Source organism: Oncorhynchus mykiss, chromosome 18 (assembly GCF_057628025.1).
Source record: "Oncorhynchus mykiss isolate SJ-2025 chromosome 18, ASM5762802v1, whole genome shotgun sequence".
In the NCBI taxonomy this organism is placed as follows: domain Eukaryota; kingdom Metazoa; phylum Chordata; class Actinopteri; order Salmoniformes; family Salmonidae; genus Oncorhynchus; species Oncorhynchus mykiss.
The window spans coordinates 66,262,771-66,401,038 of record NC_143039.1 but is presented as its reverse complement, the minus strand read 5'-3'; the positions used below and the strand labels follow the sequence as shown (position 1 = coordinate 66,401,038).

Here is a 138,268-nt window from a genome sequence, read left to right as displayed (position 1 = left end):
CCAAAAGGCAAGGTTCCACTTTTTCCAAAAGCTTCACGCCTAATGTCACAGACTCATCTTTATCCTGAACCTCGGTGCAAGCCTCAGGCTCCAAGAACTTCACCACACCAGCACATCTGATACGTCGACCTCATTCACTTCCATTTCTCCTCCTGTCTTCAGCTCACTCTGTTTTATACTTTCTACCATTCTTCTTTAACAAACCATATCCTTATCCGTACATCTTGTTCTTGCCATCTCAAGGGTTGCCGTTTAACCGGCTGTCACAATCTCCGTACAGTCAGCACGAACCCCTCGGGATGTAGCGCTCAACAGTGCATCCCACTTATCGATTCATAAAATAAAGCATACGGCTCCTTTAAAAGCTTTTGGAACGGTTGTCACTAGTTACCACAGCGACAAAGTCATAAATCCCGCCTACTTCTACAATTGATCTAATTAAAAAGTTATTTTAATCGTGAATTTAACCACACTGGTAACCTAATGCCTAACCTTAAATTAAGACCAAAAATATATATTTTTTTCTTCATTAATTGTTACGATATAGTACATTTTGACTTCGGAAACCGTACAGCAGCGTATAGTTGCGTCTCCAGGACGACAAACAATTACGAAACGAACCGATATGCTTGTTTGTATCCAGCAATCAACACCTGTCGCCGATATCCTTGAACCGGACTGTTTCAGAACTTTCAAAGAAGACATCGGTAATTTTCGGGAGGGAGATATTTGTTTAGGAATGTATCGGTGGGCAACGACAGTGATTGATCAATAACCATTCAACATTAGCGCAGAAGTTCAAAGAAGCTAGTTAGCGCGCTGCTGCAAGCAGAACCGGCTGCCAAACAACAACACATGAATCGTGATTTTGTATTTAACTAACTGTTTACATTCAACAACACCTTCAAACGAAAGGTGTTAAAAAAATTGTGTACTCATATGGAGATTGCAGCTGAAAAGGAAGTTGATACATTGTTGCCTTGATCAAGAACGTTCTGAAAACAGATGATTCAAGTGTTTCCTTGCAGAATTTCTACTTGTGGCTGACTGTTACTTTGTAATTACCAAAAAGGAATGAAAAACATTGCATAAGAGTTAACTAAACAAAGAATTAGGATGAACGTCACGGAAGTGGAGGATCATATTTCCATGAAATATGAAATAAAGAAAAGACTTGGAAAAGGGGTAAGTAATTTTGTCTGTCCCCAGTTTTTATAGTTCTGGGGAAAACATTTGTGAAAGTCAAACTCATGAGTGACAGACACATCCGGCGGTAATTAAGTCCCATAGGGCGGCGCACAATTGGCCCAGCGACGTCCAGGTTTGGGGTAGGCCGTGATTGTAAATAAGAATTTGTTCTTATTAACTGACTTGCCAAGATAAATAAAGGTAAATTAATAAAAAGTATATATATAAATTGCACACTCACTGCTGTCAAGCAAATAAATACAAAGAACAAGTGGTCGCTTTTGAAATCCATTTTATTTTATAGAAATAGTCATTGAATTACACACATTGCTACTTTTTACGTTTACCTCCCTAGTCATTCCTTTAAGAACAATTCTTAAAATTCCCCAAACTTTGTGTCTGTGAATACTGATGTCATAAACTGGAGGATTATACATTTTTTCAGGACAAGACATTTCTTTCAGTCCAAAGCTTTTGTTTTGTTTTTTCCCCAGACATAGGATAATGGAAGAAATGTTTTCTTTCTCTTGACAAAACAATGAGAGTCTCACCATGTGCTAGATCTAGCCTCCCTGATGCTTATTGTATCTCTGAACTGTATAGTGCCAGGTGGCAAACTGTTGAGTCATGTAGATGCGTCACACAATACTACCTAGAAACTTCCCTTGAGGGGAGGCCATGGGTCCTATTACACAGGTGTTCATTTTTTTATTTCACCTTTATTTAAGCAGGTAGGCTAGTTGAGAACAAGTTTTCATTTACAATTGTGACCTGGCCAAGATAAAGCAAAGCAGTTTGACACATATAACAACACAGAGTTGCACATGGAATAAACAAACATACAGTCAATAATACAGTAATGAAACTGACATCAGTGTGCTGCTCACAGTAAGTCTTCCTCCACTGTCCCTGCCCCCATACCATACTCGAACCAGTGATCGTATTCTCGCAAACACATGTGACCCTCCTCCTTGACAACGTACCAACTGTTTGAGCTATACAAAAGGCACCAATTGGATAGCTCCATCGGCAACATTTCAAGCTAGCTGTGGAGTGCGCTTTCGGCACGTTTACTACAATTCAATTTTACCCAAAGGGGGGGAAAAACCGATGTGCTGTTGTTGGGCACTATTCCTAGGTTACAATACCAAGAGTACCATTATAAGTTCCAAGACTGTAACTTTCCCGCAAAAGTCTTCCTTGAATAACCTTATTTCCCCAGTTTTCAGTCTGTCTGACGGTATTAAAGTTAGCCTTGCTATGCTCGCTAAGCAGGAAGTCACTGACGCCAGAGGGACCAGTGTCTAGTGTTCCCTGATTATGTCTTCTCTTCTTCTCACCCATTGATGTCATAACCAGTCACCTCTCCTCGGTGTGCTGCTGACTCTAAAAGTGCTTAGTAATCGCTCCCTAGAACGTTTTCTTTCCTTACTTTCCACTCTACTTCCCTGTGTTTCCAATATTGTGCTTTGAGTTTATCTTAGGGCTCAACTACAGTCCTGTGGCTGTTTTGTTTTACCTTTTAATCCTGATAATGATTCACTATCTGTTTTGTATCTCTTTATCCACTCTGTGTCCAGGCATATGGGATTGTATGGAAGGCTGTGGACAGACAGACAGGAGAAGTTGTGGCTGTAAAGAAAATATTTGATGCCTTTAGGAATAGGACTGATGCCCAGGTTTGTGATACATGATGATATTGGTCATTGACATTGGCTACTAGTTTTATCTGCCACTAAGTAGATGTCGCTACAGAGATATATCTTAATATATGTTGTGAAAGTTTGAGGAGCGTAACAAAAAAGTCCCTGTTCAACAACCTTGACTATATCTAATTATAATTTTATGGCGATACTGTAAGGGCCAGGGGTTCTCAAACAACTTGTTTCATTTAGTCCGTTAATGATTAAATAAATAGATTGTCAATTAAAATGACTTTGGCCTTTCCTACGTCTTCCCAATGTTCTTTTTTTCTCCACAGAGGACATTCAGAGAAATCATGTTTCTTCAGGTAAGAATGAATATCTATTTCAGTTAGCAACAATTGGAAAATTTAAGTGAGTGGTTCAATGGTTTGAAATGGAGCCCAACCGCAGCCAGCTGGTGTATATAGCCTGAGTGGACTGGTCATGTTGCTGTGTACACTGGGACCGTGTTTGCACACCGTAATGTAAACTCCAGATGGCTCCTGCTTTTCAGGAAGACTCCTTGATGCTGATTAGACCCTGCCAAGTGCTGAACTGTTGTATCTAAAATTGTGTTTAACATAATCTGGGCAACCTAGTACCGAAAATCTCACATAAATTTAGCCTGTCCAGCAGAGATTACATATAACAAAATGGACATGAACATTTTTATGGCATTGTTTTGAAATTAATGCATAAAATAATTCCATATGCTAAAGACTAGTAGTCCAGACAGAGACAGTTTTGTTTAGTTTATTCTATAGTTGAACAGAAGCCTTAGTCCAGGTTCACAGATACAACACCTGTACCATTTTAAAGAGACTACTAAAAGTATTGTGGACAGTTTGCAGTGTGATTTGGTGCTTAGTTAATCATCCATAGGGTGGCCATATATTCTGACCTATTGAAAGTGAACAGAAAACTGGTCACACAGGGAAAAGAAAACAGTGTGGTCAGTTTTTGTTCCCATCCTCTGCGGCCAGGAAAAACAGAGGCCAAGTCCATAAACTGTGTGTCAGTGTCCATAATCAGCTATTGCCATCTCCCACAGAAACACTGGCACCATAGTGGAGAGGGTTTACATAACAACGCATCTAAACATTAAGAACAGTCTAGGTGGTGTTGGTTATGTCACTATCCCTAAGAAGATTTGCAGTCTTAACACTGATTTCACTCAATTCTGTGTGTGTGTGTGTGTGTGTGTGCGCGTGCGTGCGTGCGCGCGTGCGCGTGCGTGCGTGCGTGTGTGTGTGTGTGTCCGCGCGCGTTATCTAAATTGTTATGTATTTCTCCCTGCAGGAGTTTGGAGATCATGCCAACATCGTCAAACTGCTCAATGTCATCAGAGCTCAAAATGACAAAGATATTTACCTGGTCTTTGAATACATGGGTGAGGACTCTTATGTGCATTATCTGTTTACATCCATTTTGAATATGAATTTGATTTCACTTGAGGAATGTGGTGATATGTGAGATGGTATCATATAAAATGCCTATTTGGTAATAACAGATATATAGTACCAGTCAAATGTTTGGACACTGTGGACCACTGTACTCATTCCAGGGTTTTTCTTTATTTGTACTATTTTCTACATTGTAGATAATAGGGAAGACATCAAAACTATGAAATAACACACATGGAATCATGTAGTAAACAAAAAAGTGTTAATCAAATCAAAAAATATTTGAGGTTATTCAAAGTAGCCACCCGCCTTGATGACAGCTTTGCATACTCTTGGCATTCTCTCAACCAGCTTCAGGAGGTAGTCACCTGGAATGCATTTAAATTAACAGGTGTGCCTTGTTAATTTGTGGAATTTCTTTCCTTCTTAATGCATTTGTGTTGTGACATGGTAGGGGTGGTAAAAGTCCATATATTATGGCAAAGAGAAACAACAGTCCATCATTACTTGTAAGTTATTTTAATTGTTTTTAAATGTAACCTTTATTTAACTAGGCAAGTCAGTTAAGAATAAATTCTTATTTACAATGACGGCCTACCGGGGAACAGTGGGTTAACTGCCTTGTTCAAGGGCAGAGGACAGATTTGTACCTTGTCAGCTCGGGGATTCGATCCAGCAACCTTTCGGTTACAGGCCCAACGCTCTAACCACAAGGCTACCTGCCGCCCCTTTAAGACATGAAGATCAGCCAATCTGGAAAATGTCAAGAATTTTGAAAGTTACTTCAAGTGCAGTCACAAAAACCATCAGCGCTATGAGGAAACTGGCTCTCATGAGGACCGCCACAGGAAAGGAAGACTCAGAGTTACCTCTGCTGCAGAGGACAAGTTATTAGAGTTAACTGCACCTCAGATTGCAGCCCAAATAAATGCTTCACAGAGTTCAAGTAACAGACACATCTCAACATCAACTGTTCAGAGGAGACTGCGTGAATCAGGCCTTCATGGTCGAATTGCTGCAAAGAAACCACTACTAAAGGACACCAATAATAAGAAGAGACTTGCTTGGGTCAAGAAACACGAGCAATGGACATTAGACTGGTGTAAATCTGTCCTTTGATATTTTTGGTTCCAACCTCCATGTGAGATGCAGAGTAGGTGAATAGATGATCTCCTCATGTGTGGTTCCCACTGTGAGGCATGGAGGTGGTGTGGGGGTGCTTTGCTAGTGACACTGTTTGTGATTTATTTAGAATTCAAGGCACACTTAACCAGCATGGATACCACAGCATTCTGCAGCGATATGCCATCCCATGTGGTTTGTACTTAGTGGGACTATCATTTGTTTTTCAACAGGACAATGACCCAAAACACACCTCCAGGCTGTGTAAGGGCTATTTGACCAAGAAGGAGAATTATGGAGTGCTGCATCAGATGACCTGGCCTCCACAATCACCCGACCTCAACCCAATTGAGATGGTTTGGGATGAGTTGGACCGCAGAGTGAAGGAAAATCACCCAACAAGTGCTCAGCATATGTGGGAACTCCTTCAAGACATTTGGAAAAGCATTCCTCATGAAGCTGGTTGAGAGAATGCCAAGAGTGTGCAAAGGGTGGCTACTTTGAATAATCTAAAATATATTTTGATTTGTTTAACACTTTTTGGGTTACTACATGATTCCATGTGTTATTTGATAGTGTTGATGTCTTCACTATTATTCTACAATGTAGAAAATAGTAAAAATAAAGAAAAACCCTTAAATGAGTAGGTGTGTCCAAACTTTTGACTGGTACTGTACATGCAGGATGCTTGCATTGACAACTTGATTGTGTAAATCACCCTGATGCCTACAAAAATACACTTTCAAGGCTTTGCCACAGTATTTATTATTGGCCACCTACCCTGTGCTAAATTTGATTGGGTCGGCCATTTTAAAATAACAGCACAAAGAATGCAGGCAGGCAAGCTGCAAGGTTATTCAGCAGTTTAAACCTGGCACCAGAGGAAAGGGTGATGGGGGAGGGCTCCTCTCCTCTTGGCTGCCTACTATGCATGCTGAGTCCACATATTGGACTTCTCTCTGTTCCCTGCAGTCTAATCTCTTAGTGTGTGGACCCGCATCACTGCACCTGGTGCCCCTGGCATTCGCCCACTGCCACACTTGCTAACATTTTGGGGTCACTGCAGGAGTGCGTAGATTGTTTATGGGAAACGTGACATGTCTGATTTGTCCTTCACTTGACTGCTAAATTAATCTTGTGTTTGTGGTTCATTGTGTGTTTGTGGAAAGGTGTTTTCAAAGTGTCATTATTCTAAGTGTGGTATGAATGAATGTTCAATTCTGGATGATATAATTTGGTTACGATTCCTGTTGGTTATTAGTGTTTTTACCACCTTTGTGTTGCAGACACCGACCTGCATGCGGTGATAAAGAAAGGCAACCTGCTGAAAGACATCCATAAACGCTATGTCATGCATCAACTCCTCAAGGCCACCAAATACCTGCACTCAGGCAATGTCATCCACAGAGACCAGAAGGTACAGTACAATGGTTAAAGTGTCAATGTACTAAGAACTGTGCATATTGAGATTATGACATTATTGCATTTGCAGATGTGCTGGTGCCACCAGTATGGGTGATGCTATCCAATTCTTCTTTTGTTTATCTGGAGAATAACTATTTTGATGACATGATTGAATTGAGTTTTCTCTTCCCACAGCCCTCCAATATTCTACTTGACACGGATTGCTTTGTGAAACTTTGTGACTTCGGTTTAGCGAGGTCTCTCTGCCAGATCCAGGAGGATGCTGGGAACCCGGCGCTGACAGAGTACGTGGCGACGCGGTGGTACAGAGCTCCTGAGATCCTGCTGGGTTCCTCAAGGTACGGCCTACTTTGCCCAAGTATCTGAGCCATTCCTTTAGGCTTGAATATATATACACTACACTACACTACACTACACTACACTACCGTTCAAAAGTTTGGGGTCACTTAGAAATGTCCTTGTCTTTGAAAGAAAAACACTTTTTTTGTCCATTAAAATAACATCAGATTGATCAGAAATACAGTGTAGACATTGTAAATGACTATTGTAGCTGGAAACGGCAGATTTGTTTTTAATGGAATATCTACATAGGCGAACAGAGGCCCATTATCAGCAACCATCACTCCTGTGTTCCAATGGCACGTTGTGTTAGCTAATCCAAGTTTATGGATGCAGCCATTTTGTTTTGTATGGATGTGTGCATTTCACCTTATAAAAAAAATATTATAAAAAAAAAAAATATATATATATATATATATATATATATATATATAAGGTGAAATGCACACATCCATAATTGGTTAAATTAGATGACGTCATTGGAAATATTACTACCAAACATAGAAAAGCGCCATTTTCACATGTTGATGTTGAGGGTGGAGCTGGAGATGATGAATATGAAGTATATATATATATATAAACATATACATTAAAAAGTGGAGGAAAAAAATATATATTTTTTTTTTCTCAACTTTTTAATGTATATGTTTATCTCTTTCTCTCTCTCTGCCATTGAAAATGATGTGGGCTGAGGGTGAGAAATGCGCTGTACAAATGAAATATTATTATTGTAAGTTTGTAGTGTTAAAATTAGTTGCCCTTTTGCGACATCAATGTACTTTGTGAGTAAGTAGTAGCCATGCAGAAACCTGCATATTGGAAGTCAGTCCATGAAAATTCTTTGATTTCTTCTACAGATACACAAAGGGGGTAGACATGTGGAGTATAGGTTGTATCCTAGGAGAGATGCTACTTGGGCAGCCCCTTTTCCCTGGAACTTCCACCATCAACCAGATAGAGAAAATCATGAGTGCAATTCCACACCCTAGCCCAGAGGGTGAGTATTAAGTCCTCGCTGCAGGGTTCACAGATCATTACTAGTGTGCTATTTGGTTGTTGAGCACTAGTTGTAGGAATCAAGTTGTTATTCCCCTAACTGACCAACTGATCATTACCTTAGTAGTGATTTGTGATTTTTTTTTTTCAGACGTACTTTCGATCAGATCTGAGTATGGTGCCTCTGTGATTCAGAGGATGCTACTGAAGTAAGTCATAGTGGAAATCTACTGGGTCCAACAGAAGTAAACTATTTAAAGGTGCTGAGTCAGCTGTCTAGACATTTGTAGACATGTATTCACTGCGCTGCACTGTGTTTGTCTGTGTCCAGGCCCCAGGTGCCTCTAGAGGATCTTCTGCAATCGTCGGTGCCCCCAGATGCCCTAGACCTGGTGCGTCGCCTGCTGGTGTTCAACCCAGACAAGAGGCTGACCGCTGAGCAGGCCCTGCAGCACCTCTATGTCTCCAGGTACATTATACAGCACATCTCATACATTAAAATGTAGTGCAATGTGCTTTATAGGAGCTTTATATAGGCTTTTGTGCTCCAGCATCCATTTCATACATGGTTATCAATCATGTCCAGTCAAATGTGTTTTATGAAGTCCTTTTTAAATCAGCAGTTGTCACTAGGAGCTTTAGAGTAACCCAGCCTTTAGCCCAAAGAGCAAGCAAAGCTATTTGATGACATAATGCGTGAATCCTCTAGTGATGCCAATGCTGATAATTTCTGTTATAAACAAAGGGTTTATGTTCAGGCATGTTAATATATACAGTATGTAGGCTGATTCCTAAATGGCACCCTGTTCCCTACATAGTGCACTACTTTTGACCAGGGTCCCTATATTGGGAATAGTGTGCCGTTCGGGATACAACCAAAGTGTTTTCCGTTTTGTTTGTTTATGTTACAATTTTACTGAGTAGTGCGATTTGTTAAGTCAGTATGCATGGCTAGTCTTGGATTTAACAATGGATACATCTATTTGTGTTGCGCTGTCATCTTCACGTTTTTCCTCTTCATGTCACTGGAGATTCCACAACCCAGCCAAGGAGCCAGGTCTGGACTCTGATGTGATCCTGCCTGTGGATGATGATGTCCAGTTGTCGGTGGTTCAGTACCGTAATAAACTGTATGAGGTAATACTGAGGGGAGAGAGGATGATGAACTGAACACCTGTCTCATTATGACTGTGTGTGTGTGTGTGTGTGTGTGTGTGTGTGTGTATACATGTATACATGCATGCAGTGGGGCAAAAAAGTATTTAGTCGGCCACCAATTGTGCAAGTTCTCCCACTTAAAAAGATGAGAGGCCTGTAATTTTCATCATAGGTACACTTCAACTATGACAGACAAAATGAGAAAAAGAAATCCACAAACAAGCAAGATTTCTGGCTCTCACAGACCTGTAACTTCTTCTTTAGAGGCTCCTCTGTCCTCCACTCGTTACCTGTATTAATGGCACCTGTTTGAACTTGTTATCAGTATAAAAGACACCTGTCCACAACTTCAAACAGTCACACTCCAAACTCCACTATGGCCAAGACCAAAGAGCTGTCAAACGACACCAGAAACAAAATTGTAGACCTGCACCAGGCTGGGAAGACTGAATCTGCAATAGGTAAGCAGCTTGGTTTGAAGAAATCAACTGTGGGAGCAATTATTAGGAAATGGAAGACATACAAGACCACTGATAATCTCCCTCGATCTGGGGCTTCACGCAAGATCTCACCCCGTGGGGTCAAAATGATCACAAGAACGGTGAGCAAAAATCCCAGAACCACACGGGGGGACCTAGTGAATGACCTGCAGAGAGCTGGGACCAAAGTAACAAAGCCTACCATCAGTAACACACTACGCCACCAGGGACTCAAATCCTGCAGTGCCAGACGTGTCCCCCTGCTTAAGCCAGTACATGTACAGGCCCGTCTGAAGTTTGCTATAGAGCATTTGGATGATCCAGAAGGAGATTGGGAGAATGTCAGATGACACCAAAATATAACTTTTTGGTAAAAACTCAACTCGTCGTGTTTGGAGGACAAAGAATGCTGAGTTGCATCCAAAGAACACCATACCTACTGTGAAGCATGGGGGTGGAAACATCATGCTTTGGGGCTGTTTTTCTGCGAAGGGACCAGGACGACTAATCCGTGTAAAGGAAAGAATGAATGGGGCCATGTATCGTGAGATTTTGAGTGAAAACCTCCTTCCATCAGCAAGGGCATTGAAGATGAAACGTGGCTGGGTCTTTCAGCATGACAATGATCCCAAACACACCGCCCGGGCAACGAAGGAGTGGCTTCGTAAGAAGCATTTCAAGGTCCTGGAGTGGCCTAGCCAGTCTCCAGATCTCAACCCCATAGAAAATCTTTGGAGGGAGTTGAAAGTCTGTGTTGCCCAGCAACAGCCCCAAAACATCACTGCTCTAGAGGAGATCTGCATGGAGGAAAGGGCCAAAATACCAGCAACAGTGTGTGAAAACCTTGTGAAGGCTTACAGAAAACGTTTGACCTCTGCCATTGCCAATAAAGTATTGAGATAAACTTTTGTTATTGACCAAATACTTATTTTCCACCATAATTTGCAAATAAATTAATTAAAAATCCTACAATGTGATTTTCTGGATTTTTTTTCTCATTTTGTCTGTCATAGTTGAAGTGTACCTATGATGAAATTTATAGGCCTCTCATATTTTTAAGTGGGAGAACTTGCACAATTGGTGGCTAACTAAATACTTTTTTGCCCCACTGTATATACACTGCTCAAAAAAATAAAGGGAACACTAAAATAACACATCCTAGATCTGAATGAATGAAATATTCTTATTAAATAGTTTTGTCTTTACATAGTTGAATGTGCTGACAACAAAATCACACAAAAATTATCAATGGAAATCAAATTTATCAACCCATGGAGGTCTGGATTTGGAGTCACACTCAAAATTAAAGTGGAAAACCACACTACAGGCTGATCCAACTTTGATGTAATGTCCTTAAAACAAGTCAAAATGAGGCTCAGTAGTGTGTGTGGCCTCCACGTGCCTGTATTTATTTTATTTATTTATTTTACCTTTATTTAACTCGGCAAGTCAGTTAAGAACACATTCTTATTTTCAATGACGGCCTAGGAACAGTGGGTTAACTGCCTGTTCAGGGGCAGAACGACAGATTTGTACCTTGTCAGCTATGACCTCCCTACAACGCCTGGGCATGCTCCTGATGAGGTGGCGGATGGTCTCCTGAGGAATCTCCTCCCAGACCTGAACTAAAGCATCCGCCAACTCCTGAACAGTCTGTGGTGCAACGTGGCGTTGGTGGATGGAGCGAGACATGATTTCCCAGATGTGCTCAATTGGATTCAGGTCTGGGGAACGGGCGGGCCAGTCCATAGCATCAATGCCTTCCTCTTGCAGGAACTGCTGACACACTCCAGCCACATGAGGTCTAGCATTGTCTTGCATTAGGAGGAACCCAGGGCCAACCGCACCAGCATATGGTCCCACAAGGGGTCTGAGGATCTCATCTCGGTACCTAATGGCAGTCAGGATACCTCTGGCGAGCACATGGGGGGCTGTGCTGTGCTGTGTGGCCCCCCCAAAGAGATGCCACCCCACACCATGACTGACCCACCGCCAAACCGGTCATGCTGGAGGATGTTGCAAGCAGCAGAACGTTCTCCACGGCATCTCCAGACTCTGTCACGTCTGTCACATGTGCTCAGTGTGAACCTGCTTTCATCTGTGAGAGCACAAGGCGCCAGTGGCGAATTTGCCAATCTTGGTGTTCTCTGGCAAATGCCAAACGTCCTGCACAGTGTTGGGCTATAAGCACAACCCCCACCTGTGGACGTCGGGCCCTCATACCACCCTCATGGAGTCTGTTTCTGACAGTTTGAGCAGACACATGCACATTTGTGGCCTGCTGGAGGTCATTTTGCAGGGCTCTGGCAGTGCTCCTCCTGGTCCTCCTTGCACAAAGGCGGAGGTAGCGGTCCTGCTGCTGGGTTGTTGCCCTCCTACGGCCTCCTCCACGTCTCCTGATGTACTGGCTTGTCTCCTGGTAGCGCCTCCATGCTCTGGACACTACGCTGACAGACACCGCAAACCTTCTTGCCACAGCTCGCATTGATGTGCCATCCTGGATGAGCTGCACTACCTGAGCCACTTGTGTGGGTTGTAGACTCCGTCTCATGCTACCACTAGAGTGATAGCACCGCCAGCATTAAAAAGTGACCAAAACATCAGCCAGGAAGCATAGGAACTGAGAAGTGGTCTGTGGTCACCACCTGCAGAACCACTCCTTTATTGGGGGTGTCTTGCTAATTGCCTATAATTTCCACCTGTTGTCTATTCCATTTGCACAAAAGCATGTGAAATGTATTGTCAATCAGTGTTGCTTCCTAAGTGGACAGTTTGATTTCACAGAAGTGTGATTGACTTGGAGTTACATTGTGTTGTTTAAGTTTTCCCTTTATTTTTTTGAGCAGTGTATATACACACAGTCATAATCCCCTGAAAGGAATTTTTTTAACACTGTATTAGTAACTGTTAAAAACTTGGCAGTTTTTTTATTTTTTATTTCATCTTTATTTAACCAGGTAGGCAAGTTGAGAACAAGTTCTCATTTACAATTGCGACCTGGCCAAGATAAAGCAAAGCAGTTCGACAGATACAACGACACAGAGTTACACATGGAGTAAAACAAACATACAATCAATAATACAGTATAAACAAGTCTATATACGATGTGCAGTAATGGTCCACCGTAAGCGAACCAAACATAGAACATGAGACAGGTGTTCAGGACTGAATGAATGAATGACAGATAAAAATGATTGTAGATATTGTGACTTTCATCTGTCCTGTGAAGATGATTCTAGAAAAGAGGACCACAAGGAGAATGCCACGTCATGTAATGCCGAGGAAGAAAGAGGAGCCTGTCTCAAGGTCAGGGTCTGGGTGTGACAGTGGAGACCGTGGGAGGGAAAGGCCCACTGGGAAGGACAAAGGAGGGCCGGAGCCAGTGTCTGGTAATGGTGGAGGGGACCTTAGTGTTAAATCCCCTCATGATAAGACAGAACACCAGGCTGCTCGTCCAGTTATCACCGTACCTACACCAGTACCTGTGTCCACCCAGCCGTCCCTGGAGAGGTCCAGCCCTGCAGCTAGCCCCGTCATGGGAAAGACTACATATAATCCCATCACACACGTTGCCAGTGAGTACACTAACACACAAAATTGCACAATTGTTTAGGAGGCGGTAAAACAGCAGCCATCCCCTCCGGGCTTGTATGTAAGCATTTCATGGTAAGTGACAAATACATTTTTATTTGATTTGGTCCCCCATATTCACACACCTTCATACTTCATACACACAGACACATACTATCTTATATTTCTCTCATGCAGATGGTTTTGTTCGAAATCTGGCTGGACCACCTCACTATTTTCGCTCCGGTACTGCCAGCAGGGAACTGGAGGGACAGATGAGTAATGAAAATGTAACTGTACCGCCAGCAGAGGGCGCTATTCGCAACACTGTTGTAAGTACCACAGCTATAGGAAAAACTCAGATCCCAGGAAAGAGTTCAGTTACAACAGATGCAATAAATCATGTTTAATACAATTCAAGTGGGAACAATAATCAGCAACAAATCAAAAAGATTGTTGCAGAATAAATTACCCAGTTTATATCCTCTTAAGATACATGATGTAATATGTGTACCGTATGCGTTTGTGCAAGTAATCAGTGTGTCCTTGATCCTTGTTCTAGGATCTTCAGTGATTAGTTGCAGCGTCACTTGTTAATACCAGAATACAATGGAATGGATTAAACTACACACAATTCAGACTGAGGTCTAGCAACATTCAGTGGACACCTTGAATATCTAAAATACAGATTACTGGATAGACGAGCATGTTTTAGTTAAATGTATTAGACAGAGACTCTTGATCTATCAAACATTGTGTTGATGATCACTACACAGCACAAGTTATTTGCAGTGTCCAGTGAAAAATATACAATGCATGGGGGGAAAAGATATGTAATAATGTCTCTCTCCCCATCTGTCAGTCTATGGAGCAGATTCTGCAGCGCGGTCGCTCAGCCCCTGTCAGCCGTACCCGTTCCTTCTCCCTGACCCTCTCCCACCCTCAGAACAACCCACTTGTCCGCAGAGACGATCCCTCTGTGTCCTCAGGGATGTGTGTCACCTCTGCACACCTGGTGAGTGGGCTATATTAACAAGGTCATACTCTATGATCTCATATACTGTTGCTGCTGTCACTATTAAGGTTTTATGTCAATGCCATACATAAATCATCTTCTATAATGTCCTTTCCCACTCTTTCATTATCACCCTGTTGGGAACAGGGAACTCAGCTGCTGTGGAGTGAATCCTACTACTTCTTGTTATTGGACAGGACTTGTATTGTCCCATATTTACCCTCATAACATTTTTAAATCTCCCCCTCTAACCCAGATTTTCTCTCCATCTGGTCCTTTTGGGGGGTAAATATAGAACCAGCGGTCCCAGTCTCAGTCACGAGAGGCACGGCCCGCTCCTCCCAGGTTCAGTAAGAAGGTTTTCCAGTGTAACGCCAACATGGCGGCTGCCGGGGATCCCCGTGCCAAACTAGGCAGCTACTCTCAGGCTTACGGCACCATCAACAAGACAGAACTGGACAACCTTATGAGGAGTCGACACCACCAGTAACCACCACACTATGCTGGATGTATGGGACACTGTCCGACATCAGACTGGGCAAGAGACAAGGTGACAGGGAACAGGGAGATATTGGCTACTGGAAAGTTGGGGGAGAAATATTATTCCAAGACATAAAAGTTCAGCAGCACAGATTGAAGTAACCATGGAGATGGAAATCCATGGAGTAAAGTGGCAATGATTTAACACAGTCAATTTAACCCCATTTTCTTCATGAAATAATGTCATGTTGGGAAATGGGGACTATGGAGCCTTAGTTTAATGTAACTAAATGTGCAAGTGTTTTACACCGAAATGCTTTATACTAGACTAGAGGGAACAAGACATAGCAGTGTAAATGTATGTCAATTGAGTCAGGCAATACTTTTGTAAAATGGAACATTTGTAATGTTGTGTATAAGTAAATAACTATTTTAGCCATAATTTCCTGGCAAGCAAATTCAATATACTTTAATGCAAAATGGTGCTTCCAACACAGTAAAATAAATGTTGACAGTTGATGTATGTAAAACAAACCTGTGGTTTCATATTAAAAAGCAATTGTGACTACTTTCTTTTAAAAATGTGTGTTTTATATTCATGGGTAGTACAGTACACACCACTCTGTTTATTGTAAAGGTAGGACGCTGACACCCAAATGTATGCGTCACAGTTTGTCTTAACATAGTCATATTGTATTGACATCAAAACATGTTACTACTGCTCACTCAACGGTGAATATCATTTGTTTTCAATTAAAATAGCATATACATTTGTGTTAGGTTTGGTGATTCCCGCACATGACAATATCGTGAGATGACGCCAGTCACTGTAGTTTTCGCAATTGCGTGAAAAGCTGCTCAGAATCTTACTAACTGGACGTTTCACATCGGAGGAGGCAGCAGGGTTTCGAAAGCGAAACATCAATTCAACGGGAATTGGCGTTGAATAATATATCAACGTTAACTACACTGTTTTGCTTGGTTAAAGGTACACGTACTAAAAAAGGTAAGGTTGCTTTTTATTTGGGAATTATTAGCTAAATTGCTTCTCATTTTTAGCAGTATAAACAAGCTAGCTAACAACTTGCAGTAGCTACCTAATGGCTAATAACGTAAACGTAGCTAGCTATTTGAACAGCCGTTATTTACTAAATTAACAAAGATGGTGTGTCTTATCGCCTAACGTTCTATCAATAACTAAATTACTGCAATATATTTTTGAATGGAGTATGATGACAACACTTTGGGGATTAAATGTCAGTTGGTTTAAAAAAAATCTGATTACGATGTTAGCCTAGATTTCCAGCTACAATGTTGACGCGAGGAGTGAAATGCTTGTTCTACAACTTTCTCGAAATGATGAATGGATAGCTAAATCGGCTATTGTCTAGGTTTTTATTTTTACCCGTGGGCTAGCAAAATGTAGGTAGTCGCCAGTGTTGGCTTGCTAGCCTCTTATAGTTTCGTTTCGAAACGCAATAACAATCTGTAATGAAACGTTAGATCATTTAACTAGTCAATCGTCTCGACAGTCGTGCAACCTGCTCCCCTTTTCGTCTTCGAATTAGCTGTGCTGTTGATTTGTAATTAGTGATATTGGGCCTATTCATCATTAACCGAATGACAACACTGTCTGTGAGGCATTTGCTGTAGATACATCTACGCAACAAAGTCATCTGGGAACAGCGCTGTAAACGAGAATACCATGTGATGTAGCCATTCTGGTAATTTCATCAAGCGGAGTAGGCAAGGTGCATCGAATTGATACGACGCCCATCGGCTGCGTTTTCACAGGCAGCCCAATTCTGAGTTTTTCTACAATAATTGGTATTTTGACCAAACAGATCTTTAAACATCAGATTATTTTCAGAGCGGATCTGATTGGCCAAAATACCAATGAATGAAACAAAATATTAAAATTGGGCTACCTGTGTAAACGCAGTCATCGTGGTTTAGTTTAGGCCTGTGGATGTACAGCACTAATATGACGGGCGAAGTGAAAAGCCAGGATTACCAAACCGGTTGTAATGCCCGGATGCATTGTTTATATAATGCTAGCCTATTAGCTAACTAGTTGTATTATGAGGCAGACAGGGATGCTGTCAATGTTTACAGTAAATGTGCTTTGGTTGCAGCCACAGTTAGCTGAAAAGAATGCACCAGGCAGTGTGGGCTTAAGTTCTCAGATAGGCCTACGGCCCAATTGTTTACTTTGTTGCAATGCATATAGTAGATTCCTATTAGTGCTGATATATCATCAAACGTGGCCCCTGGGTTCAAGCAGTTGCTGTCAGTTCATGCAGCTGACGTTTGTTTCTTTCTAGAAATGTGAACCAAATCACATTTTATTGGTCACGTACACTGTTTAGCAGGTGTTATGGCGGGTGCAGCGGAATGCTTATGTTACTGTCAATCGATGCAGTAAATGTCAACAAGTACACAATTCAAAATGAAAAAATAATTTTAAAAATGTATTTACAAAATTGACCAGTCTCAGACTTAGCCTCATTGTGATCTACTTCAAGGTCTTCAATTGTACTCAACAAGAAAATACTCAACTTGCTGTTGCAGTCACAGGTCGTTTAGGGCTATCTTTTCTGACTTTATTTTACTGTCTCTTCCTGTTTTTACAGTTGAAGTTGGGACTGGACTGTTTTCCTTTTATGGCCCTAGCTTTTGACTATTGGAATATTCCTGGAACACTGTCCTCCTGGGGATGCATGATGTTAGGAAAATGTGGAGCAAATTAATTTAACACTGGCATGCATTCAATTTCATTGCAACCAAGAACACTTCCCTCTCCTGGCTTGCCTTTTGAGAGCTCCTCTGTGCATTACGTTAATGAATTGTAATATGGTTCATTTGGATCGTACTTTTTATCTACCGTGCTTCCGGAAACATTAAGTATGAGAAGGAGGGTGCAATTGCTAATACCTTCTGGCTCTTTATGTGGTTGAAGCATGCAACATCGTTCTATGTGATGGGCTTGAATCAGGTCCAGCCATTTATTGGATCTCTATGGCAGCCATGGAAATAACTGCTCTAACCACTTCACTTTTATTAGTTATTTTACTATTGGAGAGAGGAGAAAGTACAAGGGGGGTGTATGCAGGTTTACATAGAGGAGAGCCTTAGAGCCTAACTGAATAAAAAAAATAAAACAATTGTACCTTCATTTATCTAGGCAAGTCAGTTAAGAACAAATCCTTATTTTCAATGATGGCCTAGGAACAGTAGGTTAACTGCCTTGTTCAGGGGAGGAACGACAGATTTTTACCTTGTCAGCTCGGAGATTCGATCTTGCAACTTTTCGGTTACTAGTCCAAAGCTCGAACCACTATGCTACCTGCCGCCCCAATGAACAACGGCGACTGAATGCAAATATTACAGTTGATTAAAATATACATTTTGGGGGATGGCCCTGTCTTCCGGGGGATGGATGCTGGGATGGAAGTTAGCCCTTTGATGGGCAGCTGGCATCAGAACCCGCACAGCTTGTTTGAAGGAGGTTCAAATGACGGGACCTTCAGCTGGTGGGTTTGGGTGGAGGGTTGACGGTGGAAACTTTTGCTGCAAGTAAGAGGGATGAGGGTTAACCATTAGCTTAAATGTATTTCTCATGATTTCCACCCATGAGTGAAGAAAGGAAGGTGATAATTAAACAGCTATTCCTGTTGGTCTATTAGAAAGCATGGTGGAATTGCATTATTTTCCTGACTGGCATTTCACACATGGTTAATTAATAGAGGAGGAGGAGTGACATGAAGTTGTGCTGTTGATGAGACCATTTGTAAACAAATAGAACGTTCCCGCTGTGCCCATAATTAAGGAAGTAATGTAAATTACATTGTACAACTGAACCAAAGTTTAATGCAAGAAGGTGCATTCAGACCAGGACTTCCTGATTGAACTTCCATTAACTCCATTTTAAAGTAGAATATGGTGGACATTTAGGCTTAACATTTGACATTTCATCACTCAAGCCTAAATATTTGCACATTAGATATCTATAATTTGAGCGACCCGAGACATTAGTCTCAAAGACATGAAATGTCCTGTCATTACTGTTTCTAGTGCTTTGTATAGCCTAGTTCACCATCCAGTGTACTAACCCATGATGGATCCCTGCCATATATATATACACACACAGTTGAAGTCAGAAGTTTACATACACTAAGGTTGGAGTCATTAAAACAACTTGTTTTTCAACCACTTCACAAATTTCTTGTTAACAAACTATAGTTTTGCCAAGTGGGTTAGGACATCTACTTTGTGCATGTCACATGTAATTTTTCCAACAATTGTTTACAGACGGATTATTTAATTTATAATTTACTGTATCACAATTCCAGTGGGTGAGAAGTTTACATACAATAAGTTGACTGTGCTTTTAAACATCAGGGGAAATTCAAGAAAATTGTGTCATGGCTTTAGAAGCTTCTGATAGGCTAATTGACATTGTTTGAGTCAATTGGAGGTGTACCTGTGGATGTATTTCAAGGCCTACCTTCAAACTCATTGCCTCTTTGCTTTCATGGGAAAATCAAAAGAAATCAGCCAAGACCTCAGAAAAGAAATTGTAGACCTCCACAAGTCTGGTTCATCCTTGGGAGCAATTTCCAAACACCTGAAGGTACAACGTTCATCTGTACAAACAATAGTACAAAACTATAAACACCATGGGACCACGCAGGCGTCATCCAGCTCAGGAAGGAGACGTGTTCTGTCTCCTAGTGACGAACGTACTTGAAACAAAAATAGAACTGTTTGGCCATAATGACCATCGTAATGCTTGGAGGAAAAAGGGGGAGGCTTGCAAGCCGACGAACACCATCCCAACCATGAAACACAGGGTGGCAGCATCATGGTGTGGGGGTGCTTTGCTGCAGGAGGGACTGGTGCACTTCACAAAATAGATGGCACCATGAGGTAGGAAAATTGTGGATATATTGAAGCAACATCTCAAGACATCAGTCAGGAAGTTAAAGCTTGGTTGCAAATGGGTCTTCCAAATGGACAATGACCCCAAGCATGCTTCCAAAGTTGTGGCAGAATGGCTTAAGGACAACAGTCAAGATATTGGAGTTGCCATCACAAAGCCCTGACCTCAATCCTATAGAACATTTGTGGACAGAACTGAAAAAGCATGTGCGAGCAAGGAGGCCTACAAATCTGACTCGGTTACACCAGCTCTGTCAGGAGGAATGGGCCAAATTTCACCCACCATATTGTGGGAATCTTGTGGAAGTTAAACAATTTGAAGGTGATGCTATCAAATACAAATTGAGTATATGTAAACTTCTAACCCACTTTGAATGTGATGAAAGAAATAAAAGCTGAAATAAATCATTCTTTCTACTACTATTCTGACATTTCACATTCTTAAAATAAAGTGGTGATCCTAACTGACCTAAGACAGGGAATTTTTACTAGGATTAAATGTCAGGAGTTGTCCAAATGAGTTTAAATGTATTTGGCTAAGGTGTACGTACACACACAGTTGAAGTTTGTGTTTTATTTATATATATATATATATATATATATATATATATTATTATTAGAGGTCGACCGATTAATCGGAATGGCCAATTTTAATTAGGGCCGTTTTCATAACAATCGGAAATCTCTGTTTTTGGCTGCTGATCTGCCGGTTTTTATTTTTTTCACACCTTTTTATTTAATCTTTATTTAACTAGACAAGTCAGTTAAGAACACATTCTTATTTTCAATGACGGCCTAGGAGCAGTGGGTTAACTGCCTTGTTCAGGGGCAGAACGAAAGATTTTCACCTTGTCAGCTCTGGGGATCCAATCTTGCAACCTTAACTAGTCCAACGCAATAACGACCTGCCTCTCTCTCGTTGCACTCCACAAGGAGTTACACGAATGCAGCAAACCAAGGTAAGTTGCTAGCTAGCAAACAATCATAATCACTAGTTAACTACACATGGTTGATGATATTACTAGATATTATCTAGCGTGTCCTGCGTTGCATATAATCTGGCTGAGCTTACAAGTATCTGACTGAGCGGTGGTAGGCAGAAGCAGGCGCGTAAACATTCATTCAAACAGCACTTTTGTGCGTTTTGCCAGCAGCTCTTCGTTGTGCGTCAAGCATTGCGCTGTTTATGACTTCAAGCCTATCAACTCCCGAGATGAGGCTTGTGTAACTGAAGTGAAATGGCTAGCTAGTTAGCGTGCGCTAATTGTCGTTGTGTTGCTGGTTCGAGCCCAGGGATGAGCGAGGAGAGGGACGGAAGCTATACTGTTACACTGGCAATACTAAAGTGCCTATAAGAACATCCAATAGTCAAAGGTTAATGAAATACAACTGGTATAGAGGGAAATAGTCCTATAATAAACTACAACCTAAAACTTCTTACATGGGAATATTGAAGACTCATGTTAAAAGGAACCACCAGCTTTCATATGTTTTCATGTTCTGAGCAAGGAACTTAAACTTTAGCTTTCTTACATAGCACATATTGCACTTTTACTTTCTTCTCCGACACTGTTTTTGCATCATTTAAACCAAATTGAACATGTTTCATTATTTATTTGAGGCTAAATAGATTTTATTGATGTATTATATTAAGTTAAAATAAGTGTTCATTCAGTATTGTTGTAATTGTCATTATTACAAATAAACAAAATTGGCTGATTAATCGGTATCGGCTTTTATGGTCCTCCAATAATCGGTATCGGCGTTGAAAAATCATAATCGTTCGACCTCATATATATATATATATATATATACACACACACACACCTTTGTACATAAAATACAAATCTAAATTAAAACATCAAAGAAAACACAAGTCCCCACCCCACCAGCATAAGGCATCTTGCTCGCCTTAGCAGCAGAGCAACAGTTCTGACCACCATATATAAGCCTGTGCTTTGTGTAGATGTCAGTCGTCGTGAGTCTCCCCTTAATTTTCCTAGTGAATGCGGCCAAGGGCTATGTCTGCATCCCAAATGGCTCCATATTGGTCCCGGGTCAAAAGTACTGCGCTACATAGAGAATAGGGTGCCATTTGGGGATCACCCTATATCTGTAGGAGCCAGGGATAGTGGTGCTCTCTTCATCCATGAGGCGACTCCCTCCTATTTCAGTTTATGGAACTCAACAGTGTTGCAAGCATTCTCTTCTTAATCATTCTACTCAATCGTGCTCCAAAAAAATGAAGTTTACAGTAGACCACTGGTCATTGTGACATTGAGGCCTAAACTGGTTGCATGTTGGAACCTGTGATGGAAATTACATTGTTTGTTGTGACAATAAGTAGGGCCGGGACGATACCAGTATCGCGATACTCGTTAGTATCGTGGCAAGGAAACAAAACACGAAGCGGATTTTACTTCTCCAGGAAAACAGCCCTAATGTTGGAAACATCATTATGTCATTAAGAGTCACATGTATTTATTTTGCAAGCTATAGCACACAATATTTTACATACAGGTTTTTGAAGGACCAAAACGTTTCATCTGCTTCATGTTTGAATTTTTGCCATGGAAAAAATATTGCGATACTGGTTTCGTCACAGCCTTGACAATAAGACCAAACGCACAATTTTGTGATGTGCCCCAACCATGGCTGTCCAACTAGCTGACAGCATGCTGGTGGAACATTTACCATTAAATGAACTAACGGTGAGTTGATCACATGATGTGATTGTGTGTCACTGTCACATGTTGATTAGTCAGGGGCTCTGGGTTACTGTGCTGTTCATCTGGATAGGACTGAGACAGGTGTCTACTACTGTCTGGCTGCTGTCTATAGCTGTAGATTACAGCATTATGCTAATATTGGCCTTGCCTTGGCTTGCACTACAGATATGGGCCAGTAGTGTGTGAATAACACAGCATCAACGGGTCTAAATAGGTAAATTAATCATTGTTGTCTAGACTATTTCCTGTTATGGATGGCTGAAATTAAATTTGCATGTTTAGAGCTGCAGAGAAGTGCCGGTTTTCTTTCACTGACAGTCCCCTGGAAGACGGGAAGTGACTAAGCATCTTCCTAGACTGTAACCAAATATTATAACTAGCACTGTAACCTGATCAGTTTTGTCACACAGGTTTGGCAAATAACATGGGCGCGCCTTGGGTGTTCTTGATCAATGTTTCTAGCTAATATCAGTGACAATGTTGTGTGCTCACTGGGCTATTTCCTAGAGCTGGTTTACCGGTAAATATATGTATGCGTGTGAAAGAGCGAGGATGACAGAAAGACGGGTGTCGTTGAAAGCTTGTGCTGTCAGCAAAGCTGAGCTGCTATTTAGTCCCAGACAGTCCCTAACTGAGCCTATCGATGAATTTGTCTACAGTAGTCTTTACATTTTTTTTTTTTTACCAATTTATCCCCCTTCAGAGGACAAAGGGTACTTCGTTTTTTTTTTACAGCTTTTGGCTGTAACTTTGGATTGACAACCCCGCCATTCTTATTTGTAATATAATTTAATTAATGGAAATAATAAATACAATTTTTAAAAATCCATAAAGAATTGTTTTTTTTCATCCATCAGTATATTTGAGATTCTGGAGGATAAAATTGAAATTGTAAACAGCATTGTTACGGTTGTTAGAACAGCCGCCAGGACTTATCAGATGATAAAAATTGCCTGTGTCTGAAATGAAACACTATTCACTATTTAGTGATTTACTTAAAAAAAAAATTTTTTTTACTCTTCCTTAAAGTATTGGCATTATATAGGGAAGAGTGTGCTATTGTAATCTGTTATGCTCTTTAATGTGAATGTTGTGGAGCAGGATGCCAATGAATGTTACCCATCTGGTCGGCCCTCTGTGGTCAGACTAGTGAGACAGGATCAGGACAGACATGCTTTGGCAGCCAGAGGAAATGGGACAGTCAGTGTTTCATAATAACACCATTATTCAATGTGGCCTAAAAGAGGGGGGAGGGGGAGGGAGACTGCACCTGATGCTAGTGATCTGCCGCTGCTGCTTTCTCTTGCTTGTCAGATTCAGTGTGAGAGACAGGATTAGTGCTGTGTGTTTTTCTTTTTTCTCCTTTTATTTAACCTTTATTTAACTAGGCAAGTCAGTTAAGAACAAATTCTTATTTACAATGACAGCCTAGGAACAGTGGGTTAACTGCTGTACACTGCCTGATTGATTGTACAAGCAAAGGGGACCCTATAATCTTTGGCTACATTCAACACTTTTCTCTTAGCTACTTCATGTAGCTAACATATTCATGCTTCACGTATTCCTCTTTGAAATAGAAGATACTGTTTCACAAACATTCTGATTTTTAGGTCCACACCATTTATCTGGCTGTATTGCTAATTAAGTTTGTACTTTTATTAGCCAGCTAACTAACGATTTAGGCCCAACTTGACAAGAAAAGGCAAAGTAGCTGTTTGCACATGTAAGAAACACAAACTAATAGTGAAATTATAGAACGCTAGTAGATTTATATAAAAAAGTGAAAACAGCATCGTTGTCATCAACATTGTTGCATTGACCATGCAGTCTGAACGCAAGTGAAGACAAATGCGCTCTTCGAGTGACAGGGCGGGGCTAGGCTTGTATGGAAAGTGGCATGGAGAGAAATTAGAAAGTAGCGAAGTAAACTATAAAAATGTGGTGATACTTACGGCGTATCACATTTAACAAACCAAACAACATCCTTTGGGGGCACAGTTTCCTGGAAGGTCTGGATGACTGTCTTTCCTTGTAGGTATTTTTGTGAAACACATCAAATCAAATTTTATTTAGTCACATACACATGGTTAGCAGATGTTAATGCGAGTGTAGCGAAATGCTTGTGCTTCTAGTTCCGACCATGCAGTAATAACCAACGAGTAATCTAACCTATCAATTTCACAACTACCTTATACACACAAGTGTAAAGGAATGAATAAGAATATGTACATAAAAATAATGAATGAGCGATGGCCAAACAGCATAGGCAAGATGCAGTAGATGGTATAGAGTACAGTATATACATATGCAATGAGTAATGTAGGGTATGTAAACATTCTATAAAGTGGCATTGTTTATTAAAGTGGCTAGTGATACATTTATTACATCAATTTTTTTCATTATTAAAGTGGCTAGAGATGAGTCGGTATGTTGGCAGCTGCCACTCAATGTTAGTGATGGCTGTTTAACAGTCTGATGGCCTTGAGATAGAAGCTGTTTTTCAGTCTCTCGGTCCTCGCTTTGATGATAATGATAATTACAACAATAGTGAATACATTTTTACTTAATATGATACACCAATAAAATCTATTTAGCCTCAAATAAATTATGAAGCATGTTCAATTTGGTTTAAATAATGCAAAAACAAAGTGTTGGAGAAGAAAGTAAAAGTGCAATATGTGCCATGTAAGAAAGCTAATGTTTTAAGTTCCTTGCTCCGAACATGAGAACATATGAAAGCTGGTAGTTCATTTTAACATGAGTCTTCAATATTCCCAGGTAAGAAGTTTTAGGTTGTAGTTTATTATAGGACTATTTCTCTCTATACCATTTGTATTTCATATACCTTTGACTATTGGATGTTCTTATAGGCACTTTAGTATTGCCAGTGTAACAGTATAGCTTCCGTCCCTCTCCTCGCTCCTACCTGGGCTCGAACCAGGAACACAACAACAGCCACCCTTGAAGCAGCGTAACCCATGCAGAGCAAGGGGAACAACTACTCCAAGTCTCAGAGCGAGTGACGTTTGAAACGCTATTAGCGCGCACCCCGCTAACTAGCTAGCCATTTCACATCGGTTACACCAGCCTAATCTCGGGAGTTGTTTGGCTTGAAGTCATAAACAGCTGCTGGCAAACGCACAAAAGTGCTGTTTGAATGAATCATCTCGAAAACAAGACGTTTATTCTTTCAGTGAAATACGGAACCATCCTGTATTTTATCTAATGGGTGGCATCCAGAAGTCTAAATATTCCTGTTACATTGCACAACCTTCAATGTTATGTCATAATTACATAATTCTGGCAAATTAGGCGGCCCAAACTGTTGCATATACCCTGACTCTGCTTGCAATGAACGGAAGAGAAATGACACAATTTCACCTGGTTAGTATTGCCTGCTAACCTGGATTTCTTTTAGCTAAATATGCAGGTTTAAAAATATATACTTCTGTGAATTGATTTTAAGAAATGCATTGATGTTTATGGTTAGGTACACATTGAAGCAACAATACGCACAGCATCGATTATATGCAACGCAGGACACGCTAGACAAACTAGTAATATCATCAACCATGTGTAGTTAACTAGTGATTATGATTGATTGATTGTTTTTTATAAGATAAGTTTAATGCTAGCTAGCAACTTACCTTGGCTTACTGCATTCGCGTAACAGGTAGTCTCCTTGTGGAGTGCAATGAGAGGCAGGTGGTTAGAGCGTTGGACTAGTTAACTGTAAGGTTGCAAGATTGAATCCCCTGAGCTGACAAGGTGAAAATCTGTCGTTCTGCCCCTGAACGAGGCAGTTAACCCACCGTTCCTAGGCCGACATTGAAAATTAGAATGTGTTCTTAACTGACTTGCCTAGTTAAATAAAGGTGTAAAAAAAAATGTTTTTGGCAAAATCGGTGTCCAATAATACCGATTTTTCAGATTGTTATGAAAACTTGAAATCGGCCCTGACTAATCGGTCGACCTCTAACCTGTACTGACCTCACCTTCTGTATGATAGCAGGGTGAACAGGCAGTGGCCCGGGTGATTGTTGTCCCTGATGATCTTTTTGGTCTATTCTTTAAAAGTGCCTTCCTCACCATCTTAAATAAACATGCCCCACTCAAAAAATGTAGAACTAGGAACAGATATAGTCCTTGGTTCACTCCAGACCTGTCTGCCCTTGACCAGCACAAAAACATCCTGTGGCGTTCTGCATTATCATCGAATATCCCCCGTGATATGCAACTTTTCAGGGAAGTTAGGAACAAATATACACAGGCAGTTAGAAAAGCTAAGGCTAGCTTTTTCAAACAGAAATTTGCATCCTGTAGTACTAACTCAAAAAAGTTCCGGGACACTGTAAAGTCCATGGAGAATAAGAGCACCTCCTCCCAGCTGCCTACTGCTCTGAGGCTAGGAAACACTGTCACCACCGATAAATCCACTATAATTGAGAATTTCAATAAGCATTTCTCTACGGCTGGCCATGCTTTCCACCTGGCTACCCCTACCCCGGTCAACTGCCCGGCACCTTCCATAGCAACCCGCCAAAGCCCCCACCATTTCTCCTTCACCCAAATCCAGATCGCTGATGTTCTGAAAGAGCTGCATAATCTGGACCCCTACAAATCAGCCGGGCTAGACAATCTGGACCCTCTCTTTCTAAAATTATCTGCCGAAATTGTTGCAACCCCTATTACTAGCCTGTTCAACCTCTCTTTCGTATCGTCTGAGATTCCAAAAGATTGGAAAGCTGCTGCGATCATCCCCCTCTTCAAAGGGGGTGACACTCTAGACCCAAACTGCTACAGACTTATATCTATCCTACCCTGTCTTTCTAAGGTCTTCGAAAGCCATGTTAGCAAACAGATTACCGACCATTTCGAATCCCGCCGTACCTTCTCCGCTATGCAATCTGGTTTCAGAGCTGGTCATGGGTGCACCTCAGCCACGCTCAATGTCCTAAATGATATCTTAACCGCCATCGATAAGAAACATTACTGTGCAGCCGTATTCATCGACCTGGCCAAGGCTTTCGACTCTGTAAATCACAACATTCTTATTGGCAGACTACAGCCTTGGTTTCTCAAATGATTGCCTCGCCTGGTTTACCAACTACTTCTCTGATAGAGTTCAGTGTGTCAAATCAGAGGGCCTGTTGTCCGGACCTCTGGCAGTCTCTATGGGTGTGCCACAGGGTTCAATTCTCGGACCGACTCTCTTTTCTGTATACATTTTCTGTATGCTCTTGCTGCTGGTGGTTCTCTGAATCACCTCTACACAGTCGAAGCCATTCTGTATGCTTCTTGACCCTCTTTGGACTGTGTTAACTAACCTCCAGACGAGCTTCAATGCCACACAACTCTCCTTCCGTGGCCTCCAACTGCTCTTAAACGCAAGTAAAACTAAATGCATGCTATTCAATCGATCACTGCCCGCACCTGCTCGCCCGTCCAGCATCACTACTCTGGACGGCTCTGACTTAGAATACTGGGTGTCTGGTTAGACTAAACTCTCCTTCCAGACTCACATTAAGCATCTCCAATCCAAAATTAAATCTAGAATCAGCTTCCTATATCGCAACAAAGCATGCTTCACTCATGCTGCCAAACATACCCTCGTAAAACTGACCATCCCACCGATCCTCGACTTCGGTGATGTCATCTATAAAATAGCTTCCAACACTCTACTCAACAAATTGGATGCAGTCTATCACATTGCCATCCAAAGCCCCATACACTACCCACCATTGCGACCTGTACGCTCTCGTTGGTTGGCCCTCGCTTCATACTTGTCGCCAAACCCACTGGCTACAGGTTATCTACAAGGCTCTGCTAGGTAAAGCCCCACCTTATCTCAGCTCACTGGTCACCATAGCAGCACCCACTCGTAGCACGCGCTCCAGCAGGTATATCTCACTGGTCACCCCCAAAGCCAATTCCTCCTTTGGTCGTCTTTCCATCCTATTCTCTGCTGCCAATGACTGGAACGAACTGCAAAGATCTCTGAAGCTGGAGACTCACATCTCCCTCACTAGCTTTAAGCACCAGCTGTCAGAGCAGCTTACATATCACTGCACCTGTACATAGATAGCCCATCTGTAAACAGCCCATCTAACTACCTCAACCCCATACTGTATTTATTTATCTTGCTCCTTTGCACCCCAGTATCTCTACTTGCACATTCATCTTCTGCCGATCTACCATTCCAGTGTTTAATTGCTATATTGTAATTACTTCGTCACCATGGCCTATTTATTTCCTTAACTTACCTCATTTGCGCTCACTGTATATAGACTTTTTGTTCTACTGTATTATTAACTGTTTGTTTTGTTTATTCCATGTGTAACTGTTGTACAGTGGGGCAAAAAAGTATTTAGTCAGCCACCAATTGTGCTAGTTCTCCCACTTAAGATGAGAGGCCTGTAATTTTCATCATAGGTACACTTCAACTATGACAGACACAATGAGAAAAAAAAAATCCAGAAAATCACATTGTAGGATTTTTAATGAATTAATTTGCAAATTATGGTGGAAAATAAGTATTTGGTCACCTACAAACAAGCAAGATTTCTGACTCTCACAGACCTGTAACTTCTTCTTTAAGAGGCTCCTCTGTCCTCCACTCATTACCTGTATTAATGGCACCTGTTTGAACTTGTTATCTGTATAAAAGACACCTGTCCACAACTTCAAACAGTCACACTCCAAACTCCACTATGGCCAAGACCAAAGAGCTGTCAAACGACACCAGAAACAAAATTGTAGACCTGCACCAGGCTGGGAAGACTGAATCTGCAATGGGTAAGCAGCTTGGTTTGAAGAAATCAACTGTGGGAGCAATTATTAGGAAATGGAAGACATACAAGACCACTGATAATCTCCCTCGATCTGGGGCTCCACGCAAGATCTCACCCCATGGGGTCAAAATGATCACAAGAACGGTGAGCAAAAATCCCAGAACCACACGGGGGGACTTAGTGAATGACCTGCAGACAGCTGGGACCAAAGAACAAAGCCTACCATCAGTAACACACTACGCCTCCAGGGACTCAAATCCTGCAGTGCCAGATGTGTCCCCCTGCTTAAGCCAGTACATGTCCAGGCCCGTCTGAAGTTTGCTAGAGCATTTGGATGATCCAGAAGAAGATTGGGAGAATGGCATATGGTCAGATGAAACCAAAATATAACTTTTTGGTAAAAACTCAACTCGTCGTGTTTGGAGGACAAAGAATGCTGCGTTGCATCCAAAGAACACCATGCCTACTGTGAAGCATGGGGGTGGAAACATCATGCTTTGGGGCTGTTTTTCTGCAAAGAGACCCAGGACGACTGATCCGTGTAAAGGAAAGAATGAATGAGGCCATGTATCGTGAGATTTTGAGTGAAAACCTCCTTCCATCAGCAAGGGCATTGAAGATGAAACATGGCTGGGTCTTTCAGCATGACAATGATCCCAAACACACCGCCCGGGCAAATAAGGAGTGGCTTCGTAAGAAGCATTTCAAGGTCCTGGAGTGGCCTAGCCAGTCTCCAGATCTCAACCCCATAGAAAATCTTTGGAGGGAGTTGAAAGTCTGTGTTGCCCAGCAACAGCCCCAAAACATCACTGCTCTAGAGGAGATCTGCATGGAGGAATGGGCCAAAATACCAGCAACAGTGTGAAAACCTTGTGAAGACTGACAGAAAACGTTTGACCTCTGCCATTGCCAATAAAGTATTGAGATAAACTTTTGTTATTGACCAAATACTTATTTTCCACCATAATTTGCAAATAAATTCATAAAAAAAAAATTCAATAATTTTCTGGATTTTTTTTTTTTTTTCTTATTTTGTCTGTCATAGTTGAAGTGTACCTATGATGAAAATTACAGGCCTCTCATCTTAAGTGGGAGAACTTGCACAATTGGTGGCTGACTAAATACATTTTTGCCCCACTGTATGTATCGATTGCTATGCTTTATCTTGGCCAGGTCGCAATTGCAAATGTCAACTTGTTCTCAACTTGCCTACCTGGTTAAATAAAGGTGAAATACGTTTTAAAATCTTGAAGCTTGGAATCCGATTGGTCGGACCAGCGTTGAACAGACCTGAGCACGGGCACTACCTGTTTTTGTTCTGTCTATAGGTTTTGGAGCAACAAAATGGAGTCGTAGTCAGGTTTTCCGAAAGGAGGGCTGGGTAGGGCTTCATATGCATCGCGGAAGTTAAAATGACAATGATCCAGGGTTTTGCCAGCCCGGGTCGCGCATTTGATATGCTGATAAAATTTAGGGAGCCTTGTTTTCAGATTAGCTTTGTTAAAATCCCCAGCTACAATACATGCAGCCTCAGGATATGTTGTTTACATGGAGTCAAATGAAGTTATTTTAGGGCCGCCCATGTGTCAGCTTGAGGGGGATATACACGACTGTGATTATGATCGAAGAGAATTCTCTTGGTAGATAATGCGGTCGGCATTTGATTGTAAGGAATTCTAGGTTAGGTGAACAAAAGGACTTGAGTTCCTGTATGTTGTTATGATCACACCACGTCTCGTTAATCATAAGGCATACACCCCTGCACTTCTTCTTACCAGAGAGATGTTTGTTTCTGTTGGCGCGATGCGTTAAGAAGCCAGTTGTCTGTACTGACGTATCCCGAGTGAGCCATGTTTCTGTGAAACAAAGAACGTTACAATCTCTGATGTCTCTCTGGAAGGCAACCCTTGCTCGGATTTTGTCTATCTTGTCAAGAGACTGGACATTGGCGAGTAGAATGCTCGGGAGCATTGCGCAATGTGCCCGTCTACGGAGCCTGACCAGAAGACCGCTCCGTCTGCCCCTTCTGCGGTGCCGTTGTTTTGGGTCGCCGGCTGGGATCCGATCTATTGTCCTGGGTGGTGGACCAAACAGGATCCGCTTCGGGAAAGTCGTATTCCTGGTCGTAATGTTGGTGAATTGACATTGCTCTTTATATCCAATAGTTCCTCCTGACTGTATGTAATAAAACCTAAGATTTCCTGGGGTAACAATGTAAGAAATAACACAATTTGTTTTATAAAAAATAAATAAAATACTGCATAGTTTCCTAGGAACGTGAAGCGAGGCGGCCATCTCTGTCAGCGTTGGAAGTTGGGTTCTAGTCAGTCAACTGGTAACTTGTCTTCAAGATTCTTGCAAAACAAAAGTTAGGTTTACTTATATGTAGTTGAACTTTTATTTTTGTTTCACTGCATAGCCTAAACACTGCTTGGTTAAAAAAAAAAAAAAACATTAATCAGAAGTATCCTTTCAGGTTCTGATAAACATGTCTTTTTTTTGCTTATGCTGTACAACCAGTTATTAAATGTTACGCCAGTCAGTATGATACATTTTAGTATGACCTGATGGTGGTGTAAAAAATGTATTGGGGGGGGGGGGGGCAACAAAGCAAGATGACATCAATTCGTGGCAGGGCACAAAGCATTCTCTCCAGTGAGTGTGTTATTTGGATTATGCCTAGATGTGAACAAAGTGGTCTGTCATTCTACATCCTTCCATTTCAGTCTACCTAGAATCATGTTGTCAGTTGGAATTGGGGTTTGAAATAATGTCACTATTCGAATAATATCATGAATTTTTGACCGATATCCGGATATTCAAAATAATTTTTTTAAATGTATGTTTTTTTTAACTTGTGCACTGCTGAGCAAGCGATAGAGAGAGGCTGGTACTCTTGTTGCAGCTTCCATCTGGAGAGGGAGAGAGCGCCAAGACTAGCTAACTTGTAGCAGCCAGGTGAGTGCGGTTACATGCACACAATAATACGATTATTGTGGAGAGTCAGATTAATATAATAGTTTGATTAAAACGTTTACATGCTTTGCCTTTTTACATGAAATCAGGCTACCCGATTGCACCCTTGATTATTGCAGAAAATCGCCAATCAAAATAAACGTTCTACAACAGTGACCATGTTCTTTTTGGGAAGCATACTATATACATAGTTCAGACATACACTGCTCAAAAAAAATTAAGGGAACACTAAAGTAACACATCCTAGATCTGAATGAATGAAAATATTATTTTTTCTTTACATAGTTGAATGTGCTGACAACAAAATCACACAAATTATCAATGGGAATCAAATTTATCAACCCATGAAGGTCTGTATTTGGAGTCACACTCAAAATTAAAGTGGAAAACCACACTACAGGCTGATCCAACGTTGATGTAATGTCCTTAAAACAAGTCAAAATGAGGCTGAGTAGTGTGTTTGGCCTCCACGTGCCTGTATGACCTCCCTACAACGCCTGGGCATGCTTCTGATGAGGTGGCGGATGGTCTCCTGAGGGATCTCTTCCCAGCACTGGGCTAAAGCAACTCCTGGACAGTCTGTGGTGCAACGTGGCGTTGGTGGATGGAGCGAGACATGATGTCCCAGATGTGCTCAATTGGATTCAGGTCTGGGGAACGGGCGGGCCAGTCCATAGCATCAATGCCTTCCTCTTGCAGGAACTGCTGACACACTCCAGCCACATGAGGTCTAGCATTGTCTTGCATTAGGAGGAACCCAGGGCCAACCGCACCAGCATATGGTCTCACAAGGGGTCTGAGGATCTCATCTCGGTACCTAATGGGAGTCAGACTACCTCTGGTGAGCACATGGAGGGCTGTGCGCCCCCCCCCCCCCCCCCCCCCCCAAGGAAATGCCACCCCACACCATGACTGACCCACCGCCAAACCGGTCATGCTGGAGGATGTTGCAGGCAGCAGAACGTTCTCCACGGCGTCTCCAGACTCTGTCACATGTGCTCAGTGTGAACCTGCTTTCATCTGTGAAGAGCACAGGGCGCCAGTGGCGAATTTGCCAATCTTGGTGTTCTCTGGCAAATGCCAAACGTCCTGCAGTGTTGGGCTGTAAGCACAACCCCCACCTGTGGACGTCGGGCCCTCATACCACCCTCATCTCATGGAGTCTGTTTCTGACCGTTTGAGCAGACACATGCACATTTGTGGCCTGCTGGAGGTCATTTTGCAGGGCTCTGGCAGTGCTCCTCCTGGTCCTCCTTGCACAAAGGTGGAGGTAGCGGTCCTGCTGCTGGGTTGTTGCCCTCCTACAGCCTCCTTCACGTCTCCTGATGTACTGGCCTGTCTCCTGGTAGCGCGTCCATGCTCTGGACACTACGCTGACAGACACCGCAAACCTTCTTGCCACAGCTCGCATTGATGTGCCATCCTGGATGAGCTGCACTACCTGAGCCACTTGTGTGGGTTGTAGACTCCGTCTCATGCTACCACTAGAGTGAAAGCACCGCCAGCATTAAAAAGTGACCAAAACATCAGCCAGGAAGCATAGGAACTGAGAAGTGGTCTGTGGTCACCACCTGCAGAACCACTCCTTTATTGGGGGTGTCTTGCTAATTGCCTATAATTTCCACCTGTTGTCTATTCCATTTGCACAAAAGCATGTGAAATGTATTGTCAATCAGTGTTGCTTCCTAAGTGGACAGTTTGATTTCACAGAAGTGTGATTGACTTGGAGTTACATTGTGTTGTTTAAAACTTGTGACTCTTTGTTGCTGAAATAACTTTGTTAGTTCTTCACGTTTGGCTGAGAATTTGACCGGAAATTGCGTTGTTTATAATCAATCCTCAAGGTGTTTTTCAAATATCTATTTGATAACATATCAACCGGAACAGCTGTATTTTCAGTAAGACCGGGAGGAAAAATAGCTACCTCTGTCTATTACACAAGAATTACTCTGAGAGCCCTCAGCCGGACACTTGCGCAATGTTGTCGCTTACGCTCATTCTTCAACATAAAGGCGTGAAACTACGTCAAAATGCTGTAGACACATTGGGCAATACGTAGAAAAAGGAATCTGGTTGATAGCCCATTCAAAACATGAGTCACTTCTTGATTGGATTTTTCTCAGGCTTTTGCCTGCAATACTCACAGACAATATTTTTACAGTTTTGGAAACTTTAAAGTTTTCTATCCTAAGCTGTCAATTATATGCATATTCTAGCATCTTGTCCTGACAAAATAGCCCGTTTACTTTGGGAATGTTATTTTTCCAAAAATGAAAATAGTGCCCCCTAGTTTCAACAGGTTAATGGATTATTACCTCATCAGTTCTCATTACTGAACATTGCAAACCCTTGGATATCTGCAGAAACCCTAGTTTCCATAATGAATCAGCAATATATAAATTGGCTTCATTATTTATTTACTAACTAACTAAATAATCACACAGAATTGCATAACAAACAGATATTGGTTACTAACAATGATAGAACAGTCCCTAGTGGGCTATGCTGATATAATGGCTTGGTAGACAAAGGAAAGGGGTGGGGACTGAGAGCGGGAAAGACGAAATGGATTCGCTACACGCAGCAGAAATAATTATAATCATTGAAACGCTAATCCTTTGCACATGAACGGCCGCTCATTCGAGAATAATTGCAACGTATATATTTACACCGTATGTTGTTGTTGTCTTCTCTGTTGGAATGTCTCAATCGTCTTGTAGAGTTCATCAGAGTCTCTGGTTAACTTTCCCAGAAGTCACCATGTCTTTCGTGGTTGTCGGTGGTTAGAATGGAAACTTTGTACATTTTCTCATAGAATAGCTGCTTTGGTGGTTGTCGGTATTCTCGTTCTAGGTTTACGCAATTTCTAGCTGCACACTAGTAATTTGTGTCATCTAGAATTTGCTACTTCTTCTGTAGTGATCGATAGTCTCAGTTTAACCATTTCCAGCCGTGTAGCCAAAACTACAGCTGTATGGTCTAGTGGTCTATAGAATTGTAGCCATTCCAACGTGGGGACTCTGTCCCGGCATTCTCTGACTTGTCCTTTGGTAGCGTTGTAGTTTAAACCATTTCACATGAACTGTGAGCTGCATGTTTTCTAGTCTAATGTGCATTTCGCCAGGAGTGGGTTTTATACACTTCAGGGAAAAGGGTGGTCCATGGCTCACGGGGGTGTGGCCACTGACTAGTTAATCTTTATTTGAAAATTCATACTCTCATTTAGAAGGTCAACATCACGTTACATCTTTTCACAAATAGTTTCATGTTTACAATCACATATGTTTCACAATATTTAGATGTTAACCTGACAGCTGGGAAGTGTACACTTTAAGAGTTGTGTGTTTCCTGTCCAGAGAGAGAGAGAGAGAGAGAGAGAGAGAGAGGCCATGTTGTCACTAACTTTACATCAATCTGAAGACTGTTATTTATCTAAATATGTTTAATTGTTACCTAATTTTTGAATGAATCATGTAACAATTAACGCATTAGGATCTGGGGCACCACGAGAGTGGTTCTTTAAAGAGTTACCATCTCCCAAATTAAACTCTAAAGGTCTTCACCTATCACATCCGGAAAACGTTAACTTTTAATCATAAACTCGTATCATATCATCATTCTGAACAGTCGTAACCCCCTTGCATCTGCAAAATCCCGAGCCTTACGTATGATTCAGTACTACAGAAATTGGTTTATTTATTTATTAGCTAACTAAATGGTAACAAGGGTAAACATACCCACTTAATACATTAAAAACGGGTCCCTAGCGGACTAACAACAATATGGCTGCTTGTTACAAAAGATATGGAGAGGGCAAAAAAGGGACAGAGACACTTAACATTGGTACATTTTAGAAACTACTCTCACTTATAGCACTCCTATACTTTACACACGAACCCGCTGCCCTCTTGGAGTAAGAAATCATGAATATATTTACTTGAAATTCCTCAGTTCGCCGTGTCTCTTCTCAGAACCGTACCATCTTGGAAAGGGTATTTGGGACCTTTGCGCGGCACGCTTTTAAAGCTTTGATTGTCCAAAAGGGTTTTCTCTGTTGTTCTCCTCTGCAGTCGTCTGGTATCCGGTGACTTGTCGTGTAGTCCTGAACAGAGCTCCAGATTCGCTCTGGAAGATGCTTCTTTGAAGATAGGCTAGCCAGCCATGTCGATGGTTCCCAGTGGGGTGATGAGAGTAGCGTACTATGGTGGTTTGAGCAGAGGTAGTAGAATAGTCCCTCTTCAATTTGCTTTTCTAGATACTTTACTTAGGACAGCTAATCAGCCGTACCCGTGATTTTCCAGGAGGTGACTTTATCATCTCTACCTCGTGTAGAGCTGCAGAGTTCAAACCACTTTAAATGTGAGCTGCGGCTCTACGTCTCTGGTCTGATATGTTAATTATTAACCAATAATTTTATACAGTTTGTTAGAAAGGGCGGTTCCGTCAGGCTGACACACTCCCTGACCTCGCTCAAGGGCGTGACTTGTCACTGTGCAAAGTTTATGTAAACAATTATCTCTTGTGGCACCTAAAATCATTTCCCTTTCTTAACAAAAACACTTTCATCATTGTTCATATTTCATGCACAACGCGGATGTAAACGTGGGTATACTTCCAATTTACAGTATTTCCTTTCTAACATTTTTAATAACATCAAAATAACAACCAAAATGACATTAGTGTTCTTTAGATCACGTCAGAACATGGGGAATGGTCTATGTTCGAAATATTGTTCCAGTATTCGCTTTAGAACGTGTTAGAGTTTCATCGGGAAAAGTCTGAAACGAAGGCACATTCCTCTGATGAACATTGGAGAGGGAAACCTGAATGTTCTGTCCTTGATTTACAACAGGGTGTGAGGTGTTAACTCCCATCAGTTCCCTCCTTCCCCCTCTGTGGGTGAGAGGGGTCTGGTTAAAGTTATTTATTGCAAAGCTGATCTGACCTATTTGGATCCTACAGAGGTTCATCCAGGTCAGACATTTGATTCCTATACACGATCGGAAAGATATCACTTTTTTTGTTGAAAAACAGTTTGTTCCTGCGACACTCAAGTTGTTTGGGAAAAATATTTTATTATATTCTAACTAGAAAATATGTGTGTTGCCTGTGATCAGGGCAGGGGAATGTAATTGTGTCTTGTCTGTTTTAATGAACTATATTGATTTCATTTGAATGGCGCAGCCATGGCCTAGGCTGCACAAACCAGTGACCTATTTAAACTTAAAATATGCTATTCTATTCTTTTGAATAGAATACCCACATCGGCACACGCCCACCCACATCGGCACACCCCTGTTCCCACCCGTCACCGGTGCCGGCTGCGCAACGGGGATGTATAAAAGGTGTAAACCGGCAAGAAAGTGGTAATAATGGGACTGTTTGGAAGGGGGTCATATAAACATTGCCCGATTTTTAATTAAAACATTTTACATGTAACATACCGTCAATTCTGTGTGAAAACTCTGGGGGTTTCAGGAAGACCCCCTGGGCTGCTGCCTGGGCCTCTTGCCAGCCGGCTTCCTCATTCTCATCACTCTTTTTGTAAACGGACAGATGCAGTGCTTGTATCTTTAGCAGTGTGGCCAAAACTGTGCTAAGACTTTCATTACTTTCCCCGGTGCCTCCTGTTAGAGTGAGGGAGTAAAACAAGCAAGGAGAAAAACATCACTTCCTCATGTTATTGGCCTAAGATGTCTGTTAAACCTTAATGCTGACAACTAGGCTAACAGGTATGACAAATTAGAGAAGATGTCGAACATCATCATAGTCTAAGTTCACTATGTTTCACAATTTCACTTCCACACTTTCCAGAACTCCAGCTAGTCATGTTATATCAAATGCAAACTCTCACCCAACACAGTGGTATGTGCATGTAAATGCCATACAGGTTTAACTCATGTTTTTGCTTTGTTTCCTTGTTCCTCAGGCCAACAGTGAGCAAAACAAACCATGTCTCAGGACAAGAACATCTACCCCGGGTTGATGGGGGAGAACAACCCCCTCCACAACAATGTCTACGGACCGCCCCAGCCCGGGTTTGGGATACCCCCTCCCAACTACACCCAGGCCTCAGTGCAAGCTCCATACCCCGGCCAGCCTGCACCCTACGGCCAGCCTGCACCCTACGGCCAGCCTGCACCCTACGGCCAGCCTGCACCCTACGGCCAGCCTGCACCCTACGATCAACCTGCACCCTATGGTCAGCCCGGGTTCCCTCAGGGAGGCCCTGGATTTGGACAGGGACCGTACCCTCAGATGCCTTCTCCCCAGGCCCCGTACCCCGCGGGGCCTTACCAGCAACCTGCACAGCCAGGGTTCCCTGGTGACCCTAACGGTGAGTGGAAGGAAGTTGACATCTACTAATACAGAATGTTTTCAGAGACTGCTTTTTGTTGGTCATCGTTTAGGAGAGTGGAGTCTTCTTTCCTACACTGTAACACTGTAGGTAACTCTCAGGCTATACTGCAGTTTGGGAACCTTAACTACCCATGTGTTCCACATCATTATTCCATCATTATTCGGCTACAGTTAAATTAATTCTGTTACGAAAGTCTTCACTCGCGCTTATGTGCCATAAAGCTATGTCAGTTTTCCGTTTTTAAAAGGCACGTTTTGAAATTCTTTCTATTTAGGTCGTGGTTTGGTTTTCCACTTAGATGGATGTATAATTACCTCTGGAAACTGCTGCCTGTGCGTCTTTATTTCACTGTCCTTCATTAACCAAGTTTGCCTTTTTTAGCACACTATCTGACTAACTGATTGACAGATCAATAACTATCAATCTAGAACTCACTCAATGACCTGTGTTAGTAATGACCCATGCGGTGGTCTAACAATTGACAAGCATTTGATTGCCAATATTTTGTTGTTGTTGTCGGGGGTTTTCAGCTTCCATGGGTGACGGTTACCATGGTGATGTGCCACCATCTTACTACGACAATGAGGAGTTCACCAACTCTGGCTTTGAGGACAAGAGCATTCGACAGGCCTTCATTAGAAAGGTGAGGAAGGAGAGGGGACTGCATGAATGAGAACAGAATAGAAGCTTACCCTATTGCATGATAGTGAAAAGGAGAGCTGTCGTGTGGGGAAACTGCTTTTTTCTCCCGATCTGTCCAACTTATCACCTCAAATGTAAATAAAACACTATAAAGAGTTTCTATAATGTGTCATTGCATACCTAGATTTGTGTCGAATTTGAAACCGTTTTGAAGTGCGGTGCTAAAGTTAACAGCGGCTTTGGAGAGTCATGATGGCTTACAGCGTCGGAGGGGTCCATTTTTAAAAACTTTTCTCCAATACTATTGAGCTATTACCATGTCAACCAACACTTGAATAGAAACATAGTTCACACCCCAGATTTTGATGCCGACACAGTCGCTACAGTCCCATTAGTTTTCATTGCAGCCTCGTTTGAGTGTCGCGGTTGCACAAATTTTGGGTTAGTCATCGTAAGCTAGAAAAGTTTCAGGATTTTATTTCCAAAGCCAATGTTATGTGTTGACTGACCTTTTTATCATAGTTATTCAAAAACTTTGTTGAAATAGTCCTATAACATCTGTCTATCCAACCTTCTCCCCCTCCCAGGTGTTCCTGGTGCTGACCGTTCAGCTGATGGTCACCTTCTCCTTCGTGGCCGTCTTCACCTTTGTGGACGATGCCAAGTTGTTTGTGCGTCGTAACCCCTGGACATACTACGTGTCCTACGCCATTTTCTTCGTGTCTCTCATCACCCTCAGCTGCTGTGGAGAGTTCCGCCGCAAACACCCCTGGAACCTGGTGGCATTGGTACGGCCCTACCATATTCATTATACTAAACACCCCTGGAACATGATGGCATTGGTATGGCCCTACCCTATTCATTATACTAAACACCCCTGGAACCTGGTGGCATTGGTATGGCCTTACTCTGACTGCATCCCAACTATCACCCCAGTCTGTAGATGGTGCACTACTTTTGAAGTATTGCACTATGTAGGGAATAGGGTGCAGTTTGAGATTCATATCAACTATGAGATGGAACACAGATTTGAGTGATGACCTGACTGTCTACATATTAGTTGTATTAGACTCTGTGAGAGGAATGTGTTGTGGTTGTAATCCTGACGTTGTCTCTGTCTGTCCTCAGTCCATCCTGACCCTGAGTCTTTCCTACATGGTGGGGATGATCGCCAGCTTCTATGACACAGAGACGGTCATCATGGCCGTAGGCATTACCGCTGTGGTCTGCTTCACCGTGGTCCTCTTCTCACTACAGGTCAGTAGTACACCCCCCCCCCCACACACACAGGCATGAACACACACTCTCTGTCCTTACTCCCACCTTGCTGTCAGTACCAGTCCCTCACATTTCCTTTGTTGTGAACCATGATACTATGTGGTCTTTTTCTGCCTCCGTGGCCTTTTTGTTTCAGTTTTACTATTGCGTACTATTACTATTGCGTACTATAAATATAATGTACTATCACATACATGCATACTATCACCTACCATTACTATTACCTACTATAAATATCACCTACTTTAACTATCACCTTCTATTACTGTCACCTACTATTACTGTCACCTACTATAACTATCACCTACTATAAATATCATGTAATATCACCTACTGTAACTTTCACCTACTATTACTATCACCTACTATTACTATCACTTACTATGACTTACTATCTATCACCTACTATCACTATCACCTACTATAAATATCACCTACTATTACTATCACCTACTATAAATATTGCGTATTATTGCTATCACTAACTATCACGTACTATTACTATCACCTACTATTACTCACTTACTATCACTATTGCAACAACACATCATCAGTAGGGTAAAACTAACCTGTCTCACGACGGTCTAATCCCAGCTCACGTTCCCTATTATCACCTACTATTACTATCACCTACTATTACTCACTATCACCTATTATCACCTATCACTATCACCTACTATTACTATCACTTACTATCAAGTAGTAGTAAATATCACTTACTATCGCGTACTGTAAAGTCACTTACTGTCGCATACTGATAATATAAATTACTGTCGCATACTGTAAATATCGCATACTGTAAATATTGCGTACTGTCACTTACTGTAAATATCACTTACTACTGTCAATATCACGTAATGTCACTTACTGTAAATATCCCGTACTGTAAATATTGCTTACTGTATTACTATTACCTATCACTATCACTTCCTATTACTATCACCTATTATCAATTACTATCATGATCACTTACTATCACTATTACTTACTATTACTGTCACCTAGTATAAATATTGTGTACTATTACTATCGCGTACTTTAAATATCGCTTACTATTACGTACTGTAAATATTCACGTAATATCACACACTATCGCTTACTGTCGCGTACTGTAAATATAATTTACTGCTGTCACGTACTGTAAATATCACTTACTATCACGCACTGTAAATATCACGTACTGTCAATATCACGTACTGTCAATATCACGTACTGTCACGTACTGTAAATATCGCGTACTGTAAATATCACTTACTACTGTAAATATCACTTACTACTGTAAATATCACGTACTGTAAATATCGCGTACTGTAAATATTGCGTACTGTAAAGATCACTTACTGTCGCGTACTGATATCACTTACTATCGCGTACTGGAAATATCGCATACTGTCACGTACTGTAAATATCACTTACTACTGTATCACGTACTGTAAATATTACTTACTATCGTGTACTGTAAATATCACTTACTGTCTATCACTTACTATCGCGCACTGTAAATATAATTTACTATCACGTACTATAAATATCACGAACTGTCAACTACTGTAAATATCACGTACTGTCACGTACTGTAAATATTGCTTACTGTGAAGTTCTCCTACTGTCGCGTACTGAAAGTCAGTTGCGTACTGTAAATATCTTGTACTGTAAATGTTACTTACTATTGCGTACTGTAAATGTTACTTACTATTGCGTACTGTAAATATTGCGTACTGTAAATGTTACTTACTATTGCGTACTCACGTACTGTAAATATCCCGTACTGTAAGTATCACTATCGCGTACTGTAAATATCACTTACTGTCACGTACTGTAAATATTGCTTACTGTAAAGATCTCCTGTCGCGTACTGAAAATATCACTTACTGTCGCGTACTGTAAATATTGCGTACTGTAAATATCACATACTATCGCGTGCTATTACTATCACGTACTATTACTATCATGTATTATCGCATGCTATAACTAACACATGCTATAACTAACACATGCTATAACTAACACATGCTATAACTAACACATGCTATAACTAACACATGCTATAACTAACACATGCTATAACTAACACATGCTAGCCCATAGCCTTGACAATTGAGGAACTATGTTTTGAACCTGTGAGAATTGAGGAACTTGCGGAGGCATTAACCTCAACTCAATAACAATCCTTGACAATCCCTAATTTCCTTGTTTTCTACCCCTATCCAGAGCAAGTATGACTTCACTTCTTGCCGGGGTGTTCTGTTCGTGTGTCTGATCGTCCTGCTGCTCTTCTCTATCCTCTGCATCTTCATCCGCCACAGGATCCTCCACATCGTCTACGCCTCCCTGGGAGCCCTGCTCTTTACCTGTGTAAGTAGTCACTTGACTGCATCAATAATGGGCTGCATATGAATAGCAGTTTTTATTCAAATTGCTCAAACAGCTTTGTAACGGGTGGGCAGTCAACTCATCCACCACCACTGTGTCACCTGCATAAGTATATTAATGAGACGTGGCATAGTTTAATCCCAGGAAGAGACAGCTTTATTATAGAGGGTCTCTATTGTTTTATCTAGTACATTTGCAATTGTTCTTGTATGGTCAATGGGATGGTTGCAAAATGAGAAGGTTGAGGCAGGGCTATACACATTGAGCTCTAACAGCATACAATTTCATCTGCAGACTGGAAAAGTGGGAACGAAGCAAGAATAAAAAAAACGGTGCTACATTTTGGAAACTTGAAAAGGGAAGAAAATGACCTTAGTGGTGCCATCAGTCAGTGATGGGAGCCAGTCAGACTCACCAAAACTCTCATTCACCTTAAACCAAGGCAGTATAAAGGGATTCTGAGGGAAGAAGGGATGGGAATAGGGCTGTGTGTTGGTGAGGATGGGGAGAGGACAGTGTTGGTGAGGATGGAGAGGTGATGGGGAGAGGACAGTGTTGGTGAGGATGGAGAGGGGATGGGGAGAGGGCAGTGTTGGTGAGGATGGGGAGAGGACTGTGTGTTGGTGAGGATGGAGAGGGGATGGGGAGAGGACAGTGTTGGTGAGGATGGGGAAAGGACAGTGTTGGTGAGGATGGGGAAAGGACTGTGTTGGTGAGGATGGGGAAAGGACTGTGTTGGTGAGGATGGGGAGAGGACAGTGTTGGTGAGGATGGAGAGAGGGGATGGGGAGAGGACTGTGTGTTGGTGAGGATGGAGAGGGGATGGGGAGAGGACTGTGTTGGTGAGGATGGGGAGGACAGTGTTGGTGAGGATGGAGAGGGGATGGGGAGAGTACAGCATGTTGGTGAGGAGAGAGAGGGTTGGGGGAGAGGACAGCGTGTTGGTGAGGATGGAGAGAGGGGATTGGGAGAGGACAGGGTGTTGGTGAGGATGGAGGAATAAGGCTCCCGAGTGGTGCAGCGGTCTAAGGCACTGCATCTAAGTGCAAGAGGCGTCACGACAGTCCCTGGTTCGAATCCAGGCTGAATCACATCCGTCTGTGATTGGGAGTCCCATAGGGCGGAGCACATTTGGCCCAGTGTCGTCCGGGTTTGGCCGGGGTAGGCCATCATTGTAAATAATAATTTGTTGTTAAATTGCTTGCCTAGTTAAATAAAGGTTAAATTTAAAAAATAAGGAAGGACATCTGGAAAGGAGGGGTGGAAAAGCGGGCCCAGTGACCTGTAATGATGCCTGGAGGAAAGCAAGGAAACGGTGACATAAGGTTGTGGGACGCGAAGGAGAGCGGAGATGAAGAAAGACAATTTAAAGACGAGAACATGATTAAATGATTGATATTTTATTCAGTATAGTGTATATGATGATTTCAGGCTAATGCAGTATGGCAGAACATCACTGGTAACATTTGAAGAACTTGAGGCTTCAGAAAATCAGCATAACGGGCTGAATCCTAACCTGCAAATCCTGAGGATGTACCTACTCTCCCCTATTTGACTGAGAGTTTGTGTGTATCTATTGATATGTAGGCTACGTGTGCTATTTCTGTCCTTGAGCTGTTCTTGTATATTAATACAGAAAATGTCATGTTTTGTGTGGACCCCAGGAAGAGTAGCTGCTGCTTTTGTACCAGCTAATGGGGATCTTAATAAAATACCAAAATACTCAGATCTGTATGCACGAGTTACGATTCATTCCTACGTGACTGATTGCCTCGAAGTAATTATTCCTGACTCCATGTTCTGTGTTGTAGTTCTTGGCTGTGGACACCCAGCTCCTCCTGGGCAACAAGAAGCTGGCTCTGAGTCCAGAGGAGTACATCTTTGCCGCTCTCAACCTCTACACCGACATCATCAACATTTTCCTCTACATCCTGGCTATCGTAGGCCGTTCCCGCGAGTGATGGAGTGGCCCCCTTAGGGGAAAGGGAGAGGAAGGCATCCAGGAACCTCTCCTCAGTGTGGAAGAATGAATGATGCTCTTTCCCCTCGCTGTCTTTGTATGATTTGTTCCCGCTCTCATTCCTCTGTTACACCTCCCCCACCTTCACCCCACACCCTTCAGGAGACGAATTGGGTGACAGAAAATATGTTCTGTCACCTTTTAGCAGTAGCGGATTAAACTCGTTTGAGTGTAAATCTGAATTTAGTTTAGTCTGCTACTTTAGCAGCAGGTCTGTCATAGAGTGCCGCAAAGGGCATATTTTTTCATTTATTTATGTGAAATTCCTTTGAAGTATGTTACTACAGTGACAGAAGTTACACCTTAACATTCCTTGTTTTGTTTTTAATGCCTTCTGCTTGCTCTGTCATCCTTGGCAATCTGCTTCTACTTACACAGATGGTAGCTAGCTAGTACAGCACTTCTTAACATTAGCTGAACAAACACTATGGAACTCTCCTTGGCGCTCTGCCTTGCCTTGTAGGTTAAGTGCTGTAGAGAGATTGAGAGGGAAGAGAGTTATGCTATCTAATTGAGAGCAGTGCTGTGATGGAGGCAAGCGCTTTATAAGGAAAAAACCGTTCTAGAAACACCTTTCCTGCTATATATCCTCTCCCTCTGGTGTTCCCTCCTTTTCCTGCCAATGTAAATGAACTCTGCATGGCACCTGAAACACAGCTGAGATGAGCTGAATAGATGAATAAAAACCCTCCAGAGGGATGATACCTCTCCTGGCCTTCTTGTTACGTAGCTGTACATAGATCTATGGGAACTGTATATGACACTTAGTTCCCTAACTAGCTCTTTCTAGGCATGCCCGGGGAGTGTGTGGCTGTGATGCTTGAAGGGAGAACAATATGCTCACTCAATGTACAGTATATGACTAATGACATCACTACGCATAGCTAACCAGTACAAAGACCAAAACTTGAATAAAATGTGACTGACGTTATTTTTGTTAACATGGGATGTGTGACTTATACACTAATACACATGAATATATTTATGGAATCCCTGATTTCCCCCCCCCCCACACTAAGCTAAGTGTGGAATGTACCATCTGCTTTTTAAAAAATGTATTTTCCCTTTTTCTTACTAATTCCTAATTTGTCTCCTTGTCTTTATGTATAGTAAATACTATAGTGTTGATTTTTTTTTCTCTCCATTATTACTAATGTGAAATGTTGAAGTATTGGAATTTCTGAACACTTTTATACAGATGTTACAAAAATATCACTAGTTGCTTGTGATTTTAAAAACCTGACATGCTGTAGTAGATTGATGGACACGGAGATTGAAGGACATAAGTTATTAATGATCTATTTATTGAAGTTGCTGTAGAAGGCAAGGCTGCTGTGAAGTTGAAAGTGAATGAGAAGGATACTCAACACTACATTTTCTGCCGTTCTGGATGCATGGTGAAATGTCCTCCTAGGAGAGGGAAGTTTATTATTCACCATTTACGTCCCAAATGGAACCCTGTTTCCTACTTAGTGTGCTACTTTCCTACTTAGTTCTCTGGTCAAAAGGAGTGCTTTAAAATGGAAATCAGGTGGGCTTTGAGATGCAGAGTGATGTATATTCTGAGGTTTCCTGCTCAAACGTGAAGGATTAAATTAAATACTTGAAGACTCAAATGTAGAATAAGGAAAGGCTGAAAACAGACAGAATCACTAACACTAGTCACTAGAGAGAACATTCTTAGTTTTAACACCCCACTACTACCAATGCTGACCAAGCCATTGAGATGTTCTCCATTGAAACAAAACACAAGACACTTAAGTTACATCTACTAACATGAATACCATTTTGAAAACCACATCAAAGCTTTGAAACTCTGAGTTCAGTTATGTTTTGACTCCTGTTGCACGACCCTTTCCCGTTGTTGCATGTGTTGGGATTGCACACTGGGCAGTGCACTAGCTGTTTCTTTGAGACATGTGGAATGAAGAGTAATCATAATGATATAATGATAGTGTTATTGTGCTGCCTAGAGCCCTGTTTTAACCATGTTGATTTAACTTGTTTTTACCTAACTAATATATATATATATATATATATATTACACACATATATACACACAACTCCTTAGTGGTTTGATGTGTTGAGTAATTTTGGGCTTTGTAGTTCTGTTTGCACTGTAAATTCGCATTAAAATTTAACTGGAATTGCATTCCTTTACACTGCTGTTTTGCTTTTCATCAGAGATACAACAGAAAAATTGTCTTGGGTTGTGTGTGGTTTGAACCACTGATTGATGTTAACACTATAATAGTGCTTACACGGTAAAAAACTGCTTTTAATATAAGGGGCTAATTCATAGACAAGGGGCATGAGACAAGTATAATTATTCAACTTGGGCATGATTGATAGGCTACACATTACCAATAATGGCAACCTGAACATGTGGAAGAAGAATCTTAATTGTTGACACAAGCCACTGTTCTCCCCCACCACCTGACTATCCCTGAGAGGCCTACAATTACATCCCAAATGGCACTCTATTTACTTCAGTGAACTTCTTAAGACCAGGGCACATAGGGCTGTGGGCAAATGTACTGCACTACATGGGGAATAGGGTGCCATTTGGGATGAATCCAAAGTAGTTGCTTATTTCCCAGACCAGCTTCTCCCATATCCATAGCAGCAGTCTAATGGCAGGCTGCACTGCTGGCTGATGACAACGATGCCTCTCCATGTCCTCTTTCCTCCTTGTTGTGGATAATTACATGAAGTGTGGTTCATGCGCACTTGAATGCTGCTGAGTCATTGCTTGCCACAGTTTAACCGAGACACCAGGGCCGTGCACAGACCTTTCAGGGACTTTGCTCCACCTATCCTACAAACTAAAAGTATTGGTCAATGCACATTGTGGTAATTGTCTTGGATTGTTTGTGGTTTGAACATGGTATCACGCTTGACAGGAGAGAAATTGAACTGAACCGAAGACTTTCTAACCCCAGATATGAAACATTGTGCGAGTTCTGAGAACGCAGGTTTTTTTTTTAGAAGTCAATGAGAGAAGTGACAAATAATTCCTTTAGTTAATTTTCCAAAAAAAGTAAAAATCTTTAACTAGGTAAGTCAGTTAAAGAACGCCCTATGCGTTTCCCAAAAATGGCCGGTTGTGCTACAGCCTGGAATCGAATCCGGGTCTGTAGTGACGCCTCTACCACTGAGATGCAGTGCCTTGGACTGCTGCGCCACTCGGAAGCGCTAAAGGCACAACCTAAATTCGAGCCAATGTCTTAAGTATCTGAACATGTTAGTTCAACCTTGTGAAAGTGACAAACTGACACGATTTTATTTTAGTAAAAAACGTATTTAAATATTGCAGTGCCTTTGCGTTGTCGGCTGGCACTTGCGCAGTTCGGCACGTGACGAGCCTTATACCCGATGACGTGTTTCTACGCATGGGCTTGCCTAGCCAACGTCGCCATGTTATCATAACTGTCATCGGGGATTTCTGTTGGAGAAGCAGTTGTAGCCTATTTTCATACTCTCCTGTCTTTTTCTGAACCGCTTCTAAGATTTGTGAATTGTGTGATGATTACGTGATATGTTTATACGCTGTAACTTAATTCAAATAGTGGGGCAAATTGTATTGACCTTATTCACACTTTGTTTCGGTTCGGTAGCGACACTCATCATACACGGAAGCACACGTATGGTACCTTTTTCTCGCGCTCTCACGGCACACTATATATCTTGTATTGAAAAGTACTGCTTTTATTTTTCTAATTAGTCCATTAACCTTTCAGCTTTGCTCCAAATCGTTTTGAAATCGAAGCATCTGCGCCTACATTTTGACCTAACGAGAGAAACCTCTATAATTTTCCTGACCTTTCACATCACTATAAATCGCGTTGAAGCATATGATTGGTCTAGATACGTAAGGGACCAAAGGGATTGGATGCATGTCTTAAAGAAACGCCCCTCAATATCAGAGTGGCGTTGAATCGAGAGAACGTTCTCCGCTGAGTTTATAAAGCTAAAAATATTAGCACTGTATTGCTGTTTTATGTCTAGTGTGTTCAACACAATTTGGTTGATTTAATCCACACTTGCATTACTCCCCTCGTTTGGTGATTGGCATTTAGGCTGTGTCAACGAAAACGCAGCAGATAGAGACCTACAGTATGTTTAGCAGGATAGTTTGGTAGGGTGACCTGATTTGTAACTATGACAATTATTTTGTCTATTTTGTGAACCCAAAAGTGTAACCTAGGTAAAGTTGGTTTTATATTCACATATTCGGACATTCATCAGACATTCGCCAGAAGCCAATTAAAATGTAAAAATCAATAACTAATTCACCGTTTGTCACAGAATCATCAAGCTAGATATGATTTAGTCTATACATGTCAGGCATACTTTATACAACCTTTGTTTTGAGTAGAAATTCCAGTTTTGACTTGATAGAAATACATAAAATCTATGAAATGCCATTTAAAGCAGTACAAATCAATAACTAATTCACTGTCACAGAAACCTCAAACTATGTATGATTTATTCTGTAAATGTCTAGCATACTTTTACAACCTTTGTTTTGAGGAAAAATTCGTTTTGATTTAATAGAAATACATCAAATCTATAAAATGCCATTTTAAAGCGGTAAAAATCAATAACTAATTCACCGTTTGTCACAGAATCATCAAGCTAGATATGATTTAGTCTATACATGTCAGGCATACTTTATACAACCTTTGTTTTGAGTAGAAATTCCAGTTTTGACTTGATAGAAATACATAAAATCTATGAAATGCCATTTAAAGCAGTACAAATCAATAACTAATTCACTGTTTGTCACAGAAACATCAAACTATGTATGATTTATTATATAAATGTCTAGCATACTTTTATAACCTTTTTTGAGGAAAAATTCCAGTTCTGATTTTCTAGATAGATTTATATATACATTCAACAGACATTTGTTTTTAATAACCGTTTATATTTTTAGTTTTTCCTTCGCTTAACTTTTTTCATTCAACTTTTTTATCCCGAACGCTATATCTGTAGATGGTTCTACAGGACATTCACCAGCCGAAGCTAAGTAGTTACATTAACATGAGCAGTGATACATTTATAAACTTATTTGATGAAAAGATAATGACCATTATTAAGCAAATCTGCGTATTTATCCAAAGCTCAGTTGTCCTGAGTCTACAAAACATTGCCAGGACCTAGGATCAAGGGAGGCACTCAAGTTTTTTAATACTATATCTCTTGACACATTAATTAAAATAGTCATGGCCTCTAAACCATCAAGCTGCATACTGGACCCTATTCCATCTAATCTACTGAAAGAGCTGCTTGCTGTGCTTGGCCCTCCTATGTTGAACATAATAAATGGCTCCCTATCCACCAGATGTGTACCAAACTCACTAAAAGTGGCAGTAATAAAGCCTTTTTTGATAAAGCCAAACATGACCCAGAAAATATAAAAAACTATCTGCCTATATCAAATCTCGCATTCCACTCAAAAATGTTAGAAAAAGCTGTTGCGCAGCAACTCACTGCCTTCCTGAAGACTAACTATCCATACAAAAAGCTTCAGTCTGGTTTTAGACCCCATCATAGCACTGAGACAGTACTTGTGAAGGTGGTAAATTACCTTTTGATGGCGTCAGACCAAGGCTCTGCATCTGTTCTCGTGCTTCTAGACCTTAGTGCTACTTTCTGACAAATCAACTGTACATTTCGCTGTTTCTCAAGGTTCCGTTTTAGGACCTCTATTGTTTTCACTATATATTTTACATCTTGGTGATGTCATTCGGAAATATAATGTTAACTTTCACTGCTATGCGGACAATATACAGCTGTACATTTCGATGAAACATTGTGAAGCCCCAAATTTTCCCTCCCTGGAAGCCTGTGTTTCAGACATAAGGAAGTGGATGGCGGCATTTTTCAAACTTTTAAACTGGGACAAAACAGAGATGCTAGTTCTAGGTCACAAGAAACCAAGAGATCTTCTGTTGGATCTGACAATTAATCTTGATGGTTGTACAGTTGTCTCAAATTGAACTGTAAAGGACCTCGGCATTACTCTTGACCCTGATCTATCTTTTGAGGAACATGTCAAGACTGTTTCAAGGACCGCTTTTTTCCATCTACGTAACATTGCAAAAATCTGAAACTTTCTGTCCAAAAATTATACAGAAAAATGTATCCATGCTTTTGTCACTTCTAGATTAGACTACTGCAATGCTCTACTTTCCGGCTACCCAGATGAAGCACTAAATAAACTTCAGTTAGTGCTAAACACGGCTTCTAGAATCTTGACTAGAACCAAACAATGTGATCATATGACTCCAGTGCTAGCCTCTCTACACTGGCTTCCTGTTAAGGCTAGGGCTGATATCAATGTTTTACTGCTAACCTACAAAGGAGCAAGCCCATATAATGCTATCTTTCCGATTTGGTCCTGCCGTACATACCTACACATACACTACGGTCACAAGACGCAGGCCTCCTTATTGTCGCTAGAATTTCTAAGCAAACAGCTGGAGGCAGGGCTTTCTCCCTAATAGAGCTCCATTTTTATGGAATGGTCTGCTAATCCATGTGAGAGACGCAGACATGGTCTCAACATTTAAGTCTTTATTGAAGACTCATCTCTTCAGTAGATCCTATGATTAAGTGTAATCTGGCCCAGGGGTGTGAAGGTAAACGGAAAGGCACTGGAGCGACGAACCACCCTTGCTGTCTCTGCCTGGCCGGTTCCCCTCTCTCCACTAGGATTCTCTGCCTCTAACCCTATTACGGGGGCTGAGTCACTGGCTTACGGGTGCTCTTCCATGCCGTCCCTAGGAGGGGTGCGTCACTTGAGTGGGTTGAGTCTCTGACATGATCTTCCTGTCCGGGTTGGCGCCCCCCTCGGGTTCGTGCCATGGGGGAGATCTTCGTGGGCTACACTCGGCCTTGTCTCAGGGAAGGCCGAGTATAACCGCCATCGATAAAAGATAGTACTGTGCAGCCGTCTTCATTGACCTGGCCAAGGCTTTCGACTCTGTCAATCACCATATTCTCGGTTTTTCTACTGACTGCCTTGCCTGGTTTACCAACTACTTTGCAGACAGAGTTCAGTGTGTCAAATCGGAGGGCATGTTGTCCGGTCCTCTGGCAGTCTCTATAGGGGTGCCACAGGGTTCAATTCTCGGGCCGACTCTTTTTCTGTATATATCAATGATGTTGCTCTTGCTGCGGGCGATTCCCTGATCCACCTCTACGCAGACGACACCATTCTGTATACTTCTGGCCCTTCCTTGGACACTGTGCTATCTAACCTCCAAACGAGCTTCAATGCCATACAACACTCCTTCCGTGGCCTCCAACTGCTCTTAAACGCTAGTAAAACCAAATGCATGCTTTTCAACCGTTCGCTGCCTAGAATATGTGGACATCTATAAGTACCTAGGTGTCTGGCTAGACTGTAAACTCTCCTTCCAGACTCATATCAAACATCTCAATTCTAAAATCAAATCTAGAGTCTGCTTTCTATTTCGCAACAAAGCCTCTTTCACTCACGCCGCCAAACTTACCCTAGTAAAACTGACTATCCTACCGATCCTCGACTTCGGCGATGTCATCTACAAAATAGCTTCCAACACTCTACTCAGCAAACTGGATGCAGTTTATCACAGTACCATCCATTTTGTTCCTAAAGCACCTTATACCACCCACCACTGCGACCTGTATGCTCTAGTCGGCTGGCCCTCGCTACATATTCGTAGCCAGAACCACTGGCTCCAGGTCATCTACAAGTCCATGCTAGGTAAAGCTCCGCCTTATCTCAGTTCACTGGTCACGATGGCAACACCCACCCGTAGCACAAGCTCCAGCAGGTGTATCTTATTGATCATCCCTAAAGCCAACACCTCATTTGGCCGCCTTTCCTTCCAGTTCTCTGCTGCCTGTGACTGGAACGAATTGCAAAAATCGCTGAAGTTGGAGACTTTTATCTCCCTCACCAACTTTAAACATCTGCTATCTGAGCAGCTAACCGATCGCTGCAGCTGTACATAGTCCATCTGTAAATAGCCCACCCAATTTACCTACCTCATCCCCATATTGTTTTTATTTATTTACTTTTCTGCTCTTTTGCACACCAGTATCTCTACCTGCACATGACCATCTGATCATTTATCACTCCAGTGTTAATCTGCTAAATTGTAATTATTTGCCTACCTCCTCATGCCTTTTGCACACAATGTATATAGACTCTTTTTTCTTTCTACTGTGTTATTGACTTGTTTATTGTTTACTCCATGTGTAAATTTGTCTGTTCACACTGCTATGCTTTATCTTGGCCAGGTCGCAGTTGTAAATGAGAACTTGTTCTCAACTAGCCTACCTGGTGAAATAAAGGTGAAAAACAAAAAAGTAAGTTGGTGGTGGTTGAAGATATCCCTCGAGTGGTGTGGGTCTGTGCTTTGTCGAAGTGGATGGGGTTATATCCTTCCTGGTTGGCCATGTCTAGGTTCTGGCCTTTCTAGGGAGTTTTTCCTAGCCACTGTGCTTCTACATCTGCATTGCTTGCTGTTTGGGGCTTTAGTCTGGGTTTCTGTACAGCACTTTGTGACAACGGCTAATATAAAAAGGGCTTTATAAATCGATTTCATATTATTTATTTTATTTATTTAGTCTGATCAGTGGAATAATTCTCATTCTTAACAATGGGCTACAATATAGGGTAATTGGTGTGCTTGTCAGCAACAACACTACTGTTATTACCCACACTCATTTTACTATTCCACTTCTTCTCAATTTTTCCAATGTAGTCATATATTTCAAATCTGATATGCCTACTTTTCTTTTAAAAATTGTATTATATTCATGGACAGTTTTGAATAAGTCCTACAAATAAGTATAGGATATATTACATGTTCCAGCAAACAAATATAATTCTTGACATTTTAGTATTGTGCACATGCTAGGCAGAGATGGTAGGGGGATTCACAACTCATAAACACATTTTATTTGGTTAGGGTGTAATTCAATGGTGTTCCGTTTTCATGTTGTAGACACAAAGACATACTTTATGAATGCCACCAGGGTGTGACTCACACATTTCAATCCTGGCCTCCCGGGTGGCGCAGTGGTTAAGGGCGCTGTACTGCAGCGCCAGCTGTGCCATCAGAGTCCCTGGGTTCGCGCCCAGGCTCTGTCGTAACCGGCCGCGACCGGGAGGTCTGGGGGGCGACGCACAATTGGCCTAGCCTCGTCCGGGTTAGGGAGGGCTTGGTTGGTAGGGATGTCTCATCGCGCACCAGCGACTCCTGTGGCGGGCCTAGCGCAGTGCGCGCTAACCAAAAACATTTTTGGGAACATTTAATATATAAATAATATACAAAGGACAATTGTGCTAGATGGTACAATTTCACATTACACAAGGACCTTAAGGGACAAACATATTTAAAAGTTAATTACTGGAGCTCCCGCCTTGTGCCAATCAGTGTCATTTTGTAAATGGCAAGACGCATCATTCACCCAAGCTTCATCAAAATCGGGCCAGTGCTGTCTGAGATGTCGTGTGTGACGAACGGAGAGACAGATAGACGGATGGAGACCAAGGAACTTGAAGCTTTTCACCCTCTCCACTGCGACCCTGTTGATGTGGATGGGGCCGTGCTCTCTCTGCTATCTTCTGAAGTCCACGATCATCTCCTGAGGGAGATGTTATTTTCCTGGCACCACTCCACCAGATCCCTCACCTCCTCCCTGTAGGCTGTCTAGTCGTTGTTGGTAATCAAGCCTACCCCTGTAGTGTCGTCTGCAAACTTGATGATTGAGTTGGAGACGTGCATTGCCACACAGTCGTGGGTGAACAGGGAGTACAGGAGTGGGCTGAGAACGCACCCTTGTGGGGCCCCAGTGTTGTGGATCAGTGTAGCGGAGGTGTTGCCTACCTTCACCACCTGGGGGCAGCCCGTCAGGAAGTCCAGAACCCAGTTGCACAGGACGGCGTCGAGACCCAGGGTCTCAAGCTTAATGATGAGTTTGGAGGGTACTATGGTGTTGAATGCTGAGCTGTAGTCAATGAACAGCATACATCGGTATTCCTCTTGTCCAGATGGGATAGGGCAGTGTGCAGTGTGATGGCGATTGCATCGTCTGTGGACCTATTGGGGCGGTAAGCAAATTGGAGTGGGACTAGTGTGACAGGCAGGGGGGAGGTGATATGATCCTTGACTAGTCTCTCAAATCACTTCATTATGACAGAAGTGAGTGCTACTAGTCATTTAGTTCAGTTACCTTAGCTTTCTTGAGAACAGGAACAATGGTGGCCATCTTGAAGCATGTGGGGACAGCAGACTGGGATAGGGATTGATTGAATATGTCCGTAAACACACCAGCCAGCTGGTCTGTGCATGCTCTGAGGATGCGGCTAGGGATGCCGTCTGGGCCGGCAGCAAGGGTTAACACGTTTAAATGTTTTACTCACGTCGGCCATGGAGAAGGAGAGCCCACAGTCTTTGGTAGCGGACCGCATCGGTGGCACTGTATTGTCCTCAAAGCGCCTAAAGAAGTTGTTTAATTTGTCTGGAAGCAAGACGTTGAAGTCCGCGACGGGGCTGGTTTCTTTTTGTAATCCATGATTGTCTGTAGACCCTAACACATACGTCTCGTGTTTGAGCCATTGAATTGCGACTCCACTTTGTCTCTATACTGACGCTTTGCTTGTTTGATTGCCTTACAGAGGGAATAACTACACTGTTTGTTTTCGGCCATGTTTCCAGTCGCCTTGCCATGATCATATGCAGTGGTACGTGCTTTCAGTTTTGCGTGAATGCTGCCATCAATCCAAGGTTTCTGGTTAGGGAAGGTTTTAATAGTCACAGGGGGTACAACATCTCCTATTTACTTCCTTATAAACTCGCTCACAGAGTCAGCGTATACTGTACGTCAATGTTATTGTCTGAGGCTTCCCGAAACATATCCCAGTCCACGTGATTGAAGCAATCTTGAAGCTTGGAATCCAATTGGTCAGACCAACGTTGGATAGACCTAAGCACGGGCGCTTCCTGTTTTAGGTTCTGCCTATAGGAGGGGAACAACAAGATGGGGTCATGGTCGGGTTTGCCGAAAGGAGGGCGGGGGATGCATCGCGGAAGTTAGAGTAGCAATGGTCGAGCGCGTTTCTTGCTTGTGTACTGCAATCGAAATGCTGATAGAATTTAGGTAGCCTTGTTCTCAAATTAGCTTTGTTAAAATCCCCAGCTACAATAAATGCAGCCTTAGGATATATGGTTTCCAGTTTGCATAAAGTCCAGTGAAATTCCTTGATGGCCGTCTTAGGATCCGCTTGCGGGGGGATATACACGGCTGTGACGATAACCGAGGAGAGTTCTCTTGGGAGATAATAAGGTCAGCTTTTGATTGTGAGGAATTCTAGGTCAGGTGAACAAAAGGACTTGAGTTATTGTATGTTGTTACAATTACACCATGAGTCATACACCCCTGCCCTTCTTCTTACCGGAGAGATGTTTATTCTTGTGGGTGCGATGCACTGAAAATCCCATTGGCTGTACGGACTCTGACAGCATGTCCCCAGCTAGCCATGTTTCCGTGAAACAAAGTATGTTACAATCCCGGATATCTCTTTGGAAAGCTACTCTTGCCCTGATTTCGTCGACTTTGTTAACCAGGGACTGGACATTAGTGAGTAATATACTCGGAAGCGGTGGGTGGTGTGCGCGCATCCGAAGCCTCATTAGAAGACCGCTCGGCACCCTCTCCTCTGGCGACATTGTTTTGGGTCAGCCTCTGGAATCAGTTCAAATGCCCTGGGAGGTGCAGACAAAGGATCCGCTTTGGGAAAGTCGTATTCCTGGTCGTAGTGCTGGTTGTGCTGTTAAGTTGACGTTTCTCTGATATCCAATAGTTCTTCCCGGCTGTATGTAGTAACACTTAAGGTTTTCTGGGCTAACAATGTAAGAAATAATGTATTAAAAAAACAAAATACTGCACAGTTTCCTAAGGACTAGAAGTGAAGCTGCCATCTCTATCGGCGCCATCTTGCTAATAATTCAGGGCAGTTGGGGGTTAATACGCTTAAATGTCTTACATATCCACAAGGAAAGGTGTTGTTCTCCAAGTAGGTCAAATGGAGTCATCTTCTGTTATCTGTCTTCAAGATCAATGTTTTGTGGCTAATGATAACAATGCATGCATGTTGTATGTAGTTTGCTATCTCCCTTCAGGTTTTGGTTATGTTGCCTCTGTTGTGTTCACTTGACAGTGGTAACCCTTAATGTCTATGGTGGTAATGCTGTCTCACTACACAGGGGCAGCGAAAACACTCATAAGTCAACATGAAGCAGCAACCCCATTGAGAAATGATTCCTATGTACTTCTTATAACAGTCCCCTATAATAGTCCCTTGCTATTGAACTGCTCACACTCTCCTTCCCTACTCTACCATATCCAATTGAACTCTCTGAGGACAGATTTAGCAAAACTGCAACTACCGACAATCATTGTGAATAGAGTACGTTGTGAGACATACCAGCTATGAGCCCATTCTATTTTAGGGGAGCTCAGGTTAAGAATATAACACCTGGGGCTCTGGAATGTTATCAGACAACACAAATTACTCGATTACCGTTACAACCTATTGTTGTCAATGTACTTGTATTGTAGGAGGCAGAAGGTTAAGATTTGGTTACAGTATTGGGTACATAATGTATTTTTGACTAAGAAATACATGCATATTAACAAGTGTGAGTATAGTGCAGCATCTAGGTTCATGTGACCCTCTCCATTTTGACTGTTAGCACGATGACTATCGGGATTTTTGGCACTTGGGACCATTAGTACAACACCACTGAGCAAGCACTCACAGACAAGATCAAAAACAGCCCTAGTTAACCATTCACTAAGAGATCTATTGTTTACTCCTCTAATTTCTATTTCACTGCTTATTTGTATTTTTTTTTTTTTTCAGATGTTCCATTACAGTTGGTTTGCTGGTTGATGATGATATGATATGATTTATTACAGTGTTTGTTCTTGAATACCTGCATGAAAACATCGGGAAAGGTTCACTGCTTGTCACGTTATTCGTAATAATGGTCGGCCCAAGGCGCAGCGTACATAGAGTTCCACATTATTTATTAAAGAAAGTGAAACTTAGAAAAACCAAAACAATAAAGAATAAACAAACTGTAATGACAATGCAGTGCTAACAGGCAACTAAACATAAACAATACCCCATAACCCACAGGTGGAAAAAATGCTACTTAAGTATGATCCCCAATTAGACAACGATAGCCATTTGCCTCTAATTGGGAATCATACCAAAACATAGACAAAACAACCTAGAACCCCAAATAGAAAATATAAACTAGACTAACCCCCCTAGTCTCGCCCTGACCTACTCTACCATAGAAAATAAAGGCTTTCTATGGTCAAGACGTGACAATGCTACTAATCTAAAATTGAGTGTCTCTCTCTTTTGTTAGGATAATACATCCTACATTCTGCTATTTCTCTCTTTTGAATACTGATTGAAAATTGAACATGTTTAGTTTTCATTTTGTGAGAGTGTATAAATCTCATACCATTAACTCCTAGCCATTTCGTCAGTCATTCTCCCTCAGACTAACCTTTACCATAAACTTTGACCTCTTCCTGGTTCAGGACCATCACAAGTGTGCTGGGTTCCTGGTGTTCAGCCTGTGCCTCTCTCTGGGACTAGTCTGTTCCGGGACCTTCCGCCGACCCCTGGGGATCGATCACAAGAAGAAGGAGTACCGCTACTACATCCACTCACACCTATGCCACAGGGGCCCCTTGCAGTTTCACAATTCCTGACATTTAATCCTAGTAAAAATTCCCTGTCTTAGGTCAGTTAGGATCGCCACTGTCAGGTATGCGTAAATGTCTGTAAGGGAGTCAGGTGCAGGAGAGCAGATATTTGGTAGCAAACGGAGACTTTCATTTAGGCAAAACAAAAGCACACGGCACAATGAACACGAAATAACAAAACGCGTTTAACATAACCCAGCGCAACAGACTAACGTGAGCATACAATATAACCAGAATAAACAATACCACACAAAGACATGGGGGAAACAGAGGGTTAAATACACAACATATAATGAGGGAAATGAGAACCAGGTGTGTGGGAAAACAACACAAAACAAATGGAAAATGAAAAATGGATCGGCGACGGCTATAAGACCGGCGACGTCGACCGCCGAGCTTCGCCCGAACAAGGAGAGGCATCGACTTCGGTAGAAGTCAAGACAACCACTTTATTTTAAGAATGTGAAATGTCAGAATAATAGTAGAGAGAATGATTTATTTCAGCTTTTATTTCTTTCATCACATTCTCAGTGGGTCAGAAGTTTACATACACTCAATTAGAATTTGGTAGCATTGCCTTTAAATTGTTTAACTTGAGTCAAACGTTTCGGGTAGCCTTACACAAGCTTCCCACAGTAAGTTGGGTGAATTTTGACCCATTCCTCCTGACAGAGCTGTTGTAACTGAGTCAGGTTTGTAGGCCTCCTTGCTCGCACATGCTTTTTCAGTTCTGCCAACACATTTTCTATAGGATTGAGGTCAGGGCATTGTGATGGCCACTCCAATACCTTGACTTTGTTGTCCTTAAGCCATTCTGCCACAACTTTGGAAGTATGCTTGGGGTCATTGTCCATTTGGAAGACCCATTTGTGACCAAGCTTTAACTTCCTGACTGATGTCTTGAGATGTTGCTTTAATATATCCATATAATTTTTGTGCCTCATGATGCCATCTATTTTGTGAAGTGCACCAGTCCCTCATGCAGCAAAGCACCCCCACAACATGATGCTGCCACCCCCGTGCTTCATGGTTGGGATGGTGTTCTTCGGCTTGCAAGCCTCCCCCTTTTTCCTCTAAACATAAAGATGGTTATTATGGCCAAACAGTTACATTTTTGTTTCATAAGACCAGAGAACATTTCCCATGTGCAGTTGCAAACCGTAGTCTGGCTTTTTTATGGCAGCTTTGGAGCAGTGGCATCTTCCTTGCTAAGTGGCCTTTCAGATTATGTTGATATAGGACTTGTTTTACTGTGGATAGAGATACATTTGTACCTGTTTCCTTCAGCATCTTCACAGGGTCCTTTGCTGTTGTTCTGGGATTGATTTGCACTTTTCTCACCAAAGTATGTTCATCTCTAAGAGACAGAACGCATCTTCTTCCTGAGCGATATGGACGCTACGTGTTCCCATGGTGTTATACTTGCGTGCTATTGTTTGTACAGATGAACGTGATACCTTCAGGCATTTGGAAATTGCTCCCAAGGATGAACCAGACTTGTGGAGGTATACAAGTTTTTTTCTGAGGTCTTGGCTGATTTCTTTCTTTTGATTTTCCCATGATGTCAAGCAAAGAGGCACTGAGTTTGAAGGTAGGCCATGAAATATATCCACAGGTACAACTCCAATTGACTCAAATGATGTCAATTAGCCTATCAGAAGCTTTTAAAGCCATTACATACTTTTCTGGAATTTCCAAGCTGTTTAGAGGCACAGTCAACTTAGTGTATGTAAACTTCTGGAATTGTGATACAGTGAATTATAAGTGAAATAATCTGTCTGTAAACAATTGTTGGAAAAATGACTAGTGTCATGCACAAAGTAGATGTCCTAACCGACTTGCCAAAACTATAGTTTGTTAACAAGAAATTTGTGGAGTGATTGAAAAACAAGTTTTAATGACTCCAACCTAAGTGTATGTAAACTTCCGACTTCAACTGTACATATGCATGGTTACACAGAAGATTGATGAGGTGCTACGTACTGTTATTCTATCACCGTCAATGGGGCATTGTGATCCTTCATTCATGTCTCTGGGTGAAGGTCAGTCATGGACAACTGATGCTGAGATAATCAAAACAAAAGTGAAGGGATGGATGAATGGATGTCCAGAAAACAGACTGTTTTGTCTGCTATATCTCAAGGCACTGCAGGCTAATGAATGTGTATGGCATCATTTCAGGACAGGGATTGCTGATGTATAAGCTGATGCTGAATGGATACAAAAGAGCAAGTTCAGTGGCTTCTCAGAGAAATGTGAGGCATCATTGCTGAGTGTAATGACTATTGGGTAAATCCATTTGAATTAAATCCATTTTAAGCAAATCTGAGTTGACATGTTTTTAGATAATTGACGTTTAAAGTTTAAAAAATTCAAGTTTTTATTCAGATTTTTTTTTCTCAAGAAACCTTGTTTGTAAGCTTTTAAATCATGTCAATCTCAACCGTTTATCTCTTCTGGTGATGAAGACATGGACGTCTCATGGTATGGTGGGATATGCAAAATAGGTCAACTTTGAGGACCTTTATCAACTGAATGTTTTGGCATCCAGATCCAAACACTCCCTTTCTGAGCCCTTCTACCATGGGCAAACAGTCACTTTCTGAGCCCTTCTACCATGGGCAAACAGTCACTTTCTGAGCCCTTCTACCATGGGCAAACAGTCACTTTCTGAGCCCTTCTACCATGGGCAAACATTCACTTTCTGAGCCCTTCTACCATGGGCAAACATTCACTTTCTGAGCCCTTCTACCGTGGGCAAACAGTCACTTTCTGAGCCCTTCTACCATGGGCAAACAGTCACTTTCTGAGCCCTTCTACCATGGGCAAACAGTCACTTTCTGAGCCCTTCTACCAATGGGCAAACAGTCACTTTCTTAGCCCTTCTACCATGGAAAACATTTGTTTCACAAAAAATATTTAGCATCTTCAAAATGGTAGGCATGTAGTGCAAATCAATCTATTTAACCAGGTTGTAAGGCAACAAAATAGGAAAAATGCCAAGGGGGTGAATACTTTTGCAAGCCACTGTACAGTAGGAATCTAACACTAACCAGGACTCAGTGGTAGACATAACATAGTACATTTAAATCCGAGATGTCCATAATCCATGTTATACAATGTGTTACAAATTACAATTCATATATGTTCTGAAATTTGAATCCATACAATGTTACAAATTGCAATTTGTACTATATGTTATGAATTTGCGGCAGGGTAGCCTAGTGGTTAGAGCGTTTGCCTAATAACTGGAAGGTTGCAAGTTCAAACTCCTGAGCTGACAAGGTACAAATCTGTCGTTCTGCCCCTGAACAGGCAGTTAACCCACTGTTCCTAGGCCGTCATTGAAAATAAGAATTTGTTCTTAACTGACTTGCCTAGTTAAATAAAGGTAAAAAAATGCATGATATGCTACGAATTCCAATTGGTCGTGGCTAACGTTAGCTATGCTAGTAGTTAGGGCGGGGTTAGGAGTTAGGTTAAAGGGGAAGGGTTAGCTAACATGTTAAGTAGTTGCAAAGTAGAAATTTTTTTTTAAGTAGTTGCAAAGTTGCTAAATAGCTCAAATGTTAATGTTGTCCGTGATGAGATTCGAATATGCAACCAACCACTCCGACCAACCACCCTACTTTCGTTTTTGCCTTAAAGCTGCAACATATACCTTTTTGGGTGACCTGACCAAATTCACATAGAAGTGTGAGTTATAGAGCTGTCATTCTCATTGAAAGTAAGTCTAAGAAGAGGTAGATATGTTCTATGTTCCCTATTTCTATGCTTCCCGTTCTTAAGTTTAGTTTTTAGGTCTTTTACTTTTGTTTTTTGTTCACCAGCTTCAAACAGCTGAAAATAAAACATTTTTGGTTATTGAAAATATATTTCAGATGTAGATCGTACATTGATTCTCTACACTATACATTGCTTGATTTGTCACATGAACGTTTGCAACCAGGAAATGGCAGAGCAATTTCTGCATTTTTTTATTTCACCTTTATTTAACCAGGTAGGCCAGTTGAGAACAAGTTCTAATTTACATCTTGGCGACATGGCCAAGATAAAGCAAAGCAGCGCGACAAAACAACTACACAGAGCATATTGCACCTTTAAGTAACCTTTTGTCTTTTTATACTTTTTATTTTGTTTTATAAAATAAAAAAAAAAGCACACACACCCATCTTCAATGCCCGCATCACTTTCTGCTACATGGCCTGAAACTGCACCATTTTGTTTCTCTCTGTAGCCCACACACTTTTAATACTTAAATAATAAATCATTAGATATTTCCATTGTATTAACGATGGTAGATTGATTGATTTCCAAGTTCCAAGCCATATCTTGAACTTTACAGACAGACGGGTTAAAAGTAAGTTTCTGTGTTTTGTAACTATACCAAACATAACATTTTAGACTAATTGGTATCCCGGAATTACGTTTACTATGATATGTCTAGTCCATGAGATCAGGCTGCTAACACAGTTCATGAGAATGTAACGATAATGTAAAAAGAATGCAACGTGGTATGTTTTACAAGCCACATCCCGCCTTCATTCTAGAATGAACCAATGGAAATACAGTAACAGACGTGCACGGAAATAAAGAGGACAAAGTGACCCTGCCTCTGTCCGTACACTTGCAGGGCTGGATCTTTTTAAATACAGAAACAGGCGTGCACGGAAATAAAGAGGGTAAAGTGACCCTACCGCCGTCGGTACACACTTGCAGGGCTGCAGCGTTTGCACAAGCATATCGCGTGCTAGCCCAATTGCTAATTTAGCTAGCTGTAGGCCCTAGCTTGCATCCAATATCTGTTTTCCAGAAAGGCGTCGATATGTCAGCTTTTTCAGAGGCAGCGTTGGAGAAGAAACTATCGGAGCTTAGCAACTCCCAACAAAGTGTTCAGACACTGTCACTTTGGCTTATCCATCATAGAAAACACTCGAAGACCATCGTCAACGTTTGGTTCAACGAATTGAAAAAAGGTAATAGTTAGTTATAGGTGAAGTATGTTCATCAATATTAACATGTATCTTGTATTTAAACATGACCGTGTAGTCATGCATATCAAGTGTAGTTAGCTAACATGTTAACGAACAATTGCCAAGGTTAGCTAGCTTGAAAGCTTTTTAGCTAGCTACTGTTAGCTGAACAAGCAATGTTAGCAACTTCAGCTAGCTAGATGGCTAACCGTTGCAAGTAAACAAACCCCAAATGTCGTCGGCTACATCACAATCTACTAACCGTGTCATCAATTTATCTAATCTAAATAACGTCAATTTGTCAGCTACTGGCGGTTGGATACTTTACTTAGTAGCTAACTTGTTTGTCAATTGTGTAACTAGCTTACAGTAGTTAACTAATTAAGTGCAAATAAAGGCTTGCTAACAAGCTAGTTATCAAACTTAACGTTTAACGTTAGTTCTAGCTCCCCGGAAGGGTGCTTGGGGATAGTCGGTTAACAATCAACCTGCTAAGGTATTGCTGGAATTGACAACAAGACTGGCACGAGGCCCCATTCAAGCCAGCCAGCGGCTAGCTAGGTACCTCAAGTCCTTTATGAAGTTGCAATTTAGTTACCTGCCTAGTTAATACAGTGCCTTCAGAAAGTATTCCCTTTGAATTATTCCACATCTTCTTGTTACAGCCTGAATTCCAAATAGATTGTAGCAAATGTATTACGTTAAATTCAGAAATATCTGATTTCCATAAGTATTCACACCCCTGAGTCAGTATTTTGTAGAAGCACATTTGGCATTGATTACAGCTTTGAGTCGTCTTGGGTATGAGTCAGCTTTGCACAATTTGATTCGATTTTCTCACGGTCTTCCTTGCATATTTACTCTAACTCTGAATTTAGATGGGGAGCGTTGGGGAAGGGCAATCTTCTTTACACAGATTTGCATTCAGGATTTGCATTCAGGCCAAGGAGTGCAATTTTTCTCGGACAACAGAATCTTGTTTAAACTGTCATTATGGGTTATTTTGTATGTGTTTGTTGATGGGTGAGAATAAAAATCCACTTTGAATTTGGGCTGTAAGTCGAGGGATATGAGTACTTTATAAATTCCCTATATCTCAAAGTCGGGTCATTGGAGTGATTGCTCTGATAGTGAATGAGAATGCAGTAACTATTAGCTCGCTACTCATTTGAGTCCTAAAACCAGGTAGTCTTGTTACAGGTAGAACCCCTCACATTGGCACTCCACTTCACTGTCATATTTCCTAGTATGTTCTACTTAACATCAGGGTGAACTAGGGTCAGTGTTGCTGCCCATAAAAATGTACATGTAAGTGGGTAATAGCTAGCCCAAGATGTTCTTAAGGAGTAATGTTAGTCTCCTTAAGGTCCAAGGACCTCGTTATTTTCAGAGGTAGACTGGCTCTGGCAGCTAAAGCAGCTAGTGCGTTCGGAAAGTATTCAGACCTCTTCCCTTTTCTACATGTTGCTACTTTACAGCCTTACATGCTGACCACACCGCTCGCGTCGCAAAATAAATGTACACGTTATTCAGTCATTGCACCCACACTGCTCACGAGCGTCTGCGTAGCCAGGCGCTAGAATAGAACTTGGTTCTATTTGTGATGCTTGATGGGCTCCAAGTCCCGTCTCTCCCATCATTGTTTTTTTAGGCGTGTATATACCCATGTGGGGGATTGAAAGTTGAACTGAGGTCCACACTCCAGTCGGTAGTGGTAATGCACCTTAATTAAAGTTGGTTGCCAACCGCCATGGAGTCCGAAGAAGCATGACGGAGGAGAGATTACTTGAAACCAACGTTTACCCTTTGATACGTGGATTAATTGTCGGAGTGGAGGACCATGTGCATTTAAGAAAAATTAACAATGTTTATATCCCAGGGCAAATTAGCTAGCAACAGCAAGCTAGCTAAATTACCATAAATGTTTACTGCTTTTTGACCTGTCCCGGAATTAATATAGCTGGTTCAGAGTTCGTTTTGATATTTCAACCTGCGTGTCCTGATCGCGTCTGGGTGGTCAGCATGTTAATCTAAAATGTATTAAATAAATTTTCCCCCCTCAATCTACACACAATACCCCATAATGACAAAGCTGAAACAGGTTTTTAGAAATTATAGCAAATGTTTTAAATAAAACGGATACCTTATTTACGTGAGTATTCAGGCCTTTTTGCTTTGAGACTTGAAATTGAGCTCCGGTGCATCCTGTTTCCATTGATCATCCTTGATGTTTCGACAACTTGGGGTCCACCTGTGGCAAATTTAAATTGATTGGACATGATTTGGAAAGGCACACACCTGCCTATATAACGTCCCACAGTTGACAGTGCATGTCAGAGCAAAAACCAAGCCACGAGGTTGAAGGAATTGTCCGTAGAGATCCAAGACAGGCTTGTCGGGTCACAGATCTGGGGAAGGGTACCAAAAATGTCTGCTGCATTGAAGGTCTACAAGAACACATGGGCCACAATCAGTCTTAAATGGAAGAAGTTTGGAACCACCAAGACTCTTCCTAGAGCTGGCCGCCTGGCCAAACTGAGCAATCGGTGGAGAAGGGCCTTGATCAGGGAGGTGACCAAGAACCCGATCGTCACTCTGACAGAGTTCTCTGTGGAGATGGGAGAACCTTCCAGAAGGACAACCAGCTCTGCAGCACTCCACCCATCAGGCCTTTATCGTGAAGTGGCCAGACGGAAGCCACTCCTCAGTAAAATGCGCATGACAGCCCGCTTGGCATTTGCCAAAAGGCACCTAAAGACCAGGAAATGCAAGATGTTCTGGTCTGATGAAACCAAGATTGAACTCTTTGGCCTGAATGCCAAGTGTCACGTCTGTAGCAAACCTTGCACCATCACTACGGTGAAGCATGTTCGGGGCAGCATCATACTGTGGGGATGTTTTTCAGTGGCATGGACTGGTAGTCTAGACAAGATTGAGGCAAACGAAGCGAAGTACAGAGCTCCTTGATGAAAACCTGCTCAAGAGTGCTCTGGACCTCAGACTAGGGCAAAGTTTCACCTTCCAACAGGACAGAGACCTGAAAATAGCTGTGCAGTGATGCTCCCCTCCAACCTGACAGCGCTTGAGGGGATCTGTCGAGAAGAATTGGAGAAACTCCACAAATACAGTTGTGTGAAACCAAAGACTTGAGGCTGTAATCGCTGCCAAGGTGCTTCAACAAGGTACTGAGTGAAGGGTCTGAATACTTATGTAAATGTGATGTTTCAGTTTATTTGTAATAAATTAGCAAAAATGTCAGCTTGTTTTTTGCTTTGTGTGGATTGAGGGGAAAACAATTTAATTCATTTTAGGATAAGGCTGTAACGTAACAATGTCGAAAAAATTAAGGGATCTGAATACTTTATGAATGCACTGTAATTACTCCATCTAAACGTGAATCGACTCTCAATTGCTTTACGGTTCTAGAAACATACTGTACAAATATAAACACAACGTGAAGTGTTGGTCCCATGTTTCATGAGCTGAAATGAAACATCCCAGTAATGTTCTTATCCATAAGATTATTTCTCGAACTTTGCACAAATGTCTTTACATCCCTCTTAGTGAGTCTTTCTCATTTTCCAAAATAATACATCCATCCACCTGACAGGGATATCAATATGCTGATTAAATGGTATCATTACACAGGTGCACTTTGTACTGGGACAAAAGGCCACTCTAAAATGTGCGGTTTTGTCATACAATGCACGCAATTGGCATGCTGACTGCAGGAATGTCCACAGGAGCTGTTGCCAAAGAACTGAAAGTACATTTTTCCACCATAAACTGACTCCAATGTCGTTTTGTAGAATTTGGCAGGTTGTTTTGGTGTTTTTCAATGTGAAATCTTGTCAAAAACGATCTCAGGGAAGATTATCTGCGTGCTCGTCGTCCTCGCCAGGGTCTTTGCCAGACTGCGCTTTGGCGTCATAACTGCCGTCAGTGGGCAAATGCTCACCTACCATGGCCACCGGCACGCTGAAGTGTGCTTTTCACGGATTAATCCGTTTCAACTGTACATGGCAGATGGTGTCGTGTGGGTGGGCACTTTGCTCATGTCAAAATTGAACAGGTTGCCCTGTGGTGGCGGTGGGGTTATGGAATGGGCAGGCTTAAGCTACAGACAACAATTGCATTTTATTGATGGCAATTTGACGAAATCCTGGGGCCCATTGTTGTGCCATTCATCATCCTCCCCCTCATGTTTTGGCATGGTAATGCACGGCCCAATGTCGCAAGGATCTGTACACAATTCCTGGAAGCTGAATGTCATTTCTTCCATGGCCTGCATACTCACCAGACCTATCACCCATTTGAGCATGTTTGGGATGCTCTAGATCGCCACGTGCGACAGCATTCAAGTTCCTGCCAATATCCAGCAACTTCGCACAGCTATTGAAGAGTGGGACAACGTTCCACATGCCACAATCAACAGCCTGATCAACTCTACAAAGGAGATGTGTTACGCTGCATGAGGCAAATGGTGGTCACACCAGATACTAACTGGTTTTCTGTTCCACGCCCCCTACTTTATAATTTTTGTAAGATATCTGTGACCAAGATGCATATCTGTAGTCTCAGTCATATGAAATCCATAGATTAGAGCCTAATTAATGTTTTGCAATTGACTGATTTACCTTCTATGAACTCAGTAAAATATTTGAAACTGTTGTATTTAAGTGTAAGTCCCTTTTTTTGCTTTCATCACATCAAAATAATTGTACAAATTGTTTTAACCACCTTTATCGCGGTTGCAGCCAAATTTATTTTTCAGTTGCAGCATGTTTCTGCATGTTTCTTACACGTGATCAGCGTGCTATTTAATCCCTCGGTCTTCCGTAAACACTCGCTGTAACATGGAGACATGGCCGTGTGGGAACACTAACCGTATGAAGGTGTGTATCAAGTTAAATTATTTCTCGCGGATATGAAAGATTGGGTCCTTACGCTTCCAAAACCGTACCGCAGGCGCTGCACTTTTAATGTTAAGACATTAACTAAACTCCCCTGTACAGAAGACCCCTTCATCCAATGACTTGTGGAATGGAATGGCGTCATCAAGTGGTAGGTTATAGCCTATATGCTTCATGCATCTGTTCAAAATGATTGCAAAGTGCCTCTTAGGAAACGTTTTCCAAAAATGTATGTCTGCATCACATCACTGCACATGAGTGATGGGCTATATCAGAAATGGGTTGACTGAAATTAGCCTGCTTTGCCAATGAATGTTCACAATACAATTACACGGAAACACCAATGGAACTTTTTTTGTTTAAAAAAATAAAATGATTTCTTACACTACACTGCCACAAGGTCTCAATGATTACAACAGGTTCCCACAGGTATTCAATGACTGCCACATTCAGCTGTAGGGTGGCTAATTATTTTGGTCTTTTGCCATGTGAAATTGAAGAGATGTTATGTAAAATGTGTTGGGGAAGAGGACAATCTGCATTGTGTATGACATTGCCTACTGATACTTGTAGCTGTCTCTTTAAAGCCTACTGCCTAAATACAAATCTGAGCTTTTGTGGTATTTGATGCGGTCTGTTTTTTTTCTTTTGGTTAAAAGAGCCCAATTATATCCCATTTGGGCCTCGGTATTTTGGGAGCTGCTCACTCTTTTCTGTGGACTGGGAATAGCATCTAATGTCTTAGCATTGCCCTGCCTGTAGTCAACTCATGGTTAGTTGTGCTCTCATTTTTGTAGGTTTCTTTGTCATAACTTTCTTTTGTCATTGGTGCTTTGAATGCTTTCACTATCAATGTCACAGGGTTAGCTCTGGCTTCAAGTCTTTATGAATAGCTACAAAGTCTTTTGTGCTGTGTACTAGAGGTCGACCGATTATTATGATTTTTCAACGCCGATACCGATTTATTGGAGGCCCAAAAAAAGCCGATCCCGATTAATCGGCCGTTTTTAAATTTTTTTATTTTTTTTATTTTATTTTATTTGTAATGACAATTACAACTACTGAATGAACACTTATTTTAACTTAATACAATACATCAATAAAATCAATTTGGCCTCAAGTAAATAATGAAACATGTTCAACTTGGTTTAAATAATGCAAAAACAAAGTGTCGGAGAAGAAAGTAAAAGTGCAATATGTGCCATGTAAGAAAGCTAACGTTTAAGTTCCTTGCTCAGAACATGAAAACATATGAAAGCTGGTGGTTCCTTTTAACATGAGTCTTCAATATTCCCAGGTAAGAAGTTTTAGGTTGTAGTTATTATAGGACTATTTCCCTCTATACCATTTGTATTTCATTAACCTTTGACTATTGGCTGTTCTTATAGGCACTTTAGTATTGCCAGTGTAACAGTATAGCTTCCGTCCCTCTAGTTAGCGCACGCTAACTAGCCAGCCTCTTCTCGGGAGTTGATAGGCTTGAAGTCATAAACAGCGCAATGCTTGACGCACAACGAAGAGCTGCTGGCAAAACGCACAAGTGCTGTTTGAATGAATGTTTACGCGCCTGCTTCTGCCTACCATCGCTCAGTCAGATACTTGTATGCTCAGCCAAATCATATGCAATGCAGGACACGCTAGGTAATATCAACCATGTGTAGTTAACTAGTGATTATGATATTTTTTTTTTTTATAAGACTTTTAATGCTAGCTAGCAACTTACCTTGGCTTACTGCATTCTCGTAACAGGCAGGCTCCTTGTGGAGTGCAACGAGAGAGGCAGGTTGTTATTGCGTTGGACTAGTTAACTAAGGCTGCAAGATTGGATCCCCCGAGCTGACAAGGTGAAAATCTGTTCTGCCCCTAAATGAGGCAGTTAATCCACCGTTCCTAGGCCGTCATTGAAAATAAGAATGTGTTCTTAACTCACTTGCCTAGTTAAAGGTCTAAAAAAATATATTTTTTAAAATCTGCGCCCAAAAACGCCGATATCCGATTGTTATGAAAACTTGAAATCGGCCCTAATTAATCGGTCGACCTCTACTGTGTACAGTATGTGCTTAAACCTTCAATGCCACAAGTTCACAGTACAGTGTCGGTCGATTTTACATTTTTATGTAACCTTAACTTGATTTATCAAAGGCTATGAGGAGGACCTCCTTTCTTGACACAAGCATTAATGGAACAGGGTTTAAATGGATGTGGTGTGCAGTTCTTAAAATGTCCTCTTATGGGTTTTTGTCACCGAGGTGGGGTGTACAGGGCAATGGCTTGGTGAGAGCCTATTAGTTTAACTTTGCTTAGTTTGTTCTCTCACGACAGTAGCCAGGGACGGGTGTGTCCAGCTTTTTGTTTACTTAGGCTGATCGCTCAGGGGGAGAAACCCTAAAGGCAGATCCACTTCCTACAATAGAGCTACATAACACCTGTTTGTCAACTGCGTTATGATGTATGGGCAATTGAGTATTGGCTTTAATATGCAGCGTCATACTGTTCTGCTCTTAGTCAGCCTGTGTTGTGTTAAGACCTAACTGTGTTCTAAGTTAGTCATGTGTAGTCTGCCTGAGTCGTCCTCTCCCCTGTAACTATTCCCCCGGCCCTTGCTGTAAATGAGAATGTGTTCTGTCAACTTGCCTGGTAAAATAAAGGATAAAGGTATCCTGAGTTGAAACCCAGCAGGAGCATTTGACACTTGCCGCTGTTGCTTTGTGTAAGATCACTCTGCTTTGACTGTTTCCCACACTTGACTGTGATCTGTCTGCAGCCAAGGTATCCAGGAAGCTCACCTTCCTCTACCTTGCCAACGATGTTATTCAGAACAGCAAGAAGAAAGGACCCGAGTTCACCCAGGACTTTGCTCCTGTCATCGTTGATGCCTTCAAACACGTGTCCAGGTGAGAATCAAACCTGGCTCCTGCTGTTTTAGTTATTGTCGTGATTGGTGGCAGGGTAGCCTAGTGGTTAGAGCGTTGGACTAGTAACTGCAAGGTTGCAAGTTCAAATCCCGAGCTGACAAGGTACAAATCTGTCGTTCTGCCCCTGAACAGGCAGTTAACCCACTGTTCCTAGGCCGTCATTGAAAATAAGAATTTGTTCTTAACTGACTTGCCTAGTTAAATAAAGGTAAAATAAAAAAATTGGTGCATGAGCCTTCTGATGGTAATTGGACGTGTGTGCAGGGATGGAGAGGATGGATGTAAGAAACAGCTGGGCCGGGTTCTGTCCATCTGGCAGGAGAGAGCGGTGTATGAGAACAACCTGCTGGACCAGCTCTCACACGTTCTGCGTAAGTACCCTCCTAACCAACGGACGCCTCAGGCCATAGTCCATAGTCTTAAGTGTCTTCCTTGTCCTGGCCTCTTCCATGTACTCTGATCTGAAAACATAGTGTCCTTCACTTTTTCTACAAATTGTTACATTGCAGCCTTATTCTAAAATGGATTAAATATTATTTTCATGTCTATACACAATTTTTGCACTTTTTAAAATTTGTATTTTTTTAAACATATACCTTAGGTGTTCAGACCCTTTGCTATGACACTTGAAATTGCGCTTCAGTGTGTCCTATTTCCATTGATACTTGATGTTTCTAAAACCTGATTGGAGCACCTGTGGCAAATTCAATTGATTGTACATTATTTGGAAAGGCACACACTTGTCTATATAACGTCCCACAGTTGACAGTGCATGTCAGAGCAAAAACCAAGCCATGAGGTCGAAGGAATTGTCCGTAGAGCTCCAAGACAGGATTGTGTCGAGTCACAGATCTGGGGAAGGGTACCAAAAATGTCTGCAGCATTGAAGATCCCCAAGAACATCGTGGCTTCCATCATTCTTAAATGGAAGACGTTTGGAACCACCAAGACTCTTCCAAGAGCTCGCTGCCTGGCCAAACTAAGCAATCAGTGGAGAAGGGCCTTGGTCAGGGAGGTGACCAAGTACCCGATCGGCAATCTGACAGAGCTCTAGAGTTCCTCTGTGGAGATGGTTGTCCTTGTGGAAGTTTCTCCCATCTCTGCAGCACTCCACCCATCAGACCCTTATGGTAGTGGCCAGACGGAAGAATCTCCTCAGTAAAAGGCACATGACAGCCTGCTTGGATTTAGCCAAAAGGTACCTAAAGGACTTTCAGACCATGAGAAACAAGATTCTCTGGTCTGATGAAACCAAGATTGAACTCTTTGGCCTGAATGCCAAGTGTCATGTCTGGAGGAAACCTGGCACCATCCCTACAGTAAAGTGTGGTATTGGTGGCAGCAGCATGCTTTGGGGATGTTTGTCAGCGCGAGGGACTGGGAGACTAGTCAGGATCGAGAGAAAGATGAATGGAGCAAAGTACAGGGATCCTTAATGAGGGGCAGGGCCAAGTGGGGGTGGATTGCGTTAACCAGCCTGATAATGGCTCACTTCCAATCTGGTTAATTTCTCTAAACTCTGAATAGAAATTGAGTTATAGGCCTACTCAGTCTGCCTCTAACCGACCTATACCATAGTACACCATATAGCCCATCTAGCCTGTTTACAAACTGAATTTGGTTCAATTTCAACATTTATTAGTGAAACCAAATTGCTATAACATACAAATTATATCAAATAGCCTAGTACACACCGACACTTGTTCAAAGCAAAAGGCTATTGCACAGGAAAAACGTGGACGGTTGAATGCATCGCAAATTCCGAACCGCTTGACAGCAACAAACTAAAGCACTAAAAAGGGGACGATTTCAGAATGACTTAAGGCTTGATCATACATTTATTGGGTAACCTAGCCTAGCCTACAAAAATGTAACTATCCATATGTTCAAATCAAAACACCAGAATTATAAAAAAATAAAAAAAACCTTTTCTCCCCAATTTTATGGTATCCAATTGTTAGTAATTACTATCTTGTCTCATCGCAACAACTCCCGTATGGGCTCGGGAGAGACGAAGGTCGAAAGCCATGCCGCCTCCAAAACCCAACCAAGCCGCACTGCTTCTTAACATAGCGCGCATCCAACCCGGAAGCCAACCGCACCAATGTGTCGGAGGAAACACTGGTTAGCGTGCACTGCGCCCGGCCCGCCACAATAGTCGTTAGTGCGCGATGAGACAAGGATATCCTTACCGGCCTAACCCGGACAACGCTAGACCAATTGTGCGTCGCCCCAAGGACCTCCCGGTCGGCTGTGACAGAGCCTGGGCTCGAACCCAGAGTCTCTGGTGGCACAGCTAGACCACTGTGCCACCTGGGAGGCCCAAAACACCAGGTTTTAACATGAAATCAATAACGCAGCCTGAGTTCCCGGTGCCGATGCGTTCAGAAATCAAGATGCTTTAGTATTTCGTTTTCAAAGCTCCTGCTTTTCACTTTTCAGTGAACAGAAATTAGACTTATTTTTTTCAAATATGTAGCCTACAATGCCTTTCTTGGTCATTTTAGGGAGAACAAACTACGTGGCCTACATTTGAACACCTCCACAGAAGCTTTGCTATTCGGCATCTTCCCAATTAAGTAGCCTAGTTTTTGTTAAGCCCCAGTTCTCTTCAAGTAGTCAAGCACTAGGGCAGCCCACCTCTTCCAATGCATTGTGGAAAAGTGTGCAACAAATTCTACTAGATGAAATAAGTAGAACATCCTGGCATTTTAAAACACTTGATTTTAGAAAATTCCCATAGTGTGTGTGTGTATATATCTCACACACACACAAAAAAGTAAAATATAGACCGTTTTAACATCTTCAATATGCGCATCTGATGTGTCCGTCTTCACTTGTAGCCTACTTCGGGGCTGAGACGCATGTGAGAAGGACCTGATCACATAACGGGCATTGGCTAATAATAAAAAAAAATATATATATAAGTAATTTCTTATACTGGAAATGAGTGAAGTTCCTGCTAGTTGTTGATTTCGGCAGCGCGTCCCTGTATCTTATTCAGCTGAAATGAGTGACGGAATTTATACTAGATTTTCAATGTCGTGTTCTGTTAAACTTTTTTATTGCGTACTCAATTGGCCTACTCGGACGGAAGTATGTGTATTCAGACATGGCCAGTGTCAAAGGATGTGACATAGAATTCATATCAGTGTGTTGTCATCTTCACATGAGCGCTCACCCTGTATCAATGTTCCACAGTGGGAGAGAAGGCCAAGAAGAGGCCGTATGAGGAGATTACACTGGACGACCAGGACCTGGCCTCCCGGAGCTCCCCAGCAGAGCCCCCACAGGTACAGGCCAACCCAACACCTCACAGGGGTGGCGTGGACTGTGTGCGGGGGCTGTTTTAATGGCTAGGTTCATTCAACCGATCTGAGGTTCTTTCTGACGTTGCATTTACCTCTTCGTATCCCAGGTTTTTTTTTTTTTTTTTTTTTGGTATCCGCATGGCTTTAAGAAGTTTGTTTGTTTTCTCAGATGTTTGGCCTGCTTTCTAACTGCAATGTGGGGGTCTGTCCCCATCTGTCATTTCTTCCTTCTCTTCTCCCATTCTTCCTCACTCTCCCCCTTCCCTCTTTTTCTACCCCTCACTCTCAGACGGCAGAGTTAATCCGGGCCCTGCAGGAACTGGAGAATTCCGCCACTGGGGACTCGGCGCTGTGTCAGCGGATCTCCTGCCTGCCGGCTGAGGTGCTGGACACGTCACTACTGCACAGGATCACAGGTGGGCCCTGGCATACACTTCTATCCCACACTCTTGCACCAGCTACAGTCAGCCCTGCGGAATGCTCCCGAGTGCCACTGTTTGCAGGGGTGGTCAGGGAGGTGGTTCTACTCCAGAGCGTGGCTTGGCCGTTGCACTACTGCTGTGCTGACCCCTGCAAGTGCCCTAGTTGTTTTTGATGTTTCGAGGAACATGTTAGTGTCTTCTGAAATCTACGACAGACACCATGCTACACATAAACCATACTTAGTCAAACAAACTGTATATTAGTTGGCCCTACAATTAGCACGTTTCTCAATCACATGCAGTACATTTGGAAAATGTTTAGGCCCCTTGACCTTTTCCACATTTTGTTACATTACAGCCTTATTCTAAAATTGACTAAACTGTTTTTCCCCCATCAATCTACACACTACCTCATCGTGACAATGCAAAAACAGGTTTTTGGATGTTTTTGCGTAGTTTTATAAATATCACATTTCCATTAGTATTCAGACCCTTTACTCAGTACTTTGTTGAAGCACATTTGACAGCGATTACAGTCTTGAGTATGATGCTGCAAGCTTATCACACCTGTATTTTGGGAGTTTCTCCCATTCTCCTCTGTAGAAACTCTCAAGCTCAGGTTGGATGGGGAGCGGTTCAAGTCCGGGCTCTGACTGTGCCACTCGGACATTGTCTTTGCTTCGGGTTGTTGTCCTGTTGGAAGGTGAACCTTTGACCCAGTCTGAGGTCCTGAGCGCTCTGGAGCAGGTTATCATCAAGGATCTCTCTGTACTATGCTCCGTTCAACTTTCCCTCGATCCTGACTAGTCTCCCAGTCCCTGCCGCTGAAAAGCATCCCCATAGCATGATGCTGCCACCATGCTTCACCGTAGGGATGGTGCCAGGTTTCTTCCACATGTGATGCTTGGCATTCAGGCCAAAGAGTTCAATCTTGGTTTCATCAGACCAGAGAATCTTGTTTCCAAGCGGGCTGTCATGTGCCTTTTTTAGTGAAGAGTGGCTTCTGTCTGGCCACTATACCAAAGATGGGTGGAGTGCTGCAGAGATGGTTGTCTTTCTGTAAGGTTCTCCCATCACCAGAGGAACTCTGGACCTCTGTCAGTCAACTCTGGACCTTCTCCCCCGATTGCTCATTTTGGCTGGGAGGCCAGCTCTGGAAGATTCTTGGTGGTTCTAAACTTCCATTTAAGAATGGAGGCCACTGTGTTCTTGGACCTTCAAAGCTGCAGACATGTTTTTGGTACCCTTCCCCAGATCTATGCCCTGACACAATCCTGTTTCGGCACTCTACGGACAATTCCTTCTACCTCATGGCTTGTTTTTTTTTCTCTGACATGAACTGTCAATTGGGGGACCTTTATATAGACGGGTGTGCCTTTCCAAATCATGTCCAATCAATTGAGTTTACTACAGGTGGACTCTAATTTGGGTTGCAAATGGTCGGAAGCTTTCTGTTAAATGTTCGGAAGCTTTCCTTGAAGTTTGGGGAATTTTGTTTTAATTAATCAGAAGTGGGATACAAAAGGCAATTCTAGTTATTGTGGCTTATTTTAGTTAAACTATCCCCAATTCAATGGAATTGCAACCCTCTGCATGCACAGTGCACTCTTCCATCACATGTACAGCTGATTCTCAAGATCTTGCACATTAATGAGATGCTATTGAGCCCACACTACTACACTCTGTGCCAAGGACTACATGCTTTCTGGTAAGTTTTGATTACAATACTGGGTGAGGTGAATATATTTTAAGACAATATTTTTTTTGAAACTTGTAAATAGTAGCTTACAGCAAAGTGTGTTTAAATATTTTCTGCTGGTTAGTTTTTGCTACTGGTGGGTTTTAGCTTGCGTGAGCCTGCTAACTGAGTGTTAATTCACCTTTTTCCATACATGTTTAATTTGAAAAATTCATCTTACAAAGGAGTTGTTTAATCTAACTGCTTAACTATTTATCTGTACATGGAACTTTTTTTTTTTCTCTCATTTCCCCCCCCTTATCTTTACAGGAAAATGCCACTTGCACGATCCGACGTGTGGAGACATTTCACTGCAGCTATTGTAGGAGGAAAAGCTATGAACATTTGCAAATACTGTGAAGAATGCAACAAAGACGCAGAATCATCTGGCCAAGTGCATAAAGTTCCCTCAGTGCTCACAACAAGCAACCTCTGGAAAAAGTCCCTCTACTTCTATTCGAGGTGAAAATGATGAATCAGACACTTTATCAATAGCAACAGCCCATGGTCCTCCTGGAATCAGTTTTTTTGTTTTGTTTAACTCTATAGAGGTACGTAGTCAGAGAAATGCTGAAGAATGTCTTGCTCAAGCTGTGTATGCAACTCACCTCTGCTCACATGCGATGTGTATTGAAAGAGATTTTGTTTCTCTCATCCTGTCTGATGTTCAGACTGCTTGCAGATGTAAGAGAAGAAATCTGAACTGCCCTGCCCACTTCAATGTTGGTCCAAGCAGAGGAAACTGCAGTTCTGAAATGCATTTAAAAAAGTGTGAAGACTTCTGCCTGAATAAGGCCTGGATAAGGGCAAGATTCTTGGCAGTCTGGCGAAGTACACTTCCAAGCAAGGGCTTTGGGTTGGAGATGCAATATGGCAGTCGTGCAAACATATCTCATCAGCCACCTGGTGGAAAGGACTTTGTGGATCTGAGGCTCTTTCCCCTGTTGCCTCCATCATCCTCTGAATCCCACCAACATCAGCCGCCTCAGAGCGCAACTGGTCCATGTTTGGGAACACACCAAAGCACGCAACAGGCTGACCAATACAAGGGTTGAAAAATCGGTGGCCATCCAGGCAAATTTGAGGCTTTTTGAGCTTGACAATGAGCCACCCTCAAGGTTGGAAAGGGACATGAGGCCTCAGTCTGATGTTGAAGAGGTGGACATTGAGGAGGTCCAGGGAGAAGACATGGAAGACAACCAAAGCTTTTGTTTCTAAACTATAATTTTACAGATGTTAAAAATACTTTTGGGAGATGTGATGGATCATTCAAAATGGTATTTTATTCAGTGAAATCATCCCATGTGATGAGTCTACTCATTTAATTAAAGTTCAATTTGTAACAACTGTTTTCTTTTATTTCTATTGGAAGGATTTAATCATTTGCAACAGTCCACTTCAGGTAAAATGTTTGTCTCCATATGTGGTAAATATATCCAATGCAAAAAAATCTACATTTTTAAATTGTATTAATATTAATTCCCATACATTACTATGGAAAGTTACCACGTCTGGATATTCCCCAAAATGTGCAACCCTAACTCCAATCAAGCTGTAGAAACATCTCAAGGATGATCAATGGGGCGGCAGGTAGCCTAGTGGTTAGAGAGTTGGATTACTAACCGAAAGGTTGCAATATCAAATCCCCGGGCTGACAAGGTACAAATCTGTCTTTCTGCCCCTGAACACTGTTCCTAGGCCGTCATTGAAAATAAATAATTTGTTCTTAACTGACTTTCCTAGTTAAATAAAGGTGAAATGGAAACAGGATGCACCTGAGGTAAATTGAGTCTCATAGCAAATGTCTCAATACTTATGTAAGTAAGATAATTAAGTTTTATTTGTAATACATTTCCAAAAATGTCTAAACCTGTTTTCACGTAGTCATTAAGGTGTAGATAAGGGGAAGAAAATATTGAATCCATTTTAGAATAAAGCTGTCATGTCGCAAAATGAGGAAAAACGTTAAGTTGTCTGAATACTTTCCGACGGAACAAAGTCCCACCTCAGTCAGCCACAAATGACAAAGGGCTGTTAGGTTGGAGACGTAACGAAAGGCTCTTAAGTCTTCACCCGATTGACCTAAATGCTCATTACAACCACCCGGTCAGTGCTTGATATCGTTTGTCATCATTGGAGACACTCACTTGTCGCAATTAACGCATTCAGCTGAAATGAAAGCGTTCTCTCTTCCCTGTCTCAGATAAAGAGCAGGGCGAGCGCCTGGCCAGGCTGGTGGAGGAGGCTTGCATGTTGCTGGCAGACTACAGCGGACGTTTGGCGGCAGAGGTAGATGACCGGCGGCAGCTCACACGCATGCTCACCCTGTTTCTACACAGCCAGAGGGATGGCCTGGCCCAGAACGAGCAGAAACTAGAAGTGCGTAAATCATCACCTTTTATTTTTTCACTACACTCTTGTCATTCTCCAGCTTCATTCTGTCTCTCTCACATGTTCTGTTTTTGTAGCAGGCTTTTTCCTCTGTGTCCTGTATCCCCTCAGCCTTTTGAATGTCTCCAATTGAATAGACTGTGGACTACTCACATTTTGCCACAAGCAACACTTCTGAAGTAAAATGATCTGTCCCTTATGGAGTAAAACTTTAATGGGACAAATATTTTTATTTGGCCATGTCCAAACTTGAGATGCACGCTTAACTGGAACTGTCATGCTAATCCTGAATTGATGTCAGTGGGAGATTTGCACAACAGTTTGAGTTAGATGTTTACCTCAAGTTACGATTCAAGTCATTATGCCTCTCTCCACTTTCCAGTGATGTCATCCACATGATTAGTACAGGCCCACAATGCTTTAGCGAAGATGACATCTCTCACCCCATTACTTGCAGAACTACAATCTATTGCCATTGGTTTCTAATACACAGTGGATGTAAAATGTGTGTTTTTGCAATTGCTGAATGCATAACTGTCCAGCCTTTACCCACAGGAAGTCGGCAAGATCAAGTATTCTGGTCAATGTATCTGCAGTTCAACAAATCTCTTGTAATAAAGAAAAAAAAAAGAGAATAAAAATGAATCTGAGTGCTGTTATTTGCCTTTACTTGTGTGCATATTGGTGGTGGTGGGTTGAATGACTCCAGTCCTATTTGATAGACCTCTTGAGTTATGGTATTAAATAAAACTTTTAAGCATAACGCTCAGCTTCACCTGTTATGTTATCGCATACACATGACATTTTTGTATATCTAAACCAAATACTTTACATTGGAAATAGCCATTGAGGTCATAGCTTCAAAGTAGACCAGAGAAATGGGATTGAATGCCGTTTAAGTTCTACTCAATGCACTAAGTAATGACAGACAGGCTCAAATGATATTTGTTAATTTATTTTAAGTGCATTTAGGTGTGGTTAGTGTTAGGTTATAACACTCTTACTCATACTGGGGTAGTAAAAGTGTCTGAAGGCATGTTCAGCAGGTGTATATTGTGTTCATTGACCATTTATACTGGTCTTTGGTTTCCTCAATTGTCAAGCCCCTAAACCAGGCATGGGCCACTTGCCCTAGAGGGCTGTAGTAGGTGCAGGCTTTTGTTGCAGCCCAGCACTAACACACCAATCACTAATACTGGGTCACCCCTAGACAATTTTGTTTAATCGGGTGTTAGAGCCGGCCTGGAATAAAAAGCTGAATGCTGCAGCTCCCCAGGACTTGAGTTGCCTACCACCTTTCTATAAACACATGCCTCTTTGTGTCAGGACTATTGGCTATGGCTATTTTCTGACTTACCATGGCTGTTTACACTGGCAGCCAAATCCTGATATTTTCCTCTAATTGGTCTTTTGACCAATCACAGCTCTTTCAGAGCTGATCTGATTGGTCAGAAGACCAATAATTGAAAAATATCAGGATTGGGCTGCCTGTATAAACAGTCATTGTTTGTGGGTAGTTTTACTCTTCCACTCGGAGGATAGGGGTTGACCTAGTATTTACCCAGTTGAGGGGTCAGTTAAGGGGTTGTTTTCAAACTGGGCCTTAGATACAGACCTTAACATATCCTTGACTTGCCTAGAAGGTTGAATTTATCCCACACTGTACTATTAATTTGACTGTTTTAATGCTCAATTTGCATATATTTGAATAGTTAGATGAGTTAAACTGACTCAAAAATAGGCAGTAAGGAGAAACACCTTGGTTTTTCGCTGTAGTAAATACATGACTGGATCAAACACTAGTTTCTGTCACTTCAAATTTAATGAAAGGATTTCGTAGCTCACAACTAATGCCAGAATGGCTATAGAAAAGTTCTTTCAGAATGATTTCCCTTGCCATAAAAGCTGTGATCCTGATGTGAGAGGTTGATGTAGGGGGATGGTTTTCAGTTCAATAAACAATTCCTAACAAACTAGTAATATAAAACCATGGAGAAAGAATGCACAGCACAGTTTTCACTCACTTATCTATACTTTAATATGTTTTGTTTGCCACTTAAAGTAAATAGGACTTCACAATGAAACCGAAATGATTGAATGTCATCAGTTTACTCTGATGTGCCCAAATTACTTTGTAAACCCTCCCTTTACCTAACCATTGTGCTAAAAGGTTGTCTAATAATTGAACAGTTTATCACACTCGAAGTATGTTGTACCAAACATATCACATCACTCTTCATACCTACTCTTGTTTCAGGAGTACAAGCGCAAGCTGGCACGGGTGACCCAGGTACGGAAGGAGCTGCGTACTCGTCTCAGCAATCTACCAGACCTCTCTCTGCTCCCCAGTGTGACCAGTGGACATTTGCACCTGCCCTCATCTGGTGTCGAACTTTATGACCCCACAGCCTGACAGTTCACCTGTGCTTTTCACCCATGACTGACCACCCACCCTCTGATTGACATCTCTCACCATATCGTTTAACATCTGGACTTCACTTAGTGGACATCAGAGTCACTTAGTAACCTTTGATTGACGCATCTCCCAACCTAATATTGACCATGTCCATCTTGCCATTGCGCTACTTACTGTTTGACCTAGGCTCTCTCCTATCTTTCCCCATGTAGTCATGTTTATCATTGCTCCCTGATTGACACTGTCCATGCCTCTCTTACCAGTCATCATGTAACCCTCCCTCCTATTTGCCAATAATCTCTCATCTTTTCACAACGATAGATCATTCGTCTGATATATAATATATATATAGAATTGATATATCCTATGCTTTCACATCTATTGCTATTTATTGAAAAGCATGACCCAGGTTTTCCATCCATAATGAACTCTCTTTCTTCCCCTATTCTGTTCTTCCTCTGAATACATGGATACAGTGATTCCCTCTTGGCTTTTACCGACAGTCTTCCCATGATATTCCTTTTCTGTTTTCGCCTCTCTACCTAACCCCAACCTCCCGAAAATGGTCAGGAAGATATTGTTGTGATATTATTTTTGTATCGACAGGTATAGTGAATTTAGATAGCACCAGAAATTGTATACTGAAGCAGTCCCAATGAATACATCCCCTCTGTATGGTATCATTATAATCAGCTGCAGTATTTTATTACAAATGATTATCTTTGTGTTCTTTTATAACTGTTCTAAAGTATTCCCATTATGCGGACACAGCTCATGGGTTTTAGATCTTGCTCTTGGGTGCTTCACTAATAGCAGGGATTGTTGCTGTTTAAGTTCTATATCAATGGCCTTAAAATAGTTAAGCATGTTCAGAGAAGTTCTCTTGCCCAGATTTATTTGCAAAATGAAATAGTTGGGAAATGTTAGGTTACTGTTAAAAGTAACAGGTTTGAATATGTTTCACTTGTTTTGAGAAAAGCTTTTGAGAAAACAGAAACATTCATTGTAAACATTGTTCTTGAAGCGGATAACCAATTTATTTATTTTTACCACATAGACAAACTTGCATGTAAATACTAGGAACCAATTGGTTTTATCTTGTATTGTCGTTATGGGCTCTCCAAGACCTGCTAGTCATTCCAAAAAATCCTTGAGTCTCATTGCAGATGCAGCTTTATAGAAGTTGAAGGTCTCCATAATTAGTTGAAGCCTTTCCCATTTTGGAACAAGTGAGTTGAGACATCAGTGTTGTGTGCTTGTTTACTGTATTATTTACTGCCCCTTGGCTTTAACCTCTAGTGAATGTTGTTCAGCCACCTATGACAGCTATGCTCTTTAAAGAACTTGAAGGGGCCCACTGTTTGCAAAACCATAGCTTATAACTTACTTAACTGATTTGAAAGTGTTCATTGAAACACATTGTTGTAACGCGTTCAGTTCTCAGAACCAAATAAACAGCAAAACAGAGGATAATCTATCAAGACTTGTTGTCATGTTTGTCTGCATCAATCCAGAATTATTTATTTTGGGGTGATTATTACTTGTAGTTTTAAAATGTGCATGTGTACTTGCAGTGAGTGACACATGACCTCTAAAAATACAGTACTTTCAATGTCACTTTGTAAAGCGATGTGAGCACCAGTCCAGCAGGTGGCGGTATAGCATTTAGACCAGCAACATGGGGAATGGGTGGTCAACCAGATTAAACAGGAAGTGGGTTTCTAAAAGCCAGCAAGCCATTTTTCTCTTTTATTTGATCGAAAAATAACTAGCATAGTTTGCAAAAACGGTCTTATATTTATACTGTGTGAAGTACGGTGGTCTTTTAACCTCGTTTTCGCTAAATTAGCATTAGCTGGTTATTCACCCATCAGCTAACGTTCGTTTACTAACAACAGGGTATTTAGATCGGTTCAGCTAGCTAGGTAAGTGGCTACATTTCAAATTTCCGGGGCAACAATGGAAGGTTTAGAAACGACATACGAGGATTCTAATGCCGAGGACTACATTGATTGCGCTGTAAGTAACGTTGAGTGTAGCCTAGGCACAATAAGCTAAACAAAAATATGTTTGTAACAAGTTAACGACGTTACTAGGCTAGGCTAGCCGTTTTTTTTCCACCACCACATCAGGAAGAATCTTCTGTTTTTCAGATCTGTACCAGATCCATTAGGGGTGAAACCCTGTATAAGATCCACCGGACTACAGTACTACACATGAGGGTAAGAAGCAAAGTTGCAGTCCAATATTTGAACTACTCAAGTCACAACGATCTGTTACCATCTTATAGCTAATAGTTAATTAATACAGTAATAAGGTCAAGACAAATCATGAGTAAAATTCCTGTTCACAAAATCAATCACAACGGTAAGTTTAAAAATAGTTATCAATTTCAAGCAGGAGGATGTGCTGAATGGGACAATTCCATGGTGATGGAATTACATGACTGGATAATTATTTTTGCCGAGTTACGGTAAAATCTCCCTCAGTTATATTCTGTTATCCGCACAGTTCTTCCTGTAAATGTGTTGTTGTAAAATGATCTGTGGAAATTGTTAAGTAGTCCTTGTGCATCATCCATAGAGTTCAAAGTTTAACAAACCATAGAAATCAATGGTATTTGTTTGGTATACATTTGAAAAATAAGTCTCAGTATGATTCCTTTACCATGGAATTGCACATAGACGTCCTCTGGTATTAACCTCTTCTTTCCAGAACCCAGGTTTTGTGTTCTTCAAGAGCTTCCAGAAAGCAGCTATTGTTCACTTGTGGTCTCGTATTATATTTTTCCTCTTTCCAGATGGCTTCATTCTGCTTGTACAAATAACCAGCAAGGTATGGACTTAAATAAAGTTCATCTTTGCTTTCACCTTTGGTGTACCACCACCTTCTGGTGCACCTGATTTATGGTACAGTATTTTCCATAAAACTCTTGTTTTAGTGAATATTGTTGATGAACATGGCACCACGCCAACAAGAATGAACGAACAAATCACCATGAAGTATCTAAAACCTCTTGATGTGTAACAAATATGTGCACACTGGAACTGTTTTAGTTTATTTCTGCTATCTCTTGATTCCTCTTGCTCCCAGTAACATCTTTAAGATGGGAGTGTGCCAACAATATACTTTTTCATGTTGCGTCATGGTTGAACAGAAGCCAGGAGAGGCAAAATCGTGGTCATATTCTTCTTGTAAAGGTGTTGACTTTGGAACTTACCGAGTTCCTTCATTTTTACCCTGTGCCGTATTCATGACGCTTGGAGATGTCCCCTGTCTAGGTGCTGTAAAATACTGATGGATATTGCTGGGTTTGAGTCGTCATGACAACTTGTGGGGATATTGGAATGTAGAGAGAGTTGGTAGAAGGGAAAATGGTCTAATATTATATGTCATTTGGAAGAAGGAAAAATGCAACTTAGTCATGCTTGCATAGATTTTTTACGTATGGGTGGTCCCAGGAACCGAACCATCTATCCTGGCATTGCAAGCGCCAGGCACTACCAATTGAGCTACAGAGGACTATGTCTAGGCTTGTCTTTAAAGGATCAGATTAATCCCTTTCCTTTTCCCATGCAAAGTTGAGTCTACTTTTGCCGTCATGTTAGGTTCTTCAATCGCCATGTTTCATTCTAATGGAACAACTGGACTTTCCGCTTCAACTTCACTGCTGCTCCAAAGACGGATCTTTTTGCCCTCCAAAGCAGATCATCTCGAGAAGGGACACCTATGTCTTGTCTTCCTGCTTGGGTCTCTACGTGATTTATATCAAAAACAAAAATGTCCTTTATAACTGAGTATTTCAAGATTTTTTCGAAGAAGTACTGTTGGCTCCTGTTAAGTGAGACAAGTGAACTCCGTACAAAGCTGTTCACTAGTCTCAATTGGAATATTGTTCATCATTTTTTTTATTTTATACACCAGATCTGCATGCTCTGGTTTAGTGTACAAATTCAGTCCGAAGCCCTATCCGGAGTCCTTTGCATTGAACCGTCTTCGAGCGAGGTATTATAATAGAGAAATATCTTGACAATTTATTAGGGCAATGATTCGCCCTTAACTTACCTACAGGACTTTGTCACCACAGTATCATGGATCTTATTCACCTCTGAAGCATGCGGAGTGTCTTCCACTGGAATATTTCTGATGCTAGAAATTATAGTTGGAAGCAACCACATTCCTCTTTCAGTCGTTGTATGCCTCTTGGAGATATTTCATAGTTTTCAAACCACAATTTTGCATTACAATGAGCTTATGATCGATCATAAGAGGATGGACAGAGCAAACGAACAAAACACAAATTCCAATGTACTCAATATTTTTTTTTACGCTTTCAAATCAAATGAAGACACCCAGTTGCTAAGTTTGTGTCAAACCCAAACAACGGAAGTATAGGTACTAAATTAAGAGGGGCAGGTAAGTTCCAGGTCAGAGTCCAGATTTGGATGTATAGTATTACTCCCAAATGGCCCATCAGTGCACCTCGAGCTTTAGGTGTGGCTTCCTATTATATGTGTATGGTGTGCATGTGATTCCGTCCCGGGTCCTAACCCCATCTTTATCTGTAGTTCTGATAGCAAGGTTGCTGGTTACACCAACCAGTTACCCGCTGATCCATTGCTGATTGACTTAACTGAACCTGTTTTTCTCGGTTGCGTCTCCCTTCATTCCTGACAGAAAGAGGACCACCTGGTTTCTACTGGTAAGTAATTTCATCTTCCCTTCACTCACTGATTGTCGACGATGAGCTTGGGACCTCTGTAAGTGTCTTGTTGCTGCCCCTTCCTTCTGGCAGGGGTAAAGGAAGTTCAGAGTTCCAAACAGGCTCACTACCCTCTGTGCCAATAGTGTTAGTGCACGTTGTATGGAAGGGTTGGTACATAGTCATTTTTGTTGAGTAAAATTCAATTAAACTGAGACTGCGATATGAACCTGCCACGATGAGCACCATGCAGCACCTCAGATCAGATGTGTGATGCAAGACCATGTGGAACAATACATTTAACATTAATGTGCACCCGTTTATTTATTATCCTATGAACTACTACTAGTTTGATGGCTGCAGCCATCAATTGTCCCATTAACAATCTCACATTTTAGCAAACTTTCTTTTCAAACTTCACATTTCTCTTGTATAAGCTACTTATCGTAATGAACAATGTCAGCAAAATGCTTGCGATAAGTGATCGGTGTCGATCATTTTCGGGTTTATTGTCCCAGCTCTAGGGTAGGGATGTTCGAAGGATCCCGGATAGCACTAACCATGCTTTCAGTTGTTGGGGAAATCAGTCCTATATTGCTGTTTGCTTTGCATTACTGACTACCTTCAGAGAGAGAGAGCAAATGCAGTTTCTGTGAACAGACAGTACCAGTGAAAAGTTTGGACACACCTACTCTTTGCAGATTTTATTTTAATATGATCAAATAATAGCAACGACATCAACTATGAAATCATGTAGCAACCAAAAAAGTGTTAACCAAATCAAAATATATTATATTTTTGAGATTCTTCAAATAGCCATCCTTTGCCTTGATGATAGCTTTGCACACACTCAACCAGCTTCATGAGGTAGTCAACTGGTGTGCATTTCAATGTTTTATTTGACCTTTTTTTAACTAGGCAAGTCAGTTAACTGCCTTGTTCAGGGGCAGAACGACAGATTTTGTACCTTGTCAGCTCGGGGATTCGATCCAACCTTTCGGTTACTAGTCCAACGCTCTAACCACTAGGCTATGCTGCCGCCCCAAAAATTACCAGGTGGGCCTTGGTAATTTGTGGAATTTCTTTCCTCCTTCAATGCGTTTGAGCCAATCAGTTGTGTTGTGACAAGGTAGGGTTGGTAAGTAAGGCACATCTCAACATAAACTGTTCAGAGGAGACTGCGTGAATCAGGCCTTGATGGTCGATTGCTGCTAAGAAAACACTACTATAGGACAGCAATAAGAAGAAGAGACTTGCTTGGGCCAAGAAATACAAGCAATGGACATTAGACCGGTGGAAATCTCTTTTTTTGGTTCCAACCTCTGTGTCTTTGTGAGACGCAGAGTATGTGAACGGATGATCTCTGCATGTATAGTTCCCACTGTGAAGCATGGAGATGGTGTGGGGGTGCTTTGCTGGTGACACTGTCTGTGATTTATTTCAAATTCAAGGCACACAACCAGCATGGCGACCACAGCATTCTGAAGTGATACGCCATCCCATGTGGTTTGCGCTTAGTGGGACTATCATTTGTTTTTCAACAGGACAATGACCCAACACACCTCCAGGTTGTGTAAGGGCTATTTTACCAAGAAGGAGAGTGATGGAGTGCTGCATCAGATGACTTGGCCTCCACAATCACTCGACCTCAACCCAATTGAGATGGTTTGGGATGAGTTGGACCGCAGAGTGAAGGAAAAGCAGCCAACAAGTGCTCAGCATATGTGGGAACTCCTTCAAGATTGTTGGAAAAGCATTCCAGGTGAAGCTGGTTGAGAAAATGCCAAGAGTGTGCAAAGCTGTCATCAAAGGATGGCAACCTCAAAGAATCTCAAATAACATTTATTTTGATTTGTTTACATTTTTTGGTTACTACATGATTCCATATGTGTTATTTCATAGTTTTGGTGTCTTTACTATTTTCTACAAAAACCCTTGAATGAGTAGGTGTCAACTTTTGACTGGTACTGCACCTGATTATGTAAAAAAAAAACATGCTCTTCCCATTTCCTGTGACGTCCACTCATTGGTATGAGAGAAACATAACTTTATTGTTGGTTACTGCAAAAAATAGCTGTTTTGTCAACCCAATCTAGCTGGCTCTTGCTGAAATAAGAATGGATTAAGTCCATGCTCACCGGTGAATTTCAACAGGTCATTAAACCATAGTATGTCTGCAGTCTACCACCTGAAACCATTAAGACTAAAGTAAATGTGTCTGTATGTGGAATGAAATTTCACATCAATCAATTGGATCCAAATCTGTGAACTGGGATTTGAGTCTAAGTAAGTATGTGGTTCTCCATGTACTGGAAGATGCTAGCTGGACAGAGGAAAATTAACATCCAAAGGCCATTGTTGTCTATGCTTTTAAGAGGAGGACATGGCAATGGAATTGGAAAGCCCCTCAATCACTTTCTTTAAAGGACTAGGACTATATAGGGAACTCTTAAGTGCGAATGCAGTGAAGGCTTTGGCCCACAACTGACCTGCCAGCAATCACACAGCCCTTAACTAGACATATGATTTAGCAAAGTCCCTTGCTTAGTGCAAGTGGCTATGCGTTGTCCCATTCTCCCACCCCGAGCACTGAGGACTGAAAACATCGACACTTTGGGTGATGTGTTTGAGTGAAAAACACATTTTCTGAGGCCGCAGTCATGTGGTCCCACAGCCTTCACACACTTGCTAAAAAATCCGGGACTCTTTGCATTGTGCTCACTCTTGTATACACACTTGAATGTTACCTTACAAAACTGTTTCGGCTGGCCTGTGGCGCAGAAGTATTTTCCTTTTATTTTTGAACAATGTTAAAAAGCTTAATCTGTATATATGGTATGAACTAGAATTAACAGCAAGAGGGCCGTACACATGAATGGTCACCTCGATGTTGATTTGCATCGCTATTCCTCGACTGCCTTCTATTTTTCTGCTATCGAATGTCCTAATGGACACTTCAAGAGTTCTACATTGCACAGACCGTAAGACTTAACAGTGGATGTGTTGACCTGTGCCTGCTATTCTCACAGGTCAGTGTGCAAAAAATAAAATTGGCTGAGATATTAGACAAACATTGCGCAATCCTGTCCCTGGTAAGCATGCTTCAATCTCTTTGAAGAGACTCGATTCTATTAGGATTGCAGTTCACTCCCCTTGGACTCACAGCTACTTCTGGTTTTCCTGCAGTTTTCAGAAATGGGATTTCTGCGCTGTGAGGTCATTGCGATTTCTATGGCTGATTTGGTTGAAGGAACTCCCCAAGAAACACTTGAAAACGCCAGTCTCTTGGTAGTGACTCGCAGTCTGGGTGGAATGTCTGAAGGACTCAAACCATTTCCTTCAGCAGACCAATCCATCATTTCAGTATGTATCCGTAACGTATGGATGATGGCCAGGTTATCCATGAATTTTAACCATTTGTGAAAAACAAACACTTGAATGCAGTGGGTTGAACTGGAGAGAGAGCAGTTCATACACGCAGATGAAGGACCTGGAAGGATTCTGTATAGAGGAATGGTCGAAGAACCCTCCCAGTGTGTTCTACAACTCATTAAACATTTGAGAAAAGTTTTGAAAACAGGGATGTCAATTTTGACCCATACTTTTGAAAAAAAATGATTGTTTAATAACAGTAATCTTTATCTGAGCAATTGTATTAGCATAATATAATTTCCCTTTTTGTTGCATGCAATATAGATCAGTATATTTATTTGAGTCATTTTTGCTAGGGTTTATCAAGGGTGTCAATAATTCCGGACCCCACTGTATGTATGTGAATTATTGACTTTTCCAGTGCTACGATTTGTTACGTTTTTACCGCTGTAGTCTGTTCAAGCACTATTTGTCATCTAAAGACCATATCATTGATTGTGGCATTGATCTCTAACTTCTGATGTTGTGGATCTCACAGGGCGGGCTACCAGGGATCATGAGTTACCAGATTTCACGGATATCAAACACTACCTCCAATACCTGAAACTTGATGAGCCAATCATCGGTAAATACTGTATTTTAAAACCATGTCTAATTCAACACACAATTATAACTTCCAAGTTGGTGCCCAAAGAGCATACACTTGTAGAAGTGAACTGGGTCAAAATTAGTTAAGAGAGAGTTGTCGGTTTAAAGTGTCCCTTTCTGACCTGTACGTCTCATTTCTTCATGTCAGGTTTGAGTCTTCTGGCGGAGGTGGAGCCAGTCTCCCATGACCGTCAGCCTGGCCCCAGATACATCTGCAGATTATGCGATCTGGAGGCATCCTTACCCAACATGGTCAATCATTTAATTGGTCGCAGACATCGACAGAATTACCTGGTAAGGAGGAGATTTACTGGCATAACCTGGATATGCGTCTCATGCATGATCCTCTTGCTGGACGTTTTATTAAAGCTAAGCAAGGATCATGGTGGTCAGGATCTTTAAATATAGTGATGCTTGATGTACTTTCCTTTTTCTAGGATATGAAAAGGAAAGACTTGGTGACATGGGACAGTACCAATGCCCTGGCTCAATCGGGGAAGGCTTTACGAGCCTTGGCGGAGATTGTGGAAAGACAGAATGGGCAAGGAAGTCCAAAGGTAAGTCATCATGATTCCCTCTGGTAAGGTACCTGCTTATTGACAAGAGTTTGCATTTATATTTTAGTCATTTTGCAGACGCTCTTATCCAGAACGACTTACAGGAGCAATTAGGGTTAAGTGAACATCAACGGATTGTTTTTACTTAGTCAACTCGGGGATTTGAACCAGCAACCTTTAGGTTACTGGCCAACGATCTTAACGACTAGGCTACCTGCCATTGTAGGTCTACATACCAGTCTATGTGCCTCTCGTAAAGTAATTGTGTCATTTATTTGCAAGTGTTATTTGTGTTCTATTTGAAATCTTCTGATCCTAATCTTTGGTTTTTATTTTAGCCTTTGAGGAAAAAACGAAATGTGGGCAAATTGAACAGTTCTAGAGGTAAGATATTTTCAGAATTCTTTTAGTAAATTAGTCTATTAGTAAAATCAGAAATAAAAAAATAAAAAATCTAAACTAAACATTTTCCGATCATGAGTCATTGAACTAGTAGTGTTTATTCTCAACTTGTCCAATATCAAACTGAAAACATTGACAATGTTATTTTCCCTTTTTCAGTTCCCCCGAAAGAAAGAGGGGCCAAGAATCAGCCAAAACCAACACATTCTCATCCATCAGACATGAGGCGGGAAGGACACCTGCATCCAGGGAGGATGGATTTCCCGGACGGGGAGTACCACCACAGAGGAGGGCGTCCTGAAGATGATCTATATAGACCTCCCTTCCATGAAGACGATCCTTACTTATTGTCCGGGGCAGTGCGAGAGGTTTACCTGAGAGGAGGAGACCCCAGCCTCCGTGGTTTTGAGGAAGACGAGCTTCGTAGAGCAGGCTATCATGAAGATAACCGTCGTAGAAGGGATCACTACCTTGAAGAACAAATCCATGGTCAGGATTATTTGGAGGACATGCGTAGACGAGAGTTTTTGGAGTCCAGGCCAGGTCACCAAGAGGAAATCCCTCATCGCCAAGCATACCCTGAAGAACCTCCACGCAGGAGTGTCTACCCGGAGAATGATCCTCTCAAACAGTTCTATTCTGATGAGGTTCTCCGTAGAACATTTCATGCTGCTGAAGCTTCTAAGGAGCGGGCCTTTCGAGAAGATGAATCACCACATGGGAGGAGCTATCCTCATGTTCCGGCCTATCCGCAGGAATTTCCTCCTGAACGTGCCTATCCTGACAAAGCTCCTCTCTGCTTTGAACACGCCCATGGAAGGGCAGCCCACGGACCACCTGTTCATGAAGACCCTTACTCCGAGGATACCCGTAGAAGCGGATACCTTGAGGAGGCACAACGCAGGGCGTACAATGAGGAACAACATGGGCCAGCCTATCCAGAAGGCAACCCTCATAGGCGATCTCACGACAGGGATCCAAACGGCCGTGGCTACCCCAAGGGGCCAGAAGGGCAAGGAGCTGCTGACGAAGACTTGAGGTTCCCAAATCAAATGGAGGGACCAATGGAGACAGGGGGTCAAGGCAGCAGGGAGCATTTGTTTGACCTTGTCAAGGCCATTCGTCAGGAGGGGAGGGGTCCACAGCATCCAGAGATGGAGCGAGGGATGGGACCATCAGGAATGAGGGGGACTCCTCAGAAGCCAGCAGAGGGTGGCAGAATGAGAACAGAGATCCCCGAACCTTTCCGGCGCTTCCTGGAAGGAGCCACAGATGACCACAAGAGCCCCGGGAAACGGAAGAGAAAGAGCAGGTTCTCTGATGCCACAGAACAGGAGGAGGACGTGTTGAAGTTAATGTAAGTGTGAATAAGTACACATCACCACGCGTTAAACTTTTCCATCATTACATCCTGAGGTGAAAGGTGTTTTGGTTACTATTACGCTAAGGGTGTTCTATAATGATTCTTACAAAATCTTCTTCCCTTCAGGCAAGCTGGTGACAATAGAAGAAGGTCAGAACCTTTTGCCAAGCCACAGGTATATAGACAATGGTTTTAATTAAACCTTTATTTAACTAGGCAAGTCAGAACAAATTCTTCTTTACAAGGACGGCCTACACCGGCCAAACCCGGACGACGCTGAGACAATTGTGCGCTGCCTTATGGGACTCCCAATCACGGCCAGTTGTGATACAGCCTGGAATCGAACCAAGGTGTTGGTAGTGACTTCAAGCACCGATGCAGTGTGTTAGACAGCTGCGCCACTCGGAGCCCTCTGCTAAGCGTAACTGACATTTTTAAATGTTTTACATTTTAGTAATTCAGCAGGCACTCTTATCCAGAGTGACCTACAGGAGCAATGGGGTTAAGTGCCTTGCTCAAGGGCACGTTGACAGATTTTGCCTAGTCGGCTCGGGATTTGAACCAGCAACCTTTCTGTTACTGGCCCAATGCTCTTAACCACTAGGCTACCTGCCGCAACTGACAATTGTTAAAGTTTGTTAATTGTCTGTGTAATGTCTTATTGAGTACCTTATTCTAATTGTTTAGGGTGCTTATCAAGGAGTAGCAGGCTCCAGACCAATGGCAGAGGCAACTCCAGACACTGGGAATGTTTTGGATGTACTGGTAAGATCCTAATAAAAGAATAACACCAATCAAAATGCCATACCTTTTGCACAAAGACAACTGTCATAGCCTTTAGGTGACGACTTTTGGGAAGAGAAATGGTATTATTTAACTGACCATGTTCTTTCATGTACTTGCTTACCCTCTAGAATAACATACAGGTTGAGAATGTGGAAGAGGCCAACTTCCTGAAGGACAAGCTGTGTAACCTTCTGAAAGAGTTCCAAGACAAAAAATATGAGAAGACAGCGGTAATGCCTGCGGTAGGTATTCATTGTGTTGCACAGCATGTTGCGCAGTTTCTTTACGGATGTCAGTTGACGATGAATGGATCATAGGCTGACTTGAGAATGCAAACATTTCCTTTTCTCTGAAACTTTTAAAAAGTTGGTTTATGTAAGTAAGATGGTCCTTTCCTCATTTCAACTGTAGTACAAAAGCCTACATCCAACAGTAATTTCCAAAGAATATAATCACATGAGCAAGGATCACCTGGAAAATCCCAGAGATGACTATGAAAGAAACTACAGAGAAGTGCAAGAGGAGAGACATTACGAAGGCCATCCTCCCAGACACTCAAAGGAACGCTCACAGGAGCGCTACACTCCAGAGACCCCACAGGATCCTTACAGAGACACAGACATGAGAATGGAGAGGAGAGCTCAATATGAAGGTAAACTATGTATGCATGTTTCTCACAACAAAATTGCAGAAGTTCATTACAGTCATTTTGTATATATTTTTGTGGGACTTTAAAAATAATAATAATTCCACATCTACATCATCTTTCTTCATTTCAGAGGTCTTTGGGCATGTTGAGATGTACCCACAATCTCATGCTCGTCCAGAGGAGCCAATGGCATACCCCCACGAGAGTTGTCAGGGGCAGATGTACCCTCGTGATTACCCACCTGCAGGGGATCTTCACCATCCATTCAATCCTACACCCCCAATACACTGGGAGCGGGGGTACAGGACGGGTGTCCCTCAATCCACCAGCCTAGACAAAATCACCTCCACTCTCCTGGAGCTTGTGGCAAGGAAAAAGTGATTTTACAGTAGAACCACCATGTGTGTAAAATATTTGTATTGATCTGAGCTCAACTGTATTTCTGTTGGAAGTTTGCTTTTGAAATGTTTCTACACTTTTATTTGCTTTAATTGTTCATCTTGATGGCTAGATTTAAGGGTTAAAGGTTTTGTAGCAATTATTTGACATTAGTAATCCGAAAATATGCTTTGAACGGTGTAGACATGTTGTTGAAAACAAAATGATTTCTTTTGAATAACTTCTATTCACTTAACACTGCATTGTAACTGACAATAAAACATGTGTGACCACAAATCAGTTCTGATCCAAACAAGATGGTTAAAGAAATATTACACTGAACAAAAATATAAGCGCAACATGTAAAGTGTTGGTCCCTTGTTTCATGAGCTGAAATAAAATATCCTAGAAATGTTCCATACACACCAAAAGGTTCTCATTTTGTGCACAAATTATTTTACATCCCTGTTCGTGATCATTTCTCCTTTTCCAAGATAATCCATCCACCTGACAGGTGTGGCACATCAAGAAGCTGATTAAACAACATGATCATTACACAGGTGCACCTTGTGCAGGTGTCAACAGGTCACTAAAATGTACAGTTTTGTCACACAACACAATGCCACAGATATCTCAAGTTTTGAGGGAGCATGCAATTGGCATAATGATTGCAGGAATGTCCACCAGAGCTGTTGCTGGAGAATTTAATGTTAACTTCTCTACCATACACTGCCTCCAACATCGTTTTAGAGAATTTGACAGAACATCCAACCGTCCCTACAACCACAGACCACGTGTAACCACGGCAGCCCAGTACCTCCACATCCGGCTTCTTCACCTGCGGGATTGTCTGAGATCAGCCACCTGGACAGCTGATGAAACTGGGTTTGCACAAGCGAATAATTTTTGCTCAAACTGTCTCAGGGAAGCTCATCTGTGTGTTTGTCGTCCTCACAAGGGTTTTGACCTGACTGCAGTTCCGCGATGTAACCAACTTCAGTGGTCAAATGCTCACCTTTGATGGCCACTGGCACACTGGAGAAGTGTGCTCTTTACAGATTAATACCGGTTTCAACTCTACATGGCAGACAGCGAGTATGGCGTTGTGTGGGCAATCAGTTTGCTGATGTCAACGTTGTGAATAGAGTGCCCCATGGTGGCTGTGTGGTTATGGTATGGGCAGGCATAAGCTACAGACAATGGTATTTTATCAAAGGCAATTTGAATACATAGAGATACCGTGACGAAATCCTGTGGCCCATTGTGGTGCCATTCATCCACCGCCATCACCTCATGTTTCCACATTATAATGCATTGCCCCATGTCTCAAGGATCTGTACACAATCCCTGGAAGGTGAAAATGTCCCAGTTCTTCCATGGCCTGCATACTCACCAGACATTTCACCAATTGAGCATGTTTGGGATGCTCTGGATCAACGTGTAAGACAGCATGTTCCAGTTCCCGCAAATATCCAGCAACTTTGTACAGCCATTGACGAGAATTGGGACAACATTTCAAGGCCAGAATCAACATCATGATCAACTATGTGAATGAGATCTGTCGTGCTGCATGAGGTGACCAACAGATGCATATATGTGACCAACAGAATCATATCTGTATTCCCAGTCATGTGAAATCCATAGATTTGGGCCCAATTAATTAATTTCAATTGACCGATTTCCTTATATGAACTATAACTAAGTAAAAGCTTTGAAATTGTTGCATTTTATATTTTTGTTCAGTGTAGTTTTCCATACAAGGATTAGAAAAATATCGACATTGGGATAGAATGGGAACACAATAGTATTTGGTTTTCAAATGTAGGTTATTATCCTATAAGTGATGTGGTAGAATAAGCTGTTTTACTTGTTCTTTCCGTGGCAGATACACGTTTCTCTGCATGTTTGATGCAGAGAATATCTTATGGAAAGCCAGCAGGTCCCTAAATTATTCACACACCATTGCACACCCTTTGACTTCCTGGGTTTGTAAAATAATTATGTGAAGCATTTTGTAGTTTGAGGCTCAGAATTTAAAGTTCTTGACGTCAGCGCACCAACGTAGCACAGTTTCCGGTTAGAGCAGAAGTACTTGGCAGCCATCTTGTTTCCCGTTGCTACTGAAATAAAATAAATAATACGGTGAGCTGAACTTCACTTGTGCTAACCCGTAAAACAAAGTGAGTAAAAATCAGATTATATACATGGTTAATATCTATATGTGAAACCATACTGTGTCGCTATGGAATTGGGGCTATGACTTTGCGCATTTTCAATTGCTGTTCTTGTCCAATAGACGATTGTTTTGGAAGATGAACATAGGCGCCATTTCCCTCCCAGCTCTCTGAGCCGCTTATTGGTGGCCAGCTGAAAGGAACCGAGGCGGCCAAGAAACTGCCGCACTGAGGCCGCCATGTTGGCTCTTGTGTAAATTCTGCCTCGTACGACTGGCGATTTTTGGTAGATCCCTAATGGCGTCAGTTTCACAACTAACTGAACCCGTAGAAACCTTGATTGGTGGAATCTAGTCCGAGGTTTGATTGGTCTGAAGGACAGATCCAAACGTAGTCTTTATTGGTTAGAGAGCTTTACCCCAGTTTTGCAAACTTTCCATTGATCAGCAGTACCTGTTGTTCAGGGGCGAATTAGCTCTAACACATGGGCCAATGTTTAGCGTGTATCATCGTCTTCCATTGACTGGGTTGGGTTTACCATCGAGCACATAAGTAAACTAGCTTAAACAACTACCCGAGACCGGGCTCTCTAACCCTCTTTCTGGAGAGTTACGTTCCTGTAGGTTTTTGCTGCAACCCTAAAGCACCCGATTCGAATAGTTATTTGGTTGAGCAATTGAATCAGGTTAGTTATAACTGGTTGGGTTGAAAATCTACAAGGGTTTAAAAAGGGCAAAGATTGTTGTGGAAAACGAGTCTGAATCGTTTCTTGTTGGTGGAATATGTTCTTTGGATAAAGGTGTTTATTTTGGAAACCCTTTTGAAGTCAAGAGGATGGTTAAAAAGGAGAGTTGGGAAAAGTGGATGCGGTCAAAGCAACAAAGGAGTGATGGTGTTGATATCGTGTGTATCTAAAGAGCAAAAGGAGCGTGAAATGTGGCTTATCGACGCATGAAGTAGACTGCATTGATTTTTGGAGTAGGGTATCGGTAAAAGGTGTCATCTCTGGCATCCCGTTGGACATAGATAAATAATGTCTTAGACCAAAAATTCAAGGAGTAGTTAATGTACGTGGCTTGACCCGTATGGAGAATGGGGGAAAAGGAGCAAAGTTTATCTGTATTATTGATGTTTGATGAGTATTTACCACCCTCTGTAAAGTTGGGATATACAGTGCATTCAGAAAGTAGTCAGAGCACATTACTTTTTCCACATTTTTGTTATGTTACAGCCTTATTCTAAAATGTATTAAATGAATGTTTTTCCTCGTCAGTCTACACACAAGACCCCATTATAACAAAGAGAAAACAGGTTTTTAGATTTTTTTTGCATGTTCATAAAAAACTTAAGTATTCAGACCCTTTGCTATGAGACTCAAAATTGAGCTCAGGTGCATCCTGTTTCCATTGATCATCCTTGATGTTTCTACAACTTGTTTGGAGTCCACCTGTGGTAAATTCAATTGATTGGACATAATTTGGAAAGGCACCTCTCTATATAAGGTCCAACAGTTGACCGTGCATGTCAGATCAAAAACCAAGCCATGAGGTCGAAGGACTTGTCCTTAGAGCTCTGAGACAGGATTGTGTCAAGGCACAGATCTGAGGAAGGGTAGCAAAACATTTCTGCAGCTTTGAAGGTCCCCAAGAACACAGTGGCCTCCATCATTCTTAAATGGAAGATGTTTGGAACCACCATGTCTCCTTCCTAGAGCTGGCTGCCTGACCAAACTGAGCAATCGGTGGAGAAGGGCCTTGGTCAGGGAGATGACCAAGAACCTGATGGTCACTCTGACAGAGTTCCGGAGGTCTTCTGTGGAGATGGGATAAACCTTCCAGAAGGACAACTCTCTTCAGCACTCCACCCATCAGATCTTTATGGTAAAGTGGCCAGACGGAAGTCACTCCTCAGTAAAAGGCAGGTGACAGCCCGCTTGGGATTTGCCAAAAGGCACCTAAAGACTCTCATACCAAGATAAACAAGATTCCCTTGTCTGATTAAACCGAGATCGAACTCTTTGGCCTCAATGCCAAGCGTCAAGTATGGAGGAAACCTGGCACCATCCCTAACGTGAAGCATAGTGGTGGCAGCATCATGCTGTGGGGATGTTTTTCAGTGGCAGGGACTGGGAGACTAGTCAGGATCGAGGGAGAGGTGAATTGAGCAAAGTTCAGCGAGATCCTTTCTGAAAACCTGCTCCAGAGCACTCAGGACCTCAGACTGGTTTGTCTTCCAACAGGACAATGACCCCTCCAGCCAAGACAACGCACGGGTGGCTTCGGGAAAAGTCTCTAAATGTCCTCAAGTGGCCAGAGCCCGGACTTGAACCCGATCAAACATCTCTGGAGAGACTTGAAAATAGCTGTGCAGTGACGCTCCCCATCCAACCTGGCAGAGCTTGAGAGGATCTGCAGAGGATAATTAGAGAAACCCCCCCAAATACAGGTGTGCCAAGAAGACTCGAGGCTGTAATCGCTGCCATAGGCGCTTCAGAAAAGCACTTATGTAAATGTGATATTTCAGCATTTTTAAAACCTGTTTTGCCTGTTTTGCTTTGGCATCTCCAATTCCACCAGTTTTGCTAATGGTCATTTAACCGAAATATGCATCATATTCATTGTTTACATTTCCACGTACTGACTGCCAGTTATTGTGAACCACATTTTTGTGTGCACTGACTCTTATCAGAGAATGGTTTGCAAGCCCTGTCACATCCTACGAGCGTCAGAGCCGGTGTAGTACGATTCGACCTTAGTCCTGTATTGACGCTTGTTTGATGGTTCATCGGAGGGCATAGCGGGATTTCTTATAAGCTTCTGGATTAGAGTCCCGCTCCTTGAAAGCGGCAGCCCTAGCCTTTAGCTCAGTGCGGATGTTGTCTGCAATCCATGGCATCTGGTTGGGATATGTACTAGTGATGCACCGATATGACGTTTTTGGCCGATACCGATATCCAATATTTTCCTTGACAAAAAAACCCTGATACCGATATTTAAAATTGTAGCTGCCTTTTAAGCATTCTAGTACAGTTAAATAGTTAACACACACACACACACATGCGGACACAGCGGTCTAAGGCACTGCATCTCAGTGCAGGAGGTGTCACTACAGTCCCTGGTTTGAATCCAGGCTGTGTCACATCCGGCTGTGATTTGGAGTCCCATAGGGCGGCACTCAATTGGTCCGGGTTTGGCTGGGGTAGGCAGTCATTGTAAATAAGAATTAGTTCTTAACTGACTTGCCTAGTTAAATAAAGGTTACACACACACCACACTGACCAAAAAGTTATTTTGTTGGCATTTACATATGTCCCCACTACCAGTAAAACCTAATCAAAACCCATTTATTTCACTTACTTGCTGTGCTGTTTCGTTGTTCAGTCGTTTCATTCTCAACCAGGATTTCTATGGAACGCCGTTTGTGTGTATGTTGTGTGTATGTTGGGGCGCATTGGACTAGTAACCGAAAGGTTGCAAGTTCATATCCCCGAGCTGACAAGGTACAAATCTGTCATTCTGCCCCTGAACAGGCAGTAATCCCACAGCCGTCATTGAAAATAAGAATTTGTTCTTAACTGACTTGCCTAGTTAAATAAAGGTCAAATAAAAATGTCTTGACGCTAATCGCAGTGACGCTATTACTGTGTAACTCTGGTAGGGCAACATCTGAAAAATAGCGCATTGGTAGTGTACCTTGGTAGTGTACCGGTGCTCGACCAGTCGGCAAAAGCCAACATTGCCCTCGACAGAGAACAGTTTATTGTAAAGGGCAAGGGCTTTAATGGATTTTGTCTTTCTGAAATTTTCTTACTCAATTTGTTGACTGTTCATCCACACAGCAGACAATGTGGGCTAGGTTAGGAATGCTGTGTTGCACGTGTATGGCAGCGTATGCACTTCGATGTTAAACTAGACATCGGCCGATATCGATGTTGACATTTTTAGCTAATATCAGCCGATTCCGACATGTTCACCTATATATTGTGCATCCCTAGTGGGGATGATGTCATCGATGCACTTATTAATGAAGCCAATGACTGATGTGGTGTACTCCTCAATGCCATTGGAGGAATCCCGGAACATATTCCAGTCTGTGATAGCAAAACAGTCCTGTAGTTTAGCATCTGCTTCATCTGACCATCTTTTTTTTTGTTGATCTAGTCACTTGTGCTTCCTGATTTAATTTTAGCTTGTAAGCAGGAATCAGGAGGATAGAGTTGTGGTCAGATTTGCCTAATGGAGGGCGAGGGAGAGCTTTGTATGCGTCTCTGTGTGTGGAGTAAAGGTGGTCCAGAGTTTTTATTCCTCTGGTTGCACATTTAACATGCTGATAGAAATTTGGTAAAACTGATTTAAGTTTCCCTGCATTAAAGTCCCCGGCTACTAGGAGCGCTGCCTCTGGGTGAGCGTTTTAAGTTGCATTCATATTGTTATTTTATGCCCCATTGTAAATCATCAACATCTAGAATCAGTTTTTCATATTGAGCGCAGCCAGGATTGAAGCCGGTGAGACTGTTTTATGATCCACATCTAGGATGGAAAATTGTGTGTGCATATTTTTGTGTTGGTAAGCCTATTTTATTCAGGGGTGTGTGCGTGCATGGCATAGCCCGGCAGCCCTGAGGGCTCTCTTCTGTTGTGTGTTTATAAAACTGATAGCTCGGCTCGTTGTAAAAACGGATTTGTAAAACTGATAGCCTGGCTTGTTTATCTCTAAACAGTGTCAGTAAGCGAACATGTCCCAGGCAGCAGGCACCAGCCGCACAAGTCATGGGAAGGCTTCTGCTGCAGAGTGACCTTGTCAGGTGTCATCATGGAGGTTTGGGTTTAGGCAAGTCTGCCTGCACCGCCATAGAGCTGCTCTATAATCATTAACCACCCTGGAACCAGCTCTACTCTGTTTGCCTGCTCTCCCTGTACCACAATTGAAAAGGGAACATTGAGCTTTGTGTGTGTCTTCTCTCTCTCGCTCTCTTTTTCATATTTACCACTTAGTTGCAGATACGCCCCTTGTATTCATATCAGTGTGTAACTGGCAAATTGTGAGCTCTTGGCCTGAGGGCTCTCTAGTAGGCTTAAATTGAAGATGTGGCAATATCGTCTGCTATTATCCTCAGTAATTTTACATATACAGTGCCTTGCGAAAGTATTCGGCCCCCTTGAACTTTGCGACCTTTTGCCACATTTCAGGCTTCAAACATAAAGATATAAAACTGTATTTTTTTGTGAAGAATCAACAACAAGTGGGACACAATCATGAAGTGGAACGACATTTATTGGATATTTCAAACTTTTTTAACAAATCAAAAACTGAAAAATTGGGCTTGCAAAATTATTCAGCCCCCTTAAGTTAATACTTTGTAGCGCCACCTTTTGCTGCGATTACAGCTGTAAGTCGCTTGGGGTATGTCTCTATCAGTTTTGCACATCGAGAGACTGAATTTTTTTCCCATTCCTCCTTGCAAAACAGCTCGAGCTCAGTGAGGTTGGATGGAGAGCATTTGTGAACAGCAGTTTTCAGTTCTTTCCACAGATTCTCGATTGGATTCAGGTCTGGACTTTGACTTGGCCATTCTAACACCTGGATATGTTTATTTTTGAACCATTCCATTGTAGATTTTGCTTTAGGTTTTGGATCATTGTCTTGTTGGAAGACAAATCTCCGTCCCAGTCTCAGGTCTTTTGCAGACTCCATCAGGTTTTCTTCCAGAATGGTCCTGTATTTGGCTCCATCCATCTTCCCATCAATTTTAACCATCTTCCCTGTCCCTGCTGAAGAAAAGCTTGTTTGACAGTGGGGATGGTGTGTTCAGGGTGATGAGCTGTGTTGCTTTTACGCCAAACATAACGTCTTGCATTGTTGCCAAAAAGTTCAATTTTGGTTTCATCTGACCAGAGCACCTTCTTCCACATGTTTGGTGTGTCTCCCAGGTGGCTTGTGGCAAACTTTAAACAACACTTTTTATGGATATCTTTAAGAAATGGCTTTCTTCTTGCCACTCTTCCATAAAGGCCAGATTTGTGCAATATACAACTGATTGTTGTCCTATGGACAGAGTCTCCCACCTCAGCTGTAGATCTCTGCAGTTCAACCAGAGTGATCATGGGCCTCTTGGCTGCATCTCTGATCAGTCTTCTCCTTGTATGAGCTGAAAGTTTAGAGGGACGGCCAGGTCTTGGTAGATTTGCAGTGGTCTGATACTCCTTCCATTTCAATATTATCGCTTGCACAGTGCTCCTTGGGATGTTTAAAGCTTGGGAAATCTTTTTGTATCCAAATCCGGCTTTAAACTTCTTCACAACAGCATCTCGGACCTGCCTTGTGTGTTCCTTGTTCTTCATGATGCTCTCTGCGCTTTTAACGGACCTCTGAGACTATCACAGTGCAGGTGCATTTATACGGAGACTTGATTACACACAGGTGGATTGTATTTATCATCATTAGTCATTTAGGTCAACATTGGATCATTCAGAGATCCTCACTGAACTTCTGGAGAGAGTTTGCTGCACTGAAAGTAAAGGGGCTGAATAATTTTGCACCCCCAATTTTTCAGTTTTTGATTTGTTAAAAAAGTTTGAAATATCCAATAAATGTCGTTCCACTTCATGATTGTGTCCCACTTGTTGTTGATTCTTCACAAAAAAATACAGTTTTATATCTTTATGTTTGAAGCCTGAAATGTGGCAAAAGGTCGCAAAGTTCAAGGGGGCCGAATACTTTCGCAAGGCACTGTAGATTGTCAGACCCTGGTGGCTTGTCATTGTTGATAGACAACAATACTTTTTTCACCTCTTCCACGCTGACTTTACAGAATTCAAAAGTGCAATTCTTGTCTTTCATAATTTGGTCCTATATACTTGTATGTGTAGTGTCACCGTTTGTTGCTGGCATGTCATCCCTAAGTTTGCTTATCTTGCCAACTAAGAAGTCATTAAGGTAGTTTGCAATATCAGTGGGCTTTGTGATGCCCCAAAGCTTTTTACTATCATTCTTTATATAATTTATCTTTGTTTCGTAGTGTATTTTTATTTAGTTACATGATTTCTTAATTTGCAGTACGTTTGCCAATCAGTTGGACTGCGAGACTTAATTGCCATTCCTTTTGCCTCATCTCTCTCAACCATACAATTTTTCAATTCCTCATCAGTCCAAGGGGATTTAACTGTTTTTACAGTCATTTTCCTAATGAGTGCGTGGTTATTAGGAACTGGAATAAGTATTTTCATAAATGTGTCAAGTGCAGCGTCTGGTTGCTCCTCATTTACACACCACAAATCAGCAAATATTCTTTACATCAACAACATATGAATCACTACAAAACTTCTCGTACGACCTCTTATACACTATATTAGGCCCAGCCTTTGGAACTTTGGTTTTCCTACATATGGCTATTATATTGTGATCACTACATCCAATGTATTTGGATACTGCTTTAACGCAAATATCTGCAGCATTAGTTAAAATGTGATCAATACATGTTGATGATTTAATTCCTGTGCTGTTTGTAACTAACCTGTTTAAGTCTTTTCCTGAGTGGGCTGCTTGATGATAGCCAGTCCAATATTTAAATCACCCAGAAAATATACTTCTCTGTTGATATCACATACATTATCAAGCATTTCACACACATTATCCAGATACTGACTGTTAGCACTTGGTGGTCTATAGCAGCTACCCACAAGAATGGGCTTTAGGTGAGGTAGATGAACCTGTAGTCATATTACTTCAACAGAATTTAACATTAGATAGTCTCTAAGGTTTACAGGAATGTGGATCTGAGTATAGACCGCAACACTGCCTCTGTAGGAATTTCTGTCTTTTCCATAGATGTTATAACCATGTATTGCTACCACTGTATCATCAAAGGTATTATCTAAGTGAGTTTCAGAGATAGTCAGAATATGAATGCCATCTGTTACAAGCAAGTTATTGACTTCATGGACCTTGTTTCTTCGGCTACATATGTTAATATGGACTTTTTTAAAGCACTTTTCTGGGTTGCTTGATTGTTTTTAATGCATTACTGGGAAGCTTATCAGAGGTAGACTTACTCATGTTATTTACATTGGAGATGATAGTGCAGGGTGAGCTGCATAAAGTGGTCAGTGCTAACAGTGTAACTCTGGTTTATAGGCTCATGATTACGGAATACAATAGCTGTAGGATAAACAGATGTTATCGATGCAATTAGGGGTAAATAAATGAAATTACTTTCATTGTGTTTGCCAATGCCCCTATGATCATGTACAGTTGAAGTCGGAAGTTAACATACACAGTCATTATAACTTGTTTTTCAACCACTCCACAAATTTCTTACTAACAAACTATAGTTTTGGCAAGTCGGTTAGGACATATACTTTGTGCATGACACAAGTAATTTTCCAACAATTGTTTACAGACAGATTATTTCACTTATATTTCACTGTATTACAATTCCAGTGGGTCAGAAGTTTACATACACTAACCTGACTGTGCCTTTAAACCGCTTGGAAAATTCCAGAAAATTATGTCATGGCTTTAGAAGTTTCTGATAGGCTAATTGACATAATTTGAGTCAATTGGAGGTGTACCTGTGGATGTATTTCAAGGCCTACCTTCAAACTCAGTGCCTCTGCTTGGCATCATGGGAAAATCAAAAGAAATCAGCCAAAAAATTGTAGACCCCCACAAGTCTAGTTCATCCTTGGGAGCAATTTCCAAATGGCTGAAGGTACCACGTTCATCTGTACAAACAATGGTACGCAAGTATAAACACCATGGGACCATGCAGCCGTCATACCGCTCAGGAAGGAGACGCGTTCTGTCTCCTAGAGATGAACGTACTTTGGTGCAAAAAGTTCAAATCAATCCTAGAACAACAGCAAAGGACCTTGTGAAGATGCTGGAGGAAACAGGTACAAAAGTATCTATATCCACAGTAAAACAAGTCCTATATTGACATTACCTGAAAGGCTGCTCAGCAAGGAAGAAGTCACTGCTCCAAAACCGTCATAAAAAAGCCAGACTACGGTTTGCAACTGCACATGGGGACAAAGATCATACTTTTTGGAGAAATGTCCTCTGGTCTGATGAAACAAAAATACAACTGTTTGGCCATAATGACCATCATTATGTTTGGAGGAAAAAGGGGAGGCTTGCTAGTCAAAGAACACCATCCCAACCGTAAAACATGGTGGTGGCAACATCATGTTGTGGGGGTGTTTTGCTGCAGGAGGGACTGGTGCACTTCACAAAATAGGTGGCGTCATGAGGAAGGAAAATGGTGGATATATACTCAAGACATCAGTCAGGAAGTTAAAGCTTGGTTGCAAATGGGTCTTCCAAATGGACAATATCCCCAGCATACTTCCAAAGTTGTGGCAAAATGGCTTAAGGACAACAGTCAAGGTATTGGAGTGGCCATCACAAAGCCCTAACCTCAATCCTATAGAAAATTTGTGGGCAGAACTGAAAAAGTGTGGGCGAGCAAGGAGGCTTACAAACCTGACTCAGTTACACCAGCTCTGTCAGGAGGAATGGGCCAAAATTCACCCAATTTATTGTGGGAAGCTTGTGGAAGGCAACCCGACAGGTTTGACCCAAGTTAAACAATTTAAAGGCAATGCTACCAAATGCTAATTGAGTGTATGTAAACTTCTGACCCGTTGGGAATGAAATAAATAAAAGCTGAAATAAATCATTCTCTAGTATTATTCTGACATTTCACATTCTTAAAATAAAGTGGTGATCCTAACTGACCTAAGACAGGGAACTTTTACTCGGATTAAATGTCAGGAATTGTGAAACTGAGTTTAAATGTATTTGGCTAAGGTGTATGTAAACTTCCGACTTCAACTGTACATTTGATGCAGCATTATGACGACTCATTGTCACAGTGGTAGGGATTAACTGAGCTGGTCTTGGATCATTTACCAGTCATTTTTTCAACTCTATCTTGCAATGCGAGTCCAGGAACCAAGAGGATTTCGGTGGACTCATTCCTGTAGAGTATATTCTGTTTCCAGAAGGTGTCAAAGTTATCACTAAAAGTGACTCCAGCAGAACTACAGTAGTCTTTTAGCCAGATGTGTAATGCCAGCAGTCTGCTGAATCTTTCACACCCTCGGCCCAACAATGGTACTGGACCTGAAATTATTGGCTGTTTTTGGAGTCTTTTAATACTAAAATCAATTCTTTAAAATCCATTTTCAAATGTTCAGAGCTAGCCCTCCTGATGCCGTTTGACCCCACATGGACTACAACAGTGTCAGCTCCTGGCATCTGTGGTAGAACAGTTGGAAGAAGCCTTGTTATTTCCTGTGCTCGTGCTCCTGGGTAGCACAGGGTTTTTGCCTTGGGGACCGAAATGTTTCTCACCATAGAGCTGCCTATGACAACAGCTGGTGATGTTGAATGGCCCGGTCTCTCAAGCAGCTCCTAGGATCTGACCCTGAGCTAGAAGCCACCGGAGAGGGAGACAGAACCGAAGACGGAGGTACCTCCGGATCCGATCTTAATTGGGAAGCCAACACGGACGAAGGCGCCGGGAACCTCTGGATCCAGGGCGGCAAAGGTGTTTCTGGTCTGTGTCAGTTCCGGGCTCAACATCTCCATGGAGACCCCCGTTGCCAGAGGACGCCTTCTTTGACTTCCACGGCGAGTGACGTACCTCTACGGCTGGTTGGTTGGGTTGAGATCAGCTTTATCCTCCAGGGAAGGGGGAGACCCCTTCAGGGATGGAACCCTGCCTATCACCGGCCATTCGGCTGTGGAGAGCTGACACGGCGGAGAAACTTTCACCAGACCAGATCAGCATCACTGGGGTGGAAGAAAAAGTAAAAGTCGTGGGCGTGGGTTCCCTAGTAGGTTTTCGCTACTTGCTTGCTAAGAGCAGCTAATTCGCTCCTGTAGTCCTCCGCAAGCAAGCAGTTGCTACATTGAAAGTCAACACGGTCCACATTGTCCCGGAACAAAGTAAAGTAAACACAGCTCCTGCAATGTTGGAAACGTTCAATAGCTGCATTGGCCATTGGCCTACAGGCTATGAGTTCCATGCGCTCATTTCTTTAGCTGCCAATGGATCACAGTGTATCAATCTGGCTGTATGGCAGAGGCTGGTGATCTCGGATTAGTTGACTTTGAAACTTTTTAGATGTTTCTCATTTTAATTCAGATTTTTATGATGAACCACGTGAGAAGGATTTTGAGAAAGAAAAACCATATTATTGAATTGAAACTTTTCTGCGAAAATGCACACCATAACTTGCATGCAGAACGGTAGAAATGAGGATGAATCGTAAGCTTCCGCAAACTTGAAATTCACGGACAGCCTTTGAAATCTTTCTAATTGAATTGCCTCCACATTTCCATGGTGGGATTTTGCCTATAGGCTACTTTGAAGCAGAGTAAGACATTTCTCATAATATGAAATAAAACAATTAAGTGATGATTTCAAAATGCATACTGCTTCCAGCTCACATTGTACAGTGTTGTGTGACGTGCTGATAGCCTGTTGCCTGCACTTGATGGTGAATGGGAGGTGTGCTTCAATTACCAGTTGATAAATAAAAATAGTAGCTCTTTTTAATCTTACACCAAAATAGTTTTTAACATGATTGCATTTAGAATTGTTGTGCATTGAATGAATGCTTACAAAAGCACATGATTTACTTCAGCAGCAACCAGCAGCAGGAGAAATCCCATTCACACGCTGTGTGCGTGTGAGAATTTGAATTCCACTAGATTCAAATAACTTATAGACTGATAAGCATGACGATCCAATGAATAAAAATCATTATTTAGCTATTTTTTTCCTACAGGTCATTATGGCCGGCAACAGTTTTAGTTATTGGCTTTTCATTTTTATTATAAACCAAAAGCCAGCAATTGCCAGCTAACGGAAACCCTGGGCTACACAGCTAGGTAACGTTAGCTAAGCAAGCTAGATACCTGGCTGAACAAAATAATTTATTTCTCACATCAACGTGCTGACATTATGCTAACACTAGCAAATTCGAGTTACTTTAACAAACCAGGCTTTATTTAAAAATATCATGGAAGTGTTTAGGCCTTTATAAGAGGCAAAAGCAAATTGCACCTAGAACATTGGTAGTTCCCTTGGGAGTTGCTTCTTGCCTGGACGTGGATGTCGGTGGCTCAGTGCAGTCAAGAAAAACAAAAAATACCACTTGATATTTAAAGCTGCGGCGGCAATTTCAGAATGTAACAGGCTGTTACTACAATTTGAGGTAAAACTAAATAAAAATAATTCAAAAAAAGGTAAATGTCTGTACATTTCAGCGGTTTCAAAAACATTTCTCTGCTATTACAATTTTTACTTTGAGTGCTGGCTCAACGAGACAATTCTGTTTACATTGCACTGCTTAGAGGGGGGCAACTGTCAGGCTAGTATCGTGCTCTAACTCCGGATGTAGCAGTCGAGACGTGTCATTGTAGTAATTTGTGTAGCCAATGGTATCTTTGCGAAAAAGTCTGTGTGAAGACCCACTAGGTCAGGGATCATCAACAAGATTCAGCCACGGATGGTCGGGGGGCAGGAATATAAATACAAATAATTTGTAGACTGCAGATTGATCGCAAGATGCCCAAATAGATATGTTTGACTAAAACATCAAATCTTGCTTACATTTGTATACGATCACGTGTCTCTCTATTATGCCTGGGAATACTTGGGAACAGATTTCTTCAATTAAAATCACTTAGAGCTGATTTCCTGGTGTTTTTCCAATCTTTAATGTCCAACAATGAAAATTCCACACAACAATTTTTTCTCAGAAAACTTGGGGGGCCAAATTAAAAGCACCTGCTGTAGGTCCGCCCTGCTGTAGGTCCGCCCTGCTGTAGGTCTTCCCTGCTGTAGGTCCGCCCTGCTGTAGGTCCGCCCTGCTGTAGGTCCGCCCTGCTCTAGTTCCGCCCTGCTCTAGGTTTTTTAGGTTGCTTTTATTTTTCCACATTTTTATTTTTCATTTATTTTTTTCTATGCCTTTCTGAAACAGCTGGTTTATGAAAGAGATCCCCCGCCCCCATCCTGTAACAGCACTCTCCTTTCTGTCCTTCTTTCCGCCTCCCCCTTTCCCTGGATTGTTAATTATTGGAGAAGGTTTGCTCTCTCTCGCTCTTTACCCCCCCACTTCCTGTAGCAACACTCTCCTCTGTCCTTCCTTCCGCCTCCCCTCCCCCTGGTTTGTTCATTAATGAAGCAAGTTTGTTCTCTCTCTCTCTCTCTCTCTCTCTGGCTTGTTTCTCAGTACAGTAAGGGATTTGCAGCGGTAATATGCAGGATAATCCTCAGGTCATTCCACCATCATCTGTGCAGACTGCCAGCTAAAAGCAACTGTTTCAGCAAATTGCTTTGCTCACATAAAATCTCTCACTTCAGTGCCAGGATATTTTCTTAATCTGTTGTTAACCAGATTTTTAGCCATACAGTGCTCCTCCAAACACCATATACAGTGCTCCCCCAAACACCATTCTTGCATCCCAAATGGCACCCTATTCCTATAGTGCATTACTTTTGATCATCCTAATGTTAAGGTTATTTTGTAGAACAGCATGGCTGACTGTCTGTTTAACTCCTGGCCAGATAACAGAACAGCAAGGCTGACTGTCTGTTTAACTCCTGGCCAGATAACAGAACAGCAAGGCTGACTGTCTGTTTAACTCCTGGCCAGATAACAGAACAGCATGGCTGACTGCCTGTTTAACTCCTGGCCAGATAACAGAACAGCATTTATATACCCCCAGCCACTACTCCTATAAAATAAAACATGTTTTTATTAGTAGCCTAGAGCTAGGTATTCAGTATTTCATTAATCTATTGCTGAATCTGGATCTTACTATCAGATAGCATGGATGTGTAGCCTCATTAATTCACATGAAGTTCATTGTGTAATAAGTAGTTATTCTAGTACATTTTTGTGAATGAACGGACGCATACCTTTCAATTATGTTTTTGTGTTATTATCACTTAAACAGACAGCCTGGATGTTGAGATTCTCTCTCTACCTGCTGTGACAGCGAAAGGACAGGCGTGTGTGCCTGTGGGTGTGCACTTTATGCCTGCACACACGTATCAGGCAGAGTGTCTGCTCAATATGCCGTTTCTCTTTAAATCATGTGGCTTCAACATGCGGCATCCATTCTGACACTCCCCTTGGCCAATCAGGGGTGGCAGGGCTGCTTACATCACTGGCCAGTCCGGGCTGTGGGGAGGCGGGACTCAGGGAGACATTTAGTTTGACATTGTAAATAAGCAGGGAACAGTTGTCAGAGAGAGCAGCCAGTGGTTCCTTTCTTCTCCGTACAGCCATGAGAAACGCAAGATCAACTGGAGGACACAGAATGCAGAGGCAAGCTACCGCCATCACTTCCTCACTCTAACGCACCACTTCCTCACTCACTCTAATGCACTTTTTTAAAATAACTTTCTTTCTTTTTTGTCTCATTCTTCTTTCTTTCTCTTCCTCGTTTCTTTCCTTGACCCCTATCCTTCAGCTCAAGGTAACTTAAAACAGGAAGTTGGCTGGTGGTGAAATGGGTGGTTGGGTGGAGGAAGGGGGAGGAGCGTGGAAAGTGTCAGAGCCTACGAGCATGTGGCTCGGCCAATAGAAAGCAAGGCCTTTGTCCTGTCATTGGGGGATCGTCTGAGAGTGGGGCAAGAGCCCGGTCAGGGGCGGGGTCTGAGTATCATGTTGCAGGCTAGATTGATTACTTTTGAATATTAAAGGGCAAGGAGGCAGGAGGAGATTTTTAACTGGGACGCTGGAGTGCCGCTGTTCTGCCGTTTGTCGCTCCTTCACCTCTCTTATTTATTTTTTGTCCTCCTGTGTGCTGAGGCAGGGGTCAACTGAATGACAAACGAAAGGGTCGCTGTCCTGGGGAGCGAGAGAGAGGAAACGAGTGATAGGAAGAGAGGGAGAAAAAGAGGGAGACGCTCAGCTGTGGGGCAAATGGGGACTTGGTCAGAGGAGAAACAGGAGAGAGGGGTGTGTGTTTAGGAGAAGGAAGGTGGGGGGGCGCGGTGGAGACTCAGTTGAGGGGGAGGGGTAAAGGGGTGGTGGTGAATGCTCTTCTCTCTGTCGTGCAGGCTATATGCTTTGTAAAGGCGGCGGACGGGCAGACTGCCTTTTGTCTGTTCCTGGTTCCGGGGCCCGAGGAAGTTGAGGGCTACAGAGATTTTGTGTGTCAACCAGCCACCCCTCTCTCTTCTACAATGTAGAGTACAGCCTTTCTCTCTCCTGCTCTTCCACAGCCTACTACACAGCATGAAGGGCACAGGGTAAGTGTGACAACTCAAACACACTAGTAACCACAGACCTGGCTGTGTTTTAGACCACAGCAGGACTCCTCCACTACCCATGTGTACTTTGTCACTTCTCGTCTTTATCTATCTCTCTCTCTCTGCAGAGATGGGATGCTCTCTCTGTCCTCCTCCTCCTCCTCCTCTTCTGTCGTCCTCTACTTTTCTCCTTGAGAGAAATCTGTGTGTTTGTGTTTTGGTTGTTTATTTCTGCACCGGACAGCAGTCTGCCCGGCCACCCTCATGTCCTTCAACTGTCACTCCAGTACAGGATCGGTGTTGTTGACATCTTTAGTTAGCATTTTGCAGAAGTGAAAGTGGTGCGAATGTGTATATATCTTTTTTAACAGTTGATTTGAGTCATGTTAATGTTTTCCTATGAACACTACAATGTAGGCTACTGATATTGAGACAAGTTCTATTGAATAAGGCTGTTTGTTCTGTGGAACAGCCGTAGCTGGCGTTTATTTGGGACCCTGCTACTGCTGTGCTTTGACTTTGGACTTTCAAGCAGAACGTTAGCAGCTGTTACACTCTCTCTCTCTGGGCTGTGTTGGTTATTGACTCTGTAGCGCTGTGGTAGACCGGCCCAGCACTGTACTCACAGGGAGACAGACTTCAAAGTCATCCAGGATGGTTGCGGTGCTGTGAATGCGGTTGCTGACCAGGGCCAGCTAGGGCCAGTAGTTAACACTCGCCTGACAGTGATGCAATGGAGAGGGCAAGATGGTTGCAGGGCTGACTGCTGGATGTTTGGGGGACAATCCAAGACCTCGTAGTTGTGGGGTTTTTGATGTGGGATTGTGAGCTTTCTTTAGATGGAATCTTTATAACATCTTTAGCTCTGTCCTCCCTAATTGAACGTTTCTATTGGTGCCTTTCTCTCTGACAAAATGAAGTCCCGTTGGGGAGACGGAGGACAATAACTCCAGAGCTGAAGACCTGGCTGCCAAATCCCAGCTCCTGTCACTGTTTGCATGAGATTTGAATATCATTTGCAGGTGAGCGGGACTGCATCGTAAGCAAAATGGTTGGGAGAGTAAATGAAAATCCAAACAAACACACAGACACACTCGACCATACACACATACTTGCAGCAAGCACGCTCTCCAGCTAAAGTGACTACACACAGGTCTTGTGTGCCTTATTCCTTTGCCCTTGCAGGCAGCCCAGTTTTGAGTGTGTATGTAATGTTGTGTGTTGTCAACACATGAGCCAAACTGCCAGGTAAAGGTTGCTGGTGGTGTTATGTTATTGAGGCTAATATGCAGGTAACAGCAGTGGGTGCCAGAGCTGCCTCGGCCTAGTTGTTCGATGAAGGTCACAAGAATGTGAGACTGACTCCCGCAGTCTTTCTGTCAGCGGAGAGAGGGATGAAAGGACAGTGAGGGATGAGGAATAAGGGACAGTGAGGGATGAGGAATAAGGGACAGTGAGGGATGAGGAATAAGGGACAGTGAGGGATGAGGAATAAAGGACAGTGAGGGATGAGGAATAAGGGACAGTGAGGGATGAGGAATAAAGGACAGTGAGGGATGAGGAATTAGGGACAGTGAGGGATGAGGAATTAGGGACAGTGAGGGATGAGGAATAAGGGACAGTGAGGGATGAGGAATAAAGGACAGTGAGGGATGAGGAATAAAGGACAGTGAGGGATGAGGAATAAGGGACAGTGAAGGATGAGGAATAAGGGACAGTGAGGGATGAGGAATAAAGGACAGTGAGGGATGAGGAATAAGGGACAGTGAGGGATGAGGAATAAGGGACAGTGAGGGATGAGGAATAAAGGACAGTGAGGGATGAGGAATAAAGGACCGTGAGGGATGAGGAATAAGGGACAGTGAGGGATGAGGAATAAAGGACAGTGAGGGATGAGGAATAAGGGACAGTGAGGGATGAGGAATAAAGGACAGTGAGGGATGAGGAATAAAGGACAGTGAGGGATGAGGAATAAAGGACCGTGAGGGATGAGGAATAAAGGACAGTGAGGGATGAGGAATAAAGGACAGTGAGGGATGAGGAATAAGGGACAGTGAGGGATGAGGAATAAGGGACAGTGAGGGATGAGGAATAAGGGACAGTGAGGGATGAGGAATAAAGGACAGTGAGGGATGAGGAATAAGGGACAGTGAGGGATGAGGAATAAAGGACAGTGAGGGATGAGGAATTAGGGACAGTGAGGGATGAGGAATAAGGGACAGTGAGGGATGAGGAATAAGGGACAGTGAGGGATGAGGAATAAAGGACAGTGAGGGATGAGGAATAAAGGACAGTGAGGGATGAGGAATAAGGGACAGTGAGGGATGAGGAATAAAGGACAGTGAGGGATGAGGAATTAGGGACAGTGAGGGATGAGGAATTAGGGACAGTGAGGGATGAGGAATAAGGGACAGTGAGGGATGAGGAATAAAGGACAGTGAGGGATGAGGAATAAAGGACAGTGAGGGATGAGGAATAAGGGACAGTGAGGGATGAGGAATAAGGGACAGTGAGGGATGAGGAATAAAGGACAGTGAGGGATGAGGAATAAGGGACAGTGAGGGATGAGGAATAAGGGACAGTGAGGGATGAGGAATAAAGGACAGTGAGGGATGAGGAATAAAGGACCGTGAGGGATGAGGAATAAGGGACAGTGAGGGATGAGGAATAAAGGACAGTGAGGGATGAGGAATAAGGGACAGTGAGGGATGAGGAATAAAGGACAGTGAGGGATGAGGAATAAAGGACAGTGAGGGATGAGGAATAAAGGACAGTGAGGGATGAGGAATAAAGGACAGTGAGGGATGAGGAATAAAGGACAGTGAGGGATGAGGAATAAGGGACAGTGAGGGATGAGGAATAAGGGACAGTGAGGGATGAGGAATAAGGGACAGTGAGGGATGAGGAATAAGGGACAGTGAGGGATGAGGAATAAAGGACAGTGAGGGATGAGGAATAAGGGACAGTGAGGGATGAGGAATAAGGGACTTGCGGACAGAGATGTCTTTCTTTGCGCTCAAAGCAAAGAAGTGATAAATGGGGTCGTCCATGCAAGTGCTGCAGTGAAAGTTGAAAAACCTGTTCTCTATTTCCCCGTCTCGCTCTCTCTATTGCTCGCTCTCACCCCCCCCCCTCCCTCTCTCTTTCCCCCTCCCGCTCTCTCGCTCCCCCTCCCTCTCTCTTTCCCCCTCCCGCTCTCTCACCCCCCCCACTCTCTCTCTCCCCCTCCCGCTCTCTCTCTCCCCCTCCCGCTCTCTCGCTCCCCCCTCCCTCTCTGGTTTCTCTCTCTCCTCTGTTGAATGACCTTGGGAGATCAGAGCGGAGCGAGTTCTTCCTGGAGTTGGTTTGAAGCAGAACCAAGGGCAAAGTTTGCAGGGACAGAGCACAGCACAGGGCCAGTGGGATGGACGACTTTGACACGGGTCAGGGCTGGCTGTCAGACATTATTACAGGCCGCGGCTCTCTTCAAGCACAGCATCCACCGCAAACTGATCACAATGTGCTCCTACGGATCTAGCTACGTGTTCTTGGTTAGTCTGTAATTCACTGACTGGCTGAGAACAAGAACCAGGCTCCTATTTTGTTCTTGAGTAGATAATTTACCCGGCACGCTGCAACACTGCCAATTTCTGTTCTCTTATTTGTGTGCGTGTGTGTGTGTGTGTGTGTGTGTGTGTGTGTGGGGGGAGGGGGGGGGGGTTTGGTTTTTTACCTCTGACCTGAATGAATATAGGTGCATTTGGTTTGATATGCCGCTGCTGCTTTGCCCATAATAGGATTCAACAATGATTGATTATTTATTTATTTTTTTTCAGTTTCTTTTCCGTCAGTTCCATTTGATTTCAATGCTTTTAGAAATGTTCATGTTCACACTTGTTCTTCCCAGTCTTCCCCCACTGATGTCACTGGATGAAACAGCTTGACTGAGCTTCCCATGTCAATCCATAACGTGAGAAGAAGAAGCATGAAAAATGGGACAGTGTTTTTCTGCTAAACAGAATCCTAGAGGGCTTGTATTTAGTGACTTTCCTTGAGTTGACCAAGGCAGTCATCCTTCTAGAATGTGACCTCCGCTATTGACGTTGCATGCAGCTTGTGCAATGTGTACCCTTACTGTTTGCACTGTAGGCTTATCATACATCATTTACTGATAGCCTAGCTAGCTTATATAGCCTAGCCATTGCCGTTGGTTGAATAACTGCAGTTTGTGTGCTCTTGCATCTGACATTTTGCAGTAGCTCACCTTAATGATCATTATAAGGATATAGTTTTATTCCGACAATACAAAAAGTTAACATTCCCATCCTGTCCTTTTGCAGTCCTTTGAGGAAATTCTCTCTCCTTTCTTTCTTTCTCTCTCCTCTCTTTCTCCCTTTCTTTATCTCTTTCCTCTCTTTCTCTGATGGAGGATCTGATTAGTGACCTCTATTACTCTGTATCTGCCCTCATCACTTCAGTATTTTCACAACAATCAAGGAGGGGAGAATGGAGGTGGCAAGTGGGATTGACACGAGATGTCTCTTTTGAGCACCTGTCAACCTATTACAAATCTGTGAATATTTAATCATTTGGTTACCAAATAATGTATTTCCTGTAGAAGTTCCAGGCTGTTAAACAGTGAACTACACGTTTTGTTTTTGGAATGGATGTTTTAGTTGTTGGCCAAAGGCAAAGTGGTAGGCTACATTCCTCTGTTCCGAAAGGTCATTCCAGTTAGAGGTTGATGAAATAATCCAGGAGTAACATTATGCCAAATCATGTTAGTGTTAAAACAACACAATGCCCAGAGCCAAATAAACCCTCACATGAGCATGTAGTTGACCATTCAATGCATTCTTGTTTTTCTTCAACATTTCAGAGTTATTCAGTGCAGGCTCTCCTGGGGGAGTTTCACAAGTCTGGATTAATGAGTTAGCCAGAACTACTTCTGTCAACATTTTGAACCAGTCAGGAGGAGTCATGGTACCATGACTGCAACATCTTTATCCTTTAACCCGCTCCATGCTAGCCTGAAACAATACAGACTACTGCATACCATAGAAGCCTATTATTGATATCCTACTGATGTTATTGGAATACATTAGAAAACACCTTTTTGGATGTTGTCCTCACTCAGGCCAAGGTTTGGCTATAGGCTAGGCTATAGGCTAGGCTACACTTATTGTCCATTAGTCAAATATATTCCCTTTGTGAAGTTCCCCTGTGGTTACATTATGTTGTTAATGCACTCTAAAGCTTGAGGTTTGAAATAGGACCAACTAGTGTTGTGATGGTCATGGAATTGTGGATGACCGTAATTGTCTCATTAAAATCCACCAGCCAGGCCATTAAGGAAGCGATTAACTCAGTGTTCATCATTAGTGTTACTCATTCAGTTTCTTTCCGTCAGCGATGCATTTACCTGAACAGCGAACACCTCCCTATGCAGAAACAGCTACCTGCAGTGCATCACTCCAATCTGAAAAGTCACTCCTTTCTTGCACCTCGGACTCCCCCCTTGCAGAATCTACAAGAACAGGACCAGTACAGGCAAAAATGGTAATATCGTCTCTAGCTGAGATCTGAGAGGACTAGATGAAGAGTTTCCACCATTTTCCTTGCCCCTATCCAGTTGTTTCTGATGTTCTAGGGCGAGTTCAGCCCCAGAAGGGCCCAGGTATGGAGTGTCATTGTCAGTTTGGACCTGAAGCTGATGACACTGCTGTGAGTGTGTCCGTGGCCGACCTGCCAGGGGAGAGCAGAGGGGCTGGGCTTGGCAGGACAACAATGCTGCTGATTCAGCAGATCCGGCTGCTGAACACCATTTTACTTTCTCAGAGGGGTGAGAAAGGGGAGACACGGATGCAGGAGGAGAAGCGGCAGCGGATGGTCAGTGTTGCCGACGAAGCACACTGTGCAGGTCAGGAGAAACTGTACACCGCCATCTCCTCTTCTCTGACCACTGAAGGGCAACAGAACTGCAGAGGAGAGGAAAGCACCACAGTGCAGCATAGCACCGCCAGCACAGTGCAGCATAGCACCGCCAGCACAGTGCAGCATAGCACAGTGGAACACAGCACAGTAAAAAACAGGGTAATGGCAGTGCAGAAGAACACATATCAAATACCAGCACATTACAGTACAGCACATTACATCATGTCACAGTGCTATGTGGACATAGGGTCCAAGTAGAGAGACACACCAGTGCAGCCAAGTGTAACCAGTCAACATCAGCAGTGGTGTAGTGGAGAGAGAACACACTTCACGTACCTTTTTTTGTTTGCGTGAGCACCTATTGTAGAAAAAATCTATTAAAATGACTCATTGTGAACAGTGACTGGTTACACTTGGCTGCACGGGTGTGTCTCTCTACTTGGACCCTATGTCCACATAGCACTATTTTGTTCTTTACCTCTACATCACACTGAACACTCCAAATGAACATGTGTTGGTCACTGCCTCTTCAAGGACATCAGTCCCCATTTGGAGAGGCTCACTCGTAGATATTGGATCAGGTTTCTGCTAGGCTAAGACTGCAGAAGGAGACTGGTTTATTGCCTACAGTGCTTATATGCATAGAGTGTCTATTGACGTGAGAACTGGTCTGTGGCGGGCGTCGTGTGTATATTGAAGGTCGTAGGGTCACACAGTGAGATTAATAATTGTATCACAATTATAATAATATTAATAATTGTCTCCCCAAGAGAGCAAAGCCCTGCTCCGGAGCTATTTAGTTCAGTCAGCTGAGGTTTGGTGTGTGTGCGTGTGTAAGTGGAGACAGCTGTGGCGGTTAGGTCCTACTTGTTTATTTATTAATTAATTAATTTATCGCTCATTAATTGAAGTGTTTGCTCTTTTAATTCCCGTTCCCGCTCTCCATTTCCTCCCTGGGCCACCACAGAAATCCCACTGTTGCCGTGGTAATTAGCCAGATAGTCCTCTGTCATGGTGTTAAGTGAATCGTCTAATTATAATTTCTTATCTGGCTACCATTTGGAGAGAATACAAATGTTTTATTTATTTAAATGTAACCTTTATTTAACTAGACAAGTCGGCTAAGAACAAATTCTTATTTACAATGATGGCCTTCCGGGGAACAGTGGGTTAACTGCCTTGTTCAGTTGGCAGAACAACAGATTTTTACCTTGTCAGCTTGGGGATTCGATCTAGCAACCTTTTGGTTTCTGGCCCAACACTCTAACCACTAGGCTACCTGCCGCCCCCACATACACGCATACGTAAAAACAAAAGTTTGGGGTCACTTAGAAATGTCCTTGTTTTTGAAAGAAAATCACATTTTTTTGCCCATTAAAATAACATCAAATTGATCAGAAATGCAAGTGTGTAGACATTGTTAATGTTGTAGCTGGAAACGGCAGATAAAAAAAAAAATATATATATATATATATTTTTTATTTTTTATTTATTGAATATCTACAGAGGCGTACAGAGGCCCATTATCAGCAACCATCAATCCTGTGTTCCAATGGCACGTTGTGTTAGCTAATCCAAGTTTATCATTTTAAAAGGCTAATTGATCATTAGAAAACCCTTTTGCAATTGTGTTAGCAAAGCTGAAAACTTTTGTTCTGATTTAAAGAAGCAATAAAACTGGCCTTCTTTAGACTAGTTGAGTATCTGGAGCATCAGCATTTGTGGGTTTGATTCCAGGCTCACAATGGCCAGAAACAAAGGACTTTCTTCTGAAACTTGTCAGGCTGTTCCATGTGAGAATTTGCCAAGAAACTGAAGATCTCGTACAACGTTGTGTACTACTCCCTTCACAGAACAGCGCAAACTGGCTTTACAACATTAACAATGTCTACACTGTATTTCTGATCAATTTGACGTTATTTTAATGGACAAAAAATGTGTTTTTCTTTCAAAAACAAGGACATTTCTAAGTAACCCCAAACTTTTGAACGGTAGTGTACATACAGTACATGCATACACGGATGTCCTCTCCTACTGCATCCATCACAAGATCAACTCCTGGCGCCGCTGTTAAAACGCTGGGCTGCCTTGGAGCTGTACAAAGTAGACAAATGAAACAGTGTTCCTGGAAGGTGTGTCATTATACTGTTCTTTATGGTTTGTTTTGTCATTCTCCCACTCAGACCAGATCAGTTATGGTAAACTAGAAACAAAGGCATTTGGTTCTTCATTGTAGGCTTAGCCTGACTCCACCATAAGACTACAAATCCCATCATTGTTATCTTCATCTGTGCCCTCATGAATGCTGGGATTGTTTTGTCGGCTAAGGGGAAGCGGGTTAGTGATTTGCAACAGGACTTCAATCAACCTTGAAATGAAACTGGACACTGGGCAGTCCAACTCATCACAAACACTTTTAGAGGACAATAACTATCCTGGCCTGCCATTACATCTGGTCTGATTGATTAATCGACCCCTTCACTCCCCTGATTTCATTCTGATTGATTTACTCTCTATTTGAAAAGAACAGGAAGGAATGCTCATGGTTCAGAACTGATTTATTGTCATACTGTCTGTGTTTTGAACTAATGGAGGATGTGAGCTCAGCTGTGGCCAATGGTTGAGAGGCAGGACTAAGCTGTGGCCAATGGCTGAGAGGCAGGACTAGAGTCTTTGTGTGGTCATGTTTTTATGCTTCTCGCTCTCTTCTCGTTCTCTCTCGCTCTCTCATTCTCTCTTCTTTCTCTTGCATTCTCTCTCTCATATTCTCATCATCATGTTTGACCCACATAGCTGGTTTGCATAGCCGTCGGACTGCAACGACCCTCCCTCCCTCCTTCCCTGTCTCTTACCTCCCACTGTTCCAGCCTCTGGCACTTTTTCTCAGCGTTGGGGTAATGTTGCTCCGCTGTACACACCCCTGACTGGACACACACCACACCCAGCTATTATAGTTTCCCTTTTCTCTTGTTGCCTGTCCATTATTCCCAGGAAAGAAGAGAGGGAGAGGTGAGGTTGCACTGTAGACCGGCTCAGACAGGCAGGCTAATGTTCACAGCAGAATTCCTGGCATGCCATAGTAACCTGGCGCGTTCCCTTTCTGGGAGCCAGACTCAGGCCTCACGTTGCAGAGTTATGTGGATATGGAGGTGTGTGTGTTTTGGTGCTTGAGTGCGGGGGTGAGTTGTTACTACAGGGAGTGGAATACTCTGAGCTAGGCTTGTGCCGGTATACCGGGGTATTTTCAATTACCTACGGTATGATTTTTGTCAAAAGCAAATGTGCGGGCGTCCCAAAGCTCTGGGGGGTGCGTGCTACCCCACTGCTTATAATATGTTAACTATCTAAGATGTGCCAAATACGTTATGTTCCGTCAGGGCTCCAGCTATGCATGTAGTTTGCTAAGTATCTAAATGGCAGGATCAAGATCCCTGCTGCCTAAAGAATGGGGCACTCAGGCCTGTCCTCAGACTTGGGGTCACTAATACCCCACAGTGACATGACAGACTAGAGTCTTCTGTTTGATGCAGTTTGATGTAGCTGTAGGCTACTAATGTGGTTGTGCCATGCAGCAATCTGTCGTTAGGCATGTCAAGGATTGATGGGCGGCAACAGAAATAGAAACGGCCCGGCCTATATTTAAAATTCAATGTATTCTAATTGAAGGTTTTCCTATGGAGTTGCTAGAGCTCTGGCCAGTGGGGCCTTTGACTGCCATTGTCGGTCAACTCTGGTGTGCTGTTCTTGGTAGATTTGATTCACTCATCTGCCTTTCATTGATCGACCCTTTGCTCAAGATCATTGTTCATTCATACAGTAAATCATTGTTCATTCATACAGTAAATCATTGTTCATTCATACAGTAAATCATAGTATATGTTGTTTTTTCTGAATCTGATATTTTGCCCTTTCACACTCTTTTCCTGTCTATCGGTCTCTCCCTCCTCCTCTCTCCCTCCCTCCCCCTGCAGTGAGCATGTCTGCAGATTCGTTTGGCGCCGGGGGCAGCGATGCCCAGCAGAGCCTACAGTCGTTCTGGCCACGCGTCATGGAAGAGATCAGGAACCTCACGGTGGTACGTCACGCCCTCCCTCCATCACACACACACACACACAAGCATGGATGTTGCAGACACACACACACCCTTCATTGTGGTACACATACATACCTCACAAGTGGTTTCCACATGACCTGCCCCTAACACCCCTTGGCTCTGTTTCAGAAGGATTTCCGCGTGCAGGAGTTGCCTCTCGCCCGAATCAAGAAAATCATGAAGCTGGATGAAGATGTGAAGGTAGGAGGCGGGGCTTACACGTCACAGGTCACCCCTCTCTGTGATCACTCTGATGTCTTCATCAACACCCTATTCAGATTACAAAACATGGCAATGTGTAGCTGAGGTGTCCACAGCTAGCTGAAATGAAGAGGATTCACAGGACCCACTAGCTCATTCTGTAGAAAATGCTTTGAGGAGGCATGTTATTTGCAGTCGTACTTCATCAAATTGTATTTGTCACATACACGTGTTTAGCAGATGTTATTGCGGGTGTAGCGAAATGCTTGTTTCTAGCTCCAACAGTGCAGTAATATCTAACAATTTACAACAATACACACACCCATCCCGTAGTGGCTAATAGACAAGCAGTAGCAGCTTAATAGACAAGCAGTAGCAGCTTAATAGACAAGCAGTAGCAGCTTAATAGACAAGCAGTAGCAGCTTTACTGGGTGGAGGAAGAAGCTGAACTGAAGGCTGCAGTTACAACTTGCACGCAATTTTAGTTGATTGTAACTGAGTTGCTTGTTGACTGCTTCGTGAAACACTCCTCTGCAACTCATCTGCAACTTGGTTGCACCCAGTTGAAACTTTTCAACTTTGTGCAACTAGTTGCAAGCAACAGCCAATCAAAACAGACACTTTTGTCACAGGATCCATTCTAAGGTTCGGAATTCTGACCCAATTGTCATGTCAACACAGCTGTCAGTGCTGCGCAGCACAAACCGCAATCAGGGTAGACAGAAGAGAGACTAGCCCAGCAGGAGAAGTATACAAATGATTGTACATGGTTTAGCAGTCAATAAATGTAAGTGATTCCAAACTTCTCCCTTACCAGTTTCAACTGAAATGGTCCACCATTTGATATAGCAGTGTGAGGGGTTGAGAGGGCCCGCCTCGCAGGGGACTGTTTCCTGACTACTGCCGAGGTGTAATGGTCTTTCTGGCGCTTATAGCTGCCAAGCATCACCCAGATGGGTGCTACACTTCAGTAGTGGACTATCCAGCCTACCTACAGAGGAGGAGACAACAGACGAGGTGCCTGATGAAGATCTCTGGGCTTGTCTAAGTAATTGACTGATACTGCTCCCTCTCTGTGCCATCGAAGCTCCCTCCACTTAAGCTACTGCCCAGCCTTCCTGAACTGCTTGTCTGAATGTAACAGTATAGCTTCCGTCCCTCTCCTTGCCCCTACCTGGGCTCGAACCAGGGACCCTCTGCACACATCGACAACAGCCATCCTCGAAGCATTGTTACCCATCGCTCCACAAAAGCAGCGGCCTTTGCAGAGCAAGGGGAACAACTACTTCAAGGTCTCGGAGCGAGTGACATCACCGATTGAAACGCTATTAGCACGCACCCTGCTAACTAGCTAGGCATTTCACATTGGTTACATGAACAACACCTTATCTGAATCTGTGGAAGACCATCGCCCAAGACTTGCCAGATCTTTTATACATTTTTACAGCGTTTTTGAGATTCTGTTTGTAATGCTAAAAGATATATAAAAATAAATATATTGTAGTTTGTTGCTAGCTTGGTTAGCTCATAGCTAGCTAGCTGTGTTGGTGTTTGCGATGTCATTTTGGCTAACTAGCTAAATTGTACAGGCTGCATTTGTTCTATATCCGTGTTGTTACAATAACCAAACGGTTGGATAAACAAATTATTTGTGAAACCACAATGTAAGGCAGCAGGTGACATGATTGGTTGCATGCAATTTTATTTGCGTTTGAGTTCCTTCATGTAACAGCAAAGTTGAGATGATGTCATTTGCAACTAAAATTGGATGAAAGTTGCTTCATGTAACCCAAGCCTTGGAGATCAGCAGATCACTGACATGCTGCACATCTAGAGGGACCCTTCTGCTAGCCATGATGCAGAGTGTGTGTTTGTTATGCTAGCCATGACCCAGCAGCTCTGTAGCCTGCTGCTTGCCTTCCGGGCGAACTCCCCGACATGCCCAACTTCTAAATGTCACTCAGTGGAAAGGTTTTCAAAAGTTTAGGTTAGGTCTCTTCCCTTTAGTAGCAAAGGCTACGGGCGGCCTATCTATACAACCCTATCTAGTTGTGTACGTCTGTGTGTTCTGTGTGTGTGTTCCCTGTTTCCCCCTAGTTCTAACATGTCATCACCGTGTCTCCATAGATGATCAGTGCGGAGGCTCCAGTGCTGTTTGCCAAGGCAGCTCAGATCTTCATCACAGAGCTCACGCTGAGGGCCTGGATTCACACTGAAGACAACAAGAGACGCACCTTACAGGTCAGTTACACCCTCCCTAGTGTGTAAAGAGGTCAAGCACGCATCTTCTCTAGTCTGTAAAGAGGTCACGCGCCTGCGCGCGCACGCAGATGCGCATGCATTCTGCTGACCCAATTTTACATTTAAAGACAACACATGCAGTTGTGCTGGTCCCTGTGTGTGTGTAGAGGCCCCACACCGCCATCCCCTGAGGACCGGCTCTGTTAAAATCATTTTCTGTCTGTCCCCTCTGAAAGCAAACCTTGGCTCCCGTGACCCACTTTTACTCGCAACGCCATTTTGCGCTCTTATCCCAGAACCAGGAGAATTACATGGATCCTGGAGTGACGCTAGGGAATGGGGAAGACCTAGAGAGAGACAACGTGAAAGCGATTGTGGGGAGAGAGTGTGAGAGAAGAGAACGGGAGAGCGAGTGAGAGAAGCAAGAGGAAGGGAGAGAGAGAAAAGAGGGAGACTGGGAGAGGGATAGAAAAGAGAGGGAGAGAAAAGAGTGGGTTGATCAGTGTTTTTGAAAGCCCGGGCTAGTCGCACCTGTGTGTCAGAGGGCAGACTACTAGCCAGTCAGCCATACAATGAAACATTAAAGCAGAGTGCCCCAGTTCTCTCTCTTCTTCATCCATGCACACAGAGCCTTCAGAAAGTATTCACACCCCACATTTTGTTGTGTTACAAAGTGGTATTCAAATATATTTAATTGAAATGTCTTGTCAACCTTCTACACAACATGCTCTGTCAAAGTCGTAGAAAAATTCTAACATTTAAAAAAAATATTTTTTTAATAATAAATACTAGTGTCTTGATTAGATAATTAATTATTCAACCCCGAGTCAATACATGTTAGAATCACAGCTATTACAGCTGTGAGTTTTTTGGGGTATGTCTCTAAGAGCTTTGCACACCTGCATTGTACAATATTTGCTAGACAGCCATTTTTAAGTCTTTCCATAGATTTCGAAGCCAATTTAGGTCAAAACTGTATCTAGGCCAGTCAGAAATGTTCAATGTCATCTTGGTAAGCAACTCCAATTTGCAAGGTTGCTAGCCAACTAGCATTACGTTAGCAATGCATTAGTCAGCCAGTTGCTATCAACACCTATCTTACAGCTGCATTAAATTAAACCATCTAACCAGTTATCAAATAATGTTACCGGTTTATGTAGTTATCTTGGCCAGCTAGCTAAAGTTAGCTGGCTAAGTTAGCTAGCAGGCTAAAATAACTAAGTAATCTAGCCAACCACCACCGTCAACAAAGCTAAGTAGTAAGCCAGAGAACAACTAGTCTAGCACAGGCAGGGACCCACAGAACGAACACACACAAAAAAATATATATATATTTAATTTATTTTCCCCCCACAATTCCACAATTACCAGTGCAAAAATGTTAATTACCGCAACTGTTTATCCAAGGTCTTTACAGGTAATATTGGTTTATTAAGATGTGGATATTTGTGGCATATAAGAGAATAACTTAACTTAAACTTTATTTTAAGTTTTACGGTAATGAGACCACGCACACTGGTTTTATGTAATAAATATTTTAGTTTAATGTCAATTTAAAGTAGTATACCATTTTTAAATTACAAATTACAGCAAGATATTTTGTTCTATTCAAATAAGTTAGGTTTTTCTAAAGTAAAATTGTATAAAATTACCAGAGAATTTAATCCAGACGCATTTCGGTAATGGGAATTTGGGGTGGAAATCTATTTAAAGTAACACAACATGATAGTTGATTGTTGCAGATGCATCATGGTTTTGTAACCCCATTTGCTGCAGACATGTTTAAAATTGGTTTCATGATAATCACCTAGCTGAGTTGGCTAAGGAGAGAGGTGCTTCAGCGGGAGAGGCCATTTCACCAACCGAGGGGGAGTCTGCTAATCCAATAGCGATATAGTGAGGTAAATCTAAAGAAAGATTCCAGAGGCAATCATCCAGACGCGGCATTGGTCACAGGAGATGAGGAGGAGAGTCTACAATAAGACGGCGATCGTAGGAAAACTCCAGGCAGATTGAAATGATCACAACAGCACAGTCAGTCATCTACGGTAGCTCGCTAGTACTAAGCCAAGGTTGAAAAACTCTGGTACCCTACTTTGTGGAGATCACGCGGCCCCCACATGTGGGGAATCTGATTGGTTGTTTACTTAACACCGCCTTGTGTTTGGTGGATTATAGCTCACCACTGACAACACTCGGTCTGCATGGCTAGTGGCTAACGTTAGCCAACTCAAGCTAACTAACGCAGGGTAGTTTCTCCATAAGACGTTGAGAAATAGCGCCTTGTGGGTAGTTTAGAAGATATCCCTGGACATAAGTTATTAAATATGTTAAAACAACATAAGTATGTTTGTAGTTATAGGTAACCATATCGTGACTACAACTAAGTTACTAAGTCTTTGACCACACTGTGTTTTTACTTTGGTGAGTAAAAACGAATGCTTCCTACCCTTTAATAACCTCGAAATAGAATGCCAATTTGGTTTCAAGTTCCTCACGTTAATTGCATTTTTACACCACAGGTGGTGTTACATGTGTTTTATTAATAAGACAGCTCTGCTTGCAATCACACTCATTCTATCTCTCTTTCACACACTCCGGCTCTCGTCGGTGCTAGGGTTCCGTTGTGCCAACGGCACGCCGATCAGGGTCTCCATGGCGACGCTCATCAATATAACAACTGTGGATGTGACCCAGTGTTACCTGATATATTAATCTCACAGCGCTATAAATACACATATGTAGGGGGCCCCAATGGGGGGACTTAGATGCCAATATCCTGTGGAAAATGACACACACACTAGAGGAGTGGGCCTCGGGAGGACAGTGATGCTAAGAATACATCACACAACTCCCGGTGTCCTTAATCTGGTGCTGCTCACAGTGGGCCTATGGCTCTATGGCTAATTCTGCTGTTTTTACATGGTATGTGTTGATTGAAGTAGGCAAAGCTTTTTACAGTTCCACTGAGAGCAAACTCCTTTTTACTATTGTTTACAAAGCTGTTCGAGTTTGACCTAGAAGTTTTTATAAACTGTCTTTTCTTCGAACGTTTTCAAAAAGGCTATATTTGGAGCAGCAGAAGTACAAAGCCAGTTTTATATTTAGCCTAGTTTTTTCACATACTGATGAGGAGCCTAATGTTCAGCCTCAACTCTTATTTCCTGTGTTACAGAGGAACGACATTGCCATGGCGATAACGAAGTTTGACCAGTTTGACTTCCTTATCGACATTGTGCCCCGGGACGAGCTCAAGCCCCCCAAACGACAGGTAGGGTGTGTGTGTGTGTGTGTGTGTGGGTCTATCTACATTTACTTTCAGGACCCCGTCAGGGTGGAGTACCACTCCTGGCAGCCTAGAGACGCTGTAAACATCCTTGACTGGAAGCTGGGGTTTGGACAGCAAGGGCTTTCAGTCGGATGTTTGCAGCGTCTGGCTGCCCATTACTTCCAACAGTGCCACCATAGCTTCTAATCTCCATCAGAACCACCACCATAGCTTCAAATCAAATCAAATTTTATTTGTCACATACACATGGTTAGCAGATGTTAATGCGAGTGTAGCGAAATGCTTGTGCTTCTAGTTCCGACAATGCAGTAATAACAAGTAATCTAACTAACAATTCCAAAACTACTGTCTTGTACACAGTGTAAGGGGATAAAGAATATGTACATAAGGATATATGAATGAGTGATGGTACAGAGCAGCATAGGCAAGATACAGTAGATGGTATCGGGTACAGTATGTACAAATGAGATGAGTATGTAAACAAAGTGGCATAGTATAGTATAAAGTGGCTAGTGATACATGTATTACATAAGGATACCGTCGATGATATAGAGTACAGTATATACGTATGCATATGAGATGAATAATGTAGGGTAAGTAACATTTATATAAGGTAGCATTGTTTAAAGTGGCTAGTGATATATTTACATCATTTCCCATCAATTCCCATTATTAAAGTGGCTGGAGTTGAGTCAGTGTCAGTGTGTTGGCAGCAGCCACTCAGTGTTAGTGGTGGCTGTTTAACAGTCTGATGGCCTTGAGATAGAAGCTGTTTTTCAGTCTCTCGGTCCCAGCTTTGATGCACCTGTACTGACCTCGCCTTCTGGATGATAGCGGGGTGAACAGGCAGTGACTCGGGTGGTTGATGTCCTTGATGATCTTTATGGCCTTCCTGTGACATCGGGTGGTGTAGGTGTCCTGGAGGGCAGGTAGTTTGCCCCCGGTGATGCGTTGTGCAGACCTCACTACCCTCTGGAGAGTCTTACGGTTGAGGGCGGTGCAGTTGCCATACCAGGCGGTGATACAGCCCGCCAGGATGCTCTCGATTGTGCATCTGTAGAAGTTTGTGAGTGCTCCATCAGAACCACCACCAATACCCCATAGCTTGTAATCACTATCAACATAATCACCACTGTGTTAATGGCTGCCCCCTCTACCACATTACAGTCCTGACCCAGATTTATGGTGTGTTAGGCTGAACAGTGGCTCCTAAGCATTTTAAGTTGTGGCCACCTAAATAGACCAATTCACCAAGTCTGTGGCCAGGGGTGTAAACATCCTACACTCTCAGCTGTGACATCATCGAGCTGGGAGAGGGGTGTTTACGCTTCTGGTGACGGGGAAACTGCCACCTCCTACAGTAGCCTGGAAGATCAACCACCTTTTAGGGAACTGTTACCTTGTACTTCTGACAATGATGAGGCCTTGAGTTGACTTTTCTGAGCACAAAGAAATATGGTGCTTGTAGTGCTGTGGCATTGCTCTAACTGGCAGTTGTTAGACCATATCAGACTAGACACAAAGAGCCTTCATGCTTGTTAATGGCTGACGAAATGTCCAATGTGTCATTGAATGAGCTTTCCATTCACAGTTTATGATTAAAACATTCTCAATAGTGTGCCAAGGTCTTGTTTTCATGAATGGAAACGATCCCTTTCTGTCTGCTGAAGTGTTCTTGTGTTCTGAAAAGTATTGTTGGGTTGTGAAAACCCATTGTCTTGACGAAGACCCATAAGGCCTTGAGCCTGAGTGTTGTCGACTGGGATCATCAAGGTCCTCCAGTGCTAATGGATCCTCCGGCTGTGTCCCAATCGGTACCCTATTCCCTATGTAGTGCACTACTTTTGACCAGGGCCCATAGGGCTCCCATAGGGCTCTGGTCAAAAGCAGTGCACTGAATAGAGAATATGGTGCCATTTGGGATGTACCCTCTATTTAGAATCACATTACTCATCCATCCAGACCCTATCAGTTATTAATCTGGGTCTCTTACCTATTGTATTACACTGCCAAAATAATTCATGGAGATGTAATGGACTGATAGGCTTCTCTGTTATCCCCTCTCTCTTTCTCTCACCATCTCTCTCGCTCACCATTTCTCTCTCTTTTTTTCTCTCTCTCTTGCCCCCTCTCTTTTTGTATGTGTACAGGAGGAGGTGCGTCAGTCGGTGGCCCCAGCAGAGCCGGTTCAGTACTACTTCACCCTGGCTCAGCAGCCAGGCCAGGTGCAGGGCCAGCAGGCCACTGGACAACAGGCTACCACCATCCAGCCTGGACAGATCATCATCGCACAGCCACAGCAAGGACAGGTAAACTGGAGAACAGACCTGCACTGACACAGACGGAGAGACCACATGTGCAGACACACACACACACCACCAGACATACGGAGCATACTACTCCACAAACAACCGGTAAGCAAGCTACCAACAGTCAGCCTAGGCAAAGATGTAGTGTACACCACACACACACCGTGACACAGCCTGGCAGATCACCAGCTCTCCTAACACTCTCCCAGTCAACAACCCTCTCCAACCCTGTCCACTATAAAGCAGTGTGAATGGGGTAATAACAGTGGGTTTTATTGATATTATCCTTGGCAAGCACAGCCAAACCGCACTCTGGCCTCCACTCTTTCCCACCAGCAGGGATGAATGTCCCGTTCACACCCAGCACACAAACACACAGCTATAAAAGCAGTGATACAGGGCCATTTGATCTGCCCACTTCAGTCACTCCCCTCTCTGCTGGATGTCCAGAACAGTACAGTAACACTAGGTGTCCCTGTCACCCTATTCCCTATTCAGTGCACTACTTTTGACCAGGGCCCATAGGGATTAGGGTGCCATTTGGGATGCAACCTAGACTCCCTGTGAGACTGCTCTCTGCCACTCCGCTGTACTTATCTCTGAAGAGGAGGAACATATGAGTAAACAGATGGGTGGGTTGCCCCCTCATCCCTAGTCTTTTTCCTTCTCTGAGTGTGGTTCCCCAGGCACCCCTCTCTCTCTTTTGTGTTCCCTCTCTTGCTCCATTATTCTCCCTCCCTGTTGAATGTGTTCTCTCTCCTTGCTTCAGCAGGCTGCCTTCGTTTCACTGATCTGTCACAGTTCCAAAGCCACAGTCAGGCTAGAGCTGCTACTGTTACTACCACAGTCACCGAGCAGAGCAGGGGAGGTCACTACATGACTGGCACCTTAGAATAGGTGACTAGTTTAGACTACTGGGTTACAGTTAAGAGGCCAGGGAGGAAGAGGGATGGTGGGATGGAAGAGGGGAAAGGATCTGAAAAACAGATGGATAAAGTGTGAGATACCTGGGGTTTGTGGGAGGAGGGTAATGAGGTCCTAATTCATTGCTCAATTCCTGTGTGTGTGTGTGTGTGTGTGTGTGTGTGTGTGTGTGTTTGCCAGACTTGCCTGCTAAGAGCTTTCGGTGTCACTAGTCGTCACTGTTGCACCAGTTCTGTCACATTCCCTCTCGGGCCACAAAGTCCCTAACGGACTGATCTGTTACGAAACCAAACCTCCATTTCTATTGCACATCTACAGTGTCTTATTGGAACTCCCATTTCCTACTGTAGGATACATCTTTATCTTCATTAACAGCTGCTCTTTCTCCATTAAATCTGCATCCCTTCTGCTCTATGCATTTCTTCCAACCATAATTCAGTTCACATGCTCATTGTTTGTTGTGTGTGATCTGATGACGGGTGTCTGACTGTTTGTGATCTGATGACAGGTGTCTGACTGTGTGTGATCTGATGACAGGTGTCTGACTGTGTGTGATCTGATGACAGGTGTCTGACTGTGTGTGTGATCTGATGACAGGTGTCTGACTGTGTGTGATCTGATGACAGGTGTCTGACTGTGTGTGTGATCTGATGACAGGTGTCTGACTGTGTGTGATCTGATGACAGGTGTCTGACTGTGTGTGTGATCTGATGACAGGTGTCTGACTGTGTGTGTGATCTGATGACAGGTGTCTGACTGTGTGTGATCTGATGACAGGTGTCTGACTGTGTGTGATCTGATGACAGGTGTCTGACTGTGTGTGTGTGATCTGATGACAGGTGTCTGACTGTGTGTGTGATCTGATGACCGGTGTCTGACTGTGTGTGTGATCTGATGACCGGTGCCTGACTGTGTGTATGTGTGTGATCTGATGACTGGTGTCTGACTGTGTGTGTGAGATCTGATGACCGGTGTCTGACTGTGTGTGTGTGAGATCTGATGACCGGTGTCTGACTGTGTGTGTGTGTGTGATCTGATGACCGGTGTCTGACTGTGTGTGTGATCTGATGACCGGTGTCTGACTGTGTGTGTGTGTGTGATCTGATGACCGGTGTCTGACTGTGTGTGTGATCTGATGACCGGTGTCTGACTGTGTGTGTGTGTGTGTGTGTGTGTGTGATCTGATGACCGGTGTCTGACTGTGTGTGTGAGATCTGATGACAGGTGTGTGTGTGTGTGTGTGTGTGTGTGTGTGCTACTTTTTCCTTTGCACTCTGCACTCTGCATGTGCTTGTAGTCATGTTTGTAAAGCTCCCTCTTTCTCTTCCTCTCTCTTCCTTCCCCCCCTTCAGGTGCTGCAGGGGACCACAATGCAACAGTTACAGCAGGTGCAGGTAGCCCAGTCACAGGGCACACCTATCACGGTAAACCCCCCCCCCATCTGAAACACCCCTTCCCATCCCAGTACTCCTAGTTGTAGGGTGAAGTTGCTCATTCGGGACATTAGTCAGATCAGCTGTCTCATTAGGGACGTTAGTCAGATCAGATTAGCTGGCTCATTAGGGACATTAGTCAGATCAGCTGTCTCATTAGGGACGTTAGTCAGATCAGATTAGCTGGCTCATTAGGGACATTAGTCAGATTAGCTGGCTCATTAGGGACATTAGTCAGATCAGCTGTCTCATTAGGGATGTTAGTCAGATCAGATTAGCTGTCTCATTAGGGACGTTAGTCAGATCAGCTGTCTCATTAGGGACGTTAGTCAGATCAGATTAGCTGTCTCATTAGGGACGTTAGTCAGATTAGCTGTCTCATTAGGGACGTTAGTCAGATCAGCTGTCTCATTAGGGATGTTAGTCAGATCAGATTAGCTGTCTCATTAGGGACTTTAGTCAGATTAGCTGTCTCATTAGGGATGTTAGTCAGATCAGATTAGCTGGCTCATTAGGGACATTAGTCAGATCAGCTGTCTCATTAGGGATGTTAGTCAGATCAGATTAGCTGTCTCATTAGGGACGTTAGTCAGATCAGATTAGCTGTCTCATTAGGGACGTTAGTCAGATTAGCTGTCTCATTAGGGACGTTAGTCAAATCAGATTAGCTGTCTCATTAGGGACGTATGTCAAATCAGATTAGCTGTCTCATTAGGGACGTTAGTCAGATCAGATTAGCTGTCTCATTAGGGACATTAGTCAGATCAGCTGGCTCGTTAGTGACGTTAGTCAGATTAGCTGTCTCATTAGAGACGTTGGTCAGATCAGATTAGCTGTCTCATTATGGACGTTAGTCAGATCAACTGGCTCATTAGGGACGTTAGTCAGATCAGCTGTCTCATTAGGGATGTTAGTCAGATCAGATTCGCTGTCTCAGTGGGGATGTTAGATCAGATTCGCTGTCTCAGTGGGGATGTTAGTCAGATCAGATTAGCTGTCTCATTAGGGACATTAGTCAGATCAGATTAGCTGTCTCATTAGGGACGTTAGTCAGATCAGATTAGCTGTCTCATTAGGGACATTAGTCAGATCAGATTAGCTGTCTCATTAGGGACATTAGTCAGATCAGATTAGCTGTCTCATTAGGGACATTAGTCAGATCAGATTAGCTGTCTCATTAGGGACATTAGTCAGATCAGATTAGCTGTCTCATTAGGGACATTAGTCAGATCAACTGGCTCATTAGTGATGTTAGTCAGATCAGATTAGCTGTCTCATTAGGGATGTTAGTCAGATCAGATTAGCTGTCTCATTAGGGACGTTAGTCAGATCAGATTAGCTGTCTCATTAGGGATGTTAGTCAGAGCTGGCTCATTAGATCAGATCAGTTGGCTCATTATGGACGTTAGATCGGATCGGCTGGTTTATTAGGGACGTTAGATCTGATCGGCTGGTTTATTAGGGACGTTAGATCGTCTGGATTTCTTTCCTTCTTTCTTTGGGACAATCATCACATTACATGACTCAGTCACCAGACTCTCAGTCGTTCAACAATGAATCTTCCTTCTCCACCCTGAAGGGAGGGGCTCCAATGACCATGCAGGTGGGAGACCAGCAGGTCCAGATAGTACAGGCGTCGTCCCAGGGCCAGACCCAGACGGTGCAGTCAGGACAGACCATGCAGGTCATGCAGCAGATAATCACCAACTCCGCAGAGATCCAGCAGATACCAGTAAGAGACGGATATAGAGGAGGAAAGTCTCCTAGAATGACCTTACTGGAAAGATTATAATCATTGTAAAGCTCCATTTTCTAATGATATTTACACAACATTTTCTTCAGTTAAATATTGGAGATAAATCTCCTTATAGTTGGTGAACCTTATACAGTCCTCCATTTTGACGCTCTGCTCTAACTAGCTCAGTGATCATGATAACCTCTGCGTTGTGTATCTATGACCTTCCCATCCTAAAGTGTGTCTCCCCCGTGTGGTGGCTGTGTGCAGGTGCAGCTGAACAATGGTCAGTTGCAGTACATTCGGCTGGCACAGCCTGTCTCTGGCACACAGGTGGTTCAGGGACAGATCCAGACGCTGGGTAACACTCAGCAGGTACAGGTACTGAACATGGACCTTTTTAAAAAATCCATAGTATCGCATCAGATGTATGTAGACACTTCACCTCTGTAATGTAGTGTCTGGTACGGTATCACTGTTAGTTTATGAAATAACATTAAGGTAGTAACTAACATATGATAACATTCAAAATATGATACGATTATTCATCTTAAAAATGTGTGTTTTCAATATTGTTTTGTAATTCTATTTCTATATTGTTAATTTCCTTCAATTGCATTTTAATAGAGGTGTAGGTTTGAATAGTGGCTGTGTGAAGCACTGTGACTGACTGACTCCTCTCTCTCTCTCTCTCTCTCTCTCTCTCTCTGGTTTGTTCTCAGATTACACAGACAGAGCAAGGCCAGCAGCAATTCAACCAGTTTACTGACGGACAGGTAAGAGGAACATCTCAGTGACCTCTCACTCCTGTCGCTCGCTCACTCCCGCACATCCTTTACTCTCTCTCTCTCTTTCTCTCTCTCTCTCCTTACAGCAGTTGTATCAGATTCAGCAGGTGATGCCGGCAGGACAGGACCTAAGCCAGCCGTTGTTCATCCAGTCCACCAATCAGACGGCTGATGGACAGGTCACCACACAGGTCAGCACAGACTGAGGCTCTGGAAGCATCCTCCTGACCACCAAACCATTGACCACACCACCTGCTACCATCCATAAGGACAACACTGGCTCAAATGCCAAGGGACCTCCTAGGAGGCGTCCAAAATGGTCAAAAGTAGAGCCCAATATAGGGTGCCATTTGGGATGTACCCTTACCCTCATTCAATACACTGGTCTATGACATGACACCGGTACTTAAAAGGAACTGTCTGACAACAACAGTTCTTAATTCAGTATACTGGGTCATATACCAAAGGGACTGCTCTACAACTCCCTCTCATTCCCATTTAATATCGTCTCTCTCTGCCTCCGTTAGTTCCTCCAGGCACCCACTCTCACCTGATACGTTCCCCAAAAAAGCCCCCATTCATGAGAGCTACACACAGGGTATCCGAACACTGAATCCTCCAGGACCCAACTCTCCTCCGTTTTAGTGACCAGCTGTTCATCCTCAATGTCTGTAAACCCTTTATGTAAAAACCTCCTCTGTATATTCTCTGTCTCTCTGTGAAGTACACCATATGGGTGGCTCTTGTGTTCTCTATGGGTACGTCCCAAATGGCTCCCTATTCCCTATACAATGCACTCATTTTGACCACGGTCCAAAGGGTTTTGGTCAAAAGTAGTGCTCTATATAGGGAATAGAATGCATTGGGATGCATCCTATGGAAGGCTTGGCCCTTGTTTTGTCTACAAGCCAAGAGAACATAAATCCTTTCTTTGTAATGTTTTTATGTGTAGACGTTTAAATTAATAATCTATAAAGCCATACTCTTACCTAACCCATTTATTTCACAATAAATCATTGTCAATTGTACGAGACCAGCCATGATAGGTCAATTAAGTTATGTTAGTTTCTGGCAGGTTTTTCACATTGACGAGACATTGCCATCGATGAAAGGGCTTCTTACTGTATGATTGAGTTTGAATTTTGTGTGTGTGTGTGTGTGTGTGTGTGTCATTCAATATTGTGCAGTTACTGCAGTATACTTTCCCCATGGCCCAGTGATCCTATTCACCTCTTCAGTGCCCCCTCTTCTCTATTTCCTCTTCTATTCCCCTCCGTCTCTCCATTCATTTCCACTGATCACTCTATCATTGTTAGAGCAGGGAGAGGTTAGGCCTTTCTGTCTCTATGCAGTCTCTTCTTTCTCCCCTTCTCTCTTTTTCTCTCCCTTTACTGTTTCCTGTATCCAGAGAGGTTTGTGGTTCTCCTGCCTGCTCTGAGGAAGCCTCCTGTATAAAAACAACTCCACTGGGAGAAAGGCCTCTTTTTATAAACTCTTATTTTGAAATCCTGTTGTAACTTGTCAATGTTAATTTGTTTTTATGATCACCCCTCTCCCTCCTCCCCTTTCTTATTTAGTAAGTTTAATTGTTATCATTGCTGTTCTTATTATTGTCGAGTTGCATGTAGTTTAAACTGCCAGCATGATATGCAATAGATGGGTAGACATTCTATTTTGTAAGCAAACTTTGGGTTTGTGAGAAAATAAAATGCAAATTAAAAACATTACATGCAATCTTTTTTCAACAGAAGTTTTTCTGCATTTTTTCCCCCAACAGTATTGTTGTGATGTGTGCATAAAAAAGATTATGTAAGAGGATTTAAATCTATTCATAAACTATTGGTAACCACTGTGTAGTACAACAGGCACTGTTCTTTAGCAAAGCAATTTCACGTACTGTATAGCCATTTTGGGTACTTCAGATAATTACAGACATCTGTGATAATCTACGGATTTCTGTGCGGCCTTATCACATAGAATATATCAAATAATTAAATAAGATCATTTTAAAATAACAATAGAATAACAAAGCTTTAAAATATTATCCTAAATATAAACCATCAATGGAATGGAGCCAATGGAATGGTATCAAACGCATGGAAACCATGTGTTTGATGTATTTGATACCATTCCACTCATTCTGCTCCAGCCATTGCACATCTATTTGACTGAAGTCAATAATTGTAAGAGTTGCCGTGTTAATTGAAAATAATGCCATTGTTGATCATTTTTTCATACATTTTGGTATTTTCTCCTGAACCATATGGTATATCCACTAGAAACTCATGGACACAGATTTCAAAAATGAATACTATATTAATATATTTTACTAATGTTGCCATAGGTTATCTGTTTATTACCAAAATGACAGAAGATTCTGGTAATTTTGTTAGATTACCAGTAGTTTAGCAACCCTAAATGTAAGTGCTCTATGGCCACACAGTAGGTGTCTTAAATTTTCACCCTCTTGAATTTCTTCACATTTTTATTGTTACAAATGAAAAATGGATTTGTCATTTTCTGTCAACTATCTACGAAAAATACACTAATGTCAAAATGAAAGATGTGTTTATTTATATAAAATAAACGCTAATAAATACCTTGGTTTAGATAAGTATTCACCCCTCTGAGTCAATACATGTTAGAAACGCCTTTCGGCAGTGTTTACAGCTGTGTCTCCTTGGATAAGTCTCTTATTTGCACATTATTATTTTCCAAATTCTTTAAGCTCTGTTAAGGTGTTGGGGAAGATGGCTAGACAAAACATGTTCAAGTCTTGCCATAATGATTCAATCAGATTTATGCCAAAATTGTAACTTGGCCATTCACAAACATTCACTGTCTTCTCAGTGTAGATTGGCCTTGTTGTAGGTTACTGTCCTGCTTAAAGGTTAATTCCTCTCCCAGTTTCTGGTGGAAGCAGGTTTTCCTCTAGGATTTTTCCTGTGCTTGCTTAGCCATACCATGATGCAGCCACCACCATGCTGGAAAATAAGGAGGCAGTTACTCAGTGATGTATTGTGTTGGATTTGCCCAAAATATAAGGCTTTGCATAGGCCAAAAAGTGCATTCCTTTAACAAGTGTTTTGGTAGTATTACTTTAGTGCCTTGTTGCATACAGGATGCATGTTTTGGACTATTTTTATTCTGTATATTTTTATTTTCACTGTCATTTAGGTAATTATTGTGGAG

The 138,268-nt window shown here is 42.5% G+C and overlaps 5 protein-coding genes across 60 annotated transcripts; all 5 read left to right on the top strand.

Annotated features, from left to right (window-relative positions):
* Nucleotides 1-375: 375 nt before the first annotated feature.
* mapk15 (mitogen-activated protein kinase 15) lies at nt 376-15,428 on the top strand. Its single transcript, XM_021572598.3, has 14 exons — nt 376-1,185; nt 2,769-2,867; nt 3,170-3,199; nt 4,173-4,263; nt 6,685-6,815; nt 6,998-7,161; nt 8,020-8,159; nt 8,310-8,367; nt 8,490-8,627; nt 9,190-9,295; nt 13,025-13,370; nt 13,564-13,697; nt 14,228-14,380; nt 14,676-15,428. Exons 1-14 carry the CDS (start codon nt 1,117-1,119, stop codon nt 14,868-14,870), a joined length of 1,854 nt encoding a protein of 617 aa, XP_021428273.1. The 5' UTR covers nt 376-1,116; the 3' UTR covers nt 14,871-15,428.
* A 92-nt stretch (nt 15,429-15,520) lies between these two features.
* Nucleotides 15,521-47,123, top strand: grinaa (glutamate ionotropic receptor NMDA type subunit associated protein 1a). Of its 3 annotated transcripts, XM_090209153.1 has the most exons (8): nt 15,709-15,866; nt 37,552-37,663; nt 38,227-38,634; nt 39,189-39,301; nt 39,888-40,088; nt 40,429-40,557; nt 42,790-42,933; nt 44,763-47,123. In XM_090209153.1, exons 3-8 carry the CDS (start codon nt 38,250-38,252, stop codon nt 44,910-44,912), a joined length of 1,122 nt encoding a protein of 373 aa, XP_090065279.1. In that variant the 5' UTR covers nt 15,709-15,866; nt 37,552-37,663; nt 38,227-38,249; the 3' UTR covers nt 44,913-47,123. The 3 variants fall into 3 exon arrangements, with proteins under 3 accessions (XP_036809267.1, XP_090065279.1, XP_036809269.1); XM_036953372.2 differs by lacking the exon at nt 37,552-37,663 and having other exon boundaries at nt 15,521-15,866; XM_036953374.2 differs by lacking the exons at nt 15,709-15,866; nt 37,552-37,663 and adding an exon at nt 32,195-32,279.
* A 16,139-nt stretch (nt 47,124-63,262) lies between these two features.
* Nucleotides 63,263-83,318, top strand: LOC110496605 (regulation of nuclear pre-mRNA domain-containing protein 1A). 4 transcript variants are annotated; one of them, XM_021572597.3, is made up of 7 exons: nt 63,263-63,738; nt 71,413-71,542; nt 71,828-71,934; nt 74,765-74,856; nt 75,164-75,290; nt 79,238-79,413; nt 81,683-83,318. In XM_021572597.3, the coding sequence occupies exons 1-7, from the start codon at nt 63,588-63,590 to the stop codon at nt 81,836-81,838; spliced, it is 939 nt and encodes a 312-aa protein (XP_021428272.3). In that variant the 5' UTR covers nt 63,263-63,587; the 3' UTR covers nt 81,839-83,318. The 4 variants fall into 4 exon arrangements, with proteins under 4 accessions (XP_021428272.3, XP_090065277.1, XP_021428271.3 ...); XM_090209151.1 differs by lacking the exon at nt 79,238-79,413 and having other exon boundaries at nt 63,300-63,738; XM_021572596.3 differs by lacking the exon at nt 81,683-83,318 and having other exon boundaries at nt 63,300-63,738; nt 79,238-80,066.
* Nucleotides 83,319-83,507: 189 nt separating this feature from the next.
* si:ch211-13c6.2 (uncharacterized) lies at nt 83,508-95,129 on the top strand. 2 transcript variants are annotated; one of them, XM_021572594.3, is made up of 13 exons: nt 83,509-83,860; nt 83,995-84,063; nt 86,519-86,543; nt 90,454-90,540; nt 90,712-90,857; nt 91,001-91,120; nt 91,459-91,504; nt 91,682-92,879; nt 93,012-93,060; nt 93,573-93,650; nt 93,800-93,913; nt 94,083-94,323; nt 94,451-95,129. In XM_021572594.3, exons 1-13 carry the CDS (start codon nt 83,801-83,803, stop codon nt 94,699-94,701), a joined length of 2,484 nt encoding a protein of 827 aa, XP_021428269.3. In that variant the 5' UTR covers nt 83,509-83,800; the 3' UTR covers nt 94,702-95,129. The 2 variants fall into 2 exon arrangements, with proteins under 2 accessions (XP_021428270.3, XP_021428269.3); XM_021572595.3 differs by lacking the exon at nt 86,519-86,543 and having other exon boundaries at nt 83,508-83,860.
* Nucleotides 95,130-96,634: 1,505 nt separating this feature from the next.
* LOC110496603 (nuclear transcription factor Y subunit gamma) lies at nt 96,635-136,810 on the top strand. Of its 50 annotated transcripts, none has more exons than XM_090209130.1 (13): nt 111,093-111,220; nt 111,958-112,149; nt 113,070-113,171; nt 122,034-122,137; nt 122,288-122,356; nt 124,485-124,598; nt 127,774-127,869; nt 130,038-130,196; nt 132,473-132,544; nt 134,133-134,285; nt 134,559-134,663; nt 135,011-135,064; nt 135,163-136,810. In XM_090209130.1, exons 4-13 carry the CDS (start codon nt 122,039-122,041, stop codon nt 135,280-135,282), a joined length of 1,041 nt encoding a protein of 346 aa, XP_090065256.1. In that variant the 5' UTR covers nt 111,093-111,220; nt 111,958-112,149; nt 113,070-113,171; nt 122,034-122,038; the 3' UTR covers nt 135,283-136,810. The 50 variants fall into 50 exon arrangements, with proteins under 50 accessions (XP_090065234.1, XP_090065261.1, XP_090065240.1 ...); XM_090209115.1 differs by having other exon boundaries at nt 134,559-134,669; XM_090209123.1 differs by having other exon boundaries at nt 122,285-122,356.
* The last annotated feature ends 1,458 nt before the right edge of the window (nt 136,811-138,268 follow it).

Coding starts and splice junctions, on each gene's coding strand:
- si:ch211-13c6.2 (XM_021572594.3), top strand. CDS start 83,801: ATGGAAGGTTTAGAAACGACATACGAGGATTCTAATGCCGAGGACTAC. Junction 93,651..93,799: donor GGAATGTTTTGGATGTACTG/GTAAGATCCTAA, acceptor CTTACCCTCTAG/AATAACATACAGGTTGAGAA. Junction 94,324..94,450: donor GAGGAGAGCTCAATATGAAG/GTAAACTATGTA, acceptor TCTTCATTTCAG/AGGTCTTTGGGCATGTTGAG.
- mapk15 (XM_021572598.3), top strand. CDS start 1,117: ATGAACGTCACGGAAGTGGAGGATCATATTTCCATGAAATATGAAATA. Junction 7,162..8,019: donor ATCCTGCTGGGTTCCTCAAG/GTACGGCCTACT, acceptor TTTCTTCTACAG/ATACACAAAGGGGGTAGACA. Junction 13,371..13,563: donor TCCCATCACACACGTTGCCA/GTGAGTACACTA, acceptor TCTCTCATGCAG/ATGGTTTTGTTCGAAATCTG.
- grinaa (XM_036953372.2), top strand. CDS start 38,250: ATGTCTCAGGACAAGAACATCTACCCCGGGTTGATGGGGGAGAACAAC. Junction 38,635..39,188: donor GTTCCCTGGTGACCCTAACG/GTGAGTGGAAGG, acceptor GGGGGTTTTCAG/CTTCCATGGGTGACGGTTAC. Junction 40,558..42,789: donor TGGTCCTCTTCTCACTACAG/GTCAGTAGTACA, acceptor ACCCCTATCCAG/AGCAAGTATGACTTCACTTC.
- LOC110496603 (XM_036953365.2), top strand. CDS start 117,724: ATGAAGAGTTTCCACCATTTTCCTTGCCCCTATCCAGTTGTTTCTGAT. Junction 132,545..134,132: donor CACAGGGCACACCTATCACG/GTAAACCCCCCC, acceptor TCCACCCTGAAG/GGAGGGGCTCCAATGACCAT. Junction 134,286..134,558: donor CAGAGATCCAGCAGATACCA/GTAAGAGACGGA, acceptor GGCTGTGTGCAG/GTGCAGCTGAACAATGGTCA.
- LOC110496605 (XM_021572596.3), top strand. CDS start 63,588: ATGTCAGCTTTTTCAGAGGCAGCGTTGGAGAAGAAACTATCGGAGCTT. Junction 63,739..71,412: donor GTTCAACGAATTGAAAAAAG/GTAATAGTTAGT, acceptor ATCTGTCTGCAG/CCAAGGTATCCAGGAAGCTC. Junction 71,543..71,827: donor GCCTTCAAACACGTGTCCAG/GTGAGAATCAAA, acceptor ACGTGTGTGCAG/GGATGGAGAGGATGGATGTA.